At 43.3% G+C, this 144,179-nt stretch overlaps 1 protein-coding gene across 5 annotated transcripts; it reads right to left on the bottom strand.

Moving 5' to 3' along the window:
* Positions 1-585: 585 nt before the first annotated feature.
* Positions 586-109,376, bottom strand: LOC137095176 (VPS35 endosomal protein-sorting factor-like). Of its 5 annotated transcripts, none has more exons than XM_067461537.1 (9): positions 109,300-109,376; positions 83,982-84,081; positions 77,882-78,027; positions 76,765-76,887; positions 67,210-67,234; positions 65,984-66,060; positions 59,035-59,114; positions 57,147-57,206; positions 586-640 (listed from the first exon to the last, which is right to left on the bottom strand). In XM_067461537.1, the coding sequence occupies exons 3-8, from the start codon at positions 77,960-77,962 to the stop codon at positions 57,191-57,193; spliced, it is 402 nt and encodes a 133-aa protein (XP_067317638.1). In that variant the 5' UTR covers positions 77,963-78,027; positions 83,982-84,081; positions 109,300-109,376; the 3' UTR covers positions 586-640; positions 57,147-57,190. The 5 variants fall into 5 exon arrangements, with proteins under 5 accessions (XP_067317638.1, XP_067317639.1, XP_067317637.1 ...); XM_067461536.1 differs by lacking the exon at positions 586-640 and adding an exon at positions 55,727-56,648; XM_067461538.1 differs by lacking the exon at positions 59,035-59,114.
* Between the last annotated feature and the right edge of the window lie 34,803 nt (positions 109,377-144,179).

Consider the following 144,179-nt stretch of genomic DNA (forward strand, 5'->3'; position numbering starts at 1 on the left):
GTTTTTTTCAAACTCTCCCCTCTAAGCTCCTCCCACTTCCCTCTCTCCTGCATTGGTCTCCATGGCAATGCACATGGAGGACTCCTCTGACTTAGGCCGCTCCAGCATTACTGCAGCCAATCTAAACACAAATACAGTTAAAATCATACAATTTATAATCAACTCCTGTACACAGGGTTTTCTGTTTATCCCAGATTATCTGGCAGTGCAGATTCATATAATCCAGTTTAAAGCAGAAAACCTGGGATCAGATCCTGGGATATAGGGACTGTCTGAAAGGCCCGCAGAGAGAGAAAGGGGAAGTTCTTCACCCTTGGTTATTCCAGGTCCTCTTACTGTGTCATGAAAAAATAAGCAGAGGACTATCTTGTGACCTCCTTGGTGACAGTTCTCAAATAGCAAGGCAACCTTTTTACACAAACACTGTTAAACCATGCATGTCTTCATAGATATTTATAGCACCTGCTACTTAAAATTTATGTAAGGGGTTTTCCCCAAGGCATTTGCAATCACAAAGATTCAACATCAAGCAAAATAATTACAGTTGACTCTTACCCGATAACCTCTCCAGAATGATTGAATTATGTTGCTTGCTTCTTCTTCAGACAGCAGCAGAGAGAGCGCAATTGGTGGTCTAGGACTAAAGCAAATGTGCATGTTAATTGTGCATCTTTGACAACTTTGACAAAGGTATATCTATCCCTCTCCCCTCCCCAGCTGCTTCACCATCTCACTTAGGGATGATGGGAAGTATAGTTCAGCACATTCCGAGGGTACCAGGCTGATGGAGTGAAGAGTGAAGAGTGAAGAGTGAAAGTGACTGACAACATTCAATTAAAAATGAAAATGTCCCGTGCCTCAGTGTCTCTCTCCCACACACACACACACACACACACACACAGTGACACATTTATTTAGGCTTGCATGTACATTTGCAAATTTCTAAGCAGATTGATAGCCAGATAGAACCATGATGGAATCAGTCAGTTAACGTTGCTTGACATTGTAACACATAATTTTATTTAATTCTTAATAAGAAGTATATAGCCATTTGTAAAAAAGATTACATTAGTTTTCCAACCCTAAATGCAATACAAACTAATTATTTTGGGAGTAATGTGTCTGCCCTTATGTTTAAAGAGACTTAGAGCAGGCCGTTCTGAAAACTGCACTCAAATGGCCTTCAAGATGGAGGGCTAAGGTTGACACTCAGGCAGGCAATGGGAGCAACATGAAAATTAAACACAATGGTTTGGTTGTGTGTGTGTGTGTGGTTTGGTTTTTTTTTACACAGAATGAAGTTGGGGAGGGGTAATATATCATATTTCCCAAAATGTTTCAGATTCCTCCAAGATTTCTGAACAAGTCTCCAAAAATGTGTAGCTATACTAGGCATGAGCAAACTTTCTAACTTGGGGGCTGCATACAAGGCTGGGAGGTAGGGGGTTCTCCCCAAGATACCTCCCTGCCCTTTCCTCCCCTTCCTTTTCTCTTTTGGAGGCAGAAAGTGAAGGAAAAATGGGAAACATTTGGATCTCAAAAGGGTTGGTCTTGGTCAGGATAAGATGGTGAATGGGAGAGAAAAAGTGTTCCATGAGACCTCGTATTGCCTACTCCTGATATAGAACCCTAGCGCTGGATGAGACCCCCAAGGGCCATCCAGTCCAACCCCATAGCATGCAGGAAAGCACTATCCAAGCACTCCCAATAGACAGCCTCTGCAGAAAAGCCTCCAGAGAAGGAGACTCCACGACACTCCAAGGCAGTCTATGCCACTCTCCAACAGCTCTTATTCTCAGGAAGTTCTTCCTAATCTTTTCAGTAGAATCTCTTTCCCTGCCATTTGAAACCATTGCTCCCTTGTGCCCTGGTCTCTAGAGTGGCTGAAATTCACTTTCCCTTCTCCTCCTCCTCAATGGGACAGCCTTTTAAATCTTGAAACATGGTTCTCATGTTCCTTCTCTACCTTCTCTTCTCCAAGCTAAACATCCCCCAGAAGGAAGGAAAAAGAAAGGGAGGAGAAGAATGATGGAAGGAAAGAAGAGTGGAAGGGAATGGAGGGAGGAAGGAAAGGGAGAAGGAAGGAAGGAAAGACAAAAGGGAAGGAAAGAAGGAGAAAGAGAGGGAAGGAGGGAGGAAAGAGGGAAGGAAGGACGAAAGGGAAGAAGAGAAGCATGGAAGGATGAGTGGAAGGGAATGGAGGGAGGGAGGGAGGGGAGGGAAGAGAGAAGGAAGAAAAGACAAAAGGGAATGAAAGAAGGAAGGAAGGAAGGAGAAAAAGAAAGAAGGAAAGAGGGAATGAAGGAAAGACAAAAAGGAGGAAGGATGGAAGTAAGGGTGGAAGGGAATGGAGGGAGAGAGGGTGGGAGGGAGAAAAGGGAGGAAAGCGAGAAGGAAGAAAAGACAAAAGGGAAGGAAGGAAGGAGAGAGGGAAGGAAAGAGAAAGAAAGGGAAGGAGGGAAGAGGGAGGGAAGGATGAAAGGGTGGAAGGGAAGGAGGGAAAGAAAAGGAAGGAGGAAGGAATGAGGGAAGGGAAGTGAAAGGGTGGAAGGGAAGGAAGGAGGGAGAGAGGAAAGAGAGAGGGAAGAGTAGGATGGTGAGAGAGAGGAGGGCCTGAGAAAAGAGCCCAAGGGGCCACATCTGGCCTCCAGGCCTGGGTCTGCCCATAACTGAGCTATACCTTACATATATTTGAGTATGCTTTTAAAAAGTCCGAACAGCTCATATATTTTCCATCTCTAGTGGTGAGAAGTGGTGGCATCATGATGTAAGTTTAGTGACTTCCAGATGGCTCTGCCCATCATATTTTGAACTGTATCATAAAATAAAGAAGGCAGTTGTTAAGAACGCTCTTGTGAAATTAGCTATGGCCACCTTCATATCCGATTTTAAATCAGAAGGATCTGTCAGGGATTTGGTACAGGACAAAAGCAGAAAATGTATGCATAACTCTAGTCCAGTGCAAAAGATCTAAATGTTCAGGAAGCAAACAGAGAGGAGAGATCACCGGGAGATTTCCATCATTCTGACAGGCCACTGTGAAGGAGCCAAAATCATGCCAGGCCTATTTTGGTCTGGAGGAATATCAGTAACTGGCTTCAGGTCAAATAAAAATAGCACATGAGCAGAAGTAATAGCCCATCAACAGCAAACTGAAGAGGGAATATGTTATTTGTGGCAAGAGACAGCTGCAATGCTACAAGATCAATCCACCAAATGCACACAGACATTTATGTCCAAATTAAATATTATTGACTGATTTTTTTATTTAGAAATTTAGAAAATATTACACCCAATTGTACACAAAAGATCAGGTAACGAAAGAAGATATTACGAATTATATTTGTTAGATGAAACTACACAAAATAATAGATGATAACACAGAAATGTTGAATAGAGAGATAACCAAGGAGGAGATAGAAAAGGCAATTAATAAAATGGATGCAGATAAAGCCCCAGGACCGGATGGGTTCACGGCCGGCTTTTATAAATCATTTAAACAAACTCTAATACCAACCTTTAAAATGATTGTGAATGAAGCAATGAATTTTCAGAAGATACCAGACTCATGGAATGAAGCGGAAATTACTGTAATACATAAGGAAGGATCACCAGACACAGATATTAAAAATTATAGACCGATCTCCTTGTTAAATACGGATTATAAAATTTTGCTAATATTATGGCCACAAGGTTAAAATCTTTTTTAAATGATTGGATTGGAGAAGAACAAACGGGTTTCCTCCCAAACAGGCATATGAAAGAAAATATTCGTACTGTGTTGGACCTTTTGGAATATTATGAGATTAACCACCAAAAAGAATTTGCAATCCTATCAATAGATGCTGAAAAAGCATTTGACAACTTGAATTGGGATTTCTTTAAGACATTAATACAAAAATTGGACATGGGAGAAAAATTTAATAATGCAGTTAATGCAATTTATAACCAACTAAAAGCTAAAGTGAAAATAAATGGACAAATGACTAAAGAATTTAATATTTCGAAGGGCACCAGACAAGAGTGCCCATTATCCCCATTGATATTTATAATGGCAGTGGAGATCCTAATGAAAAAAATTAGAGAAGATGAAAATGTTAAAGGAGTGAAAATTGGCAAATTCGAATATAAAATATGGGCTTTTGCAGACGATTTGTTGGGAACCATAGAAGACCCTGGTAAAAATTTAAAAAATTGGTTGATAAGAATAGAGGAATTTGGGAAAGTGGCAGGATTTAAAATGAATATGAAGAAAACGAAATTGTTATTTAAAAATGTGGAAAAGGAGAAACGAGAAAGGATCCAAGAACAATTCGGAGTGGAAAGTATTTAAAAAATAAAATATTTAGGAGTCTGGATTTCAGCGAGAAATGGCCAGCTTTTGAAGAATAACTGAAATGGAATGGAAGGAAATGCAAAAAGATTTACAAAAATGGAGCTATTTAAATCTATCACTTCTCGGTCAAATCTCCCTAATTAAAATGAATGTTTTACCGAAACTTATATTTTTGTTTCAAAACATACCAGTAATAAAAAACCAAACTTTATTTAAAAAATGGAAGAAATATTTATTAAAGTTCATTTGGAAAGGGAAAAGACCAAGGATAAATTATACGAATCTGAATGATAAAAAAACAAGAGGAGGTCTGGGATTCCCAGATCTGAAAACTTACCATGAGGCATGTGCTTTGCTATGGGTAAGAGATTGGATGACATTAACCAAAGAGAAATGCTTTTTAGAAGGCCATGATTTGAGAGTAGGATGGCACGCATACGTCTGGTATAATAGGGAAACAAAAGAAAAAAACTTTGGAAATCATTTTGTGCGAGCCTCCCTACTGAGGACTTGGATGAGATATAAAAACTTTTTCTACAAAACCACGCCATTGTTGGTTTCTGCAATGGAGGCACACCAAAAAAGGCTTCTTTGTATGATCCACAATACTGAAGGTTTGGGAAAAATACAAGAACAAATTATACAAAAAAATTCCGATGTGGATATCACCCTTAGAAGCTGAACAAAGAAGGTGTATGGGATGGCATGATTGGCTGAAATACAAGGATATATTAAAAAAAAAAAAAGAAGGAGGAGAGGTGATACTAAAAGCACAACATGAACTAAATACACTAGATCAAAGAACAACATGGTTACAATATTAGCAAATTAAAGAAAGATTCAAAAAGGATAAGGAAATAGGGTTTAATCTAGAGAAAAACTTCTGGGATAAAATAATGGAATCAGAAGGAAAACTGATAACGAAAATCTATAGAAAATTACTTGAATGGGAACTAGAGTCAAAAAAAGGCGAAACATATATGAGGAGATGGAATGAAAACTTAGGAAGAACAATCAGAAAGGAAGAATGGGAGGAGGCTTGGAGGAGAAGACTAAAATACTGTTATGCGACAGACTTAAAAGAGAATTGGGCAAAGATCGCGTACAGATGGTACATGACGCCAAAGAAACTGGGGAAGACCTACAAAAACATGACAACAAAGTGCTGGAAATGTGGGGAAACAGAAGGGTCGTTCTACCACATGTGGTGGTCGTGCCCAAAAGCGAAAGGATACTGGAAGGAAGTACAAAAAGAAGTACAAAAGATACTGAAGATCAAGATACCCTGGAGACCAGAGATATTCCTACTAGGAATGCAGGACTTAGAAATCGACCAAAACTCGGACAAACTGATGTTTCTGATGATGACAGCAGCCAGAATCTGCTATGCGCGAAAATGGAAACAGGATGAAATCCCAGATGAGGACGAACGCCTAACGAAGATACTAGAAATTAAAAACATGGATCGACTCACCTCTCTAATTTTAAGGAACAAAGGCATCAACAGAAAAGAAACAAACTGGGAGAAGGTGTCAGAATACTTTAAAGAAAGAAACAAGAGGATCCTAACAGAGTAACAAGACAAAAACCACTGAGAATGAAATATAAGGAAAAGAGAGGGAAAAAGGAATAGATAAGAAACTGAAGAAGATGAAAGAGGAAAGGAAGAAGAGGAAAAGAAGAGACCCTTAAGATGATACCAGGAAGTCACAAGCTTTTAATTTTTTTTCTTAATCCCCCCTATCACTACCCCAACCCCCCCCCCCCTTTTTCTCTTTCTTGTCCCTTCACCACCTTCCCCACCGCTCCCTCCCCCATCACTCCCGGACCACCCCTCCCAAACCCCTTTTTGCTTTTAATCTCTTGTGAAAAACTTAATAAAGATTATTACTAAAAAAAAAAGGCTTCTAGGATGGAGGGTATGGCCAAGGTACAAGGACATTCTATTTGAAGGGAAAGCAGAGATTAAATCCTTTGACCAGTTGAAGAATACTTATGGAAACATAACATGGTTACACTATATACAAATTAATTTATTTATTTGCTATGCTTGTATACCGCTGTTTCTCAGCCTAGCCAGCGACTCAACGCGGTTTACAACAAAATATAACAATCAACAGTATACAATTTAAAACCATAAAAGCATAATACACAATTCACATATCAATAACAATCCAATACATCTCTTGACTAAAAACGTGATCCAGTTCGTCGTCCATATTGCCAATCCTTAATCATTACATTAATTGCACTGAGTTAACCAAATGCCTGTTCGAACATCCAGGTTTTTAATCTTCTTCGGAACACCATCAACGAGGGGGCTGATCTTACCTCCATGGGAAGGGCGTTCCATAGCCGAGGGGCCACCACAGAAAAGGCCCTGTCTCTTGTTCCCGCCAGCCGCACCTGTGAAGCAGGCGGGATAGAGAGCAAGGCCTCCCCAGAAGATCTTAGGGTCCTGGTGGGCTGATAGGCCGAGATACGTTCGGATAGGTAGGTTGGGCCAGAACCGTTTAGGGCTTTAAAGGCCAATGCCAGCACTTTGAATTGAGCCCGGCAGCAAATCGGCAGCCAGTGGAACTGGTGCAGCAAAGGAGTTGTATGCTCCCTGCGCTCTGCTCCTGTTAGTATCAAGGCTGCCAAACGTTGGACTAGTTGGAGCTTCCGGGCCGTCTTCAAAGGCAACCCCACGTAGAGAGCGTTGCAGTAGTCTAAACGGGATGTAACCAGAGCGTGGACTACCGTGGCCAAGTCAGACTTCCCAAGGTACGGTCGCAGTTGGCGCACGAGTTTTAACTGTGCGAATGCTCCCCTGGTCACTGCCGAAACCTGGGGTTCCAGGCTCAGCGATGAGTCCAGGATCACACCCAAACTGCGAACCTGTGTCTTCAGGGGGAATGTGACCCCATCCAACACAGGCTGTAACCCTATACCCTGTTCAGCCTTACGACTGACCAGGAGTACCTCTGTCTTGTCTGGATTCAGTTTCAATTTGTTCGCCCTCATCCAGACCGTCACAGCAGCCAAGCACCGGTTCAGGACCTCGACAGCCTCCTTAGTAGCAGGTGGAAAGGAGTGACAGAGTTGGACATCATCCGCGTACAGATGACATCGCACTCCGAAACTCCGGATGATCTCACCCAGCGGCTTCATGTAGATGTTAAACAACATGGGAGACAATATTGAGCCCTGAGGAACTCCACAAGACAAAGATTGTGGGGTTGAGCAGGAGTCTCCCAGTAACACCTTCTGAGACCGACCCTCAAGGAATGAGCGGAGCCACTGTAAAACAGTTCCTCCAAGACCCATTTCCGTGAGGCGTCTCAGAAGGATACCATGGTCGACGGTATCGAAGGCCGCTGAGAGGTCCAACAGCACCAACAGGGACACACTCCCCCTGTCGAGCTCCCGGCGCAGATCATCCACTAAGGCGACCAAGGCTGTCTCGGTACCATGCCCCGGCCTAAAGCCAGACTGTGCCGGATCCAGATAATCCGTGTCTACCAAGAATGCCTGGAGTTGTGAGGCCACCACACATTCCAGGACTTTGCCCAAGAAGGGGAGATAGTTGACGAATTGAGTGGGGTCCAGTGATGGTTTTTTCAACAGCGGTTTTATTACAGCTTGCTTTAAGCTGGCTGGAATTTTGCCTTCCCGAAGGGAGGCATTAACCACCACCTTCACCCACTCTGCCAATCCCCCTCTGGCCTCCTTCAGAAGCCAGGATGGGCAGGGGTCTAGGATGCATGTGGTAGCTCTCATTCCTCCAAGCACCTTGTCCACATCCTCGGGTTTCACCAATTGAAATGAATCCATTGAAACTGGACAAGCAGATGCTCGTGTTACATCCTCAGAGACTGCCGTTAATATGGTATCCAGACCAGAGCGGATCAAAGTGACTTTGTCTGCAAAGAACTGAGCAAAGGCTTCACAGCGAGCTGCCGAGTCATCAGGACACCCATCCTGCATGGTGGGTTTTAAAAGGCCTCTGACAACTCGGAACAGTTCAGCCGGACGGTTCTTTGCAGACGCAATAGTAGCCGCAAAGAAAGTCTTCTTTGCGGCTTTTATTGCCGCGGCATATGCCCTTAAAAAGGACACAAACCGTGTTCGATTTGGCTCGCTCGGATTCGAACGCCACACGCTCTCTAGTTCCCTCTTCTTTCGCTTCAACGCTGCCAGCTCCTCAGTGAACCAAGGAACTGGTTTAGCTCGGCTACTTGAGAGGGGACGTTCTGGAGCGATCGTGTCTATTGCCCTAGCCATCTCCCCATTCCAGAGAGCGACAGGATCACCAACCGAGGCGGCGGGAAATTCCCCAAGAGCCGTCAGGAATCCATCCGGATCCATAAGCCATTGAAGTCCCCCAGCACAAGCAGCCGTTGGGACTCCAATGCCAGGTCCGAGACCACCCCCGCTAGCTCAGGCAGGGAGACTGTACTGCAGCGAGGTGGATGGTACACTAACAGAATCCCTAATCTGTCCCGGTCACCCACCCTCAGGTGGACGCATTCGAAATTTGTTGACTGCGGGATGGGGTCCCTGGTCAGAAGAATGGAATCTCTATAGACCACTGCAACCGCACCTCCCCACCCTCCGGATCTTGGCTGGTGCTGCACAGAGAAACCTGGCGGGCAAAGCTGGGTCAAATTCACAAATTAAGGAATACTTTAAACAAGATAAAAAAATTGGATTTGATTGGGAGGAAAATACATGGGACAAAATTCTAAAAATGGAAAAGAAAATAATTATGATACTTTATAATAAATTGCTACAATGGCTAACAGAAACAGAACAGGTTAAAACATGCATGATAAAATGGGCAGAAAATTTAAGAAGGCCCATCCAATTCAGAGAATGGGAACAAATGTGGAATAAAAAGTTGAAATATACTTATGCGACGGATTTAAAGGAAAATTGGTATAAAATGTTCTATAGATGGTACCTTACCCCCAATAAATTAAGACACATGTATAAAAATGTCTCTGACAAATGCTGGAAGTGCAGTGAGCAAACAGGTACATTCTACCATATGTGGTGGTCCTGCAAAGAAACATCTAAATATTGGTCACTAATACATGAGGAAACACAAAAATTACTGAAAAGGAAGTTTAAGAAGAAGCCTGAGTATTATTTACTTGGCTTCACAGACCTGGATTTACAACTTGAAGAAAATGAAGACAAATTATTAACATACATTACAACGGCAGTGAGGATTATTTTTGCTAGATATTGGAAAAAAGAACAGATTCCTATTATTGACGAATGGATAGATAAGGTTAAAGAAATAAGAGACATGGATGAACTAACCTTTTTGATGAGGAAAAATACCGGAAAATCGATAAAAAGGGCAGATTGGACCCTTTTTTATGACTATGAAAAAAATAGAAATAGAGGCCAAGAATTATTTATTTATTTATTTCGATTGCTTCTACCCCGCCCTTCTCACCCTGGGGGGGACTCAGGGTGGCTTACAAAAGCAAGGCACAATTCGATGCCCACATTACATAACAGCAAAAGACAATAACATCAGTTAACAAACAGCAATTTTAGCAATAACAACAATTAACAGAAAACACACCATAAAACCAGTAAAAGCAATAAAAGCAATAAAATCAACACAAACCTCATTGATGGTCAGTGTTTCACAGTCTCATAGTTTAAGTTCCAATTTCCACAAATTGTCGGTCCTATCCATCTGGTTTCCATATCTAATTGTCAGGATGCCCAAAGTCCTGGTCCCACAACCTGAAGGCAAGGAGGAATGTTGATGCCCTGATTTCCCCTGGGAGTGAGTTCCACAGGTGGGGGGCCACCACTTAGAAGGCCCTGCTACTCGTCCCCACCAGCCTCACTTGTGATAGCGGTGGGGTCAAGAGCAGGGCCTCCCCAGATGATTTCAGATTCCGGGGTGGGACATAGAGGGAGATACGTTCAGACAGATATGCTGGACCGGAACCGTAAAGGGTTTTGTAGGTCAAAACCAGCACCTTGAATTGTGCTCGGAACTGAATCGGCAGCTAGTGGAGTTGACACAGCAGGGAGGTGGTGTGCTCCCTGTATGTCGCTCCGGTAAGCAATCTGGCTGCCGCTCGCTGGACCAGTTGAAGTTTCCGAACAGTCTTCAAGGGCAACCCCACGTAGAGTGCGTTGCAGTAGTCTATATGGGATGTAACCAGAGCATGGACCACTGTAGCCAGATCAGACTTCCCGAGGTACGGGCGCAACTGGTGCACAAGTTTTAATTGCGCAAAAGCTCTCCTGGCCACCACTGAGACCTGGGGTTCCAGGCTCAGCGATGAGTCCAGTATCACTCCCAAGCTGCGAGCCTGAGCCTTCAGGGGGAGTGTAACCCTATCCAGTACAGACTGTAACCCTATACCCTGTTCGGCCTTACAACTGACCAGTAGGATCTCTGTCTTGTCTGGATTCAGTTTCAATTTGTTAGCTTTCATCCAGTCCGACACAGCAGCTAGACACCAATTCAAGGTCTGGACAGCCTCCTTGGTGACAGGTGAGAAGGAGTGACAGATCTGGACATCATCTGCTAAGAGATAACATTTCAGTCCGAAACTCCGAATGATCTCCCCCAGCGGCTTCATGTAGATATTAAACAACATTGGGAACAGAATTGAACCCTGAGGGACTCCACACAACAACGGCTGTGGGGCCAAACAGGTGTCACCCAGTAACACCTTCTGGGACCGTGCCTCAAGAAAGGACTGGAGCCACTGCAAAGGAGTACCCCCAAGTCCCATATCTGTGTGGCGTCCCAGAAGAATACCATGATCGACGGTATCGAAGGCCGCTGAGAGGTCCAGCAGAACTAACAGGGACACATTCCCCCTGTCCAGCTCCCGGCAAAGATCATCTACCAAGGCGACCAAGGCTGTTTCCGTTCCATGTCCCCGTCTAAAGCCAGACTGTGTCGGATCTAGATAATCAGTGTCTACCAGAAATCCCTGGAGTTGTGTTGCCACCACACATTCCATGACTTTGCCCAAATAGGGAAGGTTGGAAACTGGCCGATAGTTGTCTAATTGAATGGGGTCCAGTGATGGTTTTTTCAACAGCGGTGTTATGATAGCTTGTTTTAAGCTCGCTGGAATTTTGCCCTCCCGTAAGGAGGCATTAACCACCACCTTCACCCACTCTGCCAAACCCCCTCTGGCTTCCTTTATCAGCCAGAATAGGCAGGGGTCTAGGATGCATGTGGTAGGTCACACCTCCAAGGATCCTGTCCACATCCTGAAGCTGAACCAATTGAAATGAATCCAATAAAACCGGACAAGCAGATGCTCTCGTTACATCCTCAGAGACTGCATTTAAAGTGGCGTCGAATCCCGATCAAATCAGTGCAATTTTATCAGTGAAGAATCAAGCAAATGCTTCACAGCGAGCTCCCGAGCTGTCAGGGATCTCGCTTTTCGGCGGATTTAATAGACTCCTGACAACTCGAAAGAGCTCAGCTGGACGATTCTTCGCCGATGCAATATTGGCCGCAAATGATGTTTTTTGTGCTGCCACTATTGCCACACTATAGGACCTTTAAAAGGCATTCAGATGTGTTTGGGCTGATTTAGTGGGATTCTGGTGCCACACGCGCTCTAGCCACCTCTTCTTTCACTTCATTGCTGCCAGCTCCTCAGTGAACCAAGGGGCATGATTAGCTCGGTTGCTCAAGAGGGGGCGTTCCGGAGCGATTATATCGATAGCCCTGGTCATCTCAGAATTCCAGCGAGAGACCAAGGCATCGACAGAATCGCCAGCCAGGGAGGTGGGAAAATCCCCAAGAGCTGTCAGGAAACCATTTGGATCCATAAGTCTCCTGGGGCGGACCATTTTAATGGGTCCACCACCCCTGCAGAGGTTCGGAGGTACAGTGAGTCTAAACCTAATCAGGTAGTGGTCGGTCTATGGCAACGGAGCGATGGTCAGCTCCTCCGCCCCAGCACTGTCACCCCATCCCTGAGTAAAGCCAAATCCAGTGTGTGCCCGGCCGTATGGGTGGGACCAGATATTAATTGGGACAGGCCCATGGTTGCCATGGCAGCCATAAAGTCCTGAGCTGCACCTGAAAGGGGGGCCTCAGCATGGACATTGAAATCCCCGAGGACTAAAAGTCGATGGGAACCCAGCGCCATATCCGAGACCACACCTGCTAGCTCAGGTAGGGAGACTGTCGTGCAGCAGGGTGGTCGGTACACTAACAGAATCTGTATCCTGTCCCGGTCACCTAACCTGAAGCCGGCACATTGAAATGATGATGATTGCGGGATGGGGCGCCTGATCAGGGGGAGAAAATCCTTATAGACCACTGCAACTCCTCCTCCCCGCCCTCCGGTTTTTGGCTGGTGCTGCACAGAATAGCCAGGTGGGCATAGTTGGGAGAGATTCACCCCTCCCCCCTCGTCCAGCCAGGTCTCCATTATACATGCCAGATCAGCTTGTTCTTCCTGGATTAGGTCTCGAATAATGGAGGTCTTTCCATTGACCGACCTGGCATTGAATAGCACCATCCTTAACCCAGAAGGACCACCATCCTGGCATCTCAGCTGTATCTTGTCGGGAGAGTTTTTTGGAATTGCCAATACATTCTTATTATTTTCAGGCCGAATTGTTTTTTGAGTTGTGCAATGGATAATTTTTGGAATTGCCAATGTTCTATTGTAAATTTTGGGCCGGATTTGCTTTTGTCTCGGATCCTTACTATGTTTTGAGTTTGTCGAATTATTGTTGTAAATTTTGGGCTGAAATAACTGATTTAATCTCCCTTTCCCATATCTTCCTCTACCTGTCACCACATCTATAACAGCCCCCTCACCTGTGAACCCACCTGCCCCGGAAACATTCCCTCCTTGGTCTTCATTTGCTATCTCAGTTGTTAACATGTAATGATAGACATCGTTGTAATTATAATTGTAAATATCTGGGACCTGTGGGTCCCGCACTTCAATCCTTCCTAATCCTTCCAGTGTGCCACAGATCATAAAGTACACTTGTGCGTTACCAGGGAGGACAGAAGGCTGATGACATAACCATAATACAGGAATAATACAAATGAGAACATCTATACTTTGATGGTAAATCACAACATAAGCCTAAGGCCAGGTAAATCACAGCGTTTATCTAGTGTTGTAGTGCAAGCAATCTAGCAGCAGTGATGGTGGTTTGGGACCAGGCACTAATTCCTGACAAAACCAGGTGAACTAAAGTGCAGGGCTAAAAGTGCAGCGCTAGGTATTATCTAATACTCAATGCTGATAGGACCATACGGATTAAAGTGCTGGATTAAAGTGCTTAACAGTTCTAAGCTCGAGGACAGTGCCCTCACCGATTCCCAAAATCACTCAACTAGGACAGCCAATTCAAAACATAGGACCCAGCTGCAGGGCCCATGGATGAACAAGCCGGCACCCTCAGCCCGGACCCCGGATCTTCTCGACTGTCCAGGAGAGGAGATGGTACAGTTTAGAGGGAGATGGTCCTTGTGGCGTGGGCAGTGGCTGAGAAAAGTAGCATCAATTTCTGGCAGCAGTGTGGATGATGTTGATGTTATTTACACCTCCAGCTAGAGGGGGCAGTATTGGAAAATGTCAGATGTTCCTATGAGTTCGATGGCAACAATAACAAAATGCTGGATCCGGAATGGCGGGGTCGGCCTCGCAGTGGTGAGATGGAGTCGCCTCTTCCATAGGCCAAGTCAATCCTTCGCTCTCCCTCCCCAATACTGCGGGAGGGCGCGCAGCGGCAGAGGCCTAGTAGGTCTCCTCGCTCCCCACCCCCAGACGGAGGGTGGAGAGGCTTCACAGTGGTAAAGAGGGGCCTGGATGGAGAAACGCCTCTCTTTGGCAGGCCCGTGGAGCACTTCGTGCTTCAGCTCCCTCAGATGGTATGGGGCCCGACAGAAAGGAGGGCCGGATGGAAGGGTGTCTCCTCGTCAGGCCTGCGGAGCGTTTCAGCTCCCCTGATAGCGTGAGGACCGATGGAACTGACGGCCCGAGGACGGAAGCCTACTGGCGGGGGCTGGAGGGCGTTTCACCCCCTCCCCTGTGATGTCGAAGCAGAAGCAGCCGACCAGAACACTGGCAAGGGTGGAAGCAATGGCCGCGCTGCGCAGCATGGCGCGGCCTGCCAGCTCTCTTCGGCCCATCCTCAATCGGCCAAATGGAAGCAGCGGCCGATTTGTGCTCCCCTCGCCTCCTCCCTGATTGAATGAGGCGGATAGGCGGGGAGAGCTTCAATCTCTGCCAGGGAAGGTAGCGAGGCCCGACAGAGGCAACGGCCCACCAGTTATTAAAATGCCAATACGGCTGCGTAGGCTCGGCGAGGGGTGAGCCCCGGGGGTCCTGCTGGAGATGTAGGAACAGCCAGATCGGGACCCTGGGGACGATGGTGACAGCAACGGCGTGGGACCCAGTGTGGAAATCAGCCGGTTGAAGCAGGGCTGGAACAAGGGCAGAGATGACAACGGCGCGGGCCTGCAGCCACAACAGCAGAGTGGCCAGCAGCCACAGCAACAATGGCGGCAACAGCAACTGCTGAAATAGTGGTGGCGATGGAAGCCTACCGTAGGCCGCTTCCCCTCGGCTGTCCCGAAAGTGGCTTCACTCGACTCTCAGAGCTCCCAGGGCTCCGGACATCAGATAAGGTCTTATTTATGAGGGAGCTTGGGGTGATGTAATGGCGGCGCTCTACCTCGTTGCCCCCACAGCCTCTTTCCCTTCCCTCAGGCTGATCTGGACCATCAAGGTCTCTTTCAAGACCCCTAGCTGTTCTAGATCCAGATCTCCTTACGCTGGGAGGGTCGGGGAAACGATCACTTTAGATTTCGCTCGATTAACTCCTCAGCTGGCACAGCTTGAGATCTTGCAGCTGTTCGCCAACCAGAACTGGAACCAGAATGCATAGATTAGACCAGGAAGTATCTAGAGAAGATCCTGAGGCTGGAGTGGAAGTCATTTTAGAACTGTTGAAGTTTGTGTGTTTTTTTTACCTTTTTCTTTTTTTATTTTTAGGCCCTTTGGCCTTCTTCTTCTTCTTCTTCTTCTTTCTCTTTTTTTTGGGTTTCCTACTTTTCTATCTTCTATAGTATTGTTCTCCCTCTTTCCTTGTGTTGTTGTCTAAAATGTTTAATAAAAATTATTTAAAAAATATTATTGACTGAATGTCCATCAACATATACAGCACAACAACAAAAACAACTTTATTGTTTTTGTTGTAATATATAGCAAAGATGCTTCAACTGGTCATAAAAAAGTCCTGGAATTATTTCCCATTTCATTTACTGTTGATTATATTGCACTTTTTAAAATAAGTTTCACCACTGTAGAACAGAACTGCAATCCATTTGTGCATTGCTTTTGAGGCTTAATTAGTATTAGCATAACATTATGCAAATGTCTGGCCACAGAGAAAACTGCCACTTTTCTGAGCAGGGAAATACTGCATTTTGCAAACCTTGGTTTTTAGATCGCACATGGAAGTTGTTGTTTGGAGAACTTGGGTTCTGTAACTCCATTTCTTCCCATGACATCTTCGAGACAGTCCTGAGCACTTAATATTCATAACAATCCTGCTATATATTCTTGATATTTCCATTAGTCCTAAAGCATTGGCTATTTCTTGAAGGTATCCTTGTACAATCCCAGACACGCAGGTCATGAGTTATTAAAAGGCAGATGAAATGGAGACACTTGTTGGTAAACTAAGGAACTGCCCTGGAATGGCACAGTGATGCATTCTGAAGAACAGGTTCTCCTCGTGATTCTCCAATGCCCGTGATCCCCCAGTGCCATGCATCAAGACACAGGCAAGCATCTTGATGCATGACAATAAACCAGTTCCTTGAGTTTCCATCTTCACCATGATTATTGGGAATCCCCATTAAGACACCCAACCAACGCAATGCTGAAACTCAGCAGGCCAGTGTCTGGTCAGTTCTTGACTGAGTTACTAGCCAGACAGTCCATGCATATTCCTCAAGTTCCATGATAAAGGGAAAAAAGCAGCCTATGAATGACACAGAGAACAAGTTTGAGTTGGTCCCTGCCAGAGGCAAATTTAAAACCAAGGGCATGGCAAGTTTGCAGAGACTATGTCTCTTAAGGTGCCATGGTGAAATATGATGTATGGTTTGAATGGAATTGTATAAAAGACAAATGAATGAGAACTAATAATTTTGGAGACATCACTCTGAAGATTAAGGTCTAGAAAACAACTACACTCAGGAACTGTAATTAAAAGTTGCTGAACTGCTGACAGTTGATGACCTGTAACAAAGATTAACGGTTGAAATTTTGGGGGGAAACAATGTGTTTACATTAATCAGAGACGATGGCTCTTTAAGTTAAGAAAATGTTTACAAGGTTCTTTTCCTTAAGAAGGAAGGCAACCCAAGCCTTGTGTTTACCAACACCAATTATGAAGAGTCAACATTTGCCAGGAAACTGAGATGAAGCAGGATGTTTCAGGCTGGAAAAACATCTATTATTCATTTACAACTTAGCAGAAATATTGCTATATAAGAGACCTTATTACATTCCAAAAATTGTGACAGACAGTGGTGCTATTCACCCGCCATGCTTTATTGAAAGATATGGTGTATTTGGAGAATGTCAGATCTGCTATGGGAAAGCAGGATTCTAGTCACTTGCTCCTTTTCTCAAGAAAAGAGAAAGGAGTGCAATTTTGGAGTCATGATCTAATGGAAAGAAGATGCATTTTGGCATTTTAGAAGTTTTGGAGTTTTGGCATTTTGGAAGTTTTGAAACTGTGCATTGGCAGGTTGCAGGGAAAGCAGAGTCTAGCCTTTTCCAGGAGATAGCGGGGAAAATTATGATGTACGCATGAGGATGAATAAATGTATATATGGGTAATGTGAATGCTGAGTAAAACTGTAATTCCCTTTTTGTTTGTTAGTTAGCCAATGTAATTGTAGGTTGTTTGTGAATTCAATGTAGTCACATAGAATCTGTATGTCTGTATGTCTAAATGTTGTAAAAGTGTAAAAGTTCTGATATCCTTTCTCTTCCTGGAAAATTATAATAATATAGCATAATCTTCATTTAAATGAGACCTTCATATTCAGAAACAATATATCACCAGGTAGAGCAAGAGAAAGTTATTATTAAGCTCCTCAAGAGCATCTGGCCAACCTGTACTAACCCAACAAAGTAATTCAAATTCTTATGTCTTTTCATTTTTTCCTTCCTTAAATATGGGTCTTTCTCTCTCTACCATCTTCCTTTTCTTTTTCTTTTTCTTTTGCGGGGAGGACTGCCTTGGCAAAAGCTCCGGTATAGATTTGCACATGGATAACGGAGGCATTAATCTAGGCCAAACGTGCTGGGCGGATTTTAATGTTCACAATCTACAGTTCAGCCACTGCAGTGATTCTTGTTCCAGTGTATTTAGAAACAGAGCACACTCTTCCCTGCTTGCCACATCTCCCCTGATACAAGGTGGAGGAGTGGGGGTTGGAGGGGGATGCTTTTGTCTTGACTTCACAAACCCAGAAAGGAATTTTGTCCTGACATTCTTTCCAGAATGGCAGTAGAAAGGGATCTGCTAAGCATTTTGCGGACATACAAGATGACAAACTATACCCCAAATGGGTTTACAGTATGCTTGTTTTTAGACTGAAAAGACACAGGGTAGAGGAGTAGAAAATAACATGCAACCCAAATGGTCAGAGAAGGCAATAATTCACAGCTTATTTGTGTAGTTAGAAATGAAAAGTCCGCATGCCATCGGGGAAAGAATGGCAAGAAAAATTTAGGAGACAAGTCAAAATCGGATTGTGACAGAGCGAATGGCACCACCTATGTGTAGAAAAGGCAGAGGAACCAAAGACCAGATTGCCAATATCCGCTGGATAATGGAGAAAGGCAGGGAGTTTCAGAAAAACATCTATTTCTGCTTCATTGACTATTCTAAAGCCTTTGACTGTGTGGATCATAATAAATTGTGGCAAGTTCTTGGTGGGATGGGCATACCAAGCCACCTTGTCTCTCTCCTGAGGAATCTGTACAAGGACCAAGTAGCAACAGTAAAAACTGACCACGGAACAACAGACTGGTTCAAGATTGGGAAAGGCGTACGACAAGGCTGCATACTCTCCCCCAACCTTTTTAACTTGTATGAAGAACACATCATGCGATGTGCGGGGCTTGAGGAATGCAAAGCTGGGGTGAAAATTGCTGGAAGAAACATTAACAACCTCAGATATGCAGATGACACCACTCTGATGTCCGAAAGCGAGGAGGAGCTGAGGAACCTTCTAATCAAGGTGAAAGAAGAAAGCGCAAAAGCTGGGTTGCAGCTAAACGTCAAAAAAAAAACCAAGATTATGGCAACAAGAATGATTGACAACTGGAAAATAGAGGGAGAAAATGTGGAGGCCGTAACAGACTTTGTATTTCTAGGTGCAAAGATGACTGCAGATGCAGACTGTGGCCAGGAAATCAGAAGACGCTTACTTCTTGGGAGGAGAGCAATGTCCAGTCTTGATAAAATAGTAAAGAGTAGAGACATCAGACTGGCAACAAAGATCCGCCTAGTCAAAGCAATGGTATTCCCCGTAGTCACCTACAGATGTGAGAACTGGACCTTCGGGAAGGCTGAGCGAAGGAAGATAGATGCTTTTGAATTGTGATGTTGGAGGAAAGTTCTGAGAGTGCCTTGGACTGCGAGAAGATCCAACCAGTCCATCCTCCAGGAAATAAAGCCCGACTGCTCATTGGAGGGAAGGATACTAGAGACAAAGTTGAAGTACTTTGGACATATCATGAGGAGACAGCAAAGCCTAGAGAAGGCAATTATGCTGGGGAAAGTGGAAGGTAAAAGGAAGAGGGGCTGACCAAGGGCAAGATGGATGGATGGCATCCTTGAAGTGACTGGACTGACCTTGAAGGAGCTGGGTGTGGTGACGGCCGACAGGGAGCTCTGGCGTGGGCTGATCCATGAGGTCACGAAGAGTCGGAGACGACGGAATGAATGAACAACAACAACATGTGTAGAACTGTTAGTTGCAAGATTTAAACTGTTGTATCATGCTTAATCCTACCTTTTTACCGGCTTATGTATAGTTGGATGAATTAGTTACTTATAGCTGTCAATCAGTACTGTTTGGCTCCACCTCTTCCTGCAGGAGGGGAGTGCTTCCTTTATTTTCTTTCTGCCATCAGAGTTTCTACCAGATGGACGTAAGAGACTTGACTCTAAAAGACCCTGATTTAATTACCTCTCAGCACCAGTTTGATGTTTTTTACCCTTGAGACTTATGCTTCATGTTCAGACCAATCTGAACAACGTTGGAAGTCTCAAGCGCCTTCAAACCGGTTCTTTTGGCACCAGAGGAAGATCCTGGGTCTTCAAACATAGGCCATTTGAACTGGGGTTGTGGTTTGCTCTGGCATTCGCATCCATTGAGGAAGGAGGAAACAGGAAAAGCTTCTCAGCTACAAACTCCTTGGACTTCAGAGACTGTAAAGTAAATTTCTTTTATCCCTGTTGAAACATCAAGCTTATGCCTGAAAAAGATAACTCACTATGAACAATAAATACCATTCTGAGTATCTGTTGTGTTTTGATCTTTGGGAGTTCCAGTTTTCTATAGGAGGGCAAGAAGCAATATCCTGGGGAAAGATGCCATGTCAATGCCTCTCTCATTAAGAGTTATAGACCCCAGGCGCGATGGCACAGTGCTGAGAAAAGCCTTCTTTTCCAGAAGTGCTAAGAAGGGAAAAGAAGGAGCCAAAGGGTCTTATTTTGGCAAGCTTATAGTTTTCTAAAGAAAAATAGAATCAAGGAGAAGCCTTTGCCTTCAGGGGGAAGCCCAGCCTTTTGCAAAGTGGATACATTTTCCTGGGGTTCCCACCTTTTGCATCTCAAGTAAGCCACAGCATCTCAAGTAAGCCACAGCAATTGCAACATACAGCTTTTTGCAGCTGCTGTAAAACCAACCTTCTGCAAGTTGATACATTTTGCAAGGTTTCCAGCCTTAGAAGCAAGTCTTTGCATCTCAGAAAAAAGCAAACCTTCTGCAAAGCTACTGTTTCTTCTGCCGTTTCCTGCCGTTTCCAGAAGCAAGGCTTCTACAGCAGGTTGCAGCATCCAGTCTTTACAGCCAGAAGCAAGCAAAACTTCTGCAGAGTGTTACTTCTGCAAAGTTTCCAGCCTTCTGCAGTTCCCGCCTTTTTTGCAGAGCCAGCCTCCAGCCCTCCAGGGTTGAGGGGTGGGAGGAGCCAGCCTCCACTTGAAGTCTGCCCAGCAACAGTTCCTGAGAGTCTTCAATAGGCTAAACAAAGCAAGGTTTACCTTCTAAAGAAAGCAACCAATGTAATTGTTCTTTTCGAAAGATTGCATTGCCTTTTTTGTGTGCTTTTTCAATTGTATGCTTAAATTGTATTGCATTTGTACTGTTTAAAGTGCATCTCACACAAGTAGGAAAACACCTTTTTGTTCACAGACTCGCAAACCTCATTAGGCACACTTTAAACTAGGCCCACTGCGGGAGGGGGACAACAGCCTTGCTAACATGACTTTACCCACAATGTCAGGGAAGCTCCAGAAGGCTAAACGGAGGGCTGCACAAACACAACAAGGACCAAGTACCGAAAGCACAATAATCCCAATTAAACAGCTCAGGAGAAGATCTCAGGGGCTCACATGTCTTTACATTAATGCACAGAGCATGGGAAATAAACATGACAAACTCCAACTTTTAGCACAACACCACAAATAAGATATCATAGGCATCACTGAAACCTGGTGGGATGACTCCTATCGCTGGAATGTAGACATCGAGGGCTATAACCTCTTTCACAGAAACCAAACAAAGGGGAGAGGAGGCGGAGTATCCTTATATGTCAAAAACTCTTATGCTGCAGAAGAAATGCAGACAGCAATCTGGGAAACCAGCTTGAAAGCATCTGGATAAGAATCAAGGGAACTGGGACTCAAAAAGATCTTGTTGTAGGAGTCTACTACAGACCTCCAAGCCAGGAGGAAGAACTTGATGAAGTCTTCTGCCAACAGTTGACCAAACAGGCACAGAGAGGAGATGTAGTAATCATGGGCAATTTCAACTATCCCAATATTTGCTGGAAAACAAACTCAGCCAAGAGTACAAAGTCCAACAAATTCCTCGCTTGCCTTGCAGACAATTTCAAAGTCCAGAAGGTAGAAGAGGCAACAAGGGGATTGGCTACTCTTGATCTCATCCTAACAAATGTGGAGAACCTGATCGATGCGGTTGAAGTGGTTCCTTCCTTAGGGGCAAGTGACCATGTGCTCCTGCAATTTGAGGTACAAAGGAAGGCCGAAACTAAGACAAGTCAAACCTGCATTTTGGACTTTAGGAGAGCTGATTTCCAAAAAATGAAGGAAACACTGAGCAGCATTCCATGGACGCAGATACTAAAAGACAAGGGAGTTACGGATGGATGGGAGTTTCTCAAGAGTGAAATACTCAAATGCAAACCATGCCAACAAAAAGAAAAAATAGGACAAGTGCAAAGAAGCCAGAATGGATGTCCAAAGAACTTCTAACTGTGCTGAGACACAAAAGAGACATGCACAAGAACTGGGAAAAGGGAGAAATCACCAAAGAAGAATTCAAACAAATAGCCAACAGCTGTAGGGAAAAGGTCCGCAAGGCAAAAGCACAAAACAAGCTCAGGCTTGCCAGGGACATTAAAAACAATAAAAAGGGATTCTTTTCTTATGTCAGTAGAAAAAGGAAAAACAAGGAGGCGGTAGAGACTCTTCGAGGAGAAGATGGGGCAATGCTGACAGGGGATAGGGAAAAGGCAGAACTACTTAATGCCTTCTTTGCCTCGGTCTTCTCACAAAAAGAAAGTCATCTTCAACCTCAGCAAGACGGAGTGGATTAGGGATTGGAGGACATCCAACTCCAAATCGGGAAAAAAGTCGTACAGGAATACCTGGCCGCTCTAAATGAGTTCAAGTCCCCAGGGCCAGATCAACTACACCCAAGAGTATTGAAGGAACTAGCGGAAGTCATTTCGGAACCATTGGCAACCATCTTTGAGAGTTCTTGGAGAACAGGAGAAGTTCCAGCAGATTGGAGGAGGGCCAATGTGGTCCCAATCTTCAAGAAGGGAAAAAAGGATGACCCAAACAACTACCGTCCGGTCAGCCTCACATCAATACCAGGCAAGATTCTGGAAAAGATTGTTAAGAAAGTGGTCTGCAAACACTTAGAAACAAATGCGGTCATTGCTAATAGTCAACATGGATTTATCAAAAACAAGTCATGCCAGACTAATCTGATCTCGTTCGTCGATAGAGCTACAAGCTGGGTAGATGCGGGGAATGCCGTGGATGTAGCGTACCTGGATTTCAGTAAGGCCTTCGACAAGGTCCCCCATGACCTTCTGGCAAGGAAACTAGTCCAATGTGGGCTAGGCAAAACTACGGTGAGGTGGATCTGTAATTGGTTAAATGGACGAACCCAGAGGGTGCTCACCAATGCTTCCTCTTCATCCTGGAAAGAAGTGATGAGCGGAGTGCCGCAGGGTTCCGTCCTGGGCCCGGTCCTGTTCAACATCTTTATTAATGACTTAGATGAAGGGTTAGAAGGCAGGATCATCAAGTTTGCAGACGACACCAAATTGGGAGGGATAGCCAATACTCCAGAGGACAGGAGCAGGATTCAAAACGATCTTGACAGATTAGAGAGATGGGCCAAAACTAACAAAATGAAGTTCAACAGTGACAAATGCAAGATAGTCCACTTTGGCAAGAAAAATGAAATGCAAAGATACAGAATGGGGGGTGCCTGGCTCGAGAGCAGTACGTGTGAAAAAGATCTTGGAGTCCTCGTGGACAACAAGTTAAGCATCAGCCAACAATGTGATGTGGCGGCAAAAAAAAGCCAATGGGATTTTGGCCTGCATCAATAGGAGCATAGTGTCTAGATCTAGGGAAGTAATGCTACCCCTCTATTCTGTTTTGGTTAGACCACACCTGGAATATTGTGTCCAATTCTGGGCACCACAATTCAAGAGAGATATAGACAAGCGGGAATGTGTCCAGAGGAGAGCGACTAAAATGATAAAAGGTCTGGAGAACAAGCCCTATGAGGAGCAGCTTAAGGAGCTGGGCATGTTTAGCCTGAAGAAGAGAAAGCTGAGAGGGGATAAGATAGCCATGTATAAATATGTGAGAGGAAGCCACAGGGAAGAGGGAGCAAGCTTGTTTTCTGCTTCCCTGGAGACTTGGACGCGGAACAATGGCTTCAAACTACAAGAGAGGAGATTCCATCTGAACATGAGGAAGAACTTCCTGATTGTGAGAGCCGTTCAGCAGTGGAACTCTCTGCCCTGGAGTGTGGTGGAGGCTCCTTCTTTGAAAGCTTTTAAACAGAGGCTGGATGTCCATCTGTCAAGGGTGATTTGAATGCAATATTCCTGGTTCTTGGCAGGGGGTTGGACTGGATGGCCCATGAGGTCTCTTCCAACTCTTTGATTCTATGATTCTATGATTGTATGAAAGTGTGGGATAAGTTTCCTTTGAATTTTGCATTATTGCAAGTCAAAACATTGAGGTCCGTCCCCCCCCGCCGCCCTGTCAAGCAAAAACATCCCAAAGAAAAGGCCATGCGCTGTCTTTTGCAGCAGGAAAGCCAACTTACACGAAGGTTTAAAAAATCTTGGCAAAACCTGCCCACCCTTGCAAATTCAATGGAATTATCCACTTGCCCAAAAGAAAGGGAGACTCTTAGACAATAATTTCTAAAGGCCTTCAACGATGGTGGTGCTATTGTAGAAGAAATAATTTATGTACTGAAAAAAATTAATACCCCAGAGTCTTTAGATATGGCTAAAGAAATTTCTTTTAGCCTACAGGAAGAGAGGAGGTGCTACAGTGCGGTTCTATTGGCACAAGAGCCTAGTTCCTTATTCAAAGGTGCAGAGGAAAGGGTTCAAGGCTCCCCATGTGTAAGCCTTAAGCCAGTCTGCTTAAGTTTTCATCTAAGGCTGCTAGCATTAGATCCAAACATTCATCTAGGTGTAGCAGTTCCTCCCAATCCACACATTCATTTCTTAGCACATGTTCCAAAGCAGCCTACTACAACAGAGAGGCTGTCCGTTTGGAAATTAGAAAAGAGATTTTGGAAGCAGAGGTGTCTGCAGAGATGGCTAAGCAAGGCCTAGCCTTCGACGAGGAGGAGCTCCTCCTTCAACATGCTAAAGCCCAGCAGGAACCGTTTCTGGCACAGGCAAGGCCCCAACAGGAAGCTGAGCTAGCACAGGCTAGGGCCCAGAGAGAGAGAGAGATCTTGCAGTGGCTAAAGCCAAGCAAGATAAGCTACAACGGGACCTAGTTCTGCTCCAAACAAAAAGAAACACAGCACAGAAAATAGCCAGAGCTAACGTTCTAGCCAAAGCTCTATCGCAGGAACTAACCCAAGAAAACCTTAGCCTCCTGCCATCACAAGCATCTATAGCAAAGGTCTCAGCACACCTGCATCTGGAACCACTTGTAGTGCAGGGTCATGTCTCCTTTGACCGTTCTGAAGATCGATCACCTGTTTCAGTGTTTGCGACTTCAAAGCCAGCCTATTCTCCCAAAGTGCAGCAAAGTACGGCTAGGAGGGTGCCATTGTCTCTCTCAGAGTCCATCCCTGTAATTAGGCCTCAGAGATACCACCTGTCCATGTGGGAACGAAAAGATGACATCTTTCAACAGGATCCAGATGTCCTCTCAGATTGGCAAGGCATGGCCGGAAGTGAACCACCACATTCATCTTTGCATACCAAGCCAATTGTCCCTTCACTGAAGACGAAAGCTTCAGAGGTACTGCCTGCCAGCGATCTGCTGAACCCAGCATCTCCTGCCATCGCGACAAGACATGTTCAACCTAAGAACATTGATTTTGTCACGCCACAGCAGACTCCCCAGATGTCCCCCTACTCATCAGATTCGGAATTGGGCTTTCTCCTGCGAAATCCAAAAAGAGACAGCAGAGACAAAGGGGTCCAGAAATTCACTGACCGGCCAGATGACTACCTTCTGTGGAAAATTACCTTCAAGAGGGCCATCTGAGATTTCAAGCTAGAAGCGGATGAAGAACTGTCCCTTCTTATGGCATGGCTTGGACCCAGCTCAGCCAAGCAAATAAAGAGACTTTATGCTGCTCATGTGGAAACCCCCAAACAGCATTGTCCACAGCGTGGTCTCGCTTGGACCAGTGCTACGGTGCAAGCACTGAGATAGAAGCATCCCTCATGGATCAACTCAACAGGTTCCCATCGCTGAAGATGAAAGATTGCAAACAGCTTTGGGACTTCAGTGATCTTTTGTTAGAGCTATCTTCAGCCAAAGGAAATCCGGAGCTGCTGGGATTGGCATGTCTGGACCAGCACACGTTGCAGAGTGCCATTCTCTGCAAACTTCCCTTTCCCCTTCGAGAAGCTTGGGGAAAAGAGGTGTTCAAGTACAAGGAGGCAAATGCAAATATATACCCGCCCTTCAACTTTTTGGTGGATTTCGTTATTAAAGCAGCCTGTGAGAGGAATGACTCTCAAACAGGTCTTCCCGCTTTGTACCAACACCTAAAACCTGAAAAGACCTCCAAAGAAGATAAAGTGCAGGGCAAAGAACTTAAAAGGAACTTGAATGTCAAGATGACAGACACTACTCCTCCAGCTTCAGTTCAACCAGTCGGCAACAGCAGCATCACCTGTCCCATTCATCAAAGGCCACACAGCTTAGCTGAATGCAGAGAGTTCTTGAAGAAACCCTACAAAGAACGGCTCCAAATAGTTCAAAAGGCCATGGTGTGCTACAGATGTTGCGGCTCCACTATTCACTTCTCCAAAGACTGCAAGGAGAAGGTGAAATGTCAACACTGCAATAGCCTCAAGCATTGCTCTGCAATGCACAACTTCGATTCTGCTCAATTCAAAGCAAAATCAAAGTCTTCTGTCAAAGAAGAAACCAAAGATGACCAAAAGTTTACAGAACCTCAGGTAGCTCTCAAGGCTCCTGCTATTGCCTGCACCAAGCTTTGCCAAAATAACAAGTCCAGGATTTGTCACCCAATCTACCTGGCAGAAGTGTATCCAGACAAGCAGCTGTGGAATAGAAAAAAGGTCTATGTTGCTTTGGATGCCCAAAGTGATGCTTCTCTTGCAACCCCAGAGTTCTTTGATTTGTTCGACCTTCACAGCAAGACAGTGGAGTACACCATATCCACATGTTCAGGAAAGAATAAGATGTATGGCAGAGTTGCAACAAAATTCAAAATTTCGCCCTTTGGACAAAAGGCTAGTTATGAACTTCCTGACCTTATAGAATGCAGCCTGATTCCCAGGAACAAAGAACAAATAGCCACAAAGAAGGTGGTACAAGCCCATCCTCATCTCAAAGGCATCCAAGATCTAATTCCAGCTTTAGACTTGGAAACAGACATCGTCATGCTTATTGGCACAGATTGTCCCACGCTGTTCCGTATTAGCAACCAGATTGAAGGTCCTAAGGGATCACTCATAGCCCAGCAGTTGCCTTTAGGATGGACAGTGTTAGGCCCAGTCTGCCTGAACAAGATGTTCCAGCCTGTCACTAAAAGGCCTTCACTAATGCAAGGATGTGCCAGCCACATTTCAGTTTGTTGCCAGGGAGTAATGCCCGATTACTCTTCCATCTTCGAAGTCACAGAGTGAGATGAGCAAACAGCCTTCTCTAAAGATGAACAGAAGTTCCTTGAGATGATGAACAACCAAGGCACTCAAGACCCTCAAGGTAATTGGATAGTACCTTTACCTTTCAAGCCAGAAAGACCATCTCCAATAACAGAGATGTTGCCCTTCATCGTCTCCTGTCCTTATGAAGAAGGATGCCAAAGGATCCTAAGGTGAAGACCCAGATCACCCAGTTTGTGGAGGACCTTTTCAGCAGCAACTACGCCAAACCAGCCAGTGCATGTGCAGAGGGAGAAGAGCAGTGGTTCCTGCTGTACCACAAAGTGACACATCCTCAGAAACCCAACAAAGTCTGCATTGTTTTTGATGCTAGTGCTGAATGTCAAGGCAAAGCTTTAAACCATGTTCTTCTTAAAGGCCCCAACTTGCTTAAAAGCCTGCTTGGAGTTCTTTTAAGGTTCAGAGAAAAAAAGTATGCAGTAATAGCCAACATACACAAAATGTTTTACGCATTCTTAGTTTGCCCAGAACATCAAAGGTTCTTGAAGTTTTTATGGTTTAGAGATACTGAGTCCCACTCTGACATGACTGAATACCAGATGAGGGTTCACGTGTTTGGTAACACTCCATCTCTGGCAGTTGCCAATTATTGTTTAAAAAAGACTGCGGACAAATTTGGCCATTTGTTTAGGCAATCAACATCAGTTATTGTCAACCAGAACTTTTACACCGATGATCTTCTTATGTCCTTTGATTTTGTGCAGCAAGCTTCAAAGACAGTTAAAGAAATTTAAGAATTTCTGAGCAAGGCCAATATTCACCTTCACAAGAAAATTCAAATAGTCCAGAGATACTTCAGGCTTTCCCACCAGAAGACTTGGTGGAAAAGGATGCATCAAAGTTGTTTCATGACTTGAACACTCAAGCCAGTCTTAGCTACAGACTGTTTTACTTTAAGAGCCCCCAAATTGGGCAGAGTCACCTCCAAAAGACTTATGTTGTCTGCCATCAATGGCATTTATGACCCTTTGGGTATAGTGTCTCCAGTAGTCATCTCAACCAAATTGCTTTTCAAACAGGCAATCCAGCACAAGCTCACCTGTGACCAAAAGCTTCCCCAAGATCTCATGTCACAATGGAAAAATTGGTTTTGCCAATCCCAAGGCATAGAAAACACACAACTGCCAAGACAGTACATAGTAAACAGTTCCTCACCTTCAGAGATCATGGAACTGCACATATTCTGTGATGCACCCACCAAGGCCATTGCTGCAGTTGCATACACCAGGCAAAGGGGCATCAGTACCTGCTCTTCAGGATTTGTGATGCCAAAGGCTAAAGTAGCACCCATGGACTCTACAGTGCCCAGATTAGAACTCTGCGCCACTGTCTTACCACTCAGTTGAGTCAAACCATCAGAGAAGAATCTGGACAATTGAGTATTCTTTCACACAGACAGCATGGTTGTGTTACCTACAAAACACCACCAATAGATATAAAGTTTATGTTTCAAACAGGATTAACACTATCCTGAAGAGTTCCAACTGCAATCAGTGGCATTACATATCCACTTCAGAAAATCCGGCAGATGTAGCATCTCGAGGAACATCAGCCTCAAAGTTGTCTAAGTCATCTTGGATCACCGGTCCCAAATGTCTTCAAAATCCTTCCTTTCCAGAAAGCATCATGGTGCCCAAAGACAGTGGGCTTTTGGTATCTGCCGGAGTTTGGTTTCAGAAATTCAGTCTTGCAAATCTACCATCGATGGCCAAGACTCACCAAGGTAAGGTTTAAATCCAGCCACATTTGAAAGATGCAGCAAATGGACTAGACTTCAGGCAGCCATTGCCAGGCTCATACATTACACCACTACCAAAAACAGTGGTGCAATTCAGCCCCAAGATCTTTCTAAGGCCTCAACAGTCATCCTGAGATCCACTCAAAGACATTGTTTCTCAGAAGAAATAGCTTGTCTAGAAAGTAAAACATCCTTGCCCAAAAATAATTGTTTAAAAGACTTGAACCCCTTCCTGGACAATGAGGGTTTCCTTAGGGTTGGAGGTAGACTAAAGAGAGCAAAGATTAGATCCTGTGTTTAAAATCCTGTTATTTTGTCACACCATAGCCACATAGCTCTGCGGTTGACACAGCATTTTCATGCAAAGGTTAAACACCAAGGAAGAAAATTTACTGAGCCTGCCCTAACAAAACAATGGGTTTTGGATTGTTAATGCTCATAAATTTGTAAAGTGATTTACAATCGTGTTATTCTCGCAAGACATACAGTCTTAGAGTTAAAAAGTTAAAGGTATTTAACTTCATTTTTTTTAGATTTTCGAAAGTCCGAAAATCTAGGCCGGGAGTGTGAGGCACGAGTGGTGCCACCTATGTGTAGAACTGTTAATTGCAAGATTTAAACTGTTGTATCATGCTTAATCCTGCCTTTTACCCTGCTTATGTATAGCTGGATGAATTGGTTACTTATAGCTGTCAATCAGTACTGTTTGGCTCCACCTCTTCCTGCAGGAGGGGAGTGCTTCCTTTATTTTCTTTCTGCCATCAGAGTTTCTACCAGATGGACGTAAGAGACTTGACTCTAAAAGACTCTGATTTAATTACCTCTCAGCACCAGTTCTGAGGTTTTTTACCCTTGAGACTTATGCTTCATGTTCAGACCAACCTGAACGACGTTGGAAGTCTCAAGCGCCTTCAAACCGGTTCTTTTGGCACCAGAGGAAGATCCTGATTCTTCAAACATAAGCCATTTGAACCTGGGGTTGTGGTTCGCTCTGGCATTCACAGCCATTGAGGAAAGAGGAAACAGGAAAAGCTTCTCAGCTGCAAACTCCTTGGACTTCAGAGACTGTAAAGTATATTTCTTTTATCCCTGTTGAAACATCAAGCTTATGCCTGAGAAAGATAATTCACTGTGAACAATAAATACAATTTTGAGTTATCTGTTGTGTTTTGGTTTTTGGGAGTTCCAGTTTCCTATAGGAGGGCAAGAAGCAATCCCCTGGGGAAAGATGCCACGTCCATGCCTCTCTCATTAAGAGTTATAGCCCCCAGGCGCGACGGCACAGGATTATCAAGAGAGAAAGAGAGAGAGCTCTGCCGGCCTAGGCTACTTGTCCTTCCCCTTTCTATGGCCATTGTTTTCTACTTTTCTTTTTCTGCCCTTGGATTTATTTCTTTATTTTTATTATCCTACCTTTTTTCCAAATAGAATGCAGGGCAGCTGATGACACCAATTAAAACAAGAGGCATAAATTAAACATTAGTAATAAAATGTTTAAAAAAGAATAAAGGATCTAAAATATTGAAACAGCAATACTTTTAAATTACAGTGGGCTTTTAGTATCTGCCGGAGTTTGGTTTCAGGATCCTCCACGGATAGCAAAATCTGTGAGTTTCATATACAATGATGGAGTAAAACGGTCACTCCTATATAATACTGCAGAACCAAGGGCTGCTTTTTAGATGCATTTATTTATTTATCATGTCAGAAGTGAATTGAGGGTGCAGTTATAATGTATTGTATATACTCTAGTATAAACTGACCCAGATATCAGTTGAGGCACAAAAGCATAAACTGAGGGTGGTAAATGCAGCAGCTAATGGTAAATTTCAAAATAAAAATAGACATCAATAAAATTACATTAATGAGGCAGCAGTAGGTTAAATGTTTTTGAATATTTACATAAAATTGTAATTTAAGATAAGACTGTCCAACTCTGATTAAACCATTATTCTAACCGTCAGTGTAAATGTGCTTACGATCCTTCCAAGAATAATGAGAGTAAAATAATAAATGTAATAATAATAAATTGTTGTTGTTGTTATTATTATTAAATATAATAATAACTTTACTCTTATATCCTGCCCCCATCTACCCAAAGAAACTCGGGGCAGCTTACAGGTGGCACAAAGTGCCTAAAAGCAAACATAAAAGTGAACACAATATAAAATACAATAAAATAAAATACATGCCCATATAAAAACATATAATAATAATAGAGTAAAAAGTGTAAATATAATAATAACAATAATAGAGTAAAATAATAAATGTAATAATAATAGAGTAAAATAATAAATGTAATAATGCTGACTTAATGATTAATAGAGGCAGATGGACCTCTAGGAGGGCGGTTTGTGATTCTTTGGCCCAAATCCTATTAAAAAGACCATGGGAAATAAGACTGAAAGCCATAACCTGGTTGCGGAGAGACTATCAGTCACTTGATCACTCTACCTGCCTTTTAATAACACCAGAGGACAATTTATGGCTTGGCGAGCTGTTGGCTATTCGATCCTGCCTAAAGAAATGGGGCATTACAATCAGAAGGGTGGTTGTCTTGGCTTCTCTTGGGAGGAAATAGCATGGGATAAAATTTTAAAATTAGAAAAGAAAGTGATATCGAATATTTATAACATATTACTTACCTGGCTGACTGAAAAAGAACAGGTTAAAAACTGTATGATAAAGTGGGCTCAAAATTTAAAAAGACCAATTCAAATGAGGGAGTGGGAACAGATGTGGAACAAAAAATTAAAATATACATACGCAATGGATATAAAAGAAAATTGGATAAAAATGTTCCACAGATGGTACACCATACCGAAACAATTGGCTAAAATGTATAAAACAGTTTCTGATAAGTGTTGGAAATGCCTGGAACAGGTTGGCTCCTTCTACCATATGTGGTGGACTTGCAAAGAAGCAGTAAAGTTTTGGAGGGTAATTCATGAAGAGACACAAAAGATTTTAAAAAGAACATTTATAAGAAAACCGGAGTATTATTTGTTAGGTTTTACAGATTTAGATCTACAACTGACGGAACAAGAGGATAAACTTTTTACATATATGACGACTGCCGCTAGAATTGTTTTTGCTAGAGAATGGAAGAAAGACTCAGTACCACCCGTACAGGAATGGGTGGAAAAAATCAGAGAAATAAAGGACATGGATGAATTGACTTTTTTGTTGAAGAAAAATACAGGTATGATACTAAGAAGAACGAATTGGGATAATCTCCATGAATATCTGGATAATTTGGGAAAATAAGAAACAAGAGAGACAATTTCTTTTTGAACTTATTTTATATTTTTGAATAATAAGAAGATATGATCCAAGAAGATGGAATGGAAGTCAGTTTTTGTGTGTGTGTGTGTGTTTTGTGTATTTTTGTAGAATTTTTTTCCCTTTTTATTTTTTTAGGGGTTGTTTGGGATTTTAGTATACTTTTTTTTGTTTCTTCTTTTTTCTCCTTTTTTTTCTTTATTTCCTCACTTTCCTATACTTTATTGTTCTCACTCTTTCGTTGTAATCTATATAAAAATTAATAAAATTCTAATTAAAAAAAAAAGAAGGGTGGTTGTGGACCCTCATATTTACCCTCTTATTGACACAGTGGTACCTTCCCGTCCTGTACCATCAGGTCCCTGTGATAAATCCACAAATAGCTCCCCGGCTAGGGCCCCCTCTCCAGGACTGTACAATTTTGAAACCCCATCTGCCCCAGTTGTTCCTACTCAATCGGCCACACTTTCCCGCCCAATAACACTCCCTCTTTTCAGCCCACTCAGTTCCCTTGATCTTTCTCTTTCCAGCCTGTCATCGGAAGTGTCCCTACACGAGATCCAAGGGAAATTATACTCCAGCCTTACTTCCTCAGAAAGTTGACTAGCCATAGAGTCCAATTGTGTAGGGGGGAGAGGAATTCAGAGGAGGGGGGCACCATTCAGGTTGTGTGGGGGAGGAGATTTGCTGGTCACCAACGTCCCAGGGAAAAGCGCAACAGAGTTCTTGCAACCCTGGAGAAGGTAGGAAGTGGTAGGCCCCATGACAGACCCCTTGGTCTTAAGGTTCTGCTGATCAATGCCAAATCCATTAATGGAAAGACCGGCGCCATTCAGGACTTGATCCTGGATGGGGGGGGGGGGGGATCTGGCCTGTATTACTGAGACATGGTTGGACGAGCTGGGGGGAGTAAATCTCAGCTGTGCCCACTGGGCTTCGGAGTGCATCAGCAGGCCAGGCTGGGGGGCCAGGGAGAAGGGGTTGCAGTAGTCTATCGGCAATCTATCACCGTGATCAGATGCTTTGTTCTGCAATCACCCGAGTTTGAATGTGTCACCTGAAGGTGGGGAACCGGGACCGCTTGGGGTTTCTGCTGGTGTACTGCCCACCACGCGACCCAGCAGTTTCCCTGCCTGAGCTAGCAGAGGTGGTCTCCAATTCGGCTTTGCTCTCCCAGCGCCTGGTGGTGCTGGGAGATTTTAACATCCATGCTGAGACCTCGTTGACTGGTGCAGCTCAGGACTTTATGGCTGCCATGGTGACCATGGGGCTCTCACAAATTATATCTGGACCCACTCATCGGGCTGGACTTACACTCGACCTAGTTTTTGTGGCGGACAGTGGAAAGATCAGAGTGGAAGAACAAAATATTCTTCCGTTGTCATGGTCTGATCACTATCTGATCAGTTTAAGACTCTCTGCGGCCCTTAACCTCCGCAGGGGTAGAGGACAAATTAAGATGGTCTGCCCCAGGAGATTGATGGATTCGGAAGGATTCCTGAGGAGCCTGGCAATCATGTCGACGCCCTGGTTGATCTCTACAACAGGGAGATGTTCAGGGCGATAGATACGATCGCTCCCGAACACCCCATCTCGTTGCGTCGAGACAGGCCATCTCCCTGGTTCACCGAGGAGTTGATTGTAATGAGGCATACGAGAAGGGGGCTAGAGCGCAAATGGAGGAAATCTCAGGATGTGTCTGATCAAGCACGGGCTACAGCCTCTCTTAAGGCGTATACCATGGCTATTCGGGTAGCCAGGGAATCTTTCATGACTACCCATATAGTGTCTGCAGCATAAGATCATTGGAGCTGTTTCGGGTTGTCGGGGAACTCCTTCAGCCACTGATGGTGGAGGAGACCTTTGATGACCCAGCAGCTTGGTGTCGCGAGTTCGCACACCATTTTGCAGACAAAGTTGCCCAGATATGCCTTGAGCTGGACTCCAATTTCATCACAGTGCCAGGGGAGGTAATTGAGGCACCTGCTTGTCCTATTTTGTGGGATTCTTTTAGGCTTGTTCTTCCTGAGATCGTGGAGGAGGTCCTTGGTGCTGTGAGGGTGACCATGTCGGCTCTAGACCCTTGCCCGTCTTGGCTAATCAAATCAGCCAGGGAGGGGTTGGTTGATTGGTTTGTGTTGATCATTAATGCATCGTTGGAACAGGTGGGTTTTCTATCTCAACTGAAACAGGCTGTGGTTCGCCCACTCCTAAAAAAGGTCTCCCTTGATTCCACGGTACTGAACAACTTCAGACCAATCTCCAACCTCCTTTTCTTGGGCAAGATGCTGGAGCGGGTGGTCGCCTTCCAGCTCCAGGGCTTCCTTGATGACAACAACTACTGTATATTCCAGGGTACAAGATGACTTTCTAAGCCAGGAAAATCATCTCAAAAGTGGGGAGTCGTCTTGTACCCCGGCATAAATTTTGTTGGATCATTTTCCCCTCGTGTCCCTCTCCCTTGGCATCCCCGCGTGGAGGAGCCTGAGGAGGAGGGAGGGCAGAGGGGGGAGGCGGCGAGGAGGAGCAGTGGCAGGCTTCACTATCAAGCTGGCAGCATGGTAGCCTACTGGGCTATCGTCATCCTCGCCGGAATTGAGTTGGCTCCGCCTCCGCCCTCTAATCCCAGAACAGGAGCCAAAGCCGGAGGGGTGGGAGTGGGGTCTCTGGCTACTCCGGCCCCACCCCCCGTGGAGCGCCCTGCCCTCGGTCCCGCCCCCCCCCCCCACGGAGGCTTCAACTGCTGCTTTACCAGGCCGGCGGGGGGTGTTTGCATGCTGCGCTGTCCCCTTCGCCACTGGTCTGCTGCTAGCTCCGCCTCTGGCCTCAAAGCCAAAGCAACTGCAGAGGGAACCAAAACCGGAGTGGGGAGGCAGTGGGAGAAGAGGACCCTGCCCTCGTGGCCCCGCCCCACGCTCCGGTTTTGATTCACCTGGCAATTGCTCTGAACTTGAGGCCAGAGGCAGAGCTAGCAGCAGACCAGTGGCGGAGGGGACAGTACAGCATGCAAACTCCCCTGCCTGCCTGGTAAAGCAGCAGGAGTTGAAGCCGGAGCAGGGGCGGAACCGGGGGTGGGGCCCTCCACAAGGGGTGGGGCGGAGCAGCCAGAGGCCCCACCCCCGCCCCTCCGGCTTTCGCTCCCTCCTGCAGCAGCTGTTCTGAGATGGAGGGTGGAGGCAGAGCCAACTCAATGCCGGCAAGGGTGGAGACAATCCAGTAGGCTACCACGCTGCCAGATTGGTAGCAAAGGCTGCCGCTCCTCCTCCTTGCCCCCTCTCTCCCTGCGCCCTTCCTATGACTTCCTCTCACATATTTATACATGGCTCTCATCATGTCTCCTCTCAGCCTTCTCTTCTTCAGACTAAATATACCCAGTCTTTAAGTCGCTCCTCATAGGGCGTGTTCTCCAGACCCTTGATCATTTTACTCACCCTCTTCCTCTGGACATGTTCCAGCTTGTCAACATCTCCCTTTAGTTGTGGTGCCCAGAATTGGACACAATATAATTCCAGGTTTGGTCTAACCAAGGCAGAATAGAGTATGGGGAGCATGACTTCCCTGGATCTAGACACTATTTATTTATTTATTTATTTATTTCGAGGTTTTATATACCGACCCTCTCACCTTCAAAGAGGGATTCGGACCGGTTCACAACATGTGTTAACATACAAAAAATATACAATAACAACACAATGCCACTTCATTACACGATTAAAATATCAGCACCATACACATTAAAATATTAACATCCTAGTTAAAAGAGCCAAATCGTCCAACACCATCACAATCACATTCATCATCCTCCTTTCATGTGGGCAAAGAATTAAATCAGTTGTCAAATGCCACGTTCCACAACCAGGTCTTTGTTAGTTTCCTGAACGTCATGAGGGAGGGGGCAGTTCTAATCTCTAATGGCAGGGAGTTCCAAAGTCGAGGGGCCACCATCGAGAAGGCCCTGTCCCTCGTCCCCACCAGCCGTGCTTGTGCAGGCGGAGGGACCGAGAGCAGGGCCCCTCCAGACGATCTTAGTGGTCTTGATGGTTCGTAGGGGAGAATACGTTCGGAGAGGTAAACAGGGCCGGAGTCGTTTAGGGCTTTATAGGTTAACACCAGCACTATGCTCCTATTGATGCAGGCCAAAATCCTATTGGTTGTTTTTTTGTGGTTTTTTTTTTGCCACCGCATGACATTGTTGGCCCATGTTTAACTTGTTGTCCACAAGGACCCCAAGATCTTTTTCACACATGCCACTCTCGAGCCACGTGTCCCCCATCCTGTATCTTTGCATTTCATTTTTGACCGAAGTCAAACTGGAAAGCTCTTATTGACCCAGGGTCCCCCTTCCTCTTTTCTGATCTCTTTTCCCCTTCTAACAATTAAACATCACCTGGCTGTGTTCTTGAAAAACTCTAAAACAATTCAAGCTGTCACGGTGATTTAAGGATGAAGACATGTCAAGATGTGACCCAGTAAACATGTGCCATACCAAATGCTACATTTCTGAAGGATGAGGGTCCAATCTGCCCCTCTCTTCTGATAGGAGGTCCTGATTTTTAAAGACTGCTTATAGATAAAAATTCTACAAATGCTTTGCCTTCACCTCAGTACTCATAGTACAAAGCCTGACTTCTATTTGCATGCAAGCTTCTATGCCAACATAAATGTAATCTGAACCATTTAAAGCCTGCTTTCATACTTGCCAGCATAGAATCATAGAATCAAAGAGTTGGAAGAGACCTCATGGGCCATCCAGTCCAACCCCCTGCCAAGAACCAGGAATATTGCATTCAAATCACCCTTGACAGATGGCCATCCAGCCTCTGTTTAAAAGCTTCCAAAGAAGGAGCCTCCACCACACTCCAGGGCAGAGAGTTCCACTGCTGAACGGCTCTCACAGTCAGGAAGTTCTTCCTCATGTTCAGATGGAATCTCCTCTCTTGTAGTTTGAAGCCATTGTTCCGCGTCCTAGTCTCCAGGGAAGCAGAAAACAAGCTTGCTCCCTCCTCCCTGTGGCTTCCTCTCACATATTTATACATGGCTATCATATCCCCTCTCAGCCTTCTCTTCTTCAGGCTAAACATGCCCAGCTCGTTAAGCCGCTCCTCATAGGGCTTGTTCTCCAGACCTTTTATCATTTTAGTCGCTCTCCTCTGGACACATTCCAGCTTGTCAATATCTCTCTTGAATTCTGGTGCCCAGAACTGGACACAATATTCCAGATGGGGTCTAACCAAAACAGAATAGAGGGGTAGCATTACTTCCCTAGATCTAGACACTATGCTCCTATTGATGCAGGCCAAAATCCCATTGGCTTTTTTTGCCACCACATCACATTGTTGGCTTATGTTTAACTTGTTGTCCACGAGGACTCCAAGATCTTTTTCACACGTACTGCTCTCGAGCCAGGCATCGCCCATTCTGTATCTTTGCATTTTGTTTTTCTTGCCAAAGTGGACTATCTTGCATTTGTCACTGTTGAACTTCATTTTGTTAGTTTTGGCCCATCTCTCTAATCTGTCAAGATCGTTTTGAATCCTGCTCCTGTCCTCTGGACTATTGGCTATCCCTCCCAATTTGGTGTCGTCTGCAAACTTGATGATCCTGCCTTCTAACCCTTCATCTAAGTCATTAATAAAGATGTTGAACAGGACCGGGCCCAGGACGGAACCCTGTGGCACTCCGCTCGTCACTTCTTTCCAGGATGAAGAGGAAGCATTGGTGAGCACCCAGTGTTTCCTTCATTTTTTGGATATCAGCTCTCCTAAAGTCCAAAATGCGGGTTTGACTTGTCTTAGTTTCGGCCTTTCTTTGTACCTCAAATTGCAGGAGCACATGGTCACTTGCCCCTAAGGATCCTACCACTTCAACCACATCGATCAGGTCCTCCGCATTTGTTAGGATGAGATCAAGAGTAGCCAATCCCCTTGTTGCCTCTTCTACCTTCTGGACCATGAAATTGTCTGCAAGGCAAGCGAGGAATTTGTTGGACTTTGTACTCTTGGCCGAGTTTGTTTTCCAGCAAATATCGGGATAGTTGAAATCGCCCATGACTACTACATCTCTTCTCTGTGCCTGTTTGGTCAACTGTTGGCAGAAGACTTCATCAAGTTCTTCCTCCTGGCTTGGAGGTCTGTAGTAGACTCCTACAACAAGATCTTTTTGAGTCCCAGTTCCCTTGATTCTTATCCAGATGCTTTCAAGCTGGTTTCCCGGATTGCTGTCATGCATTTCTTCTGCAGCATAAGAGTTTTTGACATATAAGGCTACTCCGCCTCCTCTCCCCTTTGTTCGGTTTCTGTGAAAGAGGTTATAGCCCTCGATGTCTACATTCCAGCGATAGGAGTCATCCCACCAGGTTTCAGTGATGCCTATGATATCATATTTGTGGTGTGGTGCTAAAAGTTGTAGTTCGTCTTGTTTATTTCCCATGCTCTGTGCATTAGTGTAAAGACATGTGAGCCCCTGAGATCTTCCCCTGTGCTGTTTAATTGGGATTATTGTGCTTTCGGTACTTGGTCCTTTTTGTGTTTGTGCAGCCCTCCGTTTAGCCTTCTGGCGATTCCCTGACATCATGGGTAAAGTTGTGTTCACAAGGCTGTTGTCCCCCTCCCCCAGTGGGCCTAGTTTAAAGTGTGCCTAATGAGGTTTGCGAGTCTGTGAGCAAAAAGGTGTTTTCCTACTTGTGTGAGATGCACCCCATCCCTTGCCAGTAGGCCATCCTCCTGGAAAAGCAGGCCATGGTCAAGGAAGCCAAAGCGTTCCTCCTGACACCATTTTCTAAGCCAGTCATTGACCTGTACTATTTTTCTGGCCCTTGTAGGACCGTGTTTTATGACTGGGAGGAGGGATGAAAAGACCACCTGTACATTGCATTGCTTTAGCTTTGTTCTTAGAGCTCGAAAATCATTTGTGATCTTTTGAACAGTATGCCTAGCAGGATCATTGGTTCCTACATGAATCAATATGAGGGGAGGACGGTGATGGAGCTTGAGGAGCCTGGTGAGCCTCTGAGTGATATGGTGTATTTTTGCCCCCAGTAGGCAGCATATTTCTCGAGCCATCCCATCTGGTCTGGAAATGACGGCTTCTGTTCCTCTAAGGAGGGAGTCGCCTACTACCAAGACCTGTTTACTTTCAGGAATGACAGGGCCCCTTTTGCGCATTGTAGTGTGTAGGTCCCCAGAAAAGTTATCCTGTTGGTGTGAATTGTGTAGGTGAAAAGTGTTGTCCTCCTCCTCGACATCCCCAGTGCATTCATCAAGGAGAATCCATTGAGATTCATCCAAGAACCTAGCGTTCTCATGTATGTGTTCCTGTTGCACCTGGTCTATGGTTGGGGATGGTACACCTGCATGATTGTGTAAGTGTGAATGTGGTGAAGTGTTGTCCCAAACAGGGTTATCCCCCTCACACTGGTCAAGGACGAGCCACTGATCAGTATCTAAGCCATTCTGGTCTTCCTCAATGTGTTGTGTTTCTTGGTCAAGTGATAGCTGTGTGAGAATTTGGAATCTATTGTGTAACTGCAGCTGAGAAGAAGTATTCTGAGGAGGCTTCCGGGTCCTATGTCTCTTTCTAAGGGTGACATTCCTCCAAGCCTGAGGGTTGTCCACATCTGAGGTGATCTCCTCTTGAGCCTCCCCATAATGTTGATGTGATATGGGCTGCGTGTCTAGGACAGCATGCTGTGTGGTGTCTAAGAACGGCTTGAGTTCCTGAATGCCCTTAAGGGTCTTAATACGGTCCTCGGGTTGTCGGATCCTGTGTTCCATGTGAGTGATCTGTTTACACTTGGGGCAAATATAATTGAGTAATTGTAGTGTGAAAAAGCTGAACATGCCACAGCTTGTGCATGAGACTGGAAGATTTTGTGTTTGTTCCATCTGGGGGTTGCTAATGACCTCTTCTTGGTGTGTGTTATGTTGTCTGTATGCAGGGGTGAAAGTGTAGGTTACTGAGTGTATGAGAAGCTCTGCCTCTCAAACAAAGCAGTTAATTACTGACCCTGGTTTATATAGGGTAACCAGGAAGCTGAACAGGAAGCCCCGCCTCTCAAACAAAGCAGTTAATTTTTAAACACAGAGAGCTCCGCCTCTCAAACAAAGCAGTTAATTTTTAAACACAGAGAGCTCCGCCTCTCAAACAAAGCAGTTAATTTTTAAACACAGAGAGCTCCGCCTCTCAAACAAAGCAGTTAATTTTTAAACACAGGAAGCTCCGTCTCTCAAACAAAGCAGTTAATTTTTAGACACTCACTCACTCAGATTTCTAGTGCCCTCTAAGACAAAGCTTATCCTGAAGCAGAAGGGAACAAAATGGATTCTGCTTCCTCAACTTCTGTGGAAGCCCAGCATGATGTAAAGGACCCAAATTGTAAATGAAATTCAAGAGAGGAAGAGCAACTGTAATGTCCAATATAAGGTACAATGTCCCTCTCATAGGAACCTGCATGTCATAAGCATTTGAATTAAAATTACCATATTGAATTCAAATCTGATTTTTTTAAAAAAAATATATTTGGTGTGCATTGGAAGAGGGATGGTCGTATACGGCGAGTATATCCCAAACTCTATATTTTAACTGGAAAAGTTGGGGGTCGTCTTATACGCCCAGTCGTCCTATATGCCGGAATATATGGTGTGTGTGTGTGTGTGTGTGTGTATGTATGTATGTGTGTGTGTGTGTGTGTGTGTATGTATATATATATATATATATATATATATATATATATATATATATTTGTTCGTTTGTGGGAGTAACATAACTCAGAAACCACTGGATGAATTGACATGAATTGACATGAAATGTTGACAATATACACCTGATAGTCCAATGAGTGTCCATCACCTCTAAAAACACACAAAAACCCAGTAGAACAGACTTTAACCCCCCCAATAAACCATATATAAATATACACACACACACATATATATACATATAAACCATATATATATATATACACACACACACACACACGCATATATACATACAGACACACACACATATATACATGCATACACACATATATATACACACATGTATGCATATACACAAGCATACACATATACACAATATACATATACACATATAAACACAGAAGTACACAAATATATACATCTACATATATAAAAATGCTCAGTGCATAATGAGTACCTTAAAAACAAAACAACCAATGAACGAATTCACACCAAATTTGGCAACAAAATGTCTCACAACACAAGGAGTGACCATCACTAAAAAAAATATGATTTTGTCATTTTGGAGTTGTAGTTGCTGGGATTTATAGTTCACCTACAATCAAAGAGCACTCTGAACTCCACCAATGATGGAATTGAACCAAACTTGGCACACAGTTCTCCCATGACCAACAGAAAATACTAAAGGGTTTGGTGGGCTTGACCTTGAATTTTGGGGTTGTAGTTCACTTACATCCAGACAGCACTGTGGACTCAAACAATGATGGATCTGGACCAAACTTGGCACGAATACTCAAGTGTAAACACTGGTAGAGTTTGAGGAAAATAGACCTTGACATTTGAGAGTTGTAGTTGCTGGGATTTATAGTTCACCTACAATCAAAGAGCATTCTGAACCCCACCAACGAAAGAATTGGGCCAAACTTTCCATACAGAACCCCCATGACCAAATAAAAATACTGTGATTTCTGGTGGTCTTCTGAGACCCTTCTGATACCCCCTCACAACCTGACCCCCAGGTTGAGAAATGCTGCCTAAAGTCCATCTAGTATATATATTTCTTCTCTTCCTTCCCTTTCTTTCTTCTCTTCCTTCCCTCTCTGTTTCCTACCTCCCTTTCTTTTTCTCTTTCTTCTCTTCCTCCCCTCCCCTCTTTGTTTCCCTACCTACTCACCACCTCGGTTTGGTTTGGTTTTGTATAGAAAACGGGAAATACACGAAGTATAGAAAACACCCCAAAATAGATCAAGGAAAGGAAAGAACGAGGCCCGCGCCCCCACTCTCCAAATCCTCATAATTCTTAAAATGTATTATGCAAGTTTGCAATGCTCTTCTCTCTTTTGTTTCATATTGTTTAGTGTGTGTGTGTGTGTGTGTGTGTGTGTGTGAATTTAACTATGTTTTAATATGTGCTTTTATAGGTGGATTTGACTCATTTTGTGCCCCACTTCAAGCTGAAAGCAGAAGAAGGTAAACAACAACAACAACAACAACAACAACAACGACGACATTTCCCATCCAGGTGTCTCTTGGTGTACCATCGGTGGTTCTTGTCATCTCCTCGAACCCGCCAGCCCTAAAATGCCCAGATATTAGAGCTGGGCGGTTTCGTTCGTTAATTTCGTAATTCGTTATTGATTCATATTTAAATTAGCTTACAATCCGGTATTGAGCCATGCAGGAGCAACTAAAAATCGAAACAAATTTTTCAATTTCTTTCGTAATTGGTTCGTAATTGCTTCAAAATTGTTTCGAAATTGTTTTGTTATTATTTCCGTATGTCTGGTGCAAGTTTTATAGTTGTTGTTTGTTATATCAGTGATAAAAAAATAAATTATCACACCAACAGTCAACAACAGAGGGAGAGGGAAGCTTCAAAAGTTCCCCCTGTCCCATTTGGAGGTTTTTTTAGCGTATTGCGCAATCGCGTCCGCCATTAAGGAATCGATTCGTAATTGTTTCGTAATTGTTTCGTAATTTACAAAATTTCGTTTATTTCAAACTTTTTTAAAGAAAAATTTCGGAATTCTTTTAAAAAACAAAACGCAAAAACCCCCTAAAAACGAATCGAGTTTAGAAACAAATTTTTCCGTGGTTACCCAGCCCTACCAGATATACAGCTTTCGGTGCCATTCTGTGCCCACGGGTTGTGATATCACCCTGCTTCTGGTGTCCTCTTGCCCTGAATCTATATTTGCTTGCTGGGGGGAGGGGGGGAGAGCGCTGAGTCAACACCAAGGGGCGAATGGGCTCTCTCGCTCTCGCTCCTCTCAGCCTTCAGCCAGGGCAAACAAAAGCCTGTTTGGCCAGTGCTTTGCATACATGCCATGCAACCCATACAAGTAAAGAAGCAATTCACGGCAAGGCGGTACAGGTTTCTGGGATGTATAGTTTGCTAAATACTCCACTTCCTTCGGAGGGGAAAGCGGAAGGCCATGCCAGGCTACAGATCTCATGATTACACGGTGTGCAGACATCACATTCTAGGGGACCCTGGGATGCATAGTTTGCCAAGGACCCAGCTTCCTTGGGCAGAGAAGGCGAAAGGCTTTGTCAAACCACAACTCTCACAATTCTGCAGCATGCAGACATTACTTTTAGCTCTCGCGACTCCATACTGTGGGACCTTGGGATGCATAGTTTGCCAGGAACCCAGCTTTCATAGGCGGCAAAGGTGAAAGACCTTGCCAAACCACAACTCTCACGATTCCGCAGCATGCAGACATTACTTTTAGCTCTCACAACTCCATACTGTGGGACCTTGGGATGTATAGTTTGCTGGGGACCCAGCTTTCATAGGCAATGAAGGTGAAAGACCTTGCCAAACTATAACTCTCACGATTATGCAGCATGCAGGCACCACTTGCTATGGGACCCTGGGATGTATAGTTTGTCAAGGACCCAAGCTTCCATAGGCAGAGAAGGCAAAAGGCGGTCCCAAAATACAACTCTTAGAATTCTGCAGCATGCAGACACCATTTTCTATGGGACCCTGGGATGTATAGTTTGTCAAGGACCCCAGCTTCCGTAGGCAGAGAAGGCAAAAGGCAGTGCCATACTACAGCTCTCAGGATTCTTCCGCATGCAGACACCACATGCTATGGAGACCTGGGATGTGTAGTTTGCCAAGACCCCAGGTTCTTTAGCCAGGCAAGGCGAAATGCCATGCCAAACGACAACTCTCAAAATTCTGCAGCAAGCAGACACCACTTGCTATGGGACCCTGGGATGTGTAGTTTGCCAAGAACCCAGCTTCCATAGGCAGAGAAGGCAAAGGGCAGTGCCAAACTACAACTCTTAGGATTCTGCAGCATGCAGACACCACATGCTATGGGACCCCGGGATGTGTAGTTTGCTAAGAACCCAGGTTCTTTAGCCAGGAAAGGTGAAATGCCATGCAAAACTACAATTCTCAGGATTCTTCTGCATGCAGACACCATATGCAATGGAACCCTGAGATGTATAGCTTACCAAGGCCCCAGCCTCCTTAGGCAGGCAAGGCAAAATGCCATGCCAAACTACAACTCTCAGGATTCCACAGCATGCAGACACCACATTCTGTGAGACCCTGAGATGTATAGTTTGCCGGGGACCCAGTTTCCTTAGGCAGGCAAGGCAAAATGCCATGCCAAACTAAAACTCTCAGAATTCCTCTGCCTGCAGACACCACATGCTATGGGACCCTGGGATATATAGTTTGCTTCTTTAGGCAGAGAAGGCAAAAGGCCTTGACAAAGTCAAGCTCTGATGTTTGGCATTCAAGCATTAATGGCAGTCATTGGACCTTTGGGTGTCCTTTGATGGCCAAACCCTGGGGAACTATAACTCCCAGGGTTCCATCGCATGGGATGTATAGAATCCAAAGGTCAAGAAGCTCAGAGGCAACACCGCGTTCCAAAGCAGACGGATTGCAACACTTGTCCCAGATTTGAGAACATGTGGCGCACTGGTTCAGAAGGGCTTCAATGCCAGTGTTGTTGTTTTTTTGCCCCCACTAGCTCCACCCACTTTAGAGGCGGGGCCACCTGGGGCTATAAAAGCAGCTGCCAAACAGGTAGAGCGGCAGAAGGAGGCCGGAGACCTTGGAGGCTGGCTTGGGGAGATCAGCAGAAGTGTTTATGCCCGGCACTCTGCTTCCCTGGGCTCACCTGTGTTTGCAATGGAGGCCGTCCAACCAGGGCCTTACCTGGCCCCACAGGTGGCCCTGCAGCCGGTCCTGGACTCGGATTCCAACTCGGACAGTCCAGCTTTGGCCGGCGGCCTTCCCAAGGCTGGGACCTCGGCCCGCTCCCAGGTCATCCACAGCGGTCACTTCATGCTGTCCTCTCCGCACGGCCACCACCGGGGCCCCGACCCTCCTGGCATCGACCCCACCTTGACGCGGCTCTTTGAGTGAATGAGCCTGGCCTACAGGTGAGTCTGGGCTTACCTATGGCCTTGGGTGGCCTCGGGTTATAGGACCCAAATAAGTCCATTTGCCCCACCATTGGCACTGGGAAAGAAGGCCAGTGTTTGCTCTGCAAACAATCGTGGAAATGGGATTAGATGCCTGTTCTGATGTCTGCAAACCTTAGAGTTTGGAGGGTCATCTAACCCAATGATTCAGACTCTGCATAATGACAACAACAACAACAACAATAATAATAATGGGTATTATTATTATTGGATCCTAGAGTTGATGGGTTCCTCCAAAGGTCATCTAGTCCAATGATTCAGACTTCAAAATAATAATAATAATAATAATAATAATAATAATAATAATGGGTATTATTATTATTATTGTATCCTAGAGTTGATGGGTTCCTCCAAAGGTCATCTAGCCCAATGATTCAGACTCTTCAAAATAATAATAATAATAATAATAATAATGGGTATTATTATTATTATTATTATTGGATCCTAGAGTTGATGGGGTCCTCCAAAGGTCATCTAGTCCAATAATTCAGACTCTGCAAAAGAATAATAATAATAATAATAATGGGTATTATTATTATTATTATTATTATTATTATTATTGGATCCTAGAGTTGATGGGGTCCTCCAAAGGTCTTCTAGTCCAATGATTCAGACTCTTCAAAATAATAATAATAATAATAATGATAATAATAGGTATTATTATTATTGGATCCTAGAATTGATGGGTTCCTCCAAAGGTCATCTAGCCCAATAATTCAGACTCTGCAAAAGAATAATAATAATAATAATAATAATAATAATAATAATGGGTATTATTATTATTATTATTATTATTATTATTATTGGATCCTAGAGTTGATGGGGTCCTCCAAAGGTCTTCTAGTCCAATGATTCAGACTCTTCAAAATAATAATAATAATAATAATGATAATAATAGGTATTATTATTATTGGATCCTAGAGTTGATGGGTTCCTCCAAAGGTCATCTAGCCCAATGATTCAGACTCTGCAAAATAAATAAATAAATAAATAAATAAATAATATAGGGTATTATTATTATTATTATTATTATTGTATCCTAGAGTTGATGGGGCCCTCCAAAGGTCATCTAGTCCAATGATTCAGACTCTGCAAAATAAATAAATAAATAAATAAATAATATAGGGTGTTATTATTATTATTATTATTATTATTATATCCTAGAGTAGTTGGGCCCCTCCAAAGGTCATCTAGCCCAATGATTCAGACTCTGCAAAATAAATAAATAAATAATATAACTCTGCAAAATAAATAAATAAATAAATAATATAGGGTATTATCATTATTATTATTGTATCCTAGAGTTGATGGGGCCCTCCAAAGGTCATCTAGTCCAATGATTCAGACTCTGCAAAATAAATAAATAAATAATATAGGGTTTTTAAAATTTATTATTATTGTTATTGTTGTTATTATTGTTGGATCCTAGAGTTGATAAGGTCCTCCAAAGGTCATCTAGCCCAATGATTCATGCACCGCAAAATAATAACAGACACTGCGTAATAATAATAATATAGGGTATTACTATAATTATTAGATCCTAGAGTTGATGTACCTAGATCAGTCACAGTCTGGCTTCAGGACTGGCCACGGCACCGAGGCGGCCTTGGTCGCCTTGGTGGATGACCTCCGTAGAGAGCTGGACAGGGGGAGTGTGACTCTGTTGGTTCTCTTGGACATCTCAGTGGCTTTTAATACCATCAATCATGGTATCCTTCTGGGACGACTCTCTGGGATGGGTCTCGGGGGCACGGTTTTGTCTTGGCTCCGGTCCTTTCTGGAGAGTTGATCCCAGGTGGTGAAGCTGGGAGATGCCTGCTCAGACCCCTGGCCTTTGACCTGTGGGGTCCCGCAAGGCTCTATTTTGTCTCCCATGCTTTTTAACATCTACATGAAACCGCTGGGCGAAGTCATCCGGAGTTTTGGAGTTGGGTGCCATCTCTACACAGATGACACACAACTCTACTATTCATTTCCACTTAATTCCAAGGAGTCTCCTCGAGCGCTGGACGAGTGCTTGGTCGCTGTGGCTATTTGGATGAGGACGAACAAGCTGAAGATCAATCCTGACAAGACAGAAGTCCTCCTGGTCGATCATAAACTGGATCGGGGTATAGGGTGGCAAACTGTGCTGGATGGGGTTGCACTCCCCCTGAAGTCACAGGTCCGCAGCTTGGGACTCCTCCTGGATTCATCACTTACGCTTGAGGCTCAGGCGTTGGCGGTGTCCGGGAGGGCCTTTGCGCAATTGAGACTTGTGCGCCAGCTGTGACTGTACCTCGCAAAGGCTGATCTAGCCGGGGTGGTCCATGCCTTGGTCACTTCTAGGCTGGACTACTGTAATGCGCTCTACCCTTGAAAACGGCTCGTAAATTCCAACTAGTCCAACGGGCAGTGGCCAGGATGCTGACTGGGGCTCCTTACAGAGAGAGGTCAACCCTCCTGTTTAAGGTGCTCCATTGGCTGCCGTTTATTTTCTGAGCCCAATTCAAGGTGCAGGTGCAAGGTGCAAAGCCCTAAACGGTTTGGGACCTGCCTACCTGCGTGACCGAATCTCCGTTTATGAACCCACATGTTCTCTTCGTTCATCCGGAGAGACCCTGCTCGCGATCCCACCTGCATCGCAGGCGCGTTTGGTGGGGACGAGGGACAGGGCCTTCTCTGTGGTGGCCCCCCGACTTTGGAACACCCTCCCCAAAGACATTAGACAGGCCCCCATACTGGCAGTCTTTAGGAAGAATTTGAAGACCTGGCTGTTCCGATGTGCCTTTCCAGAATAGGAAAACTCCAGTAAGCACTTTATTAGAGTCCCAGAAGCACTTTATCAGAACTTTAAGATTCCCTGCACACTGCACTTCCTTGAAACCCAATAGACCACCTGTCACATCCAGCACTTTTTAATCTGTACCCATTACTTGGGCCAGCCCTGTTTTTATTGTGTTATGGTGTATTGTTTTGTTGTTTTAACTGTTACTGGTTTAATGTTTTGATTTGCTTTGAATTGTATTTGTTATGCTATTGTTTTGTTGAGGCCTTGGCCTTTGTAAGCCGCATTGAGTCCTTCGGGAGATGCTAGTGGGGTAGAAATAAAGATAGTAATAATAATAATAATAATAATAATAATAATAATAATAATAAATATAGTAAAAAAAATACTTTGACTCGAGTATAAGCCAAAGGGGACTTTTTGAGCCTAAGAAAGGACTGAAAAACTTTGACCAGTAGCTGGTCACTTGGAGTGCCTCTGGTGTGGCTGTGAGAAGGTCCTCTATTGTGCATGTGGCAGGGCTCAGGTTGCATTGTAGTAGGTGGTCTGTGGTTTGCTCTTCTCCACACTCCACACTTCATTTTTTAAGATTGGCTCTGCATCTCATGGTGTCAGAGTGCAGTCTGTTCAGTGCCTTCCAGTCACCCAGTTTTCTGTGTGCCCAGGGGGAGTCTCTCATCCAGTCTCAGCCACCGATTGAGGTTCTGCGTTTTCACCTGCCACTTTTGGACTCTTGCTTGCTGAGGTGTTCCTGTGAGTATTTCTGTAGATCTTAGAAAGCTGTTTCCTGATTTAAGGTGTTGGCTTTCTAGCTGATATGTGAACAGATGATGGGCCAGAGATGACAATGCCTTGGTCCTCTTTATTACAGGCTGCTACTTCCAGATGGATGTCAGGTAGTGTAATATTGTATAAACAGTATAATTTCTCCAGTGGTGTAGGGCATAGACATCCTCTGATAGTGGCATGTTTCATTAAGAGCCATATCCACTGCTTTAACATGGTGAGATGAATTCCACACTGGGCATGCGTACTCAGCAGCAGAGTAGCAAAGAACAAGGGCAGATGTCTTCACTGTCTCAGGTTGTGATCCCCAAGTTGTGCCGGTCAGATTTTGTATGATATTATTTATAGCACCCACGTTTTGCTTGATATTCAAGCAATGCTTCTTGTAAGTCACAGCACAGTCCAGAGTGACTCCCAAATATTTGTTTGTGTGCTACAATGCTCCAGTGGGAGTCTTTCCCAGGTAATCCTCAGAGCTCGAGATGCTTGTCTGTTCTTAAGGTCTGCATTTTAAATGGATTAGGAATCAACTGTTTTCCCTGTAATAGGCAGTAAGAGCACCTAAAGCTTCAGAGAGCTTTTGTTCAACCATTTCTGTTCAACCAGCTCCCTTCTTGGTGGTGATGGCATGATCATCAGCATAGATGAAACTTTCTGTCCCTTCTGACAGTGGCTGATCATTTGTGCTAATGATAACCATTGATGGAGTAAGCACACTCCCCTGAGGTAGGCCATTCTTCTTTTTTCGCCATCTCCTCTGGCCCTGGAACTCAACAAAAAGCTCCTGTTTTGTAGCAGATTTCCTATGAAGCGAGTGACATGGTAGTCTTTTGTGATATTATACATTTTTCCCAGAAGAAGGCGATGTTTTTTTAGATTATTTTAATATTTTCAATCCATGGATGGCTGAATCTGTGGATGTGGAATCTCTGATATGAAGAACCAACTGTACAATAAAGCGATTTTAAAAGAAGACTGAACATGTAGTGGATACACACAGACCTTTCTGCATAGCCATTCTGCATAACCACTGAATCACCAAATACTTGTTCAAACATAAAGGACTTTATACATGTTGGCAAAAGGAGAATAGGGAGGGACCAGCCTGGTTTCCCATAGCAGGACGGTTCTCTCATGTTCTGGTCAAACATACCTCTGATGGTGTTCGACCTTGGAGAAAACCATTCCTTAAGGTTCGTAAAATGATGTACTGCTGAATTTGTCAACTCTTTTAACTGGCAACATATCTCAATCAATCAATGATTTATTACGGTCTTTGACCAGCACAGTATAGAATGGGGCACAGGTGCCCAAGGAAGGGAATCGTAGTTCCCAAGTAGGTCAGGTATAAAAGCAGATTAAAAACATGTTATAAAAGAGACAAATTAAAATAATAAAACAGACTAAACTTACAGTTTAAAGAGAATGTATGAATCTAAAATAGGGGGACAGCTAATAACAAATATCAGACAACTGGGAAGCTCTAAAAAGGGATGAGAGGGGAGCATTTACAGCATTTCAGTTATTACAAATCATTCTAACTATATTCCTGGCAGGAAGTTGCCTGATGGAGTCGGTCATCAGCCGTCTAATGTTAATTGCTGCTTCACAGAACTTGGCAACACTGTAGGTTGTCGCAGAGCAAGAGTCCGAGAGCAATACAACATGTCTCAGTTTTATGGAATTTTGGGATTTGGAGTTTGGTGAAGCACAGGCATGCTTTGGAAGAGAAAGGTAAAAATGTGTAAAATTACAACTCTCGTGATTCCATTACCATGAGCCATGCCAGTGCAAGTGGTGTCAAACCACATTCATTCGATAATGTAGATGCACCCTGGGACATTGGGAAATCAGGGTTTGAATCACATGGAACCAAATGGGTGACCCTAGACAAGCCATGCTCTCTCGGCTTCAGATGAAGGCAAAGGCAAACCCACTCTGATTAAATTCTTTCAAACTACAGGGAAGGAGATCCCACCTGAACATTAGGAAGAATGTTTAAAAAGCAATGCTTTTGGATTTGGAAAGATTAGCCGTTTACGAGAAACTGCCTGGAAGATGCCTGACTATATTTACTCAGTCTTCAAGGAGGCTCTTTCCGTATCCAGACCCAAAATTAATAAGAACATCAGCCCTGGCCTTGTCTTACTCAACTGCTGAGTATGCCTGCCCTGTTTGGCATAGGTCCGCCCATGCAAAGCAGGCGAACATAGCATTGAATGAAACATGCAGAATAATCAAAGGGTGTCTTTAACCTACACCTGTTGATAAACTCTACAAGCTAGCTGGCATTGCCGCCGCCCCACCCCCCCATGTGTGAAAGGAAGTTGCTGCTAAATGTGAGAGAAATGAGATTGAACACTGTGAAAGCCACCCACTACATGGCTACCAGCCTCATCCCAGTAAACTCAAACCAAGGAAAAGATTAATGAGAACTACCACTCTTCTTGGCTTCCTCCAGCAACAGCAAGGGTATCCCTCTGGGCAGCTAAATCAGGAAATCCCAACTGGACGGGTCCCCACGAGGATTTTCCTCCAGGGGCAAACCAAGAATGGGCAACCTGGAATCCCTGAATAGACTCAGAAGCGGAGTGGGCAGATCAAAAGACAACCTGGCATAATGGCACTACCTAAAAGAATCCCATACCTTGTGTGACTGTGGAGCAGAACAGACAACTCTGCATCTGTATGCTTGTCCATTGTGTTCTGCCTCATGTACAGAGGAGGAATTCTTGGAGGCTATAGACAATGCCTTTGCTGTTGCCCGCCTGCACACCTTCTATTTTTATCAGTTTTATACTAATTTATGCAATGCTTTTGATACAAAATAAATAAATAAATTAGGAAGAACTTCCTAATTGTGAGAGCTGTTCAGCAATGGAACTCTCTGCAGTGGTGTGTGGTGGAGGCTCCTTCTTTGGAGACTTTTACACAGAGGCTGGATGGCCATCTGTCAGGGGTGCTTTGAATGCCGTTTTCCTGCTTCTTGGGAGGGTGTTGGACTGGATAGCCCATGAGGTCTCTTCCAACTGAATGATTCTATGATTCTAGTCAGATATGATTTAACTTCCTTCCTTCAGTGTCAAGTGCTTAGCATCCATTATTAGTGCAAAACATCTATTGACTGAAGACAAAAGAAGTGTGCCTTTTCCTATTCCATCTCCAACTGGAACTGCAGTTGGAGCTTAATGAGAAATGCGGGCTGATTTAGGGGCTGTGGGCCAGGTCACAAGGCACATCAAAACTCTCCAAGAGGGAGAAGGACTACAGAGCTCAAGGGGAAGAGTGCCTTGGCATCTGCAACCTGAACATTTTTTTGTTATTATACATTGTACAATGACACCCAATGTCACGTCAATGCAAAACCATGGAGTTCAATATAGTAACAGCTCTCGGATAAAAGCTATCTCCCAATCTGTTTATCCTTGACTTTTTCACCCTGTACTGTCTGCCAGATAGTAATAATTCAAAAAAAAAAAAAGAATATGCTGAGTAAGATGGATCTCCAAGAATGCTCTCCGCTTTCTTAAGGCAGAGGGAATTATAAAGTTCATCCAAAGAGGGGAGAAAGAGGGCAACCAATGATTCTCTGAGCAGAAGTGGTGACCCTTTGGAGCATCTTCCTATCTGCCACTGTGCAGTTGCCAAACCATGCACATATGCAGTCGGCTAGGGGACTCTCTATTTGCCTCGCTCTACCTGATGGAAGGACTGGCCCTTGGTTCCCCTAAGAACCATAAACACAAGACATTCATGGATGTACAGGTCTTCTTTCAGAACTGGATAGAAAAATTTCTTGTTCAAATGACCGCATTTTGTGGCAAAATGGTTAACCAAACTTTTTTTAAAAAAAAGCAAAGAAGGATCTTCTATCAGACTCACTCCAAAGCAGAGAGTTCCATGGCTGAACTGCTCTCTGTGCAGTCAGGAAGTGACTAGTGGAGTGCCATAAAGAGGGTTAATGATCTTAACAGAGATCTTAACAGAGAGTTGGGCCAAAAATAACAAAATGAATTTCAACAACCAAATGAAGTTCAACAGCAACAAACATAAGATACAACACAGGCAGAAAAAAATGAAATGCAAAGGTGACACCTGGATCCACAACAGTCCATGTGAGAAAGATCTTGGGGTCTTAGTGGAGAACAAATTGAACAGGAGAAAACAGTGTGATGTGGCAGCTAAAAAGGCCAATGGGATTTTGGGCTGCATCTAAAGGAGTCTCATGTCCACACCAAGGGATGCCATGGTGCCTCTTTATTCTGCTTTGGTCAGACCTCTTCACTGGGAATAAGACTGCATCCAATTCTGGACACAATAGTTCAAAGGAGATATTGACTCTAAGATGGAAGGGCAATTAAAACAATCAAAAGTCTGGAGCCCATGAATCCCTATGAGGAGCATCTTAGAGCTGCATATGCTTAGCCTACAGAATAGAAGGTTGAGAGAAGACACGAGAGCCATGTAGAAATATGTGAAGGATGCCATAAGGAAGAGGGAGAAGCTTCCTTTCTGCTGCCCTGGAAACTAGGACTCAGAGTAATGGGTTCAAATTACAGGGAAGGAAATACCACCTGAACATCAGGAAGAACTTCCTGACTGTAAGAAAATCTGTTCAGCAGTGGAATTCTCTTCTCACAGTGTGGTGGAAGTTCGTTCCTTGGAAATTTTTAAACAGAGCTCAGATGGCCATGTTGGGGGTGCTTTGATTGTGCTTTTCCTGCATGGCAGGGGGTTGGACTAGATGGCCCATGTGGTCTCTTCCAACTCTATTATTCTATATTTCTATGTTGAAATGGAATCTCCTTCCCTGTCATTTGGATGCATGTCTCCACGGAGTCCTAGTCCCCAGGTCAGATCTGTACATTTCAGATCTCACATTTTTCTTGACCCAGTTTCGATCCATCAGCGTACCTAAATCAAGAAGCTCACCAACCTTTCTTCAAGGTAAGGGATGGAATGTGAGCAATACAGGAAGGGGTTGAGATTTGTTATGCACTGCACTTGCTCTATAAGCCTTATATTTCACCTGTCACATCAGCACTTTTAATCCTGTACCCATTACTCTGGCCAGGCCCAGTTTCATTGTGTCTTAGTGTATTGTTTATTGCTTGTTGTTATATTGCTTTAATTGTTTTTAACTTGCCTTGCGTTTTGTATTGCTATGTTGTGTGTTGAGGCCTTGGCCTTTGTAAGCCGCATCGAGTCCTTCGGGAGATGCTAGTGGGGTACAAATAAAGTTTAATTATAATAATAATAACCATAGTGTAAGCATAAGCAGTAATGTTTTCAATCCCATTCATTGAAAGCATGGGCTCTCGTTTTATTATTCTGCTGCTGTGCTTTCCTCTCTTCAAAACAACAACAGGGCTATACAGAGATTTGAGAGAGGGAAAGAGCACAATTCCCTCCCGTTTGGCATCAGACCACCCCAACCGCTTGAGGACGTTTTACATAACAAACCACTCCAGGGACCCAGAATTTGTAGTTCAAGCTTGCCCTAACTGCCAAGTCATAGAATCATAGAATCAAAGAGTTGGAAGAGACCTCATGGGCCATCCAGTCCAACCCCCTGCCAAGAAGCAGGAATATTGCATTCAAATCACCCTTGACAGATGGCCATCCAGCCTCTGTTTAAAAGCTTCCAAAGAAGGAGCCTCCACCACACTCCGGGGCAGAGAGTTCCACTGCTGAACGGCTCTCACAGTCAGGAAGTTCTTCCTCATGTTCAGATGGAATCTCCTCTCTTGTAGTTTGAAGCCATTGTTCCGCATCCTAGTCTCCAGGGAAGCAGAAAACAAGCTTGCTCCCTCCTCCCTGTGGCTTCCTCTCACATATTTATACATGGCTATCATATCCCCTCACAGCCTTCTCTTCTTCAGGCTAAACATGCCCAGCTCCTTAAGCCGCTCCTCATAGGGCTTGTTCTCCAGACCTTTTATCATTTTAGTCACTCTCCTCTGGACACATTCCAGCTTGTCAATATCTCTCTTGAATTGTGGTGCCCAGAATTGAACACAATATTCCAGATGTGGTGTAACCAAAACAGAATAGAGGGATAGCATTACTTCCCTAGATCTAGACACTCGGTTAGGGACAACCCCATTTGACGGCAGCTGTTTGATAGAAAAGGCAAGAAACAGATTCAGAAACAAGATTCTAACCTAGTTGCTCAAATGAACGGGGGGAAAAATAAGAGGGAGACAACAAAACTAGCTGATGTCATCTCACTGTTGTTTCAATAGGTAGTTTCTTTTAAATGAGAAAGGTATCCTCACTGGCACACCCTTTGCCATTGAGCGTTGGCTCCATTAATAGAGGCAGAGTGTGTTCATTCCTTCCAAACCATCACAATTCTCTCCTCTCTCTTCCCGACTTAGGAACAATTGACTGAGCATGATTTCCTGGAGGGGAACAAGAGGCTCAGATGCTAAATCAGAAGTTGTTTTCCTTTATTGGAATGGAAAGAATGAGAGCAAATACCAATGAGCATGTTCCTGTTTCACACACAGCTGCTCAGGACACATTCTGCAGAGGAAATGATGTGCTTTCTGTGCCGCGCTGTGTTATTTTGGTCCTGTATTATTGCTGTAGAAGGTGTTTCACCATATCTCTGTTGATTAACAGTATTTGTTCATCAGGTTTCAAAGAGAGAATATATATCCTCAAGATAGAGGGAGGAAAAGAAAGAGAGAGAGGCAGAAAGAAAGAGACCTAATCACAAAGTCTTTTGGCCCATTTAATTCAGAAATGTCTACACCAAGCTAGAACTCCCAGAGCTGACTGGACAATTCAGAAAATTGTAATCCACATACATTTTTTGGGGCATTGTTGTGGATGATGTTGTGGATGATGGGAATTCTATGGGAAAACATCTAAAACAGGCATGGGCCAACTTGGGTCCTCCAAATGTTTTGGACTTCAACTCCCACAATTCCGAATTGTGGGAGTTGAAGTCCAAAACACCTGGAGGACCCAAGTTGGCCCATGCCTGATCTTCTAGATCAATGTTTTCCATGCTTGGTCTTTCCTAACTGGCAGCGGCATACTAGGGGTTTTCTGAGAACTACCTGGAGATACCTAAGACTAAACCTAGGATCATTTGCACATTAAACGTGCTATTTACACCTGAGATTGAGCCTTTCCTCAATCTTCCTACCACACATTCAGGTAGGTATAATTGAGAGCCAGTACGGTGTAGTGATTGAGTGACTCTGGAGTCCAGGTTTCCAATCTCTGCTCAGAAACCCATTGAGTGACCCTAGCAAGTCATATTGTCTTAGGACAGTGGTTCTCAACCTAGAGTCCCCAGGTGTTTTTGGCTTTCAGCTCCCAGAAATCCTAAACTGGCTGGGATTTATTTGGCCCGTCCTTTGTGTTTGATTTTTATTGTGTTGTTTTGCACTGTTTATTTTATTTTGTTACTTCATGTTGTGATGTAATTTTTCTATTATTTTGTGTTTAACTTTGCTGTATTATATTGGGCTTGGCCTCATGTTAGCTGCCCCGAATCCCTTGTGGGGAGATGGTGGCGGGGTATAAATAAATATTATTATTATTATTATTATTATTATTATTATTATTATTATTATTATTATTCATGGGAGCTGTAGGCCAAAAACACCTGAGGACTCCAGCTGGAGACCCCAGATTGAGAACGACTGTCTGTTGAATCTGGCTGCTTGTTTTGTTTAAACTTGTTCCACAAATAAACCATCATGTGTTAGCCAGGTGCAACTGGAGACTGTGGTCTGTTGGTGGCTTATGAAGTTGGGTTTCTTTTAATCGTGGTATGTCAATATATCTACATAGAAAGTCATGGTTTGTTCCTGGCTTGTTCCCAAAGCAATTTCCTCTGAAACAAGAAGGAGAAAAAACATTTCAGAAAAAAAAGAAAACACTGTGGTTTTTCTGCCATCTGGACAATTCACTGATTGAACAACAAACATGGCTAGCATAGGCTCGGTATAATATGCAAACACAACCAGTGAATTGAACTGAAATAGCTTCCTAGCATACATGCTTAGGACTATGATCTATTTCTATCAGTAATAATGTGTCTACCAAACAGGAGCTCACGGTGGTGCAATAGGTTAAATCTTTGTGCCTCAGGACTGCTGACCGAAAGGTCGGTGGTTCAAATCCGGTGAGCGAGGTGAACTCCCGTCTGTCAGCTCCAGCTTCTCATGTGGAGACATGAGAGAAGCCTCCAATAGGATCATAAACCTTCTGGGTGTCCCCTTGCAATGACCTTGCAGACGGCCAATTCTCTCACACCAGAAGCGACTTGCAGTTTCTCAAGTTGCTCCTGACACACGCACACACACGAAGCACATAGAGGCATCCATATTACCTGGCAAGGAGTTGTGAGTATCACTACACATGGAAAAGATTCTTTCATACACCAGCCTTCCTGTAATGACAAAAATAAGAACAGTGTTTACAAAGCAGTGGGTTTAAATATGCTATCAGTTAAGGCTTCAGATTCAAACACACATCACTATCACATAATAAATAAAACCTTGGCAGTATTGTTTTCGAAGAAATAGTAGTAGTTGATAACAAAGCTTTTAGTGCTATTAGGTATAACACTGCAAAGAATGTTCAGCAGCACATGTTTCCGATCAGCATCCTGGAAGAACAAAATGTACTTGTGTGAACTCAAAAAACTGGGAAGAACCACAAGCTCCACAGAAGAACCCCTTGGACCAGGAAAACTGCAAATTAACTTTCACAAGCTTCTCATCCTCATTTCCAATATACTCTAGCATGACTATGACACCCAACCAGAAGTTGTTGGTTCAACAGTATTTGTTATTATGCCTAAATCTGCATATCCACACAAAGACTGAGAATGTGCCCTCTTTGGATATTGGGGTCATATTGTATTTATCTCAATTATATCTCACTAAGTTGATAGTGAATGTGTGTATGACTGGGTTATGAACTCTCACATGGAGAGCATAATTTTGGGCAAGGCTGAAGTAAGAAATATCAGAAATCTGCTTTTTGAAACTAGGTATCTTGCCCTGGAAATCTCTTGTGCACGAATTCTACCTTTTTATATTCATCCAGGGAAGTTTAGGCTAGCATATCTCCAGTAAGTAATTGAAGAGTCCTTATTCAACTTTGATCATTCTACATTTTTGCATTTGCCACACTCTTTTTTTCCTATTATATTATACTGCCACCCAGTGGGACCAGATAGTTTTTAATGTTCCATCTTGTCTCCTGCGACATCAGAGCCCTTTCCCTAGCAACAATATATTATATAATACTAATATTATGACTGATGTATTAGTACTATGCTAATAATATAGTATGTTTTTTGTACATATGACTTGTAAGCTACTCTGATTCCCCTTCGGGATGAGAAGGGCAGGATATAAATGTCACAAATAAATAAAAATAAATAATGTGATGTTATCTTGAACACTAGCTTTGAAAAGTAATGCATCTCCCTTTGTTTTATTGAATGCCTCTTAGACCCGCCACAAACTAGGCTCCTGTGGGAGCAAACTGTGCCAGCACGTCCCTGACGTCATGAGGCTGCCCCTTTCTCCGCCTCTTTCTCAATGCCAGAGTGGTTTTTCCTTTGCTAGGGCAGTATTGCCAGTGTATTCTCTCAGCTGAATTCTGCCAACTGAGAGAGTACGCTGGCAATGCTACCCTAGCAAAGGAAAAACCACTCTGGCCCGGAGAAAAGGGGCGGAGAAAGGGGCGGGGCGAGAGGCGGAGTCTCATGACGTCAGGAACGTGCTGGCAAGGTTTGCTCCCGCAGGAGCCTAGTTTGCGGCGGCTCTAAGACCTCCTGGAAAGGGGACTTCTCGTTCAACTTTTGAAAGACTCTTGGCTAATTTTATTTATAGGAAAGGTAAAGGTAAAGGTAAAGTTTTCCCCTTGACATTAAGTCACTTGAGTCCGACTCTAGGGGTGGTGTTCATCTCCATTTCTAAATCGAAGAGTCGGTGTTGTCCATAGACACCTCCAAAGTCATGTGGCCAGCATGACCTTATGAAGCATCATTATCTTCCCATTGAAGTGGTACCTACTGATCTACTCACATTTGCAGAAGCTAAGGCTAACAATGGGAGCTCACCCGACTCTCCTGATTCGAACGCCAATCTTTTGGTCAGCCCCTTATGAATAGAATGAATAGTAGGTAACTGAAAATTACAATTGAAAATGGTTCCTCAATAGTCACTGAGTGGCTCAAAATGGGATGACATTCCACTGCTTACCAAATGTGTCCAGGATGTCTGTTATCAAGACAAATTGGATAGAACTGAATCACAGTTGTATCTGAAAGAAGTTTAGAACACTGGGAGGAGGGAGGCAAAAGAGATAAATAAGTCATTATGTATATTGGAGATTACATAATATTTTAAAAATAAAAAATATAGCCAAAACAGAGCAAGAAATCAATGGGGGAGCACAAGTCTTTTGGTATGAAGACAGAGGTCCCCCTAGTCAGTCATGAGGCCGATTGGGGTATAGGATGGTTACCTATGCTCGACAGGGTTTCACTTCCCCCTGAGAACACAGGTCTGCAGTCTGGGGGTCCTCCTGGACTCAGCGCTGACGCTTGAAGCTCAGATGTAAGCAGTGGCCAAGAGGGTCTTTGCACCAGCTGTGACCGTAGCTCAAGGAGCCTGACTTGGCCATGGTGGTCCATGCCTTGGTTACATCCAGATTGGATTATTCCAACACACACTATGTGGGGCTGCCTTTGAAGATGGCTCATAAACTGCAATTAGTGCAAAGGTTGGCTGTCTGACTTCTAATGAGCACACAACGCCCCTATTAAAGCAGCTCCACTGGCAGCCAATAAGTTTCCAGTCCCAATTCAAGGTGCAAGTTATAACTTACAAAGCCCTAAAGCAGTCAGCCCCTGCCTATCTTCATGATCGCATCTCCCCCTATGAACCGGTGTGGGCTCTAAGATCCACCGGAGAGGTCCTCCTCTCACTCCCACCACCGTCACAAGCACAGAAGATGGGGTGACTTAGAAGGCACTGAACAGACCTCCGGCACCACAAGATGCCAAGCCAATCTTAAGAAATGGGGCCACAAGGTGGAGTCCACGACATACAAGTGTGAAGAAGAGCAAACCACAGACCGTCTACTACAATGCAGCCTTAGACCTGCCAGATGTACAATGGAGGACCTTCTCACAGCAACACTAAAGGCACTCCAAGCTTCTGGTCAAAAGACATTTAGCATAATGCCTAGTTTTTAACTTTGTTTGTGGTTTTTCTATACATTATAACTGTATTCTCAATTTGCGTCTGACACGATAGATAAATAAAATAGTTAGACAATTGTGAGAAAGCCCTCAATGTGCTATCGTGACAGCTGCTGCCAATCAGAGCAGAGAATAATGGGCCAGATTGTCCAAAAGTCTGACTTGGTTATAAAGACAGCTTCCCACATTCCTACGATAGCTAATAGGGCCTAATTAAAAGACTTATTTCTTATATTAATATCCTCAGGCCAGTTATATTCAACTTCAATTGATTGTGATAACAAGGAATTGGGGAGGAGAGCAACCTGTGCAACTCTTTAAAGCATCATGTAATGAACGTCAAGGCTAAACTATAACAATACTCACCTGAATAACTATCTTTAAAGCTTTTACTTTTTAATCTGAGGCCCAAGCATCCTTCAGACTGATTGAGTTCTTCAATCCGCTGTGTATAATCTTGCTGAGTCAGATTAAGCAGCTCTTTCTGAGAGCCCTGAAAAAAGCGTTTGGTGTACCAACTAATAGGCTATTAACATAAAAAAAAAGAGGAACACTTCCTTTCCTAATATTTCCTCCTCTCCCTTTGGATGAGGGCTGGAAAATGTAGACTGGCTAGAGACAGATTGCATAATGAACCACCATTGAAATTCAGGATGAGTTGAGTACAACTGGATCACTTCTGAAGAAGTCCAGCCAGTATTTATTTTCTTCAAAAGTTGCATGTTCTATTTTAGACAGAATCTTGAATTTTTGGCACCATGAACTGGAAGCACAGCACACCAAAGGTCACCCTTCCCAGGAGTCAGTGAACACAGGAAAGCAGATCGAAACAAGGTGAGTCCCCTCTAGCAATAGATTTTTGATAATATCAGAATGCAGCAAATGACATAATCATCACCATCATCTGGCTGGCCTTATGTACTGTCTTTATTATGCAATTTAACTAGAGCAGAGAGTGTTTGAGGATCGGGACATCCATAGGGAGACCAAGGGGCTTCCTTATAAAGCCATTGTCCTCCCAACCCTGTTATATGCCTGCAAAAAGTGGACAGCCTACAGACGTCATACACAACTCCTGGAACGATTCCATCAGCGTTGCCTCCGAAAAATCCTGCAAATCTCTTGGGAAGACAGGAGCTTTCTTGTTGAGTTCCAGGGCCAGAGAAGCAGATGGCAGAAACAGAAGAACGGCCTGCCTCAGGGGAGCGTGCTCGCTCCATCTATTGTCGACATCTACACAAATGACCAGCCACTGCCAGAAGGGACAGAGAGTTTCATCTATGCTGATGATCGTGCCATGACCGCTCAAGCAGGGAGCTTTGAGATGGTTGAACAGAAGCTCTCCGAAGCTCTAGGTGCTCTAACTGCCTATTACAGGGAAAACCAACTGATCCCTAATCCATCTAAAACACAGACATGTGCCTTTCACCTTAAGAACAGACACGCATCCCGAGCTCTGAAGATCACCTGGGAAGGAATCCCACTGGAGCATTGCAGCGCACCCAAATACCTGGGAGTCACTCTGGACTGTTCTCTGACCTACAAGAAGCATTGCCTGAACATCAAAAAAAAAGTGGGCTCTAGAAACAATATCATACGAGAGCTGACTGGCAACCTGGGGATCACAACCAGACACAGTGAAGACATCTGACCTTGCGCTATGCTACTCTGCTGCTCAGTACGCATGCCCAGTGTGGAACACATCTCACCACACTAAAACAGTGGATGTGGCTCTTAATGAGACATGCAGCATTATCACAGGGTGTCTGCACCCTACACCACTGGAGAAATTACACTGCTTAGCCAGTATTGCACCACTTCACATCCGCCGGGAAGTTGCAGCCAATAGTGAAAGGACCAAGGCAGAGACATCTCCAGCTCATCCCTTGTTTGGGTATCAGCCAGCACGTCAACGACTCAAATCAAGAAATAGTTTTCTTAGTGTCTACAGAGACACTCGCTGGAACACCTCAGCAAGCGAGAGTTCAAAAGTGGCAGGTTCAAACCCAGCACCTCAATCCGTGGGTGATACCACATGAGAGATTCCCCCTGGGCACACAGAAGACTGGGCGACTTGGAAGGCGCTGAATAGACTGCGCTCTGGCACCACGAGATGCAGAGCCAATCTTAAGAAATGGGGCTACAAAGTTGAATCCACGACATGCGAGTGTGGAGAAGAGCAAACCACTGACCACTTGCTGCAATGCAACCTGAGCCCTGCCACATGCACGATAGAGGACCTTCTTGCGGCAACACCAGAAGCACTCCAAGTGGCCAGATACTGGTCAAAGGACATTTAATCAGCTACCAAGTTTGTAAAATTTGTGTGTTTTTTTATCTGTTTGTTTGTTTTGTTCCGTTAGAAGTGTAATACAATGTTCTGGTTGCGGATGACACGATAAAAATGAATAAATAAATAAATTAGGAAGACAAGCGGATAGATGTCAACATGTCAGAAGAAGCAAAGACCACCAGCAGTGAAGCGATGGTCCTGCGCCATCAATTCCGCTGGACTGGCCACGTTGTCCAGATGTACAACCACCATCTCCCAAAGCAGTTACTCCACTCCAAACTCAAGAATGGGAAACGGAATGTTGGTGGACAGGAAAAGAGATTTAAAGATGGGCTTAAAGCTAACCTTAAAAACTCTGGCATAGACACCAAGAACTGGGAAGCCCTGGCCCTTGAGCGCTTTGACTGGAGGTCAGCTGTGACCAGCAATGCTGCAGAATTCAAAGAGGCAAGAATGGAGGGCGAAAGGGAGAAATGTGCCAAGAGGAAGTCATGTCAAGCCAACCCTGACCGGGACTGCCTTCCGTCTGCGGATCAAGAACATGCGGATCAAGAATAGGGCTTCACAGCCACCTACAGAGCTACCACATCTGGAAAACCATCATCCTCGAACTATGAGGAATCGCCTAAGTAAGTAGGTTAACTAGAGAGAAAAGGGTGTAATTTGTTGCTTTTTCCCAGGCAGCAAATTGTTTTGGGCCATCCTTAAACAAATTGTGATATACATTTAACACAAAGTAAGCACAGGATGAAAATTAAGAATCTTTTATAAGCTACCCTTCATATAAATGTCCAATGTGCAAAAGAAAATCTATCAGCAGCACACCCAAAGTATAACTTAGTATTGAAATTAGAGATATATAATACAAGAAATAAGGCAACAGTAATAGTAGCAAACCTAAGCAATTACGAGGAGGTTAACAAATAGTAAAATAAGATAATGGCTAAAGCATCAAGTATAATAATCATTCAAGCAGAACCTCTTTTAGTAGCTTAAAAGGCTGTAATAATAAATAAAACGCAAGAATAAAACACACACCAAGAGCGTAATTGTTATTATGTCAATACTACTATAATTTTAAAGAGCCAGTATACGGAACTTGTATTGGAAAATAAAAATTGTACTTTTAAAGGTTGTATATTTTATGTCATGGCTTATGGCTAGTACAATAAACCATTCATTCACACAAAGAGCGCCTCTTTAAAACCCTCACATTATTCAGCTCCTAATACTGCAGTCAAGCCAAGCCATTAACTTTATTTGGAAACATTTGTTTTGCTATCATAACTTTTACAAAACTTCTAGCATAAATTGTAGTAGTTCATATTCCAAAGCTTTAATATCTTTATTGACAAACAACATTTCTTCACCTAGTTGCTGTGAGTTTTCTGGACTGTATGGCCATGTTCCAGAAGCATTCTCTCCTGATGTTTTGCCCACATTTATGGCAGGCATCCTCAGAGATTGTGAGGTCTGTTAGAAACTAGGCAAGTGGACTTTACTTACTTACTTATTACTTACTTATTTACTGTATTTATACCCCGCTCTTCTCAACCCCAAAGGGGACTCAGAGCAGCTTACAGATTATGGCAACATTCAATGCCGCATCATACAACAAATTATAAATATAACATATCAAATTATAAAACAAATAAAACATAAATGAAGTAAGTACAACAAATAAAAAATTAACATATCAAATTATAAAACAATTAAAACATATAAATGCAATAAAACATATTAAAAATAGTTTTAACAGAGCAGATGTTCCATCAGAGGAAGAATGAGATGCCAAACCAGGGTGGCTGTGTTCACTCAAGAGAGGGCTCAGGTGAATCAAGGGCCATGGCTGGAAGAAACAAATGTTGGTATCTCTGCTGACCCAAGTATGCTGAAATGGAGGCCAGTCAAGATAGAGTCCAGCAGCACCAAGCGGTCCCCAGAAGCTGAGTGAGTCCCTAGAAGCTGAGCCAGAGGTAGCAAGGGAAATAAATGCTGCCCCTTCCCTCAAGGCCCCTGGTGATGGTACCTTCAGTTCTTGCTTAGACCTGAGGCCCTGCAGGCATGGTTCTTTTTATGTCCCAGCCTCTGGGGCAAGCAGGTGTTGTTGCTGGCCTTGAGCTGCAGAGTCAGGGCCTCTGTTCTGCCAGGAGTGAGTCCACAGGAGCTGAGCCAGAGGCAACAGGAGAAACAAACGCTGCCCCTTCCCTCAAGGCCCCTGGACATTATTCACTTCTGTGGAATAATGTCCAGGGCGGGAGAAAGAACTCCTGCCTGTTGGAGGAAAGTGTGAATGTTCAAATTGGCCACCTTTATTAGCATTTAATGGTCTTGCAGCTTCAAAGTCTCGCTGCTTCCTCCCTGAGAGAATCCTTTGTTGGGAGGTGTTAACTGGCCCTGATTGTGTCCATTCTGGAATTCCCCTGCTTTTTGAATGTTGCTCTTAATTTACTTTACCAATTTTTGAGTTTTTAAATACCAGATTTTGTTCATTTTCATAGTTTCCTTCTTTCTGTTGAAATTTGTTCACATGCTTCTTGTCGATTTCAATGGCTTCTCTGTGTAATGTGATACGATGGTTGTCAGAGTGTCAGCATTTCTGTGTTCTCAAATAATATGCTGTGTCTAGGTTGACTCATCAGGTGCTCTGCTATGGCTGACTTCTCTTGCATTTATATATTGTTATATTGCTGTTTTTATTTTGTCCTAAATTGATGTTATGCATTTTAATGTGTTACATTTAACTCTGTGGATTGGGCTTGGCCCCATGTAAACTGCCCTGAGTCCCTTTGGGGAGATAGAGGCAGGGTATAAAAATAAAGTTGTTGTTGTTGTTGTTGTTGTTGTTGTTGTTGTTCTCTGGTTGAATTAGTCTGAAGTGTCTTTCATGTTCCTTCATTCATGTTTGGGCACTGTGTTTGGCTACGACTATTAAAAAACTACCAGCATCTGGCTACTAGTATTAAAAAAACTCCAAAATCAAGACAGTAAATGAAGACCAACACTCAGGGGAATTCCAGACAGGAAACAATCAGGGCCAACTAATGCCTCCCAACAAAGGATTCTCACAGCCAGGTTTTAAAGCTACAAAACCATTCATTGCTAATCAAGCTGGCCAATGGTAACATGCATGCGAGTTAAACAGACAAGAGTTCTTTCTCTCACCTTGGATATCATTCCACAGATAGATAGGTACACACACATACACACGCATACACAGTCCACTTGCCTAGTTTCCAACAGACCTCACAATCTCTGAGGATGCCTGCCACAGATGTGGGCAAAATGTCAGAAAGTAATGCTTCTGGAACATAGCCACACAGCCCGGAAAACTCACAGCAACTAGTGATTCTGGCCATGAACGTCTTCGACAACACATTGAACACTGCTTCACTTGCTATGTATAACATAAAAGACTCCTTGAAGCACCAACAAGTTTTACTTTGTTATTTTTGCTCAGCAGCACTTATGGAAATGAACAGACACTGCTCTGTTTACAAGATATCAGAGTAATGCTGTCTGATATCTCTTGAGTTAAAAAGTGTTAATGTTTTGGTTGAAAATATAGTGTGTTTTATTTTATTCTTTACTATGCACTACCATGGATATTTGAGAGAAAGCTAGGATGTTGACAGGCAAAACGTTAGCCCACCTCTTCAAGATCTTCCAATTCTTCCAGCCTTGTCCGCACCTTCTCAGAAACTGCAGATCCAGGAGTTGTTGCTTTTCCTGCAGGCAAATGTATGTTTAAATGCCAAAAACTGTGCCAAATATTTTGGATTGACATAAATCAGAGTTTAGCAAGTAGTTGCTCGCCAAATACTATTTTATTCCAATTGCTATTAAGTTCCACCAGCCTGAAGAACAGCAAGGGATGATGGAGCTTCTGGAAGGCCATTGCTTCCCCAGCTAGCCAAGGTGTAAAAACAGGCCACACATTGCCAAAAGTAAGCCTTTAAAATGGAGAACAACTGTTCAAACTTTATGGCTCATGACAAGACTTTGAGATGTCCTACTGGTGACTTTTTAAAATAATAATCATACTAATAATAATACTTTATTAATATCCTGCCATCATCTTACCGAAGGGACTCAGGGAGGCTCACAAAGTACTCAATTGTGCAAACATATAATACAACAAAGTACACAAACAAAATAACACAATAACAACAACAACAAGGTCCAAATAAATCATATATTATATTATATTCCATATAATATAATAATTCCATATGTTGCAATTATTTATATGCTAAATTTCAGTTTTCTAGACATTAAAGGGAAAGGACATATATGTTTTAAACCAAATATAGATATTTCTGGGTTGTTGTAGGTTTTTTTCGGGCTATATGGCCATGTTCTAGGCATTCTTAGGAGATAATGCCTCTAGAACATGGCCATATAGCCCGAAAAAACCTACAACAACCCAGTGATTCTGGCCATGAAAGCATTCAACAATACATAGATATTTCTGCATTTAATATCTGTATAGTCATCAGATCTGTGAGACTATGAGCATACAATGAAGCAAAAGAAGCAACAGCTTGTATTTATTCCCCCAGCCTTCCTTGGAGGCAATATAAAATCATATATAAAAACCTAAACACATAAGATCACAATACATAAAAACATAATGACACTGTAAATGTAAAATGTAACCATGATTCTTTGCGATGTGACATCATGTATTTACATGTTTGTCCTTTTATCATTTTATATGCGGTAGTCCCTGAGATGTGTATCCTGTTCTTTTGCTTCTATGTAATCAAGAAGTATGGCAATTTCAACATCGTTTTCATTAAGCAACATGTTTCTCTTTTCTATAAAATCAGGGGAAACACCTCTTCATACAATTTGACATACAAAATGACTTCTTACCTTTTTCGGATCCCATGTACAAATTCTGAAATGAAATAAAAACATTTTTATTAAAAAAACATGTGAATTTTCAAGCTTAGCTGTTCCCACTCACCAAAAACAAAGGTATATAAAAACATATGGCTTAAATATTTTGATGGAAGCCTGGAGGAGTGGAGGAGCAGTTCCTGTTGAGCTCAAGGGCAAGTTTCGATGTTGATATCTAATTACCTTGAGATTATTTTAAACTTTTAATTTTTAATTTTACCTGAAGACTGCTGACCTTGAACTCCTCCTCTCTTTTATTGAAGATTGTGCTGGTGTAGTTAACACAGTTTTAAAGTCTTTAGCTGCAAATTATTTGGAAACTGTTTGGAAAACACCTAAGCTGCCTTTGGAAGTGTTGATACATTAAACTTTTCTTACAATGGTTTATACAAGAAACAATTATAGGAGAAAGCTTTACCTCTGAATGGACAAACACTAGCAACTGAGAAGATACAGCTAGCTGTTGAGTCTGCTGAGACTGAGGAGGAGGCTTTTTGCAAGAAGAAGCAAAGTCAAGCAAAAATGACTAAATTTTTCCCTCTGGAAAAATGCACCAGGGGCAGTTGGTAAACTCTGAGGAGGGCCCAAGGATTACAAAGGTAGGCAATATTACTATGACTGCTGAAGAGCTGAAGGATTGGCCGATTGCCACCAAAGGGCTATTATTGAAGGAGAGTAAGATTATGGTCTCAGGAGGTGGGAGAAGCTTGGCTGAGGAACTGGCACAAGCCGAGATGGAGAGTTCTGAGGCTATTACAACACAAAATTGGAGCTTGGACCCGACGCCAGGAAAGCCCCCCCACCTTATCTCCAGAAGAGGTTCACTTTAATTCTCACACACCCAAGAATTTTTTACAACAGTATCCCTACTTCGACTTGCAACAAGGAGAAGAATCAAATGAGGGCTATTCGCACATGGAAGCTAAGTTTACTGCATTCTCTAATGATTTGCTGATAATTAAGAATTATCTACAGGAAAGTACGGGTACACTCCTGAGTACACTTGCAAAAATAATTAAGGCAGAAGTTTTGGAAAGTTGGTGCAACTGTGATCCTATTAAGGCAATATCTGCTTTCAACATTCTAGATACAACCAGGCAGGATGCAGCTACCTTACACTGTAGTGATAAAAGAACAAAACAGACAAAAGCAGATAAAAGCAAGCACCTTAAAGTCAACTGTAAGAGCCAGAAAAAAATCATGAACAGCAAAAGGGAGATGAAAAAAAAACTGCATGCAAACAAAAAGTTCCAGAAATCATCAACGCGATTTAAAGAAACTCCTAGCTCTAATTCCATCTTCAAAAACCTTGGTAAAAAAAAGGAGGAGAAGCAAAAAAAGTTTCCCAAAGCAGAGTCACAGTGCTACCAATGAGGGCAGAGTGGATAGAACCATAGTGACAAATCCAGAGCCGCAGAAGTTTAATATAACAACACAAACCGAATCTCAGGTGACCAATATGACAGGAGAGAAAGATGGTAGTAACCCAAAAAAGGTAGAGACAATAGATGGACCTAAATTGCCAACAGTAAAACAACAAAATTGTAGACAAAAGATTAATGGACATTATAAGGATAATTGGAACTTGGTCCTTATGCCAAACAAGCTGGTAATTTTAAAAGTTCCTAAACCAGGAAAGATTTTAAGTTTAGAAGATCGGAAAAATCATGTGATAGGACTTATGAATAATGTTCTACCAGGGGGGTTGTACACAACGGACATTGACCAGATTGATTACTTACATAATGACTCAATGCATGTTGATGCCATAATCTCCTTTATTGACCCAAATGTAGCTAAATTTGTTATAAGAGCTAGAGATTTATTTTCAAAATAGGCATCAGGATAACAAGATTTTTTAAGAAGGTCTTCACTCAAAAAGTCCCAGATGATACAGTGAGATTGGCAGAACAGCAACTTAAAGTGGGAAATGAACAATTGCTGAAACCCCACAAGGTTCAAGCTACCAGGCCAACAAAAGAAGAAAAAGGTTTTGATGGTGTGGGGAAACTTTTTTGTAACAAGGAACAGTCACTGGTAGAGGCATATGCAAATTTGCCAAAAAAAAAAGAGCAATGGGATATCCTAGAGAGGTTAGAGGCACTAAGTAGCCATTTAAGGGAAATATATACGGAAGGGCTATATCTTAATAAAGCAGGACAAACCAATCCAAAGGAATGGCAAAGAGCAGCTCAGAATAGTGAAAATTGGTTGGAGATGAGATTTTTAGACTCTGAGGAGAGATTTGAGCCTTCCATTAAACACCTCCCACTGACTCCAGAGGTGAAAGTCATGAAACCCCAAATTACTAATCCGTGTGTTGTTCATGACAATCCCTGGGAGGCCCTTATGAGTATTGAAGCAGAGGACAAGGGACAAATTGCAAAAGAAGCATGTATGTCAAATACAAATTGTGGTTTGAAACAGCCCCCAATCACCCTTTTATTTCAACATGTGGTGCCCAGAAATAAAGAGAATATGGTAATGGAGAACTCTATTCATCCACTCAGAAATAGTGATATTCAGAAACTTAGTTACCAAAGAAAGACAGGAGGATTATTAAATCTGACAAAGAGACAGCATGATAAGCTAGTAGAGCTTATGCAGGCTGAACTACACCTAACTGATCCTGGTTTGAATTACCATATATCACCATCCCTAACTCCAATGATGTTGAATAAGGCCTTGACAGGACAAAATTACCTAGAAGTTGACAACTCTGACCAAAACTATCAAGAACAGGGGCAGATTCCTTTAGAGCCCTCATTGAACAAGGGGGAGGTGGAGACAATTCTCCAGACACTCCCTCCTGATGAGACTCCATGGAACAAGAAAGAAGAACAATTACAGCCTCTGTGAAGTCTCGGCCTCCATGAGACTCCATGGAACAAGAAAGAAGAGCAATTACAACCTCTGTGAAGTCTCGGCCTAGTTTCTATTTGCTCCCTGGAGGTGGACTGTTCCATTCTGCTAAGTTTTAGAGTAGTACCTTAGGATCCCCCTAGAGGCCGAGCTCTGTTGGTTCAGCCTTTTTATTCCATTCTGTTTGGACATAGCTTGTAGTAGTTAGCCAGAAAGTGTCTGGTCTGGCTTAGCAGTCTGAACAGGCAATCCTTAGTCCGTACAAGTCACATAGAACACAGATGAACATGCCTCAGAGAACATAGAGAATAGTAGTATTTGTCCAAAGAACATAGATAGTACATGCCCCAGAGTTTATAGAGAGTGCTTACCTCATAGAAAATATAGTTATTGTTAGTTCAGAGCACATACCACCATTATATCTCATAGCCTCCTGTTATTTATATTTACCTCAGAGTTATACCTTATACCTGTTCCTTATTATTCTAATTCTATACCATCAAGAATCAAACTGCACCTTCATACCTTGTTTTGATTCACCTTGATTGTTCAGTAAACTTAATTGGTTAAATTTAGTCTTGTCTCTAGAGTTTTATTTTGGGTGAATTAAAGTAAATACGGGGCATACCGATGGTCACTGGGAAAATAGACACATATAGTTTTCTCATCAAACCTTCCCGGTGTGCCATCACAACCTCTGGTGAGGACAACAGAACATCCCCATAATAACTGTTTTTATGTGGTCTATTGATAATATTATATTAGATTTTGAATCAAATGAACTGTCTGTATCCTTATGCCCTATCCCACGATGTCATACAGAACAGTCTGCCTGTGGGAAAAATATACAAATGGTTTCTTGGAATGTAGCTGGATGGAAGGAAGCGGTGGATAATGAATTAGTAGGTTTCCTTTCCAAATTTGATATAATAGCCATTCAGAAAAGTTGGTTAACGGGGGAGGAGGACCCAGTAAAACTCCCAGGCTTCCAAAGCTGTTAAGTACCGGCCCAAAAACAAAAAAATAAAGGGCGAGCTTCTGGTGGACTTTGCATTCTCATCAAGCAAGAGCTGCAATGGGCGGGTGAGAAACTATACATTGAGAATAAATTTTCTCATCTATTAGTTGTGAAATTTAGATACAAGGATTTTGAAGTCATTTTAGTAAATGTGTATATTTACTAACACATCCTTCTATTATAATACTAATCACTGGATTTGTTTAGAAGTAGTAATGGATGAATTAACCACATCATATCCCCAATCTATAATAATATTACTTGGTGACTTTAATGCCAAATTAGGACCATCCCTCTATGATTTTGCTCAGAAGAACAGATTCGCAAATGAATTCTTCAAGAATCATCCAGAAACTTAGAGCGTACAATTACTGGTGAAAAATCAATGTAATGGAGCCTGCTAGATTCCCAAAATTGTGCCTATTAGAACAGATAAAATCCCAACTACCTACCTCCTGGATTACACATCTGACAAATTATATAAGAAGTTGTGGGCTTCCTGTCTTCTGCACCTCAAATGACCATGTAAGAAAGGATGCTATACAAAGAATTTTGGATATAGAAGCACAAAAAGATATAGCCACCCTCAGTAAGCCTGCTAACCTAAGCAGTCAATATAAACGTACCTTTCAAACTGCTAACTACTTAAAAATGCAAATACCAAAACATCTCAAGGAGGTATTTACTCGAGCCAGATTTGATCAGCTCAAGACAATGGTTAGATACGGGAGATTTAACAGCATCCCTTATAATGAAAGGAGTTGTATCTGCGGGGCACCTGAAACTGCGGATATAGCACACATATTATTTGATTGCACATTGTATCAAAAGGTGAGAGACTTCCCCTTGGTCCATATATAAAACTGACAATGTATTGGGATTCTCACATCAGAACAACATATTTTATGTGTGGCCAAGACCCAAAAATCTATATATATAAAATCCGAAGTGGCGTCGTATGAGGAAGCAAAACTCAAAACCCCCCCAACAGAAATTAACCAAAATTCCCATGCACAAACCTCAACCCACTAGGTACAAACAAACCCAATCAAAATCAAAAAACAACACAACACCACACTCACAAAACGGCAAAACAACTGAGCATGCGCATTGGCACCCAGCCGCAAGTTCCCTGGCACGCGCAAATGGCCTGGCGGCCAACGTTCCCTCCACGCAAGCCACACCCCCATCCTCACGCCGCGCTGCTTCCCGCCCTGTCCAAACCATCGCAACTCACCCTCCTTCATCTTACCCTGCTCACGCCGCCACACACACACACACACTCACGCCGGTAAGACACGCCCCCTCCCTCCCTCCCTGTCTCACTCTTTCCCTCCTCCCACCCTTCGCCGGTAAGACATGCCCTCTCCCTTCGCTGCGGCGGGCCCAAGCACACTCACGCCGGTAAGACACGCCCCCTTCCTTTCCCCCCACCCCTTCCCTCCCTGACTCACTCCTCCCAGTCGCAAACACACACACACACACACACACACACACAACGCTCCTTCACTCCTCCCCCCGCCGCCCACACACACCTTCCGCTACACACACACACATTCACGCCAGTAAGACATGCCCCCTTCCTTCCGGCACACACACACACACCCTCACCCCCCACCCCCACCCCCACCCCCCCGCGCGGCACACACACACACAGGCTTCCTCCCAACCTGTTGGGAAAGCAGCAGCAATGGCAGCAGCAACGGAGCATCCACGCAAGGAAGACGGGGAGGGGGAGGAGGAAGGTCCACGGTGCTTGAATGAAGGACCTTCCTTCTCTCCCTCCCTTCCCTTCTTTCCTCCCTTTCTTTCCTTTTCTTCCTTCCTTCTTCCTTTCCTTCTTTCCCTCCTTCCCTTCCTTCCTGTCCATCCTTCCTTTCCTTCTTTTCCTCCCTCCCTCCCTTTCCTCCTTCTTTCCCTTGCTTCATTTCCTTCCCTCCCTCCTTTCTTCCCCTCCTTCCTTCCTTCTCCTCCTTCCCTCCCTCCCCTTTTCCTTCCTTCCTGTCCCTCCTTCCTTCTTCCTTTCCTTCTTTTCCTCCCTCCTTTCCCTTTCTTCATTTCCTTTCCCTTCATTTCCATCCCTCCATCCTTTCTTCCCCTCCTTCCTAACTCCTTCCTTAGATCTCCTCCCTCCCTCCCCTTTTCCTTTCTTCCTGTCCCTCCTTCCTTCTTCCTTTCCTTCCCTCCCTCCCTCCCTCCTTTTCCTCCTTTCCCTTTCTTCATTTCCTTCCCCTTCATTTCCTTCCCTCCCTCCTTTCTTCACCCCCTCCTTTCTTTCCCTCCTTCCACCCTCCCTTCCTGTCCCTCCTTTTCCCCTTCCTTCCCTTCTTTCCCTCCCTCACTTTTTCCTTCCTTCCTGTCCCTCCTTCCTTCTTCATTTCCTTCTTTTCCTCCCTCCCTTTCCTCCTTCTTTCCCTTTCATTTCCTTCCAACCTTATTTCCTTCCCTCCCTCCTTTCTTCATCCCCCTCCTTCCTTCCACCTTCCTTCTCCTCCCTCCCTTCATGTCCCTCCTTTTCCCCCCTTCCTTCCCTTCTTTCCCCCCTCCTTTTTTCCTTCCTTCCTGTCCCTCCTTCCTTTCCTCCTTCTTTCCCATTCTTCATTTCCTTCCCCTTCATTTCCTTATTAAATGGAAGGGACAGTCAAGAAGTAATGAGATGAGGGAAAAAGGGAAGGAAGAAAGGAGAGAAGCAGGGAGGAAAGAAACAGGTAGAGATGGAAGAAAGATGAGACATAGGGAAAGAAAAAGAAGAAAGGAAGGAAAGAAAGAAGGAGAGAAAGAGGGAGGGAAGGTTGGCCACAGCAACGCGTGGCAGGGCACAGCTAGTAACATATAAAACAGCTCTGTACTTAAGCAAAACAATACGTCTGAGAACCACATGTGTAGGGCTGATTGGGGTAAATTGTAGGGGTGATAATGAAATATGATGTATATACTCAGCTTGATAGGTTTATCAGTTTTATCACGTTTTATCATATTTATTTACTGTATTGTTATAAGTGTCGTATTTTAACTTATTAAGTGGAGTGTGATAAGGTCTTGACAGTCCTTGTTGTTCTATTTCTTATTGTGATATGACCTAAGGGCTAATCAATAAAATTACTACTGCTGCTGCTTAAACATTTTAGACTGTTCTGTAATAAAAGTAAACTTTTAATTCTAATATGCTTATATTTGGTTACTGCAGAGAACAACAATGCCTTTAAATATAAACCAGAGGAGAATAACAGGGGCTGCTGTGGTTTGGAGGATTTAATCTGAATTATTTTAATACTAATGATGTTCAATACGGTTTTAATATTTCTATATTCATATTCAGACAGGGAAAAACTGTGCAGCTCAAATTCTTAATTTGACTGAGTTTATCAAGGCACGATATGAGAAAGGTTGCATTACGGGAACAGTTTTTGTGGACCTTACAGTGCAACATAGGAAATTGCTGTATAAAGTCTACCTTTATACGGAACAGTCCAGGACTATGATTTAACAAAAACTGTCTAGGACCTCCTAGAAAACTGCAGCTTCTATATAGTTTCAAGCCAGAAAAAATAGATGGAGGAGGCAAAATAATGGTCTATCTCAAGGCAACGTTCTTGCACCGATCTTGTTTAACATCTTTACAAATGATCAACCACAACCACCACTCACAAGGAGATATATATACACTGATGGCCTTGGCCTAACAACACAAGTAAAGGACTTCGAAACAGTCAAAAACTATCTTCCGAATGCCTTGAAAGATCTCTCCAGCTACTTCAAAAATAACCACCTGAAGCCTAACCCGGCCAAGACACAAGTGTGTGCTTACTACCTAAGGAACCGTGAATCCAAAAAGAAATTGAAAGTTACCTGGTAAGGCCAAGAGCTTGAACACTCTTCCCACCCTAAATATCTCGGTGTCGCCTGAGATTGAATACTAACATTTAGGAAACACTGTATGAACACCAAGCACAAAGTAACTGCAGACAATAACATCCTGCGGAAACTTACTGGCAGCACATGGGATGCAGACCCAAAATTGATAAGAACATCAGCCTTGGCCTTGTCTTACTCAACTGCTGAGTATGCTTGCCCTGTTTGGCATAAGTTTGTTCACACAAAGCAGGTGAATATAGCACTAAATGAAAAATGTAGAATAATCACGGGATGTCTTAAACCTACATCTGCTGATAGACTCTATAAGTTAGCTGGCATTGCTGACAAGGAAAAAAAATAACACTACTAATTTTCCTTTTATATTCAATCCCTTTTATTGTTTTTCCTCTCCTCCCCTTCCAAACCCTTCCGTAGCCTTCTCCACCTCCTGTGAACAATTTCTCTTGATTATCGCTTCCTCGCAGGACTGCTCTCCTCCTCCAGATTCCTTTGTTGACGCTGACCTTGCTTCAGGTATGTTCATTTTATTTATTTATTTATTTATTTATTTAACTTGTATACCGCTACTCCCAATTTGGCTCAGAGCGGTTTACAGAAATAGATTAAAACAATACAATTAGCTTTAAAACAACCATAACAATGATAATAGGTAGCAAGGACAGACATAGCCTAGGTTGTTCACCCATCAAAAGCTTGCCGGAAAAGAAAAGTTTTACAGGCTTTCCGAAAAGCAGATTAAGTCTTGAATGGTTCGAGTTTCCACCGGAAAGGCATTCCATAAATAAGGGGCTACGATCAAGATAGCTCTATGCCTAGTAGATGACAAGTGATAGGCCCGGATGTGAGGTACTGGGAGCAAATTTTGGTCTTCAGACCGGAGTAATCTCTGGGGTTGGTAGGGGATAAGCGGGCCCTCAGGTACGCTGGCCCCAGACCATATAAGGCCTTAAAGGTTAGTACCAGCACCTTGAAAGTGATCCGGTACTCAATCGGTAGCCATGTTGGCAGGGCAGCAGTCAAATGCTTATTTTCTCAAGCTTTGAATCATGTCCTGACACAAAGCAAGAATGGGCAACATGGAAGTCCGTGAAGAGACTCAGAAGCAGAGTGGGCAGATCAAAAGACAACCTGGCTAAATGGCACGGCCTAGGAGAACACTCCACTTTGTGTAACTGTGGAGCAGAACAAACAACTCCACATTGTGTGCTTGCCCACAATGCTCTGCCCTATGCACAGAGGAAGAACTGCTTAAAGCTACAGACAATTAGGTCACTGTTGCCCTTTTTGGTCTAAAATTATTTAGCCTCTATTTTATCTGTGTTATACTTATTTATTTATGCAATGATTTTGACATGAAATAAATTTGTATATTTGTGTATTTTAAATTTTATGCTGATGTTTTTATGTTAAGCTGCTTTGAGTCTCCTGCAGGAGAGATAAATAAGGGTATTAATAATAATAATAATAATAATAATAATAATAATAATAATAATGTTATTGAGTTCATGTTTCACAGAAGCATTTGGCTGAACATCACAGGCTACATTAAATAGACATTTGGTCTGATCTAGTGCAGCCCATCTTATGGTCTTGACACAAATAATTCAGAAATATGCTAAATGTTCTGAAACAGTAAAACAAAACAAGCGAAACCCAGAATGCTATATCAACAATACTGAATATGGAATTTCAGACACTTTTATCCTGCATCAAATTGGTCTGCCTTATTGCTTAATGATTGTTTTAAGAGCAAGGATGAGATGCTAACTCACAATAGAGAGCTTTTCATTTGTTGTATATCGAGAGAGGATATCACCCCGCTTGCTTGACCAAGGTTCAAAGTCGCTTCCCACACTTAAACTCTCTTCTTTGTCACATTTCTTTCTGGTGCTCTCCTACAAAAAAAAATTTCACATAAATGAGAAAACTGGGATCAGACAGAGAGAAAAAGGCATATTTTCAAAGGTCTTTTTAATGCATTATGAATATTTTAAGCCTCCTTGAAGGCTAAAAGTGCTTTTCAGGGCAACTCACAAAGTAAAAAGAAATCTAACAACAATAATGAAAATTAGTAAAAAGTGGTGGCAAAAAACCCCTAATATCCTATCTTTTTATATAAAAAGACTCCCCTACAATCCTGCAAATGACTGCATGCAAACCTATCAGCAATCTTGTATAAAGACAGAACTTGAAAGGAAAGAAGGAGAAATGACTCAAGGGTTTTCCTGAAGGTTTGTAGTAGAACCAGTAAGTAATCCATTTATGAAAATTGGAGGACACAAGTTTTGTATTATGTCATCATCACCCCCTGTGATGCAGCAGATTAAACCGCTGAGCTGCTGAACTTGCTAACCAAAAGGTCGGTGGTTCAAATCTGGGGAACAGGGTGAGCTCCCGCTGTTAGCTCCAGCTTCTGCCAACCTAATAGTTTGAAGACATGCAAATGTGAATACTGCTTCTGTGGAAAGGTAACAGTGCTCCATGCAGTAATGCTGACCACATGACCTTGGACAATGCTGGATCTTCGGCTTAAAAATGGAGATGAGCACCACCCGCTAGAGTCAGACATGATTAATGTCAGGGGAAACTTTTATCTTTACCTTTACATCATCACTATCATAGTTATAATCCCACCTTTCTCCCTGTCAGTGCCAAAACAAGCCATACAAATGCCTTTCCTCCTTATCCCACAATGTATTAATTATTATTAGTTCCATTTATAACAGTTTTTCCTTCAATCGGCTCAACGTGGGTCTCCTCCACCCTACTTGATCCTCATTGTAACTCTATGAGATAGGCCAAACTGAGGCCCCATCTACACTGACATATAAAATCCATATTATCTACTTTGAACTGGATTATATGAAAAAAGAAGATAACTATAGTTACAGTCAGCATTGGGTCTGCAGTTGCTGCAAATAATGACAAAGGATCCGTGCCATCCAACACACTGCTCAGATGATCCATCATGGAACTGACGATGTAGAAGACGTGCTTCCTTTACGTCCTAATTTCTTTGTCTTAGATTCAGTGACCTGTGAAATACATAACAGTTGCCAAAGCGATCTGAAAGAACCATGAGGAAGATACAGCAAACAGAGACTATTCAGTTCTATTGAAAAGACAGTTCCACTACATTTCCTCTGTCCAGCTCCCACTCCATTAGGCTGAGGAAAGAGAGAGGGGGAGAAAGAGAAGGAAAACAAGACATCAATCCTTCTGAGAACCATGTGTCATTTATGATCCTATTAGTTTTTACTGTAATTTTATTTTAGGAGTCAAGTGGCTATTCTAAATAAGTCAGTGTGACTCAATGTCTCCACATTATTCCAAAATAAAAGTACTATTTGGGCAGCATATTGCAAAAGTAAAATAAATATTCTTCTGACAGTCCTCTTCTGACAATCTGAAAAGACTTGCAGATGTAGCTGGATTTGCCTCAGGTTTGAGATGGTAGATTACATCTGTAGTATTCACACAGCCCTGCTCATACTTATTGAATTAAGGGAAGCCTAAGCCTTTCCTAGTGTTATGTTGTCCCGCCTACATGGAATATGTGAAGAGGACAATATGCTGCCCCTGCTCCTTCCAAAGTTTTCCTTCTCAAAAATGAATATTTCTCTACACATGTAGGCTCTCAATGTGATTCGAGATCCTTTACATTCAGCAGGCTGAATGATTTCTCATTTTTCATTTCAGCAGGATAGCGAAAGGGCTGCAATGGCACAGTGGGTTAAATCACTAAGCTGCAGAACTTGCTGACCAGAAGGTTGGCGATTTGGATGAGCTTCCATTGTTAGGCCCAGCTTCTGACAAACTATTTATTTATTTATTTACAGCATTTATATTCTGTCCAGCTCACCCCGAAGGAAACTCAGGGCAGATCACAGAACACATACACGGCAAACATTAAATGCCGTTAAACAGACAGGAAAGACAACAGCTAAAGGTATTATGTAGGTATTTTTCCCCAACTTTGGTGTCCTGGAGGTTGTGCTTCATTCCAGCCACAGGGGGTGCTGTTGCTCCATCCTCTATGATGAAGACCCCTTGATCACAGACCTCCTCCTTCCATTAATCGCCGGCATTTTCTGGTATTTCTTTTATGGTGCCGTAACATACCTCCTCGCTTAACTGGTGCCTAATTTCTCTACTCACAGCTCACAGCTGTTTTCGAACTGTTTAAGTAGACAGTAAGCTGGGCTTAAGGTCGGATGCTCACCCCAACCCAGGCTTCAAACTGTCAACCTTTTGATTGGTAAGCTGTATTGATGCTGATGATTAGCCAGCTGTGCTAAACATGGTTCTACAAGTTCAAAAACATGCAAATGTGAGTAGATCAATATGTACCGCTTTGGCGGGAAGGTAACAGCACTCCGTGCAGTCATGCCAGCCTCATGACCTTGGAAGCACCTATAGAAAATGCCAGCTCTTTGGCTTAGAAATGGAGATGAGCACCCCCCCCCCCCCCCAAAGACTGACTTGACTAGACTTCATGTCAAGGGGAAACCTTTACCTTTTGGATAGTGAAAGAGGCATATGCCACTTCTAATATCTTAGCTAGATAACATAACATTGGAACAGAGCTTAAGATGACTGTATTTCGGTATCTTTTGCTTGGAGAAAAGAAGGATGAAAGAAGGGGACACGATTGTTGTTCATTCGTTCAGTCGTCTCCGACTCTTCATGACCTCATGGACCAGCCCACGCCAGAGCTCCCTGTCGGCCGTCACCACCCCCAGCTCCTTCAGGGTCAGTCCAGTCACTTCAAGGATGCCATCCATCCATCTTGCCCTTGGTCGACCCCTCTTCCTTTTACCTTCCACTTTCCCCAGCATAATTGTCTTCTCTAGGCTTTGCTGTCTCCTCATGATGTGGCCAAAGTACTTCAACTTTGTCTCTAGTATCCTTCCCTCCAGTGAGCAGTCGGGCTTTATTTCCTGGAGGATGGACTGGTTGGATCTTCTCGCAGTCCAAGGCACTCTCAGAAATTTCCTCCAACACCACAGTTCAAAAGCATCTATCTTCCTTCGCTCAGCCTTCCCTAAGGTCCAGCTCTCACATCCGTAGGTTACTACAGGGAATACCATGGCTTTGACTAGGTGGATCTTTGTTGCCAGTGTGATGTCTCTACTCTTTGCTATTTTATCGAGATTGGACATTACTCTCCTCCCAAGAAGTAAGCGTCTTCTGATTTCCTGGTCACAGTCTGCATCTGCAGTAATCTTTGCACCTAAAAATACAAAGTCTGCCACGGCCTCCACATTTTCTCCCTCTATTTTCCAGTTGTCAATCATTCTTGTTGCCATAATCTTGTTTTTTTTTTATGTTTAGCTGCAACCCGGCTTTTGCACTTTCTTCTTTCACCTTGATTAGAAGGTTCCTCAGCTCCTCCTCGCTTTCAGCCATCAGAGTGGTGTCATCTGCATATCTGAGGTTGTTAATGTTTCTTCCGGCAATTTTCACCCCAGCTTTGCATTCATCAAGCCCCACACATCGCATGATGTGTTCTGCATACACATTAAAAAGGTTGGGTGAGAGTATGCAGCCTTGCCGTACGCCTTTCCCAATATGGAAACAGTCTGTTGTTCCGTGGTCAGTTCTTACTGTTGCTACTTGGTCCTTGTACAGATTCCTCAGGAGAGAGACAAGGTGGCTTGGTATGGCCATCCCACCAAGAACTTGCAACAATGTATTATGATCCACACAGTCAAAGGCTTTAGAATAGTCAATAAAACAGAAATAGATGTTTTTCTGAAACTCCCTGCCTTTCTCCATTATCCAGCGGATATTGGCAATCTGGTCTCTGGTTCCTCTGCCTTTTCTAAACCCAGCTTGAACATCTGGCAACTCTCGCTTCATGTATTGCTGGAGTCTTCATTGCAGGATCTTGAGCATTACCTTACTGGCATGAGAAATATGGGCCACTGTATGGAAGTTTGAGCAGTCTTTCGCATTTCCCTTTTTTGGTATGGGGATATAAGTTGATTTTTTTCCAGTCAGATGCCATTCTTTTGTTTTCCATATTTGCTAGCATATGGCATGCATCACCTTGACAGCATCATCTTTTAAGATTTTAAACAGTTCTGCTGGAATCCCGTTGTCTCCTGCTGCCTTGTTGTTAGCAATGCTTCTTAAGGCCCATTCAACCTCACTCCTCAGGATGTCTGGTTCTAATTCATTCACCACACCGTCAAAAATATCCTCGATGTTATTATTCTTCCTATACAGATCTTCTGTATAGTCTCGCCACCTTCTCTTGATCTCTTCAGCTTCTGTTAGGTCCCTGCCATCTTTGTTTCTTATCATAGCAATTTTTGCCTGAAATTTACCTCCAATGTTTCTAATTTTCTGGAAGAGGTCTCTTGCCCTTCCTATTCTGTTGTCTTCTTCCACTTCCATGCATTGCTTATTTAAAAATAGTTCCTTATCTCTTCTGGCTAACCTCTGGAATTGCGCATTTAACTGGGCATATCTCCCCTTATCACTGTTTCCTTTTGCTTTCCTCCTTTCTTGGGTACTTCCAGTGTCTCAGCAGACAACCATTTTGCCTTCTTGGTTTTCTTTTTCTTTGGGACGTACTTTGTTGCTGCCTCCTGAACAATGTCGCAGACTTCTGTCCATAGTTCTTCTGGGACTCTATTTACTAAATCTAGTCCTTCAAATCTGTTCTTCACTTCCACTGTATATTCGCTAGGAATGTTAGTGAGATCCTATCTAACTGGTCTGTGTATTTTCCCTGATCTCTTTAGTTTTATTCTAAATTGAGCAATAAGAAGTTCGTGATCTGAGCTACAGTCAGCCCCAGGTCTTGTTTTCACCGACTGGATGGATGTCTGTCACCTTTGGCTGCAAAGGATGTAGACAATCTGATTTCGGTGTTGACCATCTGGTGAAGTCCATGTATAAAGCCGTCTTTTAGGTTGTTGGAAGAGAGTATTCGTTATACACAATGAGTTTTCCTGGCAAAATTCTATCAGCCTGTCTCCTGCTTCATTTTGTTCGCCAGACCATGCTTGCCTGTGATCCCAGTTGTCATTTGACTTCCCACCTTGGCATTCCAGTCTCCTGTAATGAAAGTAATGTCTCTTTTTGGTGTATTATCCAGTAAGTCCTGCAGATCCTTGTAGAACTGATCTACTTCTGCTTCTTCAGCAGCTGTGGTTGGGGCATATATTTGGATCACTGTAATGTTGAAAGGCTTTCCTTGCACTCGAATTGAGATCATTCTGTCATTTTTTGGGTTGTATCCAAGCACTGCTTTAGCGAATTTCTTATTAATTATGAAGGCTACTCCATTTCTTCAATGTTCCTCTTGTCCACAGTAGTAGATCTGGTGGTCATCTGATGTGAAGTGGCCCATTCCAGTCCATTTCAGACATTCTGACCCCCAGAATGTCTATCTTTAGTCTTGACATCTCACCAATAACAACATCCAATTTGCCCTGGCTTATAGATCTTACATTCCAGGTTCCTATGGTGTGTTGATCTTTAGAGCATCGGATTCGTCGTTCACCTCCAGTACCGTCGGCCGCTAGCCTTCCTTTCGGCTTTGAGCTAGCTGCGTCATCACATCTGGGGCTAGTTGAACTTATCCTCTGCTCCTCCCCAGTAGCATTTTGGCCATCTTCCGACCTCGGAGTCTCATCTTCCAATGGCATACCGACATATCTCTGGTTGTACTGGTCCATTTAGTTTTCTTGGCAAGGATACTGGGGTGGTTTGCCATTGCCTTCCCCAGGGATCACGCTTGATCTGACCTCTCTGCCACGACCGTCCATCTAGGGTGGCCCTTCACGGTTTCGCTCATGAGATCATTGAGGTGCTCAAGCTCCAGCGCCGCAACAAGGCGGTGATCCTTTGCTGGGGGGGGGACACGATAGCCATGTTTAAATATTTGAAAGAAGGTCCCATTGAGGAGGAAGGGGCAAAGCTTGTTTCCTGCTGCCCTGAAGACAAGGATACAATGGAGCCACAGATTCAAATTGCAGGAAAATAACTTCCACCTAAACATTAGGAAGAACTTCCATATGGTAAGAGCTATTTGGCAGCGGAATACACTGCAGTCTTGAAGCATAAAGGAGCCTCCTTGTCTGAAGGTTTTAAGAAGTGAGTGGATGGCTATTTGTCAGGAGTGCTTTGATTGTGTTCTCAAGCCTGGCAACAAGGGGTTGGACTGGATGGCACTTGGGGACTCTTACAAATCTATGATTCTGCGATTCAGCAAGGTCAGGAAAACATCTGTGCTGCAGATGTTATCTACTACCTCTTAACTTACAGATACAATTAAAGCTGCAATCAGAAATAGATTTTATCATGCTTGGAGAATTACTGAATTGTTTAACTCCAATATATGTGATTTATATTAATTGTATTGTTTTTGTTTATTCCTTTGTTGTTTTATTGATGCGTTATTGGGCTTGGCCTCATGTAAGCTGCTCTGAGTCCCTTGGGGAGATGGTGCCAGAGTATGTATAAATAAATAAATAAATAAATTATTATTATTATTATCATCATTATTATTATTATAGTGCTTCCTCCCAAATAAGATCAGATCTTTACTGATTTAAAACAATGAGATAACAAGAAGTTCTATTACTATTCTAAACTGAATTATCATGCACAGCTTGGCTTCTCTTACATGTTTCTTTGTTGTTACTGGGCAAAAATGTGTACAGCGATGTAGCTAAACAGGCTTGAAACAGCTGTTCTAGAGAATACCACAGCTAAAAGAGCATCACTACTTTATTGTAAAAATGGAAAACAGCTGACTTTCCAGATGTTTGGAATTTCCATTCCCATAATCCCTGACTATGGGACCATCTGGGAATTGAAATCCAAAACATCCAAAGGAACAAACGTTCCTCAACTAAGCTTTATTTGTTGTTCCTGTGACGTGGGTTTTCCTCCTCTGACTTCTCAGTTTGCTCGATCACAGGCCAACATAACAATGCATACTTTTTGATGCAATAGAATAGAAGAAACTTACAATTATGGGTTTGAGTGGATGGTAGTCTCCAAACCCCACAGAAACAGGCTCCAGCCTGCATGATTCTAATTCACGGGTGTAATTTCTTGGTCGTGCATGCCTGAAGGAGGAAAGTGTAAAGATCATCATTATTTAAAAAGCCAAGTCAAATAAATCTATATTTTATAATTTTGCCTTTACTTCTCCAATCTAATATGTATCTTTTCTGCCCATTCTTGCTTTTCTGTATAATCTTTGACTCACCTTTACTGAGGCTGGACTAAAACATATCCTACCAAAACACACACACATATATCTAAACCATCATCCACCAGATAGTCTTTTTAAAAAATCCCAAGCCCCATTTTGCTTCCTTTTCCCCCCCTTTGCCATTTATTTCCACTCTCTCTCCTATCCAATAACTACCTAACCCATAATCCCTTCCCTTATGCCACATTCCCTATCCCATCATCTGTGTCAGCCCAAACCCCCTGTGGATATGGAAATCTAGAGGATTTCCCTTCTTCACCCACAGGTCCTTTCTGTGTGTGTTTTTCCTTCCCAAGGGGGATCAGCCCATCTAGCATCTAGATGTACTTGCCTTCCTAGGACCCTCATGTGGATGCCCTACTATCCTTTTCTATAATTTCATATTTTCTTCCCCCATGGGAGGCACGAGAGAGATAGGACCCCTTGAGGTTCTCATGGCCTGTGAGCACCAGGCCTCCAGTATGGGTTACCCTTGTAACCACAGCTTCTCGTGTGTGTATATGTATAATCTTTTCTATGCTTTTGTATCACTTTATGAAATTATTGGCGAAGTCACCAACTTGTTCTTGCAATGACCTTTGCCCGCATTTTTCCTGTCCTGGGAAGATCAGCCAACATCGTGCCAGGCTTCATTTACATTTGATTGGATTTCATCAGCTACCTCAATGGAACCCATACAACCCAGGTAACACAGAGGATAACAAGAGATCAGATGGACCACCCTTCCTTTGTGTTACTGTTTGGACACTACATGACATTTGCCAACTCAGCATGGAGTTTCCAGTCATGGGATACCATGCCACCGTCTCGGAAAGGCTATTTTCTCCCCTTTGTTATTCCCAGCCATTGGACACTTATATGAACAGTATTTTCTGTTGGGACTTGCTTGGGAGCTTGGTGTTTGGAATACTGGGCTCGATCAGAGACTGCATACACAAAGGACAAGAAAGGTTTCGGGAGACCTATCAGGGTCATTGTGCCCATACACCAGGGATATTTGATATTTGATCCCATTATCAGTCATAATCTCATCCATTGTTTTGAAACCTGACAGCCCCTCCCCAACCACTGGACAGAGAGAAATCTCCATCTGAGGCAGCCAGTGCCCTCTCATTGGCTGAGGCATGCCAAACTTCCGCCTCTCCAGGAAGCCCCACCGGCTCAGCCAATCACAGCAAAACCAGGTGCAGCTGGGATTGAGGTGGGATTTTGAACTTGTAAAGTATATAAAAGTGGATGTTTTACTGTGTCAGGTATCTCAGCTTATTTTGAGCGGGCTACCACAAGTTGTCATCACTTTCAGCTGAAATTTCACATGCCAGTAAGGTAATGCTCAAGATCCTGCAAGATATACTCCAGCAATACATAGAGCGAGAGTTGCCAGATGTACGAGCTGGGTTTAGAAAAGGCAGAGGAATGAGAAACCAAGTTGCCAATATCCACTGAATAATGAAGAAAGGTAGTGAGATTCAGAAAAAACATCTATTTCTGTTTTATTGATTATTCTAAAGCCTTTGACTGTATGGATCATAATAAATTGTGGTAAGTTCTTGGTGATATGGGGATACCAAGCCACCTTGTCTCTCTCCTGAGGAATCTGTATAAGGACCAAGTAGCAACATTAAGAACAGACCACAGAACAACAGACTGGTTCAAGATTGGGAAAGGAGTATAGCAGGACTGTATATTCTCACCCTCCCTATTCAACTTGTATGCAGAACACATCATGTGATCTGCAAAACTTGATGAATCAAAGGCTGTAGTTTAAATTGCTGGATGAAACATTAACAACCTTAGATATGCGAATGATATTACTTTGGTGGCTGAAAACGAGGAGGAACTGAGGAGCCTTCTTACCAAGGTGAAAGAAGAAAGTGCAAAAACAGGGTTGCAATTAAACATTAAAAAAAACCAAGATTCTGTCAACCAGACTGACCGATAACTGGCAAATACAGGAAGAAAACATGGAGGCAGTGGGAGACGTTGCATTTCTAGGCACAACGATTACTGCAGACGCAGACTGAAGACAGGAAATTAGAAGATGTTTACTTCTTGGGAGGAGAGCAATGACCAATCTCAATAAAATAGTAAAGAGTAGAGACATCACACTGGAAACAAAGATCCACACAGTTAAAGTGGTATTCCCCATAGTAACCTATGGATGCAAGAGCTGAACCATAAGGAAGGCTGAGCGAAAGAGGAAAGATGCTTTTGAACTGTGGTACTGGTGGAAAATTCTGAGACTGCCTTAGACGGCAAGAAGATCAAACCAGTCCATACTCCAGGAAATAATGCCTGACTGCTCACTGGAGGGAAGGATATTAGAGGCAAAGATGAACTACTTTGGCCACATAATGAGAAGGCAGGAGACCTTGGAGAAAATAATGATGCTGGGGGAAACTGAAGGAAAAAAAGAAGAGGGGTCGACCAAGGGCAAAGTGGATAGATGGTATCCTTGAAGTGACTGGCTTGACTTTGAAGGAGCTGGGGGTGGCAATCCTATATAAACCAGCGGCTTTCCACAGAAGTTGAGGAAGCAGGAATCCATTTTGTTTCCTTCTGCTTCAGGATAAGCTTTGTTTAAATTTAACTGCTTTCAGTGCTGCTTTGTTTGAGAGGTGGGGCTTCCTGAGTATAAAAATTAACTGCTTTGTTTGAGAGGCGGGGCTTTCTGAGTTTAAAAATTAACTGCTTTGTTTGAGAGGTGGGGCTTCCTGGTTATCCTATATAAACCAGCGTCTGAACCCAAGGGGCAGCTGGGCTTTCCACAGAAGTTGAGGAAGCAGGAATCCATTTTGTTTCCTTCTGCTTCAGGATAAGCTTTGTTTAAATTTAACTGCTTTCAGTGCTGCTTTGTTTGAGAGGCGGGGCTTCCTGAGTTTAAAAATTAACTGCCTTGTTTGAGAGGCGGGGCTTCCTGGTTATCCTATATAAACCAGTGTCGCGCGCGCCGTCAGGTGCAGTCGTACACTCAGTAACCTATACTTTCACCCCTGCATACAGACAACAACATAAAACACACACCAAGAGGAGGTCATTAGCAACCTCCAGATGGAACAAACACGAAAACTTCCCGTCTCATGCACAAGCTGTGGCATGTTCAGCTTTTTCACTCTACAATTACTCAATTACATCTGCCCCAAGTGTAAACAGATCACTCGCATGGAACACAGGATCCGACAACTCAAGGACCATATTAAGACCCTTAAGGGCGTTCCGGAACTTGAGCTGTTCTTAGACACCACACTGTCCTAGACACGTAGCCCATATCACACCAACATTACGGGGAGGCTCAAAAGAACAGAACCTCAGATGTGGACAACCCTCAGGCTTGGAGAAATGTCACCCTTAGAAGGACACATAGGACCCGGAAGCCTCCTCAGAATACTTCTGCTCAGCTGCAGTTACACAATAGATTCCAAATTCTCACACAACTGTCACCTGACCAAGAAACACAACATATTGGGGAAGACCAGAATGGCTTAGATACTGATCAGTGACTCATCCTTGATCAGTGTGCAGGGGATAGCCCTGACTGGGACAACACTTCACAACATTCACACTTGCACAATCGTGCAGGTGTACCATCCCCAACCATAGACCAGGTGCAACAGGAACACATACAGGAGAACCATAGGCTCTTGGACGAATCTCAATGGATTGTCCTTGACGAATGCACCGGGGATGTCGAGGAGGAGGACAACACTTTTCACCTACACAATTCCCACCAACAGGATCACTTTTCTGGAGACCTACACACTACATTTCACAAAAGGGGCCCTGTCATTCCTGAAAGTAAACAGGTCTTGGTAGTAGGCGACTCCCTCCTTAGAGGAACGGAAGCTGTCATTTCCAGACCAGATGGGATGGCTCGAGAAATATGCTGCCTACCGGGGGCAAAAATACACCAAATCACTCAGAGGCTCACCAGGCTCCTCAAGCCCTATCACCGTCCTCCCCTCATGTTGATTCATGTAGGAACCAATGATACTGCAAGGCACACGTTTCAAAAGATCACAAATGATTTTCGAGCTCTAGGAGCAAAGCTAAAAGAATGTAATGTACAGGTGGTCTTTTCATCCCTCCTCCCTGTTGTAAGACATGGACCCACAAGAGCCAGAAAAATAGTACAGGTCAATAACTGGCTTAGAAAATGGTGTCAGGAGGAACGCTTTGGCTTCCTCGACCATGGCCTGCTTTTCCAGGAGGATGGCCTATTGGCAAGGGATGGGGTGCATCTCACACAAGTAGGAAAACACCTTTTTGCTCACAGACTCGCAAACCTCATTAGACGCACTTTAAACTAGGTCCACCGAGGGAGGGGGACAACAGCCTTGCGAACACTACTATACCCATAATGTCTGGGAATCGCCAGAAGGCTAAACGGAGGGCTGCACAAACACAACAAGGACCAAGTACCAAAAGCACAATAATCCCAATTAAACAACTCAAGGGAAGATCTCAGGGGCTCACATGTCTTTACACTAATGCACAGAGCATGGGAAATAAACAAGACGAACTCCAACTTTTAGCACAACACCACAAATATGATATAGGCATCACTGAAACCTGGTGGGATGACTCCTATCGCTGGAATGTAGATATTGAGGGGTATAACCTCTTTTACAGAAACCGAACAAAGGGGAGAGGAGGCGGAGTAGCCTTATATGTCAAAAGCTCTTATGTTGCAGAAGAGATTCAAGACAGCAATCTGGGAAACCAGCTTGAAATCATCTGGATAAGAATCAAGGGAACTGGGACTCAAAAAGATGTCGTTGTAGGCATCTACTACAGACCCCCAAGCCAGGAGGAAGAACTTGATGAAGTCTTCTGCCAACAGTTGATCAAACAGGCACAGAGAAGAGATGTAGTAGTCATGGGCGATTTCAACTATCCCAATATTTGCTGGAAAACAAACTCAGCCAAGAGTACAAGGTGCAACAAATTCCTCGCTTGCCTTGCAGACAATTTCATGGTCCAGAAGGTAGAAGAGGCAACAAGGGGATTGGCTACTCTTGATCTCATCCTAACAAATGCGGAGGACCTGATCGATGTGGTTGAAGTGGTAGGATCCTTAGGGGCAAGTGACCATGTGCTCCTGCAATTTGAGGTACAAAGAAAGGCCGAAACTAAGACAAGTCATACCCGCATTTTGGACTTTAGGAGAGATGATATCCTAAAAATGAAGGAAACACTGGGTGCTCACCAATGCTTCCTCTTCATCCTGGAAAGAAGTGACGAGCGGAGTGCCACAGGGTTCCGTCCTGGGCCCGGTCCTGTTCAACATCTTTATTAATGACTTAGATGAAGGGTTAGAAGGCAGGATCATCAAGTTTGCAGACGACACCAAATTGGGAGGGATAGCCAATAGTCCAGAGGACAGGAGCAGGATTCAAAACGATCTTGACAGATTAGAGAGATGGGCCAAAACTAACAAAATGAAGTTCAACAGTGACAAATGCAAGATACTCCACTTTGGCAAGAAAAACAAATGTGGAGAACCTGATCGATGCGGTTGAAGTGGTAGGATCCTTAGGGGCAAGTGACCATGTGCTCCTGCAATTTGAGGTACAAAGGAAGGCCGAAACTAAGACAAGTCAAACCCGCATTTTGGACTTTAGGAGAGCTGATTTCCAAAAAATGAAGGAAACGCTGAGCAGCATTCCGTGGACACAGATACTAAAAGACAAGGGAGTTACGGATGGATGGGAATTTCTCAAGAGTGAAATACTCAAGGCGCAATTGCAAACCGTGCCAACAAAGAGAAAAAATAGGACAAGTGCAAAGAAGCCAGAATGGATGTCCAAAGAACTTCTAACTGTGCTAAGACACAAAAGAGACATGCACAAGAAGTGGAAAAAGGGAGAAATCACCAAAGAAGAATTCAAACAAATAGCCAACACCTGTAGGGAAAAGGTCCGCAAGGCTAAAGCAAAAAACGAGCTCAGACTTGCCAGGGACATTAAAAACAATAAAAAGGGCTTCTATTCTTATGTCAGTAGAAAAAGGAAAAACAAGGAGGCGATGAAGTGCTAGAAGGCATGATCATCAAGTTTGCAGATGACACCAAATTGGGAGGGATAGCCAATAGTCCAGAGGACAGGAGCAGAATTCAAAACGATCTTGACAGATTAGAGAGATGGGCCAAAACTAACAAAATGAAGTTCAACAGTGACAAATGCAAGATATTCCACTTTGGCAGAAAAAATGAAATGCAAAGATACAGAATGGGTGACGCCTGGCTCGAGAGCAGTACGTGTGAAAAAGATCTTGGAGTCCTCGTGGACAACAAGTTAAACATGAGCCAACAATGTGATGTGGCGGCAAAAAAAGCCAATGGGATTTTGGCCTGCATCAATAGGAGCATAGAGTCTAGATCTAAGGAAGTAATGCTACCCCTCTATTCTGCTTTGGTTAGACCACATCTGGAATATTGTGTCCAATTCTGGGCACCACAATTCAAGAGAGATATTGACAAGCTGGAATGTGTCCAGAGGAGGGCGACTAAAATGATCAAGGGTCTGGAGAACAAGCCCTATGAGGAGCGGCTTAGGGAACTGGGCATGTTTAGCCTGAAGAAGAGAAGGCTGAGAGGAGATATTATAGAATGTTTAAATATGTGAGAGGAAGCCACAGGGAGGAGGGAGCAAGCTTGTTTTCTGCTTCCTTGGAGACTAGGACGCGGAACAATGGCTTCAAACTACAAGAGAGGAGATTCCATCTGAACATTAGGAAGAACTTCCTGACTGTGAGAGCCGTTCAGCAGTGGAACTCTCTGCCCCGGAGTGTGGTGGAGGCTCCTTCTTTGGAAGCTTTTAAGCAGAGGCTGGATAGCCATTTGTCAGGGGTGATTTGAATGCAATATTCCTGCTTCTTGGCAGGGGGTTGGACTGGATGGCCCATGAGGTCTCTTCCAACTCTTTGATTCTATGATTCTATAATGACCGAAAGGGAGCTCTGGCCTGGGCTGGCCCATGATGTCACAAAAGGTTGGAAGCAACTGAACAAATAAACAACATCCCTCCTCTCAAAAACAGGCTGCATCAAACGGATATTCAATAAACTTAAACTTTGACAGAGAGACCCTCGTGATGCTAAAACTTTATGCTCTGCTAAGTCTTTAAAATATAGTGTTTGAGCACCTTGCCACTTGTTTCTACCCATCCTTGTGTGAACTTAATATTGCCACTGTAATGTAATGTTCTTTGTGTGTGTGTGTGTGTGTGTGTATGTATTCAAATGTTTAATTTTAATTATATTGCATATTGTCCAACACTTTTGCTCCTACTCATTTTAAATGTCAACAATGTAATACCACCTCATCCATCAAACAAAACACTTGCTAAGATTATTTCTGTTGATTTGTTCCAATGAGCTTGTATTAACAAAGGAAACAAGCAGCCAAAAAGGCCACAAAATATTTCCGGCAGAGACAGCACTTATTTTAAAAAGGACCAAAGAAAACAAATTTAGAGGAAGGACTCAACCCATACTTTGGACACCAAGGGAATTGGGCAGCCTAATTGTCTTTGCTCCAACACATTTCATCAGCCCTCTCTTGAACATTTTGAAGAATTCAGAGCAAAGACCTAAATGGTGTTACTAAAAAGGAAGGCTGTACACTCTAATGAGACGCTATACATGAAGTTAAAAGAGAATCCAGCAAAAGCACACACGCCTGTCTCTCCAGGTTTCTTAATCTCCCATTTCCTGCCTTCCATGAGCATAAATACTCAACTGAATGTGCTTTTCTCAACGCTGCTTTTGCATTACTTGGGCAAATTAGCATCTGTAAGGAGTTTCACAATGTAGAGCAAAGCATTTGGGTTAGCAAGGCAGCATTTTCAGTCCGCCGAAATAAGCATTGGAGGACAATTCTGGAGGCCAGAGTTGAAATTCATGCTTGGCCATCGAAACTCATTGGATGGCCTTGAGCAAGTTATATGCTCTCAACCTCAAAAGGTCAAGACCCTCTGAACAAACCTTACAAAGAAACCCTCATGTTGTCATAAATTGGAAACAATGTGAAGACACACAACAAACCTTGAAGCCATCACTTAGAGCTAAAGACCAGAAGTGACTTCTGGTCTTTAGCTTTAACCTGGCCTATTGATCTCCCTCCCCCAACAATATCTGTCTATACACATAATAAAAGTATGTGTGTATGTGGCTGGAGTGTCCATACACTGACTTCCACTTCCACAAATAGCTTTAGCTCCCACTATGCAGGAGACACCAATCAGAGGCAGTCCTAGGTAATTTTCAACGGTAAGCAAACAGTATTTTGCCCCCCCCCCCCACCAATCATTGATATATATTTTCTGTTCGTTGTGGGAGTTCTGTGTGCCATATTTGGTTCAATTCCATCATTGGTGGAGTTCAGAATGCTCTTTGATTGTAGGTGAACTATACATCCCAGTAACTACACTTGCCGCACTTGCTCCCTTGCCTGGCCCGCTTTGGGTCTGGAGGCGTGCTTGAAGACTATAGCTATAGCTATAGCTATAATGTGTGCACCAAAAGTCACCTCTTCTCTTGACTTTATCCTCTCCTCAGATAGAGAGAGAGAGACAGAGGTGGAGATGCCCACCTTTTCTGAAGGTAGGCGCAAAAACAAAAGAGAGAGCGGAGGTGGGACATATCTCCAGCCAAAGGGGCTCTCTCTCTCTCTCTCTTGGTCCCAATGGCTGAAGAGAAAGTCAAGAGAAGAGGCGACTTTTGGTGCGCACGCTGGGGTCTTCAGACACACCTCTGGACCCGAAGCGGGCCAGGCGCAGCGGCTCCGCCCCTTGGCCCACCCGTGGATTGGGGAGAGGAGAGGAGGTGAGTGGAGCACCGGGGGATCAGGAAAGGGAGCTGGTTATGGGGCAGGGATCGAACACGGAGAACGATTGAGCGCCGCCTCTGCTTGTGCACCGGGTGGCCAGGTGGAGCAGGAATGAGAGGGGCTAGACGAGGCTCAAGGGCTCGGCCCCTTTGGGAAGAGGATCTCCTGGCACCAAGGCAAGAAAGCCGAGGCTCCCCCCCCCCCCCCCGGACTGCTCAAGTGGTGGCCCCTGGCAAAAAAAGTGTTCTGCGACCACTTACTTCACGTAATGGACGAGCTGCCCCTGACACCAATGACACTGCAGGTTATAGAGAGTGCAGTAAACATGTAACCCAAGCCCTGCCAATGTCCTCCACAAATGCTATACTGCCCAAAAACCAAGTGAAGGCTTTCATACGGGGACAATTTCATCCTAGATTTTCTATTTTTCTTCCACCACAGACATCCTAGTGTTTCTTACTCTCTCCATTGGTCTGATTTGCTTGACCCTGCACACTGTCTCTCCTTTAACCCTTTCCTACTCTTTTCTATGGCACACAGCAAACAGAGGAATTGATCAGCAATTGAACATACTAGAGAGGTTTGTGGAGAATTCACCATGATTTAAAGGAGTTGTAGGTATGATGTAGAGATAAAATTTAGGGGTCTTTGCCAGGAGGCAGAGACCAATTAGACTCATCGAAGAGTTCTTTTTCCCTGGCGAGACAGAGAAGCATCCTATATTTTTCCCTGATTTCCCAATGAAAAGTCTCACCAGTTGAAGAAAAGCCATTGAGGTTTAATGCGATTCACCTGGAATGGATGCAAAGCTGCAATCATTCGCCAAAGCTAAGCATGAGGGGAGAACACCAATACAGTCATATTTATAGCAAATTTAAAGTTGCAGAGTTCAAACTCCCCGCCCCAGCTTCCCTGTTGTTCCCTGCCATGATTGGGCGATAGTCGAACAGCTGGGAGGCGACCCTCCCACCCCCGGTGACTCTGGACCAATCTGGAAGCTCCAGTGGCCCGTAGGACCCAATGGGGAGAACTCTGCCACCTGGTGGTGACAGCCAATCAGGAGAGATGGAGGCGGGATGAGGGACCATGACTTAACCCCCATTGTGCAGTCTGGTACCTTTGTCCTTTGCAGAACTATAAGTCAGCATTCCTTGTTAAGGGGGGGGGAGCATGCTCGACTTCAGGTAGTGGGATATATATCCAACTCTAAGCATTCCATGCCTAAGAAACCCCCATGAAATACATGGGGTGGCTATAAGTCAACAGGTGACTGGAAGGCACAGAAACACACACACTTAAAATCATTGGGGTTGGTTCTATCCTATTGGGCTGAACGAGTTGGTATCCTCCTTTCTGTGACAGCCCTTTGGGAATTTAAATAGTGCTGTCATGTCATCTTCGGTCTTCTCTTCCCCAGCCTGAAAACACTCAGCTCCTTTCACCTTTCTTCATATATGTTGTCATTATATACAGCTCATGGCAACCCCTTCCCTTCTTGAGAACCACTCAAATGCATCCATATCCTTCTGAAAATGATACACTGAATGAAGTACACAAAAAGAAGCCTAGCCAATACAGAACATAGTGACACAATAACTTTCCCAGACTTGGAAACTGGTTCTATTAATGTTGGCTAACGCCAAATTCACCTTCTTAGCTGAAGAATCACACTGCTGGGTTAAGTTCAACTTAAAATAAAAAATAACCACAAGATCTTTTCCACACTATCACAGGCTGGGCTGTTTTTGGAGTTCTGTTTCCCTAATTTAAGACTGCAATACATAAGCACCAGGTAGCAGCATATTATAAACATAAATGTATGCTAGCTCTAGGCATGGAGACAACCTAATCTATCTATCTACATCTACATCTATGTATATAATAAAAGAGAAAGTTTGTATGTGGCGGACAGAAGTGCGGCAAAAGTGTGGTGGGAGGAGTATGTGCCAGCATTCTGATTGGCTGCCACTGTGGTGATATTTGTACATGGTCTCTGATTGGCCAGCTTCAATAGGAGCCCCTGGTGGAGAAGAGGGTTAATGACAGAAATGGGGACATGAGAGAAGGAAATTTGCATATGGTCTCTGATTGGCCAGCCTCAATTACAGCATTCCAAGATGACAAAGGGAGGAAAGGAAAAGGCCAGGGGCTGTGCCAGAAAATTACCAATACAGACCAAACTTGGCACACAGAGCTGCCATGACCCACTCTACATCCTACTGCAGTTTGGAGGAGGATGAACCATGAATGATGGGACTTGCAGTACCATCTCTCACATTCTGAGATCACTGTTACCCTCATCCAATGACTGATCACGACCAAACTTCGCACAGAGCCCCATGAGGCACTCTACATCCTGGTGCTGCGAGGAGGAGGATGGACCATGGATGATAGGACTTGCAGTACCTTCACTCACTTTCTGAGACCTCTGTGACACTCATCCAATGACTGATCAAGACAAAAGTTGGCACACAGAGCACCCATGATGCATTCAACATCCTGGTGCAGTTTCAAGCAGGATGGAACATGGATGATGGGACTTGAAGTACCTCCACTCACTTCCCAAGACTACTGAAACCCTCATCTAATAACCGATCAAGACCAAACCTGATACACAGATACCCCATGAGCCACTCTACATCCCGGTGCTGTTGCAGGAGGATGGACAATGGATGAGGGGACTTGCAGTACCTTCACTCACTTCCTGAAACCACAACGACACTCATCCAAATAGCAATAAAGACCAAACTTGACAAAGAGAGCCCCCATGGCCAACTCAACATTCTGGTGAGGTTTGGGGAAGAACAGACTATGGATGATGGGACTTGCAGTACCACTCATTTCCCATGACTTAGGCAACTCTCATCTAATGACCGATCAAAACCACACTCAGAACAGAGCCCCCATTACCCTCTCTCCATCCTGGAGTAGTTTGGAGGAGGATGGACCACAGATGATGGGACTTGCAGTACCTTCACTAAATTCCTGAGACCACTGCGAGCCATATAAATAACTGATAAAAAACAACCTTGAGACACAATTCCTTTCTCAAATAACCCGGGCAGCGCTGGGTCCCCAAGCTAGTCTATGTTTCTATCTATCTATCTATCTATCTATATCTATATCTATATCTATATATCTATATCTATACATATAATAAAAGTCAAAGTTTGTTCTCTGTTTCTATCTATCTATCTATCTATCTATCTATCTATCTATATCTATATCTATATCTATATATCTATATCTCTATATCTATCTATATCTATATCTATATCTATATCTATATCTATATCTATATCTATCTATATCTATATCTATATCTATATCTATATATATAATAAAAGTCAAAGTTTGTATGCGACGGACGTAGGGCAAAGGGAGGACGTAGGGCAGAGGAGTTTGTGGCAGCGTTTTGATTGGCCAGCCTGAAACTTCCAACATTCTGATTGGCTGCCGCAGTGGTGCTATTTGCATATGGTCTCTGATTGGCCAGCTTCAATAGGAGCCCCTGGTGGAGAAAAGAGTTCATGGAAGAAACGGGGACATGAGAAGGAAATTTGCATATGGTCTCTGATTGGCCAGCCTCAATTCCAAGATTCCGAGATGACAAAGAGAGGAAAGGAAAGGCCAAAGGGGGCTGAGTCAGAGAATTACCAATACAGACCACACTTGGCACACAAAGCCTGCAAGACCAACTCGACATCCTACTGCAACCATGGATGATGGGACTTGCAGTACCATCACTCACATTCTGAGACCGCTGTTAACCTCATCCAATGACTGATCAGGACCAAACTTGGAACATAGACCTCTCATGACCCACTTTATGTCTGGTGTGGTTTGGCCGGGGATGGACCATGGATTATGGGACTTGCAGTACCTTTGCTCAATTCTTGAGACCACTGCAACCCTCATCCAATTACCGATAAAGACCAAACTTGGCATACTGAGTCTCCATGACACACTCTACATCCTGGTGCAGTTTGGAGGAGGATGCACCATGGACGATGGAACTTGCAATACCTGCACTCCCTTCCTAAGACCATCACAACTGCCAACAATGATGCATCAGGACCACAATTTACACAGAGAGCCCACATGACCCACTCTATATCCTGGTGCGGATTGGAATAATTTGACAATGGATGATGGGACTTGCAGTCACTTCACTCACTTCCTGAGACCACTGAGACCCTCGACAATGACTGATCAAGACCAAACTTGGCACACAGAGTCCCCATGACCCACTCTACATCCTGGTGCACATTCGAGGAGGAAAGACCATGGATGATGGGACTTCAAGTACCTCCACTCCCTTCCCAAGACTGCTGCAACCCTTACTAATGTCCGATCAAGACCAAACTTGGCACACAGAGCCACCTTGACCCACTCTACATCCCGATGCTGTTTGGAGGACGGACAATGGATGATGGGGCTTTAAGTTCCTTCACTCACTTCCTGAAAACAATGACCAATAAAGACCAAATTTGGCATACAGAACCGCCATTACCCACTTTCTCTAATAACCCGGGCAGCGCCGGGTCCCCAAGCTAGTCTATATCTGTATATATAATAAAGAAGAGTGTTTGTTTGTATCGGACAGAGGAAGGGCGGACGGTGTATGTGCCAGCGTTCTGATTGGCTGCCGCTGTGGTGCTATTTGCATATGGTCTCTGATTGGCCAGCTTCAATAGGAGCCCCTGGTGGAGAAGAGGGTTCATGGCAGAAACGGGGCATGACAGAAGGAAATTTGCATATGGTCTCTGATTGGCCAGCCTCAAATCCATGGATGATGGGACTTCAAGTACCTTCACTCACTTCCTGAAAATAATGCAGCCGTTATCCAAAGACCAATAAAGACCAAACTTGGCATACAGAACCGCCATTACTCACTTTCTCTAATAACCCGGGCAACGCCGGGTCCCCAAGCTAGTATATAATAAAGAAGAGTGTTTGTATGGGAAGGACAGAGGAAGTGTGGAGGGCGGAAGGTGTATGTGCCAGCGTTCTGATTGGCTGCCGCTGTGGTGCTATTTGCATATGGTCTCTGATTGGCCAGCTTCAATAGGAGCCCCTGGTGGAGAAGAGGGTTCATGGCAGAAACGGATCATGACAGAAGGAAATTTGCATATGGTCTCTGATTGGCCAGCCTCAAACCCAACATTCCGAGATGACAAAGAGAGGAAAGGAAAGGCCAAAGGGGGCTGGGTCAGAACACTACCAATACAGACCGAAATAGGCACACAGAGCCCCCATCACCCACTCTACATCCTACTGCAGTTTGGAGGAGGATGAACCATGGATGATGGGACTTGCAGTACCACCACTCACATTCTGAGGCCGCTGTTAACCTTATCCAATGACTGATCAGGACCAAACTTCGCACAGGGACCTCTCATGACCCACTTTACGTCCTGGTGTGGTTTGACCGGGGATGGACAATGGATTATGGGACTTGCAGTACCACTGCTCAATTCTTCATACCACTGCAACCCTCATCCAATTACCAATAAATACCAAACTTTGATTGGCCAGCCTGAAAGTTCCAACATTCGGATTGGCTGCCGCAGTGGTGCTATTTGCATATGGTCTCTGATTGGCCAGCTTCAAGAGGAGCCCCTGGTGGAGAAAAGAGTTCATGGAAGAAACGGGGACATGAGAAGGAAATTTGCATATGGTCTCTGATTGGCCAGCCTCAAACCCAACATTCTGAGATGACAAAGAGAGGAAAGGAAAGGCCGGGGGCTGGGTCAGAACACTCCCAATACAGACCGAAATAGGCACACAGAGTCCCCATGACCCACTCTACATCCTACTGCAGTTTGGAGGAGGATGAACCATGGATGATGGGACTTGCGGTACCATTACTCACATTCTGAGACCGCTGTTAACCTCATCCAATGACTGATCAGGACCAAACTTGGCACATAGACCTCTCATGCCCCACTTTACATCCTGGTGTGGTTTGGTCGGGGATAGACCTTGGATTATGGGACTTGCAGTACCTTTGCTCAATTCTTGAGACCACTGCAACCCTCATGCAATTACCGATAAAGACCAAACTTTGCACACTGAGTCTCCATGACACACTCTACATCCTGGTGCGGTTTGGGGGAGGATGCACCATGGACGATGGGACTTGCAATACCTGCACTCCCTTCCTGAGACTATTACAACTGCCAACAGTGATGGATCAGGACCACAATTTACACAGAGAGCCCACATGACCCACTCTACAACCTGGTGCGGTTTGGAAGAATTTGACAATGGATGATGGGACTTGCAGTCCCTTCACTCACTTCCTGAGACCACTGAGACCCTCGCCAATGACTGATCAAGACCAAACTTGGCACACAGCGTCCCCATGATCCACTCTACATCCTGGTGCACTTTCGAGGAGGACAGACCATGGATGATGGGACTTCAAGTACCTCCACTCCCTTCCCAAGACTGCTGCAACCCTCATCTAATGTCCAATCAAGACAAAACTTAGCACACAGAGCCCCCATGAGCCACTCTACATCCTGCTGCAGTTTTGGAGGAGGGTTGACCATGGATGATGGGACTTGCAGTACCTTTACTCACTTCCTGAAACCACTGTGACCCTAATCCAATGACTGATCAAGACAAAACTTGGCACACAGAGCCCCCATGACCTACTCTACATCCTGCTGCAGTTTGAAGGAGGATGGACTTTGGATGATGGGACTTGCAGTACCTTCACTCACTTACGGAAACCACTGCCACCCTCATCCAATGACTGATAAAGACCAAACTTTGCACACAGAGCCCCCATGACCCACTCTATATCCTGCTGCTGTTTGGAGGAGGGTGGACCATGGATGATGGGACTTCAAGTGCCTTCACTCACTTCCTGAAAACAATGCAGCCGTTATCCAATGACCAATAAAGACCAAACTTGGCATACAGAACTGCAATTGTCCACTTTCTCTAATAACCCGGGCAGCCCCGGGTCCCCAAGCTAGTATATAATAAAAGTCAAAACTTGTATGCGGCGGATGTGTGGCGGTGTATGTGCCGGCTTTCTGATTGGCCAGCCTGAAAGTTCCAAGATTCTGATTGGCTGCTGCTGTGGTGCTATTTGCATATGGTCCCTGATTGGCCTGCTTCAACAGGAGCCCCTGGTGGAGAAAAGGGTTCATGACAGGAATGGGGACATGACAGAAGGAAATTTGCATTTGGTCTCTGATTGGCCAGCCTCAATTCCAAGATTCTGAATGGCTGCCGCTGTGGTGCTATTTGCATATGCTCCCTGATTGGCCTGCTTCAACAGGAGCCCCTGGTGGAGAAAAGGGTTCATGACAGAAACAGGGACATGACAGAAGGAAATTTGCATTTGGTCTCTGATTGGCCAACCTCAATTCCAAGGTTCCGAGATGACAAAGAGGAAAGGAAAAGGCCAGGGGAGGCTGGGTCAGAAAATTACCAATACAGAGCCCACAAGACCCACTCGACATCCTACTGCAGTTTGGAGGAGGATGAACCATGGATGATGGGACTTACAGTCCCATCACTCACATTCTGAGACCGCTGTTAACCTCATCCAATGACTGATCAGGACCAAACTTGGCACATAGACCTCTCATGGCCCACTTTACGTCCTGGTGTGTTTTGGCCAGGGATGGACCATGGATTATGGGACTTGCAGTACCTTTGCTCAATTCCTGCAACCCTCATCCAATTACCGATAAAGACCAAACTTGGCACACTGAGTCTCCATGATGCACTCTACATGCTGGTGCGGTTTGGGGGAGGATGCACCATGAACGATGGGACTTGCAATACCTGCACTCCCTTCCTGAGACCATTACAACTGCCAACAGTGATGGATCAGGATCACAATTCGCACAGAGAGCCCGCATGACCCACTCTACATCCTGGTGTGGTTTGGAAAAATTTGGAAATGGATGATGGGACTTGCAGTCACTTCACTCACTTCCTGAGACCACCAAGACCCTCACCAATGACCGATCAAGACCAAATTTGGCACACAGAGTTCCCATGACGCACTCTACATCCTGGTGCACTTTCAAGGAGGACAGACCATGGATGATGGGACTTCAAGTACCTCCACTCCCTTCCCAAGACTGCTGCAACCCTCATTTAATGTCCGATCAAGACCAAACTTGGCACACAGAGCCCCCATGACCCACTCTACATCTTGATGCTGTTTGGAGGAAAGTTGACCATGGATTATGGGACTTGCAGTACCTTTACTCATTTACTGAAACCACTGCGACCCTAATCCAATGACTGATAAAGACCAAACTTAGCACACAGAGCCCCCATGGATTATGGGACTTCAAGTACCTTCACTCACTTCCTGAAAACAATGCCACCGTCATCCAATGACCAATAAAGACCAAACTTGGCATACAGAAGCGCCATTACCCACTTTCTCTAATAACCCCGGGCAGCGCCGGGTCCCCAAGCTAGTATATAATAAAAGTCAAAACTTGTATGCGGCGGATGTGTGGCGGTGTATGTGCCGGCTTTCTGATTGGCCAGCCTGAAAGTTCCACGATTCTGATTGGCTGCTGCTGTGGTGCTATTTGCATATGGTCCCTGATTGGCCTGCTTCAACAGGAGCCCCTGGTGGAGAAAAGGGTTCATGACAGGAATGGGGACATGACAGAAGGAAATTTGCATTTGGTCTCTGATTGGTCAGCCTCAATTCCAAGATTCTGAATGGTTGCCGCTGTGGTGCTATTTGCATATGCTCCCTGATTGGCCTGCTTCAACAGGAGCCCCTGGTGGAGAAAAGGGTTCATGACAGAAACAGGGACATGACAGAAGGAAATTTGCATTTGGTCTCTGATTGGCCAACCTCAATTCCAAGGTTCTGAGATGACAAAGAGGAAAGGAAAAGGCCAGGGGAGGCTGGGTCAGAAAATTACCAATACAGAGCCCACAAGACCCACTCGACATCCTACTGCAGTTTGGAGGAGGATGAACCATGGATGATGGGACTTACAGTCCCATCACTCACATTCTGAGACTGCTGTTAACCTCATCCAATGACTGATCAGGACCAAACTTGGTACATAGACCTCTCATGACCTACTTTACGTCCTGGTGTGTTTTGGCCAGGGATGGACCATGGATTATGGGACTTGCAGTACCTTTGCTCAATTCCTGCAACCCTCATCCAATTACCGATAAAGACCAAACTTGGCACACTGAGTCTCCATGATGCACTCTACATCCTGGTGCAGTTTGGGGGAGGATGCACCATGGACGATGGGACTTGCAATACCTGCACTCCCTTCCTGAGACCATTACAACTGCCAACAGTGATGGATCAGGATCACAATTCGCACAGAGAGCCCACATGACCCACTCTACATCCTGGTGTGGTTTGGAAAAATTTGGAAATGGATGATGGGACTTGCAGTCACTTCACTCACTTCCTGAGACCACCAAGACCCTCACCAATGACCGATCAAGACCAAATTTGGCACACAGAGTTCCCATGCCGCACTCTACATCCTGGTGCACTTTCAAGGAGGACAGACCATGGATGATGGGACTTCAAGTACCTCCACTCCCTTCCCAAGACTGCTGCAACCCTCATTTAATGTCCGATCAAGACCAAACTTGACACACAGAGCCCCCATGACCCACTCTACATCTTGATGCTGTTTGGAGGAAGGTTGACCATGGATTATGGGACTTGCAGTACCTTTACTCATTTACTGAAACCACTGCGACCCTAATCCAATGACTGATAAAGACCAAACTTAGCACACAGAACCCCCATGGATGATGGGACTTCAAGTACCTTCACTCACTTCCTGAAAACAATGCCACCGTCATCCAATGACCAATAAAGACCAAATTTGGCACACAGAACCGCCATTACCCACTTTCTCTCATAACTCGGGCAGCGCCGGGTCCCCAAGCTAGTATATAATAAAAGTCAAAACTTGTATGCAGAGGGCAAAAGTGTGGCGGTGTATGTGCTCACTTTCTGTTGGCTGCCACTGTGGTCTCTGATTGGCCAGCCTGAAAGTTCAAAGATTCCGATTGGCTGGGCAGCGTTGCTATTTGCATATGGTCACTGATTGGCCAGCTTCAAGAGGAGCCCCTGGTGGAGAAAAGAGTTCATGACAGAAACGGAGTCATGAGAAGGAAATTTGCATATGGTCTCTGATTGGACAGCCTCAAATCCAACATTCCGAGATGACAAAGAGAGGAAAGGAAAGGCCGGGGGCTGGTTCAGAACACTCCCAATACAGACCGAAATAGGCACACAGAGCCCCCATGACCCACTCTACATCCTACTGCAGTTTGGAGGAGTATGAACCATGGATGATGGGACTTGCAGTACCACCACTCACATTCTGAGACCGCTGTTAACCTTATCCAATGACTGATCAGGACCAAACTTCGCACATAGACCTCTCATGACCCACTTTATGTCATGGTGTGGTTTGGCCGGGGATGGACCGTGGATTATGGGACTTGCAGTACCACTGCTCAGTTCTTCAGTCATTGCAACCCTCATCCAATTACCAATAAATACCAAACTTGGCACACTGTGTCTCCATGACGCACTCTACATCCAGGTGCAGTTTGAAAGAGGATGCACCATGGACGATGGGACTTGCAATACCTGCACTCCCTTCCTAAGACCATTACAACTGCCAACGATGATGGATCAGGACCACAATTTACACAGAGACCCAGCATGACCCACTCTACATCCTGGTGCGGTTTGGAAGAATTTGACAATGGATGATGGGACTTGCAGTCACTTCACTCACTTCCTGAGACCACTGAGACCCTCGCCAATGACTCATCAAGACTAAACTTGGCACATGGAGCTTCAATGACCCACTCTACATCCTGGAGCTGTTTGGAGGACGACAGACCATGGATGGGACTTCAAGTACCTCCACTACCCAAGACTGCTGCAAAACTCATCTAATGACCAATCAAGACCAACGTTGGCACACAGAGCCCCCATGACCCACACTACATCCTGCTGCAGTATTGGAGAAGGGTGGACCATGGATGATGGAACTTCCAGTACCTTCACTCACATTCTGAGACCTCTGCAAACCTCATCCAATGACGGATCAAGACCAAACTTGGCACATAGACCTCTCATGACCCACTTTACGTCCTGGTGTTGTTTGGAAAACTTTGGAGATGGATGATGGGACTTGCAGTACCTTTGCTCACTTCCTGAGACCACTGAGACCCTCGCCAATGACTAATCAAGACTAAACTTGCCACATGGAGCTCCAATGACCCACTCTACATCCTGGTGCAGTTTGGAGGAGGACAGACCATGGATGATGGGACTTCAAGTACCTCCACTCCCTTCCAAAGATTGCTGCAACCCTCTTCTAATGACCAATCAAGACCACACTTGGCACACAGAGACCCCATGATCCACTCTACATCCTGCTGCAGTTTGAAAGAGGATGGACTTTGGATGATGGGACTTGCACTACCTTCACTCACTTACTGACACCACTGCCACCCTCATCTAATGACTGATAAAGACCAAACTTGGCACACAGAGCCCCCATGACCCACTCTATATCCTGCTGCTGTTTGTAGGAGGATGGGCCATGGATGATGGGACTTCAAGTACCTTCACTCACTTCCTGAAAATAATGCAGCCATTATCCAAAGACCAATAAAGACCAAACTTGGCATACAGAACCACCATTACCCACTTTCTCTAATAACCCGGGCAACGCCGTGTCCCCAAGCTAGTATATAATAAAGAAGAGTGTTTGTATCGGACAGAGGAAGGGCGGAGGGCGGAAGGGCGGTGTATGTGGCAGCGTTTTGATTGGCCAGCCTGAAAGTTCCAACATTCGGATTGGCTGCTGCAGTGGTGCTATTTGCATATGGTCTCTGATTGGCCAGCTTCAAGAGGAGCCCCTGGTGGAGAAGAGGGTTCATGGTAGAAACGGGGCATGACAGAAGGAAATTTGCATATGGTCTCTGATTGGCCAGCCTCAAATCCAACATTCCGAGATGACAAAGAGAAGGAAAGGAAAGGCGGGGGGCTGGGTCAGAACACTCCCAATACAGACCGAAATAGGCACACAGAGCCCCCATGACCCACTCTACATCCTACTGCAGTTTGGAGGAGGATGAACCATGGATGATGGGACTTGCGGTACCATCACTCACATTCTGAGACCGCTGTTAACCTTATCCAATGACTGATCAGGACCAAACTTCGCACAGAGACCTCTCATGACCCACTTGACGTCCTGGTGTGGTTTGGCCGGGGATGGACCGTGGATTATGGGACTTGCAGTACAATTGCTCAATTCTTCAGACCACTGCAACCCTCATCCAATTACCAATAAATACCAAACTTGGCACACTGAGTCTCCATGACACACTCTACATCCAGCTGCAGTTTGAAGGAGGATGCACCATGGACCATGGGACTTGCAATACCTGCACTCCTTCCTAAGACCATTATAACTGCCAACAATGATGGATCAGGACCACAATTTACAGAGAGCCCGCATAACTCACTCTACATCCTGGTGCGGTTTGGAAGAATTTGACAATGGATGATGGGACTTGCAGTCACTTCACTCACTTCCTTAGACCACTGAGACCCTCGCCAATGACTCATCAAGACTAAACTTGGCACATGGAGCTTCAATGACCCACTCTACATCCTGGAGAAGTTTGGAGGACGACAGACCATGGATGATGGGACTTCAAGTACCTCCACTACCCAAGACTGCTGCAAAACTCATCTAATGACCATCAAGAACAAAGTTGGCACACAGAGCCCCCATGACCCACTCTACATCCTGCTGCAGTTTTGGAGAAGGGTGGACCATGGATGATGGAACTTCCAGTACCTTCACTCACATTCTGAGACCTCTGCAAACCTCATCCAATGACGGATGAAGACCAAACTTGGCACATAGACCTCTCATGACCCACTTTACGTCCTGGTGTTATTTGGAAAACTTTGGAGATGGATGATGGGACTTGCAGTACCTTTGCTCACTTCCTGAGACCACTGAGACCCTCGCCAATGACTAATCAAGACTAAACTTGGCACATGGAGCTCCAATGACCCACTCTACATCCTGCTGCAGTTTGGAGGAGGACAGACCATGGATGATGGGACTTCAAGTACCTCCACTCCCTTCCAAAGATTGCTGCAACCCTCTTCTAATGACCAATCAAGACCACACTAGGCACACATAGCCGCCATGATCCACTCTACATCCTGCTGCAGTTTGAAAGGGGATGGACTTTGGACCATGGGACTTGCAATACCTGCACTCCTTCCTAAGACCATTATAACTGCCAACAATGATGGATCAGGACCACAATTTACAGAGAGCCCGCATAACTCACTCTACATCCTGGTGCGGTTTGGAAGAATTTGACAATGGATGATGGGACTTGCAGTCACTTCACTCACTTCCTTAGACCACTGAGACCCTCGCCAATGACTCATCAAGACTAAACTTGGCACATGGAGCTTCAATGACCCACTCTACATCCTGGAGAAGTTTGGAGGACGACAGACCATGGATGATGGGACTTCAAGTACCTCCACTACCCAAGACTGCTGCAAAACTCATCTAATGACCATCAAGAACAAAGTTGGCACACAGAGCCCCCATGACCCACTCTACATCCTGTGCAGTTTTGGAGAAGGGTGGACCATGGATGATGGAACTTCCAGTACCTTCACTCACATTCTGAGACCTCTGCAAACCTCATCCAATGACGGATGAAGACCAAACTTGGCACATAGACCTCTCATGACCCACTTTACGTCCTGGTGTTATTTGGAAAACTTTGGAGATGGATGATGGGACTTGCAGTACCTTTGCTCACTTCCTGAGACCACTGAGACCCTCGCCAATGACTAATCAAGACTAAACTTGGCACATGGAGCTCCAATGACCCACTCTACATCCTGCTGCAGTTTGGAGGAGGACAGACCATGGATGATGGGACTTCAAGTACCTCCACTCCCTTCCAAAGATTGCTGCAACCCTCTTCTAATGACCAATCAAGACCACACTAGGCACACATAGCCGCCATGATCCACTCTACATCCTGCTGCAGTTTGAAAGGGGATGGACTTTGGATGATGGGACTTGCAATACCTTCACTCACTTACTGACACCACTGCCACCCTCATCTAATGACTGATAAAGACCAAACTTGGCACACAGAGCCCCCATGACCCACTCTATATCCTGCTGCTGTTTGTAGGAGGATGGCCCATGGATGATGGGACTTCAAATACCTTCACTCACTTCCTTAAAATAATGCAGCCGTTACCCAAAGACCAATAAAGACCAAACTTGGCATACAGAAACGCCATTACCCACTTTCTCTAATAACCCGGGCAACGCGGTTCCGTATGCCAAGTTTGGTCTTTATTGGTCTTTGGATAATGGCAGCATTATTTTCAGGAAGTGAGTGAAGGTACTTGAAGTCCCATCATCCATGGGCCATCCTCCTACAAACAGCAGCAGGATATAGAGTGGGTCATGGGGGCTCTGTGTGCCAAGTTTGGTCTTTATCAGTCATTAGATGAGGGTGGCAGTGGTGTCAGTAAGTGAGTGAAGGTATTGCAAGTCCCATCATCCAAAGTCCATCCCCTTTCAAATTGCAGCAGGATGTAGAGTGGATCATGGGGGCTCTGTGTGCCAAGTGTGGTCTTGATTGGTCATTAGAAGAGGGTTGCAGCAATCTTTGGAAGGGAGTGGAGGTACTTGAAGTCCCATCATCCATGGTCTGTCCTCCTCCAAACTGCACCAGGATGTAGAGTGGGTCATTGGTGCTCCATGTGCCAAGTTTAGTCTTGATTAGTCATTGGCGAGGGTCTCAGTGGTCTCAGGAAGTGAGCAAAGGTACTGTAAGTCCCATCATCCATCTCCAAAGTTTTCCAAATAATACCAGGACGTAAAGTGGGTCATGAGAGGTCTATGTGCCAAGTTTGGTCTTCATCCGTCATTGGATGAGGTTTGCAGAGGTCTCAGAATGAGAGTGAAGGTACTGGAAGTTCCATCATCCATGGTCCACCCTTCTCCAAAACTGCAGCAGGAGGTAGAGTGGGTCATGGGGGCTCTGTGTGCCATCTTTGGTCTTGATTGGTCATTAGATGAGTTCTGCAGCAGTCTTGGGTAGTGGAGGTACTTGAAGTCCCATCATCCATGGTCTATCGTCCTCCAAACTTCTCCAGGATGTAGAGTGGGTCATTGAAGCTCCATGTGCCAAGTTTAGTCTTGATGAGTCATTGGCGAGGGTATCAGTGGTCTCAGGAAGTGAGTGAAGTGACTGCAAGTCCCATCATCCATTGTCAAATTCTTCCAAACCGCACCAGGATGTAGAGTGAGTTATGCGGGCTCTCTGTGTAAATTGTGGTCCTGATCCATTATTGTTGGCAGTTATAATGGTCTTAGGAAGGGAGTGCAGGTATTGCAAGTCCCATCGTCCAAAGTCCATCCCCTTTCAAACTGCAGCAGGATGTAGAGTGGATCATGGGGGCTTTGTGTGCCAAGTGTGGTCTTGATTGGTCATTAGAAGAGGGTTGCAGTGGTCTGAAGAATGAGCAATGGTACTGCAAGTCCCATAATCCACCAATGACCAATGAAGACCAAACATAGAAGACAGAGCCACCATGACCCACTACATCCTACTGCAGTTTGGAGGAGGATGGACCATGGATGATGGGACTTGCAGTACCTAAACTCACTTTCTGAAACCACTGCAACCCTGAACCAATGACTTTCCAAACTTGGGAGGCACTTCCAGGTGAAGGCATGATGGCGGCGGCATGATGAAGCTCTGCAAGCACAAAGGCCTTTGGGTTTAAGCACAAAGACCTTTGGGTTTAAGGTTTGCAGAAAGCCAAATCTCCCCAAACCGATAGGATTGAGTTCAGTTTGGCAGCGAATCTCAGGAGGGCAACTCCTGGTGGGGTGAGGAGGCTTTCCGGAGGGGAGCCCACTCGCCGACACGAGAGACCCTCGAGGAGGCAGCAACCTAAACCGAAAGGAGCGCGACGAAAACGCCGTGCAGAGAGCCAACCGCCTTCATTATTTTTTACTCAAGACTACACAGACCACAGAAGAATTTAAGAAAATAAGAAAATAAGTCAAGCAGGGAGAAGAAAGGAACCCAGAAGGGAAATAAACTAATGGAACATTAACTAAGCAACTAAGCAATAAATCAATGCTAACCAACTTTTACCCAGGTGGAGAGGCGAGGGGCAGCGAAAGCGGCAGGAACACCAAACAAAAGAACAGATCTTTGCACCTTGCCATAAAGCAGATGGAAACCGTAAAGAGATGCAAATAGGTGTAAAAAGACGAAGACGAAAAAAGACAGACTTAAAAAAGTACAGAGGGAACGAACCTCAATAGAACCTCAACAGAAGGGGCAAAAGCCATCATCAACAATATAATTAACACGACAGAAGGAAAGCAGTGAAGTATATCCATATTAACATCTAAAGAAGAACAGGACAATGTATTGTCGAAGGCTTTCATGGCCGGAATCACTCAGTTCTTGTGGGTTTTTTCGGGCTATATGGCCATGTTCTAGAGGCATTTCTCCTGACGTTTCGCCTGCATCTATGGCAAGCATCCTCAGAGGGTCTGACAACAGGACAATTAAGGACAATTAAAGGGAATTACAGCAAGAGACAGAAAGAGTGAAGAGAGTAGCTCTGAATGTGGGCAAAGGAATGAATAAGAATTAAACTTCCCCATCAAAAAGGGTGAGCAAGAAGAAGCTAATTAAGGTCACTTTGAGTATGTAATTTTGAGTAACTTTGTGGTTGTTACAATTAAATTATTAAAACATTTATTAAATTACAACAATTCATAATAATTAAATATCTGGTCATAAATATGATGGGCACTGAAAATATAGCAAATAATATAATACAGCCTTAGATTATTTCAGCCTGACTGACCTAATTGATCTATCTGACTTAATACCCTTAACTGATCAAGCCTAACAAAGTGGAGATTAAAAGCTTCAGTGTAGTGGTGATTAAACACAATTGGTAATTGGGTAATTGATCAAAGGCTGTTAGCAGTTGGGTTTGAATTTTTGCATATAGAGTATTTAATGTATTTAAGGTATTTAAGGTAAATAGTGTATTTAATATGATTATATATAACTGGTAATTGATCAAATTATTATTATTATTATTATTATTATTATAACTTTATTTGTACCCCGCTAGCATCTCCCAAGGGATTCAATGCGGCTTACAACAGGCCGGAGCCCAACACAATACAACAATACAATACATAGCAAATAAAACAGTTAAAGCAGAAAACAATAACAGTAGCAGTACAACAGGACATTATTAAAAACTGAGCCGGCCAGGAGTAGGGTACAGGATTAAAAGTGCTGAAGTGTCGGAGGGATATGGGATTAAAATATAAGTGCAGTGTGCGGTGAGGGTGATCTTGACTCTACTAAAGTGCTTCTGGGCTTTGGTAGTGGGGTTCCTAATCTGAAAAGGCACGTTGGAACAGCCAGGTTTTCAGGTTCTTTCTGAAAACCGCCAGGGTAGGGGCCTGTCTGAGATCTTTCGGGAGGGCATTCCAGAGGCGGGGTGCCACCACAGAGAAGGCCCTGTCCCGTGTCCCCACCAAACGCGCCTGCGACGCAGGCGGGATCACGAGCAGGGCCTCTCCTGATGACCGGAGTGAGCGTGTGGGTTCGTAGACTGTGATGTGGTCTCGCAGGTAGGGTGGTCCCAAACCGTTCAGGGCTTTGTAGGTAAGCACCTGCACCTTAAATTGGGCTCGGAAAATAAACGGCAGCTAGTGGAGCTCCTTAAACAGAAGGGTTGACCTCTCTCTGTAATGGGCCCCCGTTAGCATCCTGGCTGCTGCCCGTTGGACCAATTGGAATTTCCGAGCCATTTTCAAGGGCAGCCCTACGTAGAGCGCATTGCAGTAATCCAGTCTAGAGGTGACTAAGGCATGGACCACCCCGGCCAGATCAGCCTTCGCGAGGTACGGGCGCAGCTGGCGCACAAGTCTCAGTTGTGCAAAAGCCCTCCCGGCCACTGCCGACGCCTGAGCCTCAAGCGTGAGCGATGTGTCCAGGAGGATTCCCAAGCTGCGGACCTGTGGCTTCAGGGGGAGTGTAACCCCGTCCAACACAGGTTGCCACCCTATACCCCGGTCTGGTTTGCGATCGACCAGGAGGACCTCTGTCTTGTCGGGATTGATCTTCAGCCTGTTCGTCCTCATCCAGATGGACACAGCGGCCAGGCACTCGTCTAGCACCCGAGAGGCCTCCTTGGAATTAGGTGGAAAAGAGTAGTAGAGTTGTGCATCATCTGCGTAGAGATGGCACCCAACTCCAAAACTCTGGATGACCTCTTCCAGTGGTTTCATGTAGATGTTAAAAAGCATGGGAGATAAAATAGAGCCTTGCGAGACCCCACAGGTCAAAGGCCAGGGGTCCGAGCAGGCATCTCCCAGCTTCACCATCTGGGTTCGTCCCTCCAGGAAGGACCGGAGCCACGACAGAACCGTGCCCCCAAGGCCCATCCCAGAGAGCCAACCCAGAAGGATACCATGATCGATGGTATCAAAAGCCGCTGAGATGTCCAAGAGGACCTGCAGGGTTACACTCCCCCTGTCCAGTCCTCTACGGAGGTCATCCACCAAGGCGACCAAGGCTGTCTCGGTGCCGTGACCAGGCCTGAAACCAGACTGTGCCCGATCCAGGTAATTGATGTCATCCAGGAAGCCCTGGAGCTGGAGGGCGACCACCTGCTCCAGCACCTTACCCAAAAAAGGAAGGTTGGAAATCGGTCTATAATTGTTCAGCACCGTAGAGTCAAAGGACGACTTTTTTAGGAGTGGGCGAACCACAGCCTGTTTCAAGTTAGATGGAAAAATCCCTTGCTCCAACGATGCGTTAATGATCAACACAAACCAATCAACCAACCCCTCCTTGGCAGATTTAATGAGCCAGGATGGGCAAGGGTCTAGAGCCGAAGTGGTCGCCCTCACAGTCCCAAGAACCGCCTCCACGGTCTCAGGAAGAACAAGCCGAAAAGAATCCCACAAAATTGGACAAGCAGATGCCTCAGTCACCTCCTCTGGCACTGCGATGAAATTGGAATCAAGCTCAAGACGTATCTGGGCAACCTTGCCTGCAAAATGGTGTGCGAAATCGCAACACCGAGCTGCTGGGTCGTCAGAGATCTCGTCCACCACAGGTGGGTGAAGGAGCTCCCCGACAACCCAAAACAGCTCTGATGACCTATTTGCTGCAGACGCTATCCGGGCGGTCGTGAAAGATTCCCTGGCCGCCCGTATAGCCGCGGAGTATGCCTTAAGAGAGGCCTTAGCCCGTGCTTGATCAGACACGTCCCGAGATTTCCTCCACTTGCGCTCTAGCCCCCTTCTCATATGCTTCATCACAGCCAACTCCTCGGTAAACCAAGGAGACGGCCTGTCATGACGCAACGAGACGGGGCGTTCAGGAGCGATCGTGTCTATCGCCCTGGACATCTCCCTATTGTAAAGGTCGACCAAGGCGTCAACAGGATTGCCAGGTTCCATGGCAGGAAGAACCCCAAGATTCCTCAGGAATCCATCCGGATCCATCAGTCTCCTGGGGCGGACCATCTTAATTTGTCCTCCACCCCTGCGAAGGTTGGGGGTCGCAGCGGGCCTAAAGCTGACCAGATAGTGATCAGACCATGACACTGGAAGGATGTTTTGTTCTTCCACTCTGATCATTCCACTGTCCGCCACAAAAACTAGGTCAAGAGTATGTCCAGCCTGATGGGTGGGTCCTGATATAATTTGTGACAGTCCTATGGTCGTCATGGCGGCCATAAAATCCTGAGCTGCACCAGACAAAGAGGTCTCAGCGTGAATGTTAAAATCTCCCAACACCACCAAGCACTGGGAGATCAGGGCCGAATTAGAGACCACCTCTGCTAGCTCAGACAGGGAAACTTCTGGGTCGCGGGGTGGGCGGTACACCAGCAGAAACCCCACACTGTCACGGTTCCCCACCCTCAGGTAGACACACTCAAACCCAGGTGCTTGCGGTACAGCGCATCTGGCCACGGCGATGGATTGCCGAAAGACCACTGTGACCCCTCCTCCCCGCCCCTTTTGTCTGGCCTGCTGATGCACCCCAAAACCCGGTGGGCACAGCTGGGTGAGATTTACTCCCCCCAGCTCATCCAGCCAGGTTTCCGTGATGCATGCCAGATCCGCTCTCTCATCCAGAATCAAGTCCTGAATGGCAGAGGTCTTACCCTTAACGGATCTGGCATTAATCAGCAGGACCTTAAGACCGAGGGGACTGCCATGGCGCCTACCACTTCCTACCTTCTCCAGGGTCGCAAGAACTCTGTTGCGCTTCTCCCTGGGATAATGATGACCCACGAGTCTCCTCCCCCACACGACTTGGATGGCGCCCACCTCCTCAGCCCCCCCCTACCTGGTTAGAACCTGTGGCTAGTCAACTCTCGGAAGAGGTAAGGCTGGAGTACAATCTCCCTTGGATGTTAGGTAGGGATGCTTCCGATGATGGAGTGGACGGAGAGTCAGCAAATGAACTAAGTGGACTGAATAGGGGAAGTGTCCTTGGGTGAGAAAGAGTGGCTGATTGTGCAGGGACAACTGGGGCAGATGGGGTCTCGAGTTGTAAAGGGACAACTGGGACAGATGGGTCTCGAATTGGTACAAACCAGGAGGGGGGGCCCTAACCGGGGAGCTGTCTGTGGAATTCTTGTGGGAGCCTGATGGAACAGAGCGAGAAGTCACCCCACTGTCAAGAAGGGAGCGAATGAAGGGATCCACAACTACCCTTCTGATGGTGATGCCCCATTTCTTTAGAGAAGATTGCATTGTCATTAGCTCGCCAAGCCATCGGTTGTCTTCTGGTGTAATTAGAAGACGCGAGGAACAGTCAGGGGATTGATAGTCCCTCCACAGCCATGTAATGGCCTCCAATCTTATTTCCCATGGTCCCTTTCCTAAAATTTGGGCTAATGAATCACAAACTGCCCTCCTAGAGGTCCATCTGCCTCTGTTTATCATTAGGTCAGCAATGTCCACCGCAAAATTGTCTGTTAGGAGATGTTGGTCCTGAGCACAAGCTGCGGTTGGCTGAGCCTTATGATCTGATGTTACATTATTGGTTGTCCTCAGAGGGCCCGTCAGAATCTGCTGACACTCCCTGATGTTCTCATTCCTATGTATGCCCAACAACCCTCCCCCACCCTCAGTCAGCTTATCATCCATTCCTCCTTCCACTCCAGGGGCCAAGGTGCCGTTCTCCCCACTAAGGCCCAAATCCTTAGCCAGATCCACACACAAAGGATTATCTGTTCTTGGAGGATTGGATTGCACTGAAGTTCCTGATAAGGAGGCAAGGCCTCTGAAATGATGGTCCATTTTCTCATTCAGGATCTTAAGTTGAAGCAGCAAATGGTTAAACGATTCCTTCAGGAGGTCATAAAAGTGCAAAAGGGCGTCTTTCACATGAGACTCTGTTTCAGCCGTTCCTATGTCTATATTAAAAACCATTCATACCACTAAAACCATCCAATCTTACCAACTCTCTTACATCTCCAACATCCGTCACAATCAGTCATTCCTCTAACACACCACATTTCTCTCACCAGCTCATACTCACCCTCACGATTTCCACAAGCATATACAGGGTTAGTCAAAATGCATAGGCCAATCTGCCATTCAATTGAATGGCAGATTGGCCTATGCATTTTGACTAACCCTGTATATCCAACTACCATTCACACTTCCTATGTCTCCACTTTCTTACCACAGTCAGTCTCAAGTGCTCTCCTGGGCCACTTCATTCAAGTCCCTTTCATGCAATCCCAATCCTCTATTGCCAATTCCTATATATATAATCCTATTTAATCTTCGTTCCTACTAATACAATCTGCAGCACACATACAACATACAACATACAGCTAACTATAACTATAACTATATAGAACTAGCCAAAAGGAAAAGTAGGAAAATAGAAAAAATAAAATAAAACAAAAAATTAAAAATAGTCAGATGGCGAAGGTCACAGCAACGTCGATGGAAATGTTGTCAACACTCCAAACTCCTCCGTTGTCGCTGTGGCAAAAGGTGGCCTAGCGCTCTCTCTCAGCCCTCCCGTTCATCTGGCTCCTGCTCTTTGCCCCTCCCGATTGACGGGGGGGCAAAAATGGTGCAGCCTGGCGCTCTCTCACGGCCTTTTCCCGGTGCGGCGAAAGGGCCGGAGGAAGGAGCCTCGATCGGCTGGCTCCCGCTCTTCGCCCCTCCCGATTGGCAGGGGGGGCAAAAATGGCACGGCCTGGCGCTCTCTCGTGGCCCTTTCCCGGTGCGGCGAAAGGGCCGGAGGAAGGAGCTTCGATCGGCTGCCTCCCGCTCTTCGCCCCTCCCGATTGGCGGGGGGGCAAAAATGGCGTGGCCTGGTGCTCTCTCACGGCCCTTTCCCGATGCGGCGAGAGGGCCGGAGGAAGGAGCTGCGGTCGGTTGGAAGGGGGCAGAAATGGCTGTTAGCAGTTGGGTTTGAATTTTTGCATTTATAGTATTTAATGTATTTAAGGTATTTAATGTAATTAGTGTATTTAATATATTTAAGGCATTTAAAATTAGGGATTTAAGTCATGTTAGCTTCCTTCTCTCCTCACTGGGACTGACATTACAAGCTCGTAGTAGCAACATACAAGCCAGTTAATGGTACAAGGAGGCAGCAGCTGTGAATATAGCAATCATAGAATTCTAATGTAATGTAACTTCTTAAGTAATATATGTGGAGGGACAGTAGATGTTCCAAACCATAACTCCTAGTAAGGGATCCCAAACCAGCGGCTTAAAATAGAATTGGGCTTTAAGAAGAAAGAACTTGGCAATACTTAAGCAGAGTCATAGCTGAATTATTGACAGTTACACAACTATACATCAACATAACTCAAGAAAGTCGGGGGGAAATTTAAACTGTAAAATAAAAATAAAATAAGAGAATAGAAAATAAAACTAAAGTAATAGAAACAGATAACTTAAATTAACCAAGCTGACTTCATTGAACATGGATAAAAACATGGATAAAAATCAAATGCCGATCAAACAAAACCTCAACAACCTCAACAACCCAGAAAGCAGTCTCTTCCAGGGGACCCATCCTTAAAAGACCTGATGGCTGAACTTCTTAAAATCCAAGAAGCCCAAGAGAAAAGGCACGAAAGCTTAGAAAAAACAATCAAAGAGGAAGTGAGAAAAATGACAGAAAAACTCACAGCAATGAGAGAGGAAATGAACTCAATGCAATCTGATATTAAAGAACTAAAACTTGAAAAAGAAGGGATTAAGAAAACACAGGATAAGACAAGAAAGAAGATGGAACAACATAAGCCTCCATAGAGAAACTAACCAAACAACAAGACCTGGCAATAGCAAGGGAAACCGAACTCCAGCTAAGGTTCAGAAACATAGAAGAAAAAGAACAAGTTGACCTAAAAAGCATTATAACCGAAATAACAGCAGGAATCTTGAATATCTCTCTAGAGGACATGGATTTGAACATTGACAGATGCTATCATGTGCAGACCTATTACGCAAGGAAGCACAAGACACCCAGAGATATAGTGGCCAACTTCAACAGAAGGAGGATCAGGGACGATATAGTGAAATACAATTCTGAAAAACCTACAATTTATAAAGGGAAAAAAGTTGCGATACTTAAAGAAATACCGACAGCAATGATGAACAAAAGAAGATCATACTATTTTTTGACGGATATGTTGAAGAAAAAATGAGATAAAATTCAAATGGCTACAAATTGAAGGAATAATGATAACGTATAAAGAAGAGAAGTTCTGGATTACGTCCGTAGATAAGGCTAAGAATTTATTTAAAAAGCTCATGGAAGAATCGACCCCAGCGAAAGACCAAGTGAAACATCATGTAGAGCCAGAGAAAGCACTAGAAGCCTCTTCAGAATTAAAAGGAGAGGACACCCAAGACGGAACAGCAGCTGGACTGTTAAGAAGAAAAGGGGAAAAGAGACTGAGAAAAGACGCGCTAGAATACTAAGAAAAACTTATTAAGAAAGATAAAAGTAATGGACAATCAAAGGAATAATACGAGGGGAATGTTTATGAAGACAATTTGTAATAATGTAAATGGTTTGAATGTTCCTAATAAAAGAAAACTGTTTTTCACACAAATGAAGCGTGGAAATTATGACGTGATTGCTATACAGGAAACGCATATATCCCAAAAACATGCAGCCTACCTAGAAAACAAACACTTAGGCAAGTTATTCTACTCTTCACAATGGTAAAGAAAAGAGGAGTTGCTTTATATATAAAGGAGAGACTTAACCCAGAACTAGTCTTCAAAGATAACGAAGGGCAGGATGATAAGTGCTAAAATCAAGTTTAATGAACAGGAAACACTGTTATGTAATATTTATGCCCCAACAAAGGCCAAATCATCATTCATAAAGTTACTGAGAAGGAAAATAACCGATCAAACATTTAATCACTTGGGGATTTTAATGGTGTAATAGACTGTGACAAAGACAGATCCAGAAAAAAGTTAGAGGTGGGGATCTTAAAGGTGGTAAACTACCTCAAAAAATTTTACAACTAAAATAATATTTCCACCTTAAAGATATTTGAAGGATACAACACCAAACAGAGAAAGACTATATCTTTTATTCTGACAGACATCGATCGTGGTCGCTGATCAATATGGTTTGGTCATCTAACTCACTCTCACCGCATATTAAAAAAACAACCATCCTGCCAAGATTAAACTCTGATCGTTGCCCGATTAAATTCGAGATACAGATTGGGAACAGAATAAGAAGATGGAAGCTGAATGAAAGCCTAATACGTTTGATAAAAGATATAGACTACTTTAAAAACATGAGTAAGGGATATTTTGAAGTGAGCCGAAATAAAGGAACAGACTTAGGAATTGTTTGGGATGCGAGCAAAGCAGTGCTGAGGGGTTACCTTATACAACAGGGGGTTATTAAGAACAAAAAAAGAAACGAGATCCAGGAAGAACTAGAAAAAGAAATAAAATTAAAAGAAAAGATGTTAAAAGTCAACCCAAAAGAAACAAAGATTAAATTGGAATTAAACATCCTGAGGGAAAAAATTAATGATACCATGGCAGAACAAATTGCTAGAAAAATTAAATTTGCCAAACTGAATTATGTTATACATGCTAACAAAATAGGAAAACCCCTAGCAAGGCTATTAGAGAAAAGAAATCCAAAAATGATTTATCACACAAATTATCGAAGAAGGGAAATGTTATACACTAAGCAAAGATATAATAAATCAATTTAGGATTTTCTACAAAATACTATGCAAAAAAGAACAAATGAAGATGGATAATATTACAGCTTACATCTCAGAACAAAAGCTAAAGAAGATCACCGACTTACAGAGAGAAAGCCTAAATAAACCGGTCTCCATTGAGGAAGTTAAGAAAGCAATAGACAGGATGCAGATCAACAAAGCCCCCGGACCAGATGGCTTTACAGCCAATTACTAAAAAATCTTCAAGGAAGAACTTTCACCTCATTTACAAGAGCTAATAAATAAAATACTAAATGGATCTGAGACACCAAGATCATGGCAAGAAGCTAACATCACTCTAATCCCCAAAGAAAAAACTAACTTAAATAATATGAGGAATTTCCGCCCGATATCTCTGCTGAACAGCGACTACAAGATCTTTGCAAACATCTTAGCAGAGAGGTTGAAAAACCTGTTAAAGGAAAGAATACAGGAAGATCAGTGTGGCTTTCTACCCAGAAGACAAATAAAAGACAACATTAGAATAATCTTGGATGTCATTGAATTTTATGGGAAAAAACCCATAGAAGGAGGTCGGGCTTCTCTTTTTAGACACGGAGAAAGCCTTCGACAACGCCAGCTGGGAATTCTTGACAGAAACTCTAAAAGAGATAGATATCGGCCACAGTTTCCTGAATGCAGTCACAGCCATATATAACAAACAAACAGTAAAGATCATAATAAACGGAACATAATCAGACAGCATAAAAATACAAAAGGGAGTCAGGCAAGGATGCCCGCTCTCCCCTTGCTGTTTATAGTAATCCTAGAATTATTATTGGAAGATATCAGGAAAGATAAAGAACTACTAGGGACAAGGATAAGGTCAGAGGAAATTAAAGTAAGAGCATATGCAGAAACCCCTAGACACAGTTCAGAAATAAATCCAGAAAATTGAAAGATTTGGAGCAGTAGCCGGATTTAAGATTAATAAGGAGAAAACCAAAAAAAAAACATCTCTAAAGAAAGAAATGCAAAGCTGCAACAAATAATTGCATATGAAATTGTCAAAAAAGTTAAATACCTGGGCATAACCATCTCAAGCTCCAATTCACATCTAATTAAGGATAATTATGAGAACAACTGGAAAAATATCAAAAAGAAATTAGACAACTGGAATTACCTAAAGTTATCTTTGTTAGGCAGAATTGCGGTAATTAAAATGTCAGTCCTCCCAAAAATGATATTCATGTTTCAAACAATACCCATACTAAAATCAGGAAAACACTTTACCAAATGGAACAGGGATATAAAAAAATTTATATGGAATGGCAGAAAGCCAAAGATAAAATTCAAAATCTTGACAGATGCAAAAAATAGGGGTGGACTTGCCCTTCCCAACTTGCAACTCTACTTTGAGGCGAGTGCCTTGACTTTTTGACTTGGATTTGCAGAAGCATATGAAGAGGTTGGATTTGCAGAAGCATACGAAGAGGTTGGCCTCTCGCTGAACATTGAGAATACCAAATGCTCTTTGAGCAGGCACCATCCAATCCCTCTGCAATAAGATTAATAGTGTAACATTATTAAATGTTGACCATTTCCACTACCTTGGATGCCATCTCCACTTAAAAGTCAACAAAGATACTGAAATACAACATTGTCAGAGCTCTGCAAGTGCAGCATTTTCCTGTATGAAGCAGAGCATGTTTGAGGATCGGGACATCTGTAGGAAGACCAAGATGGTTGTTTATAAGGCTATTGTCCTACCAACCCTGCTATACACCTGTGAAACGTGGACCATCTACAGGTGTCACACTTAATTTCTGGAATGATTCCATCAGTGTTGCCTCCGAAAAATCCTGCAAATCTCTTGGGAAGAAGAAAGGCGGACAAACGTCAATGTGCTGGAAGCAGCAGCAAAGAGCACCAGCCATGAAGCCATGATTCTCCATCATTAACTTTGCTGGACTGAATGCCACATGGTCCGAATGCCCAAAGACCACCGTCTCCTGAAGCAGTTACTCTACTCCCAACTCAAAAATGGAAAACAGAATGTTGGTGGACAGGAAAAGAGATTGAAAGATGGACTTAAAACCAACCTTAAAAATAGTGGCATAGACACTGAGAGAGAACTGGGAAGCCCTGGTCCTCGAGCATTCTAACTGGAGGTCAGCTGTGATCAGCAGTGCTGTTGATTTTGAAGATGAACCAATGGAAGGTGAAAGAGAGAAACATGTTAAGAGGAAGAAGGAGCATCAAGCCAACCCTTGTCAGGACTGCCTTCCACCTGGAAATCAATGTCCTCACTGCAGAAGAACATGCGGATCCAGAATAGGCTTCTACAGTAACCTTTCAGCCCACCGCCAAGACCCTGCAATTGGAAGGCAATCAGACTCAGGTGAGGATGTGATTGCCGATGATGATAGCATCGGCGCATGGCAGGATGTTAGGATAGGATCCTGGCATCTTCTGGTTCTGGTCTCCCCACTAGAGCTCCTTCCATCAAAAGCATAAAGTATTCCAAGCCTTTGAAGCCCATCAACAGATCTGCTAGTTTTTAAGACACGAAAGGAGTCCTATTTCTGTTGTTATTTTATCCTCTTCTCCCCCTACACACACCAAAAATAGTGGAAACTTCTGGAGCCAAAAGCAAAAATAGTTTCCTACATCCCGGAACAAGAAGAGTTTCTTTCGTGATTAGATATTCAAGCATCATTTGAGACAGGATTGAGCGAGTCATGGGCTTCAATTTATCGATGCATTGTTGTTGTTTAACTCAACTAAAAAAACCCCTATCATTATAATATAAGGTAAAAATAATTATTATCCTATGTGAAGATGCTGTTTTCATTGTTTATCCATTCAGTCGTTTCCGACTAAATAAGATGTATTTATTAACTGCATTCATTTCCTGCCTTTTCTCCAAGGCTTCATTACTGTCAGAAAGGAATGGCATATGGAAATGGGAGAGAATATTCACAAGGAATTCTGCAAAACTGCCAAGTTTTTCACGAAGGTTAAGAAAAATGGCAAAATTAATATCTCAAAGCCATATTGCTCTCCCTCTTAGACCTCATCCCAGAGGTCCCTGGCTCCTCCCTTAATTCTCTTTCTCCGTTCCTGGTTTTGCCACACAGCTGCCTATGTTTGCCTTTATGGATTTATAAGGGAGCTGTGTCAGTTCACTTCCTTTCTCTTCTGTTTGCTTTTGCGCTCATGCTTCCAGTCTGTTGCTATCTGGTAGCAGAACTTCTGTTTTCAGGACTCCATCCCTTATTACATGTGGAATATATGCTTTTTTTTTTTTGTTCAAATGATCTGCTAATCTGTAAATAATGCCTTCTATGTCCTATGAACTGTATGTTTGAGCACAGACGCAGCCTAAGTCACCGTAGTTCAGGAAGGCTAAAATTTTGATTGATTTATTTTGACCGTATTTACTTACCGTATATACTTGAGTATAAGCTGACCTACAATAAGCCAAGGCACCTAATTTTACCACAAAAAACTGGAAAAACAGACTTTAGTATAAGCTGAGGGTGGGAAATGCAGCAGCTATTGGCAAATTTCAAAATAAAAAATAGATACCAATAAAATTATATTAATTGAGGCATCCATAGGTTAAATGTTTTTGAATATTTACATAAAACTGTAATTTAATGTAAGACTTCCCAACTCTGATTAAACCATATTGTCAAAGGCTTTCATGGCCGGAATCACTGGGTTGTTGTAGGTTTTTTCGGGCTATATGGCCACGTTCTAGAGGCATTCTCTCCTGACGTTTCACCTGCATCTATGGCAAGCATCCTCAGAGGTAGTGAGGTCTAGTTCCTAGTTCCAACAGACCTCACTATCTCTGAGGATGCTTGCCATAGATGCAGGCAAAACGTCTGGAGAGAATGCCTCTAGAACATGGCCATATAGCCCGAAAAAACCTACAAAAACCCTCTGATTAAACCATTTTTTCTAAGCTTCTTCAATGTCAATGTGCTTACATATCTTTTCAATAATAATAAAGAGAAAAAATAAATGTAACAAAATAATAATAGAGTAAAACAATGGTAATGTAACAATAGCAGTAATAATAGAGTAAAATAATAAATGTAATAATAATAATAAATAGAGTAAAATAATAAATGTAACAACAACAACAACAACAACAACAACAACAACAATGAGTAATATAATAAATAACCTTGACTCAAGTATAAGCTGAGGGGGGCTTTTTCAGCCTAAAAAGGGCTGAAAAACTAGGCTTATACTCTAAAATACATTTGAACTCAATATTTGTTTTACAAAATCACACACCTTGCTGCCACTTCTGGAGGGGTCTGGGGATGGTTTTGCAATGTTTATATGTAGCATGAGATCTTATTTGCACCAGGAAGTAACCCAGGTGTCTCCTTGGGTTCATTTCTTGCACTCTGAACCAAACTTGGTACATATACCCATCTTAATGAACTTTAAATACTGCTGGGGTTTCAGCTAGCTTGCCAGAGGATGATAGGAGTTGTAGTCCACTTCACATCTGGACAGCCATGTGTATCCCACCAATGATAGATCTAGACCAAACACCAGCACTTCATGACCCACCTTAAAATCCCGAGGCATTTAGGGGCCATGGTAGAAGATGATGGGAATTATAGTCCACCCACATCCAGAGAGTCTCAGAATCCCACCCTTGATTAAAAGCACAGCTCTCCTCCAAGCTAGTCATATGACTTAGCCTACTTCCCAGAATGCATAGGCAGGCCTGGAGTCACAGCCCACCCAGATTTGGAATGGATGGGAGTTACAGTCAACAAGAACCAAATGCAAGAGGTCGGTAAGGCCACTAGATTGTTTCCATGGAGACCTATATCACCAGAGTGTGGCCAGTACATCAGAATCAAAGAAACTACTGCTTTGGGTTTCATTATGGTCAATATGTTTAGTTATTTAATCAGGTGAAGTACCTTAAAAAACATGGGACAAGAGACTCCAAAAGTAGACACAGTACAATTACTGTGTGTATGTGAGACACCTGAGCAACATGATGGACATCTTAGAAATGTGCGGGAAAGGGCCAGCTGTGATCCCAAGAGGTCATTGGAAGGTCATGCGAAAGAGCCAGCTGTTACTCCAAGAGGTCACTCAAGGATTGCCATAGAGATCTAAATCAGCCAGGTGTGCTCACTATCTAAGGGACAGAGAAAGTACTGCTCTGTGTTTCAGCCTGGTGACAGAACCATGTCTACAATCATAACACTACTTATTAATTTAACAAATAAATAACAAAATGCAAACCCAGACAATGCTAGATACCTAACACAGGTATTAAATGAAACACAGTGGTCTATGTAATTAATAATGCCACAATGTAATGTTTTAGTGTAACTGTATGCTCTTGGTTCTACCTTTTTTGTCCCGAATTGTTAACCAGCATACAAAACTAATAACCATAATAAATACCGCAACCCTCTCTTTCCTTGATCTAGTGTCCCATTGTTCAGAGTGGCCCTTTTCTCCCATTTTTTCCTGTCTCCAAATTCCAGAAAAGAAGGATTTCACTGGGTATGAACCATGTCATCTTGGCCTAATCTGCCTCTTAGGGCTGTTGTGAGGATAAAAAGCAACAGAAATCCTTTTCTTAGAAAAAGAATGGGATTGTGTGTTGCTGTTGTTTTGTTTTTTAAAAAGATTGATTGAATTGAAATGTATTGTTCTGGAAGCATTCCTTTGGCTTCTGTTCTATGTGTAAATGTTGGATTCCTCGGGAATGAATCTTATTTATTTTAACAATAAAACAAATAAGAATTGCAATCCTAGACAAGCACCTTCTTCATGCTGGTGCCTTGATGATATGCTGTTGTGCTTCCCATAGTCCCCATGAGTGCATGACTCACATGACATGTGCAGCCTGCAATGCCATTTTTTGCATTTGTAAAGTATTTGCATTTGTAAAGCAACAGGCTTGGGAATGCTGTCTTGAGCCCACAATACTGTTGGAACTTTAAAAGGCAATCCCCAAACCCTTATTAGACACTAGGAGCAAGGAGAGCATTTCAACAGGTTTATTTGGCCAAGTCACCCTGCTGGGTGGAGCAAATAAGAAAAGTGCCACACCAAAAATGGGATTCAGCTTTATAGTCAATACTTTTGGAAAAGGCATAACTCTTTGGAAAGGCATCCAAAACCTTTTGGGAAAATTAGAATCTCCAAAGCCTTTTGGAAAGGATGACCTCAGGAGATTAATTGGCATTCACACTATTTGGAATTATCATAACCTTTTTGTAAAGTATGATCTTTCTGAGATGAGTTAAAACTTGTTTGAGTGAATATCTTCTTTAATGGTAAATATCCACTAGCATTCTTGCAAGGCAATTTAGGTTTCTCAGTTATTAGACAGATATACCTGGTTTCTCTCTTTGAACTGTTAGAAACAAAGATTATGCCAATGCACAAAATAAATAGATCTTCAGAAGTGTTATTTCAATTTCTCAAAAAACATCTACTCCCCCATAAAATATATTGTTTGAAAATCATGCTCTCAAAAGACAAAATAAGTAGTCTTCATTAAAAGTGACATAGTTGGTTTACTTACAGACTTCATGTATTCGGCATACAGGTACATTGCTTATCAGTTGAAATATGAAACATTAGATATCTAAGGCATTCTGTTGCAGTCTCTTATCCGTCTGTCTAAAGCAGGGGTCCTCAAACTTTTTAAACAGAGGTCACAGTCCCTCAAACTGTTGGAGGGCCAGATTATAATTTGAAAAAAGCATGAATGAATTCCTATGTATATTGCACATATATTATTTGTAGTGCAAAAAACACTTAAAAGCAATACAATAATTAAAACAAAGAACAATTTTAACAAAGATAAACTTATTACGTAGTATTTCAGTGGAAAGTGTGGGCCTCCTTTTGGCTGATGTGTGCTTTCAAGTTGTTTCAGACTTAGGTTGACCCTGAGCGATGGCTGGGTAAATGACCTTGGAGGGTCGTATCCGGCCCTTAGTTTGAGGACCCCAAGTCTAAAGCATACTCTCTTAATGCAACTGACTATACACAGTCTAATGTAAACTGACTACACACTGTACTGACAATACACTGACTTCTGAAATGGAATCTCAGTTTGAACAGTCCCAGATCTGATTACATGGCCTGTAGTCCCTCACACAACATAGAGTTAAGGGAAAATTACTATATTGTATATACACATATATATAATATAGTAAGCAATCTGAATTATATACATAAGAAATGACTAGTATAGGAGGTTTGTAGAAAGTTGCTATTTCCAACTAATACTAGGTGTAATAACAATCAGCTGGGGTAAATGCAATGCTAAGGGCTGAGTCTCAGAAAAGGAAGGTATGAGAGACTAAATACGAGCACCTTTAGGGGAAAATGCAGAAAAGCCATTGATTCTCCTCTGACCTCCTATGAAATATGTGAAAAATCAGAGCTGGAAATGGCATCATTTAGCTGCAGAATTGCAGCCAGGGCCAAGTGCTGGGAAGGTGGGGTGCCTTGGAGTCTTTTCTGGAGTTTTGCTAAACCACTCTTGTCTCTCTGCTCTTTTTCCTTCCTTCTGCTTCTGCATGGATCTCTAAAAGGACAGTTGGAACCAATAAACGAGGTGAGTTAATTGGATGATTCATCCCTCCTCCCCTTGCCTCTCCCTGTATGTTTCGGCCGTGCTTTTCAGTCTGCTTGTCTTGCCTTGTCTGTCTTCGGCTTTCCGAATGTTCTGACAGGCCTCTTTATGACCAAATTGCCTATGGGTTTATTAAAGACCCCCCCCCTTTTTTTTTGTGCAAGCATGTCGCTAGATTTGTATCCAATTTCCATTACTGTGTGCTGCATTTTTCTACACAACTCTCCCTGTACATATGTCTTTTTGAACAAAAATGGCACCTCCAAATTCAGAGAAGATAAAAATGTTGGGTTGTTGCAGGTTTTTTGGGTTGTATGGCCATGTTCTAGGAGCATTCTCTCTTGATGTTTCACCTGCATCTATGGCAGGCATCCTCAGAGATTGTGAGGTCTGAGGTCTGACCTCACAATCTATAAGAATGCTTGCCGTAGATGTAGGTGAAACATCAGAAGAGAATGCTTCTAGAACTGCAGCTCTATTCAACCTGAAAAACCTTCAACAACCCAGTGATTCCAGCCATGAAAGCCTTCGATAATACAATAAACAAGTTCCTCTTAAACATTACTGTGGAATTGTTTGATTCATGCTAAAGTGTGAACCAAAAGACATTCCTTTAAAAATGATCAAGTTTGGAATATGTGATATAATGGCCTAAATCTCCTTGAATCCCTTTTTAATTTTTGAAGCATGAGAAAGAGGTTTGCCCCCAGAGCCAAACCTTGGTGTTCCCATTGCCTTGGAATCCCAAGCACAAAGGGACCCCCATTGGCCATCACCTCTATAACCTGAGAAATCATACGGTCCTCCTCATAAAATGTGGGGAAAACCAATTGCTCCTATTGAACTACAGCTCTATTTGAATCTGAGCCTCCAGTGGTGGGTTAAAGCGCTGATCTTCTGAACTTGCTGACTGAAAGATCACAGGTTCAAATCTGGGGAGCAGGGTGAGCTCCCACTGTTAGCCCCAGCTTCTGCCAACCAAGCAGTTCAAAAACATACAAATGTGATAAAGATCAATAGGTACCACTCCTGCGGGAAGGTAACAGTGCTCCATGAAGCCATGCTGGCCACATGACCTTGGAGGTGTCTACGGACAATGCCGGCTTTTTGGCTTAGAAATGGAGATGAGCACCAACCTCCAGAGTCGGACACGACCAGACTCAATGTCAGGGGAAAATTTTACATTTACCGAACTGCAGCTCTATTTGAATCTGAGACTGTATGTTGTTGAAACAGTATTGCTTCTGTGAGAACCTTTGGGAGCTGTCCATGGTGCTGCACCCTGAACTTCAGCTCTACTCACTGTAGTGAACTTGCTTTGCAGGAATCCAGACTTTATTTGACCTTCTTTCATCTTCTCCCTCCCCTTTCTCCTTCCCATTCCAACCCTTCCATCCATTGCTCTTTCCTGTCCCTTCCTCCATTTCCCTCCCTCCCCATAATAATAATAATAATAATAATAATAATAATAATAATAATAATAATAAGCTTTACTTGTATCCTTCCCCTTCTCCCCAAAAGGACTCAGGGCGTCTTTCAGCAAAACAAACAAATACAGTAAATAATAACACTTCCTCCCTCCCTTTCCTCTCTTCCCTTCCCTTCCTCCCTCCCTCCCTTCCTTACCTCCTTCCCTTCATTTCCCTTCCCCTTCCCTCCTTTTCTTCCTTCCTTTGCTCCTTTCGTTTCCCTCATCATCTTCCTTTCTCCCCCCCCCCTTTCCCCTTCTCTTCCCTTTGCTCCCATTTCCTTCTCTTCCTCTCCCCTTCCCCATCCCCTCTTTCCTTCCTCCCTTTCTTCCTCACTTCCCTCCTTCCCTTCCCTCTCCTTCCCCTCCCTCCTTCCCTCCCTCTCTTCCTTTCCTCCTTCCCTTCATTTCCCCTTCCTTCCCCTCCCTTTCTCCCCTCCCTTACTCCTTCCCTCCCTTTGTTTCCCTTCCCTCCCTCTCTTCTTCCCTCTGTTTCCCTCTCTCATTTGCCTCTCTTGCCTTCTACTCCTTCTGTTCCTTTTCTCTTTAACTTCCCTTTCTTCTTTCCCATCCCTCCCCTTTTCTCCCAAAGCACTTCGCAGAATTAAAAACAAAGACAACTAAAACACAGTGAGATGTGTATCAAAACACATCAGCTAGATAGTTACTAATAATCTGCCAGGGTAGAAAGATCTTTGTTGGCTGGTGGAAGGAAAGGGAGCAACCCACCTCTCTTGCAAGGAGGCTTTACAATTGGGATCCACTACAAGGTTGGCTATCTCTCGTGTCCTCATGCATTGGGCCCATGGGATTGGCAGGACAAAGAGACAAACCTGCCCTGATTATCTCAAAACTCAAGCAGGCTCACTTCAACTCCCACAATTCCTAACAGCCTCAGGCCTGTTCCTTTTCCCCCTCAGCCATTTAAGCAAAAGGAAGGGGCCTGAAGCTGTAAGGAATTGTGGGAGTTGAAGTCCAAAACACCTGGAGGAAGAGCCCAAGTTGCGCTGAGCCTGATCCACAATGTAATCAATCCACACTTCACAAAGTGGATCCTTTCCTCCTTTCCAGTTTCCACTAAGACAGCTAATAACTGAACCCCAGATCCTTTTGCAATAGGGACTAGTAGAGCCATCCATTCTCTCTCTCTCTCTCTTACACATAGGCACTTGCAATCTGAGCTTGACACATAAATAACAAGTGTGTTTATGTCTGCCAGTAACCAACGGGTTGTAATTTTTGCTTTCTGGTTTCCAATGGCCTCAGGGCCTTTTGTCTAGAATCTCCAATCTCTTACTGTGCAGATGGACTTGCCGGAATTTTTGCCAGAAGTGTTATGACTGCAGCTGTTGCTAGTCAAACGAAGATGAAGTGGAAATCCTGGGGCCTTTTCCAGGGCAGACACCTCCCTGATTGTAAGTTTGGAGGATGCTTTCCCCATCCTATTTGCTTCATTTCATGTTTCTTAGGAATCACTTTGGGAATATGGACGTCTTGTTTACTTGCCAGGCTTCACCCCCCTCCCCCCGGCCTCTTTTCTAGGGGAGCTATTGAGCTTTACCAGAAGGTAATATATTTTTTAAAAATATGTTTATTTGGAATATTTGCTCTTAGAGGAGCTAATAGAAGAAAAGTATATTAGTGTAAAGAGACAACACGGATAAACGTATGAACGAATAGACGGATAGACGGATAGATGAACATATGACCAAATACAATACCACAACATATCAACAGCAACACTTCCCAACACCAACAAATATTCCCCACAGTGAATTTTAAATACTTCCAGGATTTGCTGGTCAGGCACCGGGGAGTTAACTATACTTGAATCCTTTCCCTCTTTTATTATCTAGATTGGTAATGGCGCAATCGCCAGTTTCATGACCTTGAGCCCTTTCAGTTCCGTGTTCGTGGATATTCTCTGTAGAAGAACTTCTAATGTTAAGATGAAGAGTATTGGGGATAGGGGACTCCCCTGTCTGGTCCCTTTCTGAATTACTATGTGTTCTGATTGTTGACCATTTATTGTTATTGTGGCCTGCTGATGGGTATAGATAGCTCTGATTGCAGTTAAATATTGATGTCCTAGATCCATTTCTCTTAATAGGTCTATAATGAAATTCCAGTTGACGTTGTCGAATGCCTTCTCGGCATCCAAAAACATCAGGGCAGCTTTTTTCTCGTTGTTCTTCTCGTAGTAGTCAATCACGTTAATTACGGTTCTGATGTTATCACTTAGCTGTCGTCCTGGGAGGAATCCCACCTGATCTTCTTCTATTCTTGATGTTGCCAATTCAGTTAGTCTTGAGGCTAGTATTGCTGTAAATATTTTGTAGTCAGTTTGAAGTAGTGATATAGGGCGGTAGTTATTAACCAATGTGCTGTCTGTATTATTTTTGTGAATCAGTGAAATCGTTGCGGATTTCCAAGTGTCTGGAAGTACTCCCTCTTCCATGGCTCTATTCATGACTTTAAGGAGTTGTGGAATTAATATGTCTCGGAAGGTCTTGTAGTATCTTGTTGTTAGGCGGTCTGGGCCCGGAGCTTTATTTACCGGGAGATTTTGGATGGTCTTAAGAATTTCTTCTTTAGAAATTGGTTTGTTCAGGTTCTCTCTCTGGTCTTCTGTCAATCTTTGTATATTTTGCTTTCCAAGATAGTACATTATTTTTTCTCTTGTGATCTTTTCATCTTCGTAAAGCTTTTTGTAGTAACTTACGAATTGTCCTATAATTTCCTTTGTTCTGTAAAAACACTTCTCTCTGTCAACTATTTTAGTTATTTGCCTATTCTGTTTTTTGGCTGCGATCTTTTTTGCTAAGGCTTTCCCTATTTTCTTTGCATTTTCAAAGTAGTACTGTTTAGCATACTTCAGGTTTTTTTCCCATCTCTTCTAGCTTTAATGTGTTCATACTTTTCTTTAGTATTTCTAGATGCTGGTATGCTTTCTTGTCTTTCGGGTTTTCCTTTAACTGTTTTTCCACTTTTGTGATTTCTCCCTCTAGTTTTTTGAACTCTTCGTTCCTGCATTTCTTTTTCCTCGCGTCTTGTTCAATTAAGTGGCCTCTTATGAAGGCCTTATGTACATCCCATATGGTTTGGACTGAGGTGTCTTTTTCTGTGTTTAAATTAAAATACTCTTTCAATAGTTCTTTATTCTTTTCTACCTCCTCCTGAACTGCAAGCAGGTTATCATTTAGGCGCCACTTGAAGTATCTCCCTCTTTCTTGTTGATTTTGGATTGATATTTCTATGGGTGCATGGTCTGAATTTAGCATGGGAAGTATCATGCTCTTCGTCGTTCTTGGTATAATTGTTTTAGTCACCCATGCCGATGTGTGACCATGTACGATGTCTACTGGAAAAGAAGGTGACGACAAATTCTTTTTCGTGATGGTATCTCCATAGGTCTATTAGTCCTAGTTCTTCCTTTAAATCAATGAATGATTTTGGTAGGGACCCTGATTTGTTATGTTTTACTTTTTGTGTCTGAATCGATCTGTCTTTGTTTACATCTATAACCCCATTGAAGTCGCCTATAAGTAGTAGATCATCATAATCAGTCTCAGCTATTTTTTTCCTCAATTTTTTAATGAACTTGCCTTTAGAGTCATTAGGTGTATATATGTTGCAGATCAGGATGTTCTTGTCTTCCACCATTATTGATACTCCTAACATTCTACCCTCAGAATCCTTGAGTACTAGATTCGAGGGGATATTCTCATTAACATACGTTACAAGACCTCTTTTTTTTCTCGGAACACGACGCGTAATAACATTTTCCCAACGTTTTTTGTTCTAGGTGTGATATATGTTTATTAGAAATGTGAGTTTCCTGCAATAAAATTAAATTGTATTTACATTTTTTTAAAATGGTGCCATATTGTTCTCCTCTTACATGGGCCATTCAGCCCGTTCACATTGTTTGAATATATCCTAATTTTTCCTATCATCATTATTGAGTTTTTTGTCTGGATGATCCCGGTCTGTCTTCGCCTTTCCCTCTTGGGTGATGTAATCTTTTGGAGATATTTCTCTCGGTCTCTTCCTTCCTTTTTCATTTTCTTCTTCATCAGAGAGAGTTAGTTTCTTTACTATGTTGTCGTCCCTCTCCCTACTGTAGGGAGAAAATCTTCCTCTGTCTTCTTCCTCTCTCAACTCGTGTCTCCCTTCTTTTTTCCTCTTCAGGTATTTGTCCCAAAAGGCTCTGGCTTTTGCTTCGGATGTTAGCCAGTATTTATTTTCGTTCCAAGTCACTACTAGGCCTTCACTCTTCTCCCATTTGAACCTGACGTTTCTCTTTTTTAGCTCATCAGTCATAAAATAGTATTTGCGTCTCTTTTCTAATACAGATGATGGAATTTCTTTCATAATTGCAATTTTGTTGCCTTTATACTGAATGGGAGACTTGGAATGTTCTTTTAGTATGCTATCACGGATGCTTTTCCTTGTCAGTTGGACAATTACATCTTTGGGTGTTTTGAATTTTCTCGAATGTGTAGTCTGTATTCTGAAGACTCTGTCTACCTCTGGGTCTGTGTCGGTTTTACTTCTGTTTGTTAGTTGCGCTATCATGTCTGTTATTACCTCTCTTATATTTTCTTCTTCCTCCTCTTTTATATTTCTAAACCTTAGTTGGAATTCTTTTTCTCTGGTCTCGGACGCTTCTTGTTGGCTCTTAACTTGGTCTACTGTTTCTTCTAAACTCTTTATTTTTTTCTTCATGATCTCTTGGTGATTCTTGATTGTGGTGTTTTCTTTGAATAGTTCTATGTTTTCTTGTTTTAATTTCTCTACTTCACTTTTAACTGAGTTCATTTCTTCTTTGAATACTTATTGTAGTTCTTCTTTCATTGTAGTTCTTCTTTCTTTATTACTTCCATTTCGTTTTGGATAGCTTTTCCTTGTGTATCTTGGTTATTTTGTATCATTTTTATTTCTATCTGTATTTTCAGTATTTCTCTCATGAGGTCCTTAATTGTAGGTTCTTCAGGTAGGAAACCTTCCTGGCACTTAGTTGACCCTTTTTCTCAAATTCTTTGTCTTGTTCTTTGTCTTTATCTTTATCTTTATTCTTTTCCTGTTTTCCCTTTGGAAGGGTGGCCATGTTTTCTCACTTCGTTTTTGAAGTTATTAAGGTTCCAGATCAAGTTCTGGGTTGTTTGACTCTTGTGGTTGTTATACCGTCTAAAGTTCTCCCCTTTCTGATCTCTTAAATCTCTTTAAATCTCACTTAGGACAATACAATGCAATACAGTGGAGTTACAGGTACTAGATGCTAGCTTTTTTTAAGAGTACAGCTCTAAATCAAACAAGAGTAATCTATATTAATCAGTATAATTCTATTCAAAATCTTATAGTTTACATAGGTTGATAAATTAACTGTGAAACAGAAGAGTATAACATTTGATTTCAAGCAGTATCAATGTCAATGTCAATGTCAATGTCTGATGTTAGATATTATGGCACTTTGAAATTCGGGTGAAAGGGGAAAGAAAAGAGAGAGAGAGAGAGAGAAAGGGGGAAGGGAGAAGGAAAGGAGAAGGGGAGAAAGAGAGAAGAAAGAAAGAAAGAAAAGGGGAAGGCCCTTTTCTGTTCCGTTCCTTCAGTTTTCTTTTGGCTTCCCTCCACTTTATGGGCCTTTCCCCGCCTGTGGGGTCCTATCTGTATCTATCCCAATTGAGTCCAGTATTTGAATAGTCCAACAATAATCAAATAAAGTCTGTCAAGGTTATGTGCAATGAGGGCTAACAGAGCACCTAGAAGAAAAATGGGGGAAGGAGTAGATGGGTAGGTAGATTAGAAGGGGGGAAGGGAGGAAGAGAAGGGGGTGTTGCTTTGCTCTTAATCTTGGTTCTCTTGTCCTCCGGTCAAGCCCGTACTTTCCTGAAGAAGGAACCAAAGTAGTCGCCTTTCCTCAATAATGATCCATCCGGGTTCCATTCACATTAGGTGGGTTCAAGGGGGAAATACAGGGTGCACAGTCAAAGTAAGTTCAAGGTAGGAAATGCAAGTCTGTATTGGGAGCTTACCATCTGTAGCTGAGCCAGAGTCAGAAGCCAGAAGCCAAAGGCCAAAAGTCAAAAGGTATATAGCAGAATTACGGGTTGTGGGTTTTGAAAAAGTTTCAAAAAGGGGGTTTAGGTGGGTTAAATGGGTGAGATAAGGTAAGGAATCTTGGTTACTCACACCCACTTTCCTTTGTGATTTTCTAGCCTTCTCCTCTCCTCCCTCTCCTCCTCTCTCTCTCTCTTGGCGTTGACTTGTGAGCTCTTTTCCTTTCCTTCCTGGGTTCTTGCTTCTCTCTTTCTTGTCTTCTTAATCTTGTCTTTGGGAAACTTTGCCCCTGGGTTCTTTTCTGGGCTCTTTTCTGTACTCCGAGACTACCTCCTTCTCTTTACCTTCTCTTTACCTCCCCTTGCTTCTTGGCGCTGCTTTCGCCTTTTGCCCCTCGTCTCCCGTCTCTCACCTCCCGCTTCTCTTGAGTCTGACGTCTCTTCTCTTGGGCCCGGTGTCTCTTTGCTCCTTTCTCAGGTCCGCGTTTTCCCTTCCCTTCCCATCTCCTGTTACTTCCTGTACTACAGCTTACTTTTGCAACTTTTGCGACTTTTGCAGCTTTTGTGACTTTGTGACTTTGCAACTTTGCAACTTTGCGGCTTGTGGCTTTGCGGCCTTATGGCGTTGCGGCTTTGCGACCTTGCCGCTTGTTGCTCCGCTTGGTTTGCCTCAGGACTCTCCCACGTCTTGCTTTCTCCAATCTTCTTTGCCGCCTCAGCAGCTCCACCGCAGGTCCCACACCGTGGATCCCCCTTGGCCCCGCGGCTCCACAGCTCCGTGGCTTCACTGGTCTGTTACAGAAGGGAGGAAGGTAAGGAAGTAGTAGTGTAACTCATATTACTCCTAGGCGGCATTGAGCGTCCTTCTCTCCAGTATTTTCACTGTTCAGGTCTGGGTCTGGCGAAATTTAGAACTGACCAGCTCACCTTTTCTCTTGAGCAAAATTTCTTTCAGAAACAAAACTTTTTAACATTTTAAAATAACGACTGGTGACCTCCCAGGCTCTCGCCGGGTGTCCTTGCTACTCTCCGCTCGGTTTGGCTGTTATGGAAATATTGGTTGCTCTTCCATCCTCAGATTGTGACCAACAAAACCCCTGCCAACCGGATACACCAACCCGCCTCTCGCTGTTGAGTTGGGGGAGCCAAGGCTCTACCAGGAGTTAGTAGCAGGTCAGTTTGCTGAGGAGCCTCAGCAATCCGTGACGTCCGCCGTCTTTGCCGCTACCAGAATTACCAGAAGGTAATATTGAGGTGGATTGAAGGGACAGTTCAGGTGCCACACTCAAGACTGAATGGAAAAATGCAGTTTATTGTGAGAACATATGTTTGGTGATGACTTCATATCATAATGATCCAAGGAGTAGATAAAAACAAAAATGTCATTTAAATATATAATCCCATAATCGTAAGGTTATGATGGAAACTATCCAAGATGAGAGAATTTTGTTCCTTCTCCAAGCAATGAAAAACCAGGCTGGAGATGAATTTTGAACATGTTGCATCTTCTCCCGTCTTATGAATGATAATAAAAAAAGATGAAGGGAATGAATTGATCTCATAAGCCAAAGGAAGGAAGAGAAGGAAGAAGAAGAAGGAGAAGGGAGAAGGGAGAAGGGAGAAGGGAGAAGGGAGAAGAGGGAAGAAGAAGTATTAGAAGGGGTGGAGGAGAAAAGGAAGAGAAAGAGGAAGAAGAGAAGGAAGAAGAAGAATTAGAGGAAGAAGTAGAAAGGGGATGTGCTGTCTCACGCTGGGCTCCTATAAAAGACTATAAACAGGATGCAAATTCTGTGAGTCCAACGGGACGCCAGGGTTACCTCAGAGAGGGGTTTTTGGGATTTTCCTGAAAGATGGGCTTCAAAGTCTTTAAAGATGCAGCAAAATCTTTATTACTGAACAAATAACAAATCTTCAATGATTGACTTCAAGGTTTTCTTAACAAACTATTAGCTTTCTCGATCTTGCCCCCAAGGGCAGGCAACTGTTTCTTCACTGATGGGAAAATCCCTGACCTCTCCCTGGGCAATCTGTCTGCTCTTCTGTTGGTGTGGGGCCCCTACACCCAGTCCAAAATACTTTATGGTTGCCGTGAATGGCCCTTACCGAAACAGAGTCCTTTGCAGAACTTCCAGGAGGAGGAAGATGTTCACTTCCCAGTGATGGCTGGCTGAAGCGCTGTGGGATTGGATCCCTAGCAAGAGCTGAGAGGCTGTAAGTTCCTCAACAAACTGTAAAGTCCCCAGCAAAGGCTGTGCTGAGACTGTATATCCCATCATTTACAGGCCAAGCTGTAAATGATGAAGCCTTTCACAGGATGTCCTGGTCTACGTCCTGTAAGAAAGACTTCTCTGTGTGGACTGACCTAAAATAGCTCCTATTCCCTCCAAAACCCAAAAAGGGGGCGGGAATAGGGAACCTAATGATAATTGACAGGTCATTGACCCAATAACTGCAAAGTAAGGAAAGCCATCTAACTGCAAATGCACAGAACCTTAAAACACATGCAACAATCCACAAATGGCAAGGTAAGATGGAGCTCCTGGTACGGCCGTACCAGAACAGGGGAGTAGGAGGAAGAAGAAGTAGTAGAAGGGGAGGAAGAAAAGAAAAAGAAGAAAAGGAGGAGGAAGAGGAAAAGAAAGAGAAAGAGAAGAAGTAGTAGAAAGGGAGGGGAGAAGAAGTAGAAGGGGAGAAAGAGGAAGAAAAGAAAGAGAAAGAAGAAAAGAAAGAGAAAGAAGAAAAGGAGGAGGAAGAAGGAAAGAAAAGAAGGAAAAAGTAGTAGAAAGGGGAGGGGGAGAAAGAGGAAAAATAAGAGAGGGAGGAAGGTGAAATATGGAGTGGAGGAAGAATAAATAGTTGAGGGGGAGGGGAAGGAAAAGAAATAGGAGGAAGAAGAGGAAGAGAAAGGGGGAAAGAGAAAGTAGAAGTAGTAGAAGTAGTAAAAAGGGGAGGAGGAGGAAGAGGAAAAGTAAGACAGGGGGAAAGAAGAAGAGGAGGAAGAGGAAAAATAAGAGAGGAAAGAAGATCAAATATGGGAAGAAGAAATAGTAGATGGGGAGGAGGAAGAGGAAAAGAAAAAGGAGGAAGAAATAGTAGAAAGGGGTGGAGGAGGAAAAGGCAAAGGAAGTGATGGTGGAAGAAGAGGAAGAGAAAGAGGCAGAAGAAAAGTAAGAGAGGAAGTAAGATCAGATATGGGGAGGAGGAAGAAGAAATAGAGGGGGAGGAGGAAGAGGAAAAGAAAAAGAAGGAGGAAAAAGAATTAGAAGCAGTAGTAGAAAGGGAAGGAAGAGGAAAAGGAAGAGATGGAGGAAGATGAAGTAGAGAAGGAGGAAGGGGAAAAAGAAGAGAAAGAAAAGGAGAAGGAGGGATTAATTCCAAATTTGATTTTAAGTTTTTTTAAATATTAGAAAAATTTAAAATTAAATCTGAAATTAATATTCCTCATCCTTTGGTTCCTAGCTTATTAGGTGAAAAGTTGGCCCCTGTGCTATTGTAAGCTTCTTCCCCAGTTGACTTTATTTTTCTGCCTCAAACAATCAAGGTTTCATACTTTCCCAGAACATAGAGAACTGATGTTGGACCCAAGTGCGGATGAATAATTTTGTCTTCAACCTGAAAGAAAAATGTAATTATGTTTTGTTTTTTTGTTTTTTTAAATAATCTTTATTGGTTTTCTTAAAATGTACAGAAAATATAGATAGGTAGAAGTAGTCAAAGAGGAAAAAAAAAGAAAAAGAAAGGTGATAAGACATGTGAGAAAGGAGGGGTTGAAGGTGAGGGGGTGGGGGGATAGAGCAGGTTCCAGGAATAAGGGTCAGGGGGTTGAAGATAGTAGGGAAAGGGAAAGGAGATAAGATAATAGAGTGAAAAGCGAGTAAAGAAATAAAGAAATAAAATCTTGACTTCCTGATGTCGTCTCGAAATCTTCTGTTCTGTGTTGTCCTTAGAGTTTCTTAATTTCTTTAATTTCTTCTTTTTCTTTCCCTAATTGTTTTTAGGTTACAGTCTATATGTCTTTTTCAGATCCGTGTTTCTTTCTTCTTTTTTCTTAGGTAGTCCAAGACCTCTCGCCAATTTGTTTCCTTCCTTTCAGTTTCCTTGTTCTTCAGTATTAGAAAAGTTAGCCTATCTAAATTGCTGATTTCTAGTATTTTTGTGATCCAATCCTCTTCTTTCGGCGTATCTTCTTGTCTCCATTTTTTTGCGAAGCAAATCCTCGCAGCTGTCAATGCTAAGAATAGGATTTTATCTTTGTCCTTTTCCAAATTTTTATCGTACGTTCCTAGTAGGAAAGTCTCAGGTTTCAATGGGATTTTTAATTTTAACATAGTTTGAATTTCATTTTGTATTTTTTTCCAGTATTCCCTCGCCTTCTCACAGCTCCACCACATGTGGAAGAAGGAACCTTCCTTCTTTCTACATTTCCAACATGTGATGCTTGTGTTATTGTATACTTTCCCAAGTTTTTTTGGAGTTAGGTACCACCTCAGAGACATTTTTACCCAATTCTCCCTCAGCTCTATGGCGTACGTGTATTTAAGTCTCCTTTTCCAAATTTCCTCCCATTCTACTTGCCTAATGTTCCTTCCTAAATTTTCATTCCATCTTTTCATATAATGTTTCTCTGTTTTTGTCTCTAAATGCCATTCTAAGAGTTTTTTATATATCTTTGTTATCAATTTCTTCTCTGATGCCATAATTCTGTCCCAAAAATCATTTCCCTGGGCAAATCCTAATTTTATATCTAGTTTGTACTTTTCTTTAATCTGCCAATACTGTAACCATGTTATTTTCCTGTCTATTGTAATAAGTTCGTGTTGGTCTTTCAGAACTGGGATTCCTAAGTGATTTTTCAGGATCTCCCTGTAAGTCGGCCAGTCGTTCCAGCCTAGGCACCTCCTCTGGCCCGCTTCTAGGGGCGACACCCAAAGAGGTGTTTTTTTATACATTTTCGTTTTATATTTCTCCCATACTTTTAGAATTGAAGATCTTGTGAAATGGTTTCCGAAATTTTTTTCTTTTTCTTTCCCTTTGTACCACATATATAGGTGCCATCCTCCCCTAAGTTCTATACCCTCTGCGGTCAATAATTTTCTCTTTTTTAACATTGCCCAATCCCTGGCCCAGATCAATGCGCATGATTCGTAGTATAGCTTTAAGTCAGGTGTTGCTAATCCTCCTTTTTCTTTTTGTTCTATTAAATTATTGTAATGGGTTCTTGGTTTTTTGTTATTCCAAATGAATTTAGTTAAGTCTTTATTCCATACCTTGAATAAATTTGTATTTCTAACGATAGGTAGGTTTTGGAAGATAAATATCATTTTTGGAAGGATTTTCATTTTAATTGTCGCTATTCTCCCTAGTAAGGATAAATTTTTATCTTTCCAATTTTCCAATTCTTTCCTGATCTCTTTCCATTTATCTAGATAGTTGTTTTGCAGTAATTGTAGATTCTTAGCTGTTAGATTGATACCCAGATATTTTAATTTCCTTACTATCTGTATATTCCATTTCCTGCATATTTGTTCTTGTTCTTTCTTTGTAATATTCTTTGTTATTGCTTTTGTTTTTTCTAAGTTCATTTTGAATCCTGCTACTTTACCAAAATTATTTATTTCTTCTAACCATTGACCTAATTTCTTTTGGGGATTTTCAATTACACAGATTATGTCATCGGCGAATGCCTTGTATTTATAATCCTGCTCCTGTATTCTTGCCCCTGATAATTCTTTCTCCTCTCTGAATCTCTTCAGCAGGACCTCCAAGGTTAAAATAAATATTAGGGGGGATAAGGGGCATCCCTGTCTAGTTCCTTTTTCTATTTTTATCGTCTCTGTTTCCATACCGTTCACTAATATCTTAGCTTCCTGATTTTCATAAATTGCTTCAATTATGTTTTGGAAGTAGTAACCCATATCAATTTCTTTTATAAGACATTTGAAGAAAAGCCAATTAACATTATCAAAAGCTTTCTCCGCGTCTACCGCCATGAACATTACTTTTTTTTGATGATTAATTTCATAATATTCAATTAAATCGATTATTGTCCTCACATTATCTTTCTGGTATCTTCCGGGTAGGAAGCCTGCTTGATCCTCATTTATATATGTTATAAGTACCTTTTTCATTCTTTCTGCTAGGATATTACTAAAGATTTTGTAATCTACATTCAGTAGTGAAATTGGCCTATAGTTTTTTACTTCTTCCGGATTTGAATTTTCCTTATGTATTAATGTTATATTTGCTTGTTTCCAAGAATTTGGTATTTCTTTGTTTATTCTAACATTATTCATTAATTCCTTTAAGTAGGGTGTGAGTTCTTGTTGATATATTTTATAATAGCCTGATGAAAGTCCATCAGGTCCTGGAGCTTTGTTTGCTTTGAGGTTTTTTATTGCTATTTTTATTTCATCTTCCGATATTTCTCTATTGAGTATTTCTCTTTGTTTGTCCGTTATTCTTTGTAATTTCTGTTTTCCCAGATAATGGTGTATCTTTTCCTGGTCTATGTTTTCATCTTGGTATAATTTTTTATAAAATTCGAAAAATTGCTTCTTTATTTCCTCATCCTGAGTATATATTGTATCTTTATTCTTTATTTTGGAGATATGTGTCTTTTCCCTTCTTTTTCTTAATTTATTTGACAGCCATTTTCCTGGCTTATTTGCATTTAGAAAAAAATTCTGTTTTAAATATTTCAGTTGTTTTTCCTTTTCCTCTAGTTCTAAATAGTCCAGTTGTTTACGTAGGTAATCTAGATTATTTAATATCTCCTTTCTCTTTGGGTTCTTTTTTAGCTTATCTTCCTCTTTTTTTAATTCCTCTAGTATCTCCTTGGTCTTTTGGGCTTTTTGTTTATTTTTTATTGCTTTTTGCTGTATAAAGTTACCTCTGATTACTACTTTACTCGCTTCCCATAGTGTCAATATATCAGTTTCTGAATTGTCATTAATCTCGAAATATTCTTTTAAGTTTTTTCTGATTTTTTCCACATCATCTTCTCTTTTTAATAAGTTTTCATCCAAACGCCATCTTCTTACTCTTTCTGATAGTTCAATTTTCAATTCTATTGGACAATGGTCCGACTCAATCCTTGGAGTTATTTGAATGTTTTTTACCTTCCCTAATAACACTGGCGATGCCCAGGCCATATCGATTCTTGACCAGTTTTGAAATCTGGCCGAATAAAAAGTATAATCTTTTTTGTTTTCATTTCTTATTCTCCATATATCCTTTAGATTTAATTTTCCCATTAATTTTATTAATGATTTGGGTAGATTACCTTTGTCCCTGTTTTTTTTTTTGTAGTATAGTCTCTTTTACTTCTATCCAGATCCCTGTCTATGACTCCATTGAAGTCTCCTACAATTATGAGATGATCATATTCTTGTTCTCCTATGTACTTTTTTAGCTTTTCTGTGAATTTGATTTTTGATTCATTGGGAGCATATATGTTACAAAATAAAATCTTTTGATTTTGGATTTTAATATTAATTCCTAATATTCTGCCTTCCCCGTCTTTGAAAGCCAGTTCTGCTGGTATGTTGTTGTTCACATATGTTACCACCCCTCTTTTTTTTTCTTGTGCAGAGGCTATGAAAGTTTGACCTAGTTTTTTATTTTCTAAATGGGCTATGTGATCTTCCTTTATATGTGTTTCTTGTAGGGCTACAATATGAAACTTTTTCTTAACGAGTCTATTAAAGATTTTATTTCTTTTAAATTGTGAATTAATACCATTAATATTGTTAAAATATATGCTTAGTTCATTCATCCTTGACATTCTTGTTCTGCTGGACCCTCCGCCTCCTCCTCTTCTTCTCCCTCTCTCGGTCCTTCTCCTACTTCTCCTTCTTCACTCTCTTTTTCCTCTCCACCATCTCTTTCTGAGTTATTCTGGTTTCCTTCTCTTATGTCTTCTTTTTCGTGTTCCTTTTCGGTCAACGTCTCTTCCTCCTCTCTTTTCTTTAGTCTGTCTCTTTTCATTTTTTTGGCTCTATCCCTTTCTTCTGTTTTTATCTTTTCCAGGAACTCCCTTGCCCTTTCCACATTCTTAATCCAATATCGTTGGTCTCTGTATGTTACCATTAGACCTTCCTCTCTTTCCCATCTATACCTTATTCTGTGTCTTTTTAGCTCTTCTGTTAAGAAATTGTATTTTCTTCTTCTTGTCAGAACTGTGTTAGGGAATTCCTTCAAGATTTTGATTTTTTTTCCCTTGTAGTAAACTGTTCTCCTGTTGTTTGTCTTGAGGACCTCGTCTCTAGTAGTTTTTTTCGCAAAATGCACCACCACATCACGTGCGACTCTATTTTTCATGGCAAAGTTTGTATTAACCCTGTAAACTCTATCTGTTTGGTCTTTCATCTCCTGGTCCGGATATTCCAGCAGTTCGGCTAGGATTTCTATCACCTTATCTCGTATATTTTCCTTCGGATCCTCCTCTATATTCCTTAGGCGTAGTTGGAATTCAAGTTCTTTCGTTTCCATTCTTTCCCATCTCTCTTCAAGTCGTACTGTTTTCTGTTCTAGATTTCTCATCTTTTCCTGTAGGCCCTCCTGTGCTTTTTTGATTTCTTTCTTTTCCATTTTCAGTTCTTTTAATTCGTGCTGCATTAGGGTAAGTTCCTTTTTTACTCCTCCAATTTCTTCTTTTATCTCTTTCTTTATTTCCGCCATTTGTTCTTGGGATTTCTTTTGAGCAAAATCTTGTTTCTCTTGCACTGTTTGGATTTCTTTCATCACTTTCTCTGTCATTTTCTCCAGCAGTTCTTTCAGGTTTTGTTCTTCCAGTAGGGAGGCTCTCCGTGCAGGACCTTTAGCATCTTTTAATTCCTTTTGTTCTTCCGGGTGCATGAACATGGCGGAGAGTCGCACACACTGAGAGCTCTGCAAAGTGTGTGAGCGCTGGGTAGACTGGGTAGAGCATTGCTCCCTTCCCCTCTGTGGATCGAAGCAGGGGGGAACAGCGAAACCAGGTGGGTCAGCCGACGGTCCAAAGGGGGTCTTCTCCTCAAGAGGAGATCTCTGAAAGGACCCGGTATATGACTCCGAGGTACGGCGGGTCACCCAGAACGCAGCGGATCTGTAAAAGGATCGGCACATCTCCGACCGCATGCTCTTTTAACAGCGAGAGAAGGAGAAGGAGGAGGAGGTAAGAATGATATAAGGAAGGAGGGGGTGTCGGAAGGAATCTTAGAAGCTTTCCCCTGGAAAGAAGGAGAAGTTCGGAGATGACATTAAAGGAGGAGGAGAGGGAGAGGGAGAGGAGGACGGGAGGACCGGAAAAGAAGAAGAACAGAAGCATTATTAAAAGGGGCAGCTCGCCTGCAGCAACAGCACCAGTACAGATTGGATGTTGGGATGAAACAATGTACGACTAGAAGGGCTAGTAAAGAAGGGGAAAGTAAAGTAAAGTAGGGAACATAGGATTGAAGAAGAACCATACTTAAGCAGAGCAAAACAGCATAGGATTATTATTACTCAAGCCACGCAGCGCCTTGCAACGCCTTGCATTTTGTTACTTTAAATACAATAACACAATAATAAATATACATTAAGTTCAACCGCATAACTACAGCGATTGCAGCAACACACAAAAGAAGAGCAAAACGCTGACCTTGAGAGCAGATTGTTTTGTCTACGGAGAAGGAGAAGGGAGGGACGAAGGACGGAGGCGGAGAGAAACTAGAGAGGCGTGCGCTCTGAACGCCAGTGACGCCAGCGACGCGGGTGACGCCAAGCAACGCTGAGGTAACGTGGAGAGGGAAAGGACGGGAAGGTCGCGCGAGAGGACGCCAGGGAGGCGAGAGCGAGAACGAGAACACGGAAGTAAACTGAAATAAACGGAGAAACCAACGCGAGAAGATAGGGGCGAACGAGACAGTCCAAAAATCGCGAGACTTGGAAGCAGGAAGCAGGAAGGAACCTGAAGAAGCGGGAAAGAAGGAGTGAAAAAAGTAAAAGAAGAGACAAAGAACAAAAGAAAAGAGGCTCAAGAGGCTTAACAAACCAAGCGGTAAGCGTATAAGAGGTGAAGAGGGGGCAAAAAGAAGGGACTACGGAAAAATAAAAGTGCAAAGAAAAATAAAATAAAATAAAAATAATAATAATAATAATAAATAAATAAAATAAAAATAAAATAAAAATAATAAGAACAAAAAATATATATATACTAAAAATAACAATATAAAAAAAAGTGCATATATTATTTCTCCCATAGAATAAAGAATAAAGATCTGGGCGATTGAAGAACCAGGTCACTGTGTAGAAGAATTGTGAAGAAGAAGAAGAAACGGTGGATATTGGAAAAAAAAATGTACAACACAAGAAACAAAACAGAAAAGAACGAGAAAGGGGATAAAGTTGAATAATTATGTTTTGTTTTTTATCTCATTGTACAACACTGACAATGTGTTGGTTCTTCCTATGGCAAATCTAATTATGTTGACTTAGCACACGTGGGAACAACACCTTCCTGTCATTTCCCATCTAATATTTGCTTTCCTGAGTTGTTGAGTAAAAAGATATTATTAATTTTCTTTTTCCCCAAGACTAACAGAGGCTTTTCGGCTTTACGGATTACAAAATGTGAAAAGTCAAAAGCAAATTACATCT

The sequence above is a fragment of the Anolis sagrei genome, chromosome Y, assembly GCF_037176765.1.
Source record: "Anolis sagrei isolate rAnoSag1 chromosome Y, rAnoSag1.mat, whole genome shotgun sequence".
NCBI classification, from domain to species: Eukaryota; Metazoa; Chordata; class Lepidosauria; order Squamata; family Dactyloidae; genus Anolis; species Anolis sagrei.

Bases quoted from the DNA above. Each gene is read 5' to 3' on its own strand.
- LOC137095176 (XM_067461534.1), bottom strand. From the start codon at position 77,962: ATGATGGATCATCTGAGCAGTGTGTTGGATGGCACGGATCCTTTGTCA. The intron at 67,235-76,764 runs GTGAGTTAGCAT...ATTTCATTTCAG, and splicing joins CAAATGAAAAGCTCTCTATT to AATTTGTACATGGGATCCGA. The intron at 66,061-67,209 runs GTAAGAAGTCAT...ATTTGCCTGCAG, and splicing joins GTACATGGGATCCGAAAAAG to GAAAAGCAACAACTCCTGGA.